This window comes from Bos indicus, chromosome 10 (genome assembly GCF_029378745.1).
Source record: "Bos indicus isolate NIAB-ARS_2022 breed Sahiwal x Tharparkar chromosome 10, NIAB-ARS_B.indTharparkar_mat_pri_1.0, whole genome shotgun sequence".
Taxonomy (NCBI): domain Eukaryota; kingdom Metazoa; phylum Chordata; class Mammalia; order Artiodactyla; family Bovidae; genus Bos; species Bos indicus.
The window spans coordinates 68,782,519-68,926,697 of record NC_091769.1 but is presented as its reverse complement, the minus strand read 5'-3'; the positions used below and the strand labels follow the sequence as shown (position 1 = coordinate 68,926,697).

At 40.5% G+C, this 144,179-nt stretch overlaps 1 protein-coding gene across 1 annotated transcript; it reads right to left on the bottom strand.

Annotated features, from left to right (window-relative positions):
• Positions 1–55,189: 55,189 nt before the first annotated feature.
• Positions 55,190–127,189, bottom strand: TMEM260 (transmembrane protein 260). The gene is given in 17 exon segments (XM_070797648.1): positions 55,190–57,403; positions 61,276–61,366; positions 62,823–62,876; positions 64,603–64,779; positions 69,531–69,679; positions 72,789–72,960; positions 75,335–75,504; positions 77,961–78,075; positions 79,898–79,981; positions 87,742–87,782; positions 89,578–89,757; positions 93,343–93,456; positions 94,626–94,803; positions 116,171–116,322; positions 117,049–117,080; positions 126,918–127,044; positions 127,046–127,189. Coding segments are annotated over 17 exon segments (2,124 nt in total). The 5' UTR covers positions 127,079–127,189; the 3' UTR covers positions 55,190–57,148.
• Between the last annotated feature and the right edge of the window lie 16,990 nt (positions 127,190–144,179).

Below are 144,179 nucleotides of genomic sequence, written 5' to 3'. Positions count from 1 at the left end.
TTCCACCACTCCAGTGTTTTCCCACCTTCCACTCCAAACAAGAAAATGACACTAAATTCATTTAATACAAACTTATATTATTGTCTGAGGCATTTTAAGCAATGCTTAATTTAATTTCCTTGTTTGGAGTGTGGTATTGGAGAACAGAACCACAGAGTAATGTAAAAATGGGATTCGTGTATCTACCAGACACCCAGCTATATTCTCCAGTGAGTCACAAGAGCTCTGTTTACATTCAATTGCAATTCAAATGTGCCAAATCACCTCTCTGTCCTGCGGTAAAAAGAGAAGCCAGCCTCTGAAAGCAGATCATTCCACCCCAGGCTGACAAACCCTGAGGGTTTGACCTTCAGGATGTGGTACAAGTCCTCTTATTTGATTAGAATTCTGACAGGTCAAACAGGTAGAGTGTTCATATTCTCTTGGCCCAGTAATCAGCGTGCTAGAGTTCTAGACCTTTCTGCCTGGGTAGATGGAAATAATCTTTTTTGAGCATCTTTAATGTGCCAGACATTAAAAAATAAAAGACTAATAGTGTTTCATTTTTAAGCTCCTTAAAAATCCTGTGGGTAAAGAGGGGTAAAATCCCTATTATATGTTTAAAAACAATGAGAAGCAGAGAGGATATGTAATTTGTCCAAGACCACATAGCCAGTAAGTGTGCATACAATCATGTGCCCTTCAGTGCTGGCATTTTGCATGGATCTGTCAGGTCTAAGTGCAAAGGATCACTCCAGTGTGGGCCAGAGTTTCTTAAGGAGTCAAGAATGGTGAGCTTCAGCCAGGCCACAGAGTCCCTGAACTGGTATGCAAAATTGGTATGTATGTACACCTTTTTGAGGAGGGGGTTCATAGCTGTCTTCAGTTCTGAAAAGTCTTCCTGATTTTAAAAAATAATAAGCACTACTGCCCTGAGCTTTCCACAAGGACCAGTGAGTGAGGACTTTGGGGCACTCAACACACATGATTCTCATTCTGCACTTGGACTTGGCCAGATACTTGAGTAATAATAATAGGGTAACAACTATGATTTGTTGAGGACTTACTAGGTGCCAGCTCTGCTGAGTGCTCTCATCGATTGGCTGGGGCAAAGGTCAGGGAAGGTCTCTGGCGTTCTTTTTAGAGCCCTTGCTCCTGCCTGGTAGTAATAAGAACAGAGAATGTATCAAGTGTTCCTGGTTCCTTGACTGGAATAACGCTATCCAAAAGGGAGAAAAGGAAAGACTGATGTGAGAGCCAGCAAGCTGGACTTGTGGCTTCTTTTCTGCCATCAACTCCAAATGGCTTTAAGTAGAATACTCTTGTTACTCTCATATACCTATCTCTAAAATAAAAATACCTAGCTCCCATTCCCCCTGTTAGTAAGCCAACAAAACAAAACACAAGACAAACTTTAAAAATACGTGGGTATTACTTAAGATTATGAAATGAGCTCCCAGTATCTAATGCAGCTCTGTTCATCTCACTGACATCTTAGAGTACTTGTTTCCAAACATGCTGTGGGGATAAAATAATGAAGACATAACACCTGGCCTCCAGGAGGTTAAAATGTAGTATGTACAGACAAGCAGGTATAGAAAATAGCTGAGGCACAGGTAGAATAGAGTAAATGTAGGAAGAAAGTTATCAGTTACTTGCTATGGGGGGTCAAAGAGAGAGAAATGTCTGGCTTGGGGAAGGAAATCAGAGAAGGCATTGGTAGCAGGTGGTATCTGAAGATGTGAAAGGATGTCACTAGGGCAGAGGACATTTTCAAAGGCCCGAGCAGCAGAAGGCTGTGTAAGGGCCTGAGTAATCTGGGGCATGGTTAGGTGATCAGGAGCCACAAGGTTGCCTGGGGGTAAGGCCTACCTCAATGCAAGTCAGACTGCTAGGCTGGAGGGAGGGTCAGACATATTTACATGTTACTCCTAGAAAGTCTGATTTTCTTTTTGGCCATGCCACAAGTCTTGCAGGATTTTAGTTTCCTGCCCAGGGATTGAACCTCAGGCCCAGGGCAGCAAATGCTCTGAGTCCTAACTACTGGACCCCCAGAGAATCTGATTTAAAGGCTTCGATTGAAGATTGCAGTTTGGAATTTTTAAAATCCCCTTGGATGATTCTAGCATTGCAGCCAACATTGAGAACCACTGGACTAGATGGTCTACAAGGTCTCCTCTAGCCTCTAAGAAAATTGTGCCCTTTTTGAGAAAAGGGACTGGTTTGAAAATGTGGGTGAAAAGTCAAAGTGTTAGTCACTCAGTTGTGTCCGACTCTTTGTGACCCCAAGGACTGTAGCCCTCCTGGCTCCTCTGTCCATGGAAGTCTCCAGGCAAGAATATTGGAGTGGGTTGCCATTCCTTTCTCCAGGGGATCTTCCCTACCCAGGGATCAAACCCAGATCTCTTGCACTGCAGGCAGATTCTTTACCATCTGAGACACCAGGGAAGCTGTGGGTGGCTGACTGTAATTGCTAAAAAGTGGATTTTAAGTCCTTTGCCTTCAGGCAATGGGTTCCTGAATAATTGCAGAGGGTTGTTCTAAGAGCACAGGCCCAAAGCCCAGCTACATCCATAATGTGAATGAGTTAAGTGGGCCTGGTAGGGACTGGCAGTCTCGTCATCCTGCCCCATCCAAAGTGGGCAGCCTCTTCTTAGCTCCAGCTGAGTGCTACTAAGTAGTATCGTTGGCCTGGGGTTGCCAAGTCGTGTGACTTCAAGAAAAGCTGAGCAAAACATAAGGGCAAGCCAGATTCAGTCAGCAGGTCTTTGGTTTGATGCCTCCAGCTTAGAGTTTTCATCATTGAAAAGAATTGGCTTTCTTTCTATTAAGTGACTGCTACCTGATGAGCGATCTTGAGAGAAACAACCCCTGTGTTGACTTCAAGGGCTTTCCCTGCATGCTCAGCTGCTCAGTTGTGTCCAACTCTTTGCACCTCCATGGACTATAACCCTCCAGGCTCCTCTATCCATGGGATTTCCCAGGCAAGAATGCTGGAGTGGGTTGCCACTTCCTCCTCCTCCAGGGGATCATCCTGACCCAGGTATCGAACCCCGATCTCCTGTGTCTCATGTAATGCCAGGCAGATTCTTTACCACTGAGCCATCTAGGAAGCCCTTCAAGTGCTTTACTTCTTTTAAAACTGTAACTTTCTGCTGAGGAAACATAAAAATCTCCCGTGTGCATTTATCAACTAATGATCAGTGTTATTTTAACTATACCCATTTCTTCTCATATTATTTTCAACTAACTCCTAGGTATCATATTATCTTATTCATTAATATTTAAATATAATCATAATACATTTATAACACCTAAAAACAAGCATTTCTTTAAAAATATCCAGTGTTCAATTTCCAATTTCAAAATGTCATATAATTTTTTTTAAAATTTTGTTTGTTTGAATCAGAATACAAGTAAAGTCCACACATTACAATTGATTGACATGCTTATATTCACTTTTGATACCAATTTTTGCACATTGATCCTGCTGAAGTGGCTATTATTAATGTGTTTGCATGTAACCTTCGACTAAAGGATTTGTAAAAATGTAATGAAGGTTTGCAAGGCCAAGTTCTGTGATTATGTGAGAAGTAAGTTTGATATAGTAAGTCTTATAAACAGCTAAATTCTGTCAAAGAAAAATCCATTTTTAATGCATGATTGAATATTGATAATTAATGGGAACTATGAGGAAGTCATATGCAAAGATTAATTACCAACTGAGCTCTGAGAACATTTTTTCTTCCTTTGTAATCTTACCTCCTGAGAGAAATAGTCTATATTGGTCCTAGAGTGAATTGACAGATATGTCCAGAAAGAAAAGCCACAAAGTTTAATCTTTATTGGTCATGCTTAATTGGATGAACTATTATTTTTTATTTGCAGAGACAATATTTTTCAGCTAATTCTTTCTGCAGTGCTGGAATGGAGAGGTGGGGTCGTGTAGCCTTTCTCACTAAGCTGGATACAGGGGATGTGAGTACTGTAGTTATGATTATTTCTCCTTATTATTAATAGAAGTGCTTGAAATCAACTCCTTCCAATGGAAAATTTAATTGTCTGAATCAAGGCCATCCTCTACAGGCCATCTGTCTTCATGGCTGTCATTAAACTCTGACAAAAAGCGATGCCTTGGGCTTCTTGCTTCAGAAAGTAACTTGAGTGAAATTGACCCCTGAAATCTAACTTCATTAAAATAAGGAAAAATATTGCGAGTTCATCAGATAAAAAGACATGGACTTCCTTGGTGGTCCAGTGGTTAAGAATCCACCTGCCAATGCAGGGCACACAGGTTTGCTCCCTGATCCTGCAAGATCCCGCATGCTTCGGAGCAACTAAGCCTGCATGCCACAACTATTAAGCTGACCACCTAGAGCCTATGCTCGGCGACAAGAGAAGCCACCACAATGAGAAGCCCACGCACTGCAATGAAGTGTAGCCCTTGCTCGCCAAAACCAGAGAAAGCCTGAGTATAGCAATGAAGACCCAGCACAGCCCAAAATAACTAAATAAATAATCAATCAATTAAGAAAAAAAAAAAAAAAAGCCAGACAAGCTTGGCTGTTTGCCTTCCTGGTACACACTGTATTTGCCCATCCACCTAGGCTTCTGCTGTGAGGCGTCTGCAGGCCAGTCTGTGACTGGCAGCAGCTCAGATTCAGTTTGCAAAGGTGCCTGGTGGCCGGTGGCTAATTACACGTTTGATGAACTTGTTGTTAAGACAATGCCGCATGTATCCTCCCCTGGCTGCAAATTGCCAGGTTACTGGAGAGTTTCCTGTATGGATACTAATTATGCCCAATTTGGTCCTGAGATTTCCTCATTTGTCTTTCTGTCACAAAGTTTGTGATTACAAATCTCTCACGTTGATTGGGAGTGAGGCTAAATTTCTGATGGTTCACACATGTAATAAAGCCATTCAGGAAACCAGCGGTGTTCAGCAGTCTTTCTAAAACATAGAACATCCATGGTTATTTGCATCCCTGAGACAAGTTTGCTTTCTCTAAGTGTTTGTTTTCACAGCAAATTAATTACCTGCAAAACAGAATCAAATCTTCCAGATGTGATGCCTTGTGGAAAGGATAGCCATGTGCTACCTGGAGAGGGACAGTCATTATGTTCCTGAGGGGAGTGCATTTAACCCCACATTGGTGGAGGGGGAGGGGACTTGCTCCCCAAGGTGAGTGGAGACATATGCCAGCCCACTATTGGCTCCATATCACCCCTGCCTGGGAGGTCCTGGAGAAGGGAGAGGGCTTTGCTTGAATACTGTAAGTGGCAAGCAGCCCCTTGATAGCAACTTCATTAACCAGGGGGTTCTTGAGAGCTAGAGCCCCACTGCTGGCTGGGTTTCTGTCTGTGGGCGGTGGGAGCACAGGTCAGAACTAAAACCTTCAGGATGGGGTTGGGGGACCTCTTGCTCCTCTTCACATTTGCCTGTTTTTGCAAGGATCCTGATTAAGACACTGACTCAAAAATATTTCCCTCCTAAGACAACTCAGATACTTTATCTCCCAAGAAAGATCCTCGTGAGTATCTCTGGTTCCAAACCTGAGACTAAGGATGGTGTGCGATGAAGACAGTGAGAGATGGAGGTGAGGAAGCATCGAGAGAGGGTAGAGGTGAAGATGGATGTGGATGCTGGCGGGGTGCTGGGGACAGGGCAGGACAGAGGCAGGAATTGAGATGAGCAGATCGTTCCAGAGCTGACCTGGCTGTAGGGAGTCGGAGTGGTAGTAGGCAGGTACTGAAAAGCATCATTTCCTTTTATTTTTTTTCTGTGCCAGGAATTCCGCTGGACCCTAGTGAGAATCTTGCAAGTAGAGAGAAACATCTTCTGAACAATACAGAATGTACAAAAGAACGGTGGAGGATGAGGGATGTTTGAAGTGCTTAAATCTCATGCATAATTACTAAGATATTAGCATTTTTCTGGGAAAATTACAGAAATTTAGAATCAAATATAATTTTTTTCAGTAATGTAAATTTTGCATTTTACCATTTGATCAAAGGAAAGCCCACTGACAAAATGAGAGCTCTTGAAGATGTAGTGTAGGTTACTTTCTTTAAGATTAAATTTGTTTATAATCTAGGGTGAGATTTAGTAAAGTCTTCACTTTTAGGTGAAGTTTTAACTGATCTCACTTTCCATTTATTCATTCATCAAATATTACCGAATGTCTAATCTGTGCCAAGTTTTCATTTAGAAAATATTATATGGTTCCTTTCTGAGAAACTTTGTTAACCATGTTGTTTTACATTATTAAAGCCTTGCTAGAATATTGCAATTCTTACCATGAGAATTCATTCTCTGACACTTAAAATACCTTCCTTCCTAGGACTCTGTGATGCTAGAGACAGCCCATGTGCCAGAAGCTGGTTCTCATCACTAAGTTCAGAGTTAGAACTCTCTGCCTTTACTCTCTTAGCTCCAAAGTGAGGGTATGTACAGAGAACACGTTTTGTGTATACCTAGTATGGACCAGGTGCTTTACAAAAATAATCCCATTTAATTTTAATTCTCACAACCTACAGATAGGTAAGAGTTCCATTTTATAGTTCCAAAACACTGAGGTTAGGAGGGATGATGAAACATGTATGAAATCAAGCAGTTGGGAGGTATTGGCATTGGTAACTCTCTTTGCATTTCAGCATATCATCTATTTAACCAACGCAGAACTTTATCTTCTTAAATTAATTAATTATTTTTTGGTTGCCCTGAGTCTTTGCTGCTGTGAGAGAACTTTCTCTAGTTGCGGCGAGCAGAGGCCACCCTCTTATTGTGGAACACAGGCCCTAGGGTGTGTAGTGTTCCGAAGATGTGGTGCATGAGCTTAGTTGCCCCAAGGCAATCCCCGGACTAGGGATCAAACTGGTTTCCTCTGCATTTCAAGGTGAATTCTTAACCACTAGACCCCCTAGGGAAGTCCATTATACAGAATTTTATTGAGCACCTTCTATGTGCTAGACACAGTTCCTGGCACTAAGGATACAGTGGGGACAAAAACAAAGTCTCTTCCTCATGGAGTCTCTAGCCTGGTGGTTGAGAAGACAGTAAAGAGACATGTGAAGAGATATGGGGCCGTGGGGAGGAGATGAAGAAACATGAAGCTGTGGAAGGGGATAAAGAACTGAAGGGCGAGGCCGGCTCTTGAGTATCTTCCCAAGGCCTCAGGCCTGTCTCCAGCAGAGGGCACTGTGTTGCCTGTCTCTTTCCTGGATGGGAAGAGAATGTGTGGGGCTGCTTGTGGGTGCACAAATGGGCACTGGGTGGAGGGCTCAGAGTGAGGGCAGTGAAATAGAGGATGGAGGAGGAACAAGGAAACCAAGCAAGACTTTTGAAGAGAGACTGTTCCTTGGGCATCAGCTCACTTGTCTCTTTATGTTCTTCTTCAACTCTTTAATGACTTCCCAGCACACCCAGTCTTCCTCACCTGCACTGGGACCTTTGCCACAACCTCTTCTTCCTGGGCGACTCTACTCTGAAGATGGTAGGTATCACCACTGTCCCTCCCAGTCCCTTAGATGTCACCATTTCCTTGTGACCTTGCCTTGTCTTCTTTATAATATGCCTCCTGCGGTTCAGTCCTCCAGGGTCCATTAAGTGACCAGATAGCGAATTTTTTTTCAGTACAAAGTCAGCTGATTATGCATTTGTATTACATTTTGATAGGCTACAAATTTGCCTAAGGTTGAAGTGTCCCAGGACTTTTTCTTATCTTTATTTGCACCTCTTTGGTGATCTCATCCACCTATCAAGGGTTTTAAATGCATCTATAAATAGACAAATAGATGACTCGAATTTATATTCCATGTAGACTACTTTCCCTATCTGACTTTTCCACTGGGAAGTCTAATAAACATCTCAAGATCAAGACTGTATGTCCAAATCCTCGTTTCCATTTGTAGCCTTTTCTATCTGGTAGGTCAGATGTAAAGAATCCACCTGCAATGGGAGAGACCTGGGTTTGGTTCCCCAGGTTGGGACCTGGGGAAGGGCTTGGCAACCCATTCCAGTATGCTTGCCTGGAAAATCCCACGGACAGAGAGGCCTGGGAGGCTATAGTCCACAGGGTCGCAAAGAATCAGACACGACTGAGCGACTAAGCACAGCACTAAGTATTAATGAATGGCAACTTCATTTTCCCAGCTGCTCAGGACAACAAGTTTGGGGTCATCCTTTCATTTTCCTTTATTCGAACACCCTGAAAGGGTTGGTTCACCTTCAAATAAATCTAGAATCTTTTCTCATCATTTCCTCCCCTACCACTTTGGTCTAAGTCAACATCATGTCTCGCTTTGGTCATTCCAACAACCTTCTACCTTTCCTTCTGTTGGTCTGCTTAACTCAGCGGCCTGCATGATCTCGTTAAAAAAGCAAATCAGATCAGCTGGCTCCTTGGATTACACCCTCCAGTGGTTTTCACCTCACCCTGAGGAGTCGAGCTGGAAACTGCTCTCTTCACTGCCGCTTTCTGGCAAAAAACAAAACCAGACACAAGTCCTGCCTGCTCGAGGCCACTGCCCTTTTGTTCTGCCTCCCTCCCCGTGAGAGCACCGGGACTGCTGATGTTTTCAGGGCCACACCTGGGTTCCTGTTATCCTCACATGCTAATCAGCTGGTCATTTTCAAGTTGGTCAAGGTTAGATTTGCTAGGAAATGTCTACCCCAGATCCGGGCACTCTTCCCTCCTGGCCCTGGAAGATAAGACCTCTAGTGGCTTTATCTAAGGAGAGATTGTTCCCTTTGTCCCCACCCAGATAGGAGTCACCACTGTCACCGCATGGGAGCCCACACCTATAGGAAACGCCTGTTTGTCTCAGGCAACTTCGAACCCAGCAGCTTTCTTCTACTTGGGCCTTCAACCACTTTTTCTCTTTTTTCTTCCCTTTAAGAAAACTAAGTCTGTTTTAATTTTATGGGCTTGACAGAACTAGGACAATAGGACAATGTTTGCTCGGATCAAATTTTTTTGTGCGAATTTTTTTGGCAGAATCAGTGTTTGCAAGAAGCAGATAAAACTTGACTGTGGGAGAACCTCACTGTAGCAAGCAGCTGCCTGCCAGCAAAATCTCCAGTTAACAACAGAGCTGGAGTCATTGTTAGCCAGGTAGGAGAGATGGGGAGGGAAGAAAAAGCCCCAGAGCTTCCTTGTTAGGCTCTAAATGAATTGGTTGTTTAGCAATTACTGTAAGACAGCAGATCTGGGTACATGAGCTCTCTAAAGATAACATCTCAACTCAGTTTGCCCTCCTTACACAACACAGGTACATATGCATCAAGCAGGCCTCGCAGCCCCGAGATATTTTATTCACCTCACACTCAGAGGAGTTCACTGACTGGAATTCAATAGAAACTGTTCTCTGTGTGAAAGTAATTTCAGAAAGTAATCTAGTTTATGGAAATGAAAGGCATCAAAACACAAAAAAACACTGTGTCTCTACAAGTACTTTGCCTCAAATATTTGACATGGAAATTTGTATAATCCCTCTGGGGGCACATGGGTTTCACCAGTGTTAACATCTTTTGAAATGAATTTCACAAATGTTTATTTGCTGTGCCAGGCTGACAAATAATTTAAAATATCAAGGCATCTTACTGGAATCAGACTTGATGATAGGGATCTCAGATGACTGTGGAGGTTAAAGGGTGTGAATTTTAATTGGGTGTTGGGGGATGACGTCACTTTCAAATACCACCCCGGGGAGCAAAGGTGTCGCTTAGCTGCTATGGTTCCCCAAACTTCCTTGCTCTGTAATGCATCGCAGAAATGACAACGGATGGTCATTGCCATATTCCGCTTTATTTCTCACACAGAAAGCCAGTCTTGTTGCACCTGCCTGGAGGGAGAGGGAAAGGAGGGCGCTGAAGCAACGGGTAGGCTCGGGTCTGACGTGGGCACCTAGTGGAACAGCGAGAGCTGCTTCTTGCCAGTCCTTGAGAAAAAAGCAGTCGCAAGATGAGCAGAAGACAGGCCTTAGGTTAGAAGAGAATCAAGGGAGAGAAAGTGCAAAGCTTGTGTTGTCCATCATCTGAACCTGAATATCCATGAGAAACCCCCTTTTCTTCTGTTGTGGGGTACTGGCTTGTCATTTTAGAGAGCCCCTTGTGGCGTTGTGAGAACCCTTCCCACACCTGCAGGAGGACCGTCGTGATGAAGGCCCTACCCTGGAGCAGTGGTCCTTTAGAGCTGGCACAGTTTCCTCATGGCACATCCAGTGGTTCAAACACTGCTGTTTCACAGAAGGTCAACAGCTCGGCTGGGTCTACACGGTGGGGAAGGAGCAGAGCCTGTTGCAGACCATGGTTGCCACTCCTTAGCCTAGCATCCTCCCTGCCTCCAATCACATTTCTCAGCTTCAGTTCAGTCACTCAGTCATGTCTGACTCTTTGTGACCCCATGGACTGTAGCAGGCTTCTCTGCCCATCACCAACTCCTGGAGTTTGCTCAGACTCAGGTCCATTGAGTCCATGATGCCATCCAACCATCTCATCCTCTCTCGTTCCCTTCTCCTCCTGCCTTCAGTCTTTCCCAGCATCAGAGTCTTTTCCAATGAATCAGTTCTTCACATCAGGTGGCCAAAGTATTGGAGTTTCAGCTTCAGCATCAGTCCTTCCAGTGAATATTCAGGACTGATTTCCTTTAGGAATGACTGGTTGGATCTCCTTGCAGTCCAAGGGACTCTCAAGGGTCTTCTCCAACACCACAGTTCAAAAGCAACAATTCTTCTGCACTCAGCTTCCTTTATGATCCAACTCTCACATCCATACATGACTACTGGAAAAACCATAACTTTGACTAGATGGACCTTTGTTGGTAAAGTAATATCTCTGCTTTTTAATATGCTGTCTAGGTCGGTCATAGCTTTTCTTCCAAGGAGCAAATGTCTTTTAAATTTCATGGCTGCAGCCATCATCGGCAGTGATTTTGGAGCCCATGAAAATAAAGTCTCTCACTTTTTCTATTGTTTTCACATCTATTTGCCATGAAGTGATGGGACCCATTGCCATTATCTTAGTTTTTTGAATGTTGAGTTTTAAGCCAGCTTTTTCACTCTCCTCTTTCACTTGCATCAAGAGGCTCTTTAGTTCCTCCTAGCTATCTGCCATTGGAGAAGGCAATGGCACCCCACTCCAGTACTCTTGCCTGGAAAATCCCATGGACGGAGGAGCCTGGTAGGCTGAAGTCCATGGGGTTGCTAGGAGTCGGACACGACTGAACGACTTCACTTTCATTTTTCACTTTCATGCATTGGAGAAGGAAATGGCAACCCACTCCAGTGTTCTTGCCTGGAGAATCCTAGGGATGGGGGAGCCTGGTGGGCTGCCATCTCTGGGGTCGCACAGAGTTGGACACGACTGAAGCGACTTAGCAGCAGCAGCAGCAGCAGCTATCTGCCATAGAGTGGTGTCATCTGCATACCAATATCTGCATATTGATATTTCTCCTGGCAATCTTGATTCCAGCTTGTGCTTCATCCAGCCTGGCATTTTGCATGATGTACTCTGCATATAATTTAAATAAGCAAGGTGACCATATACAGCCTCGACATTCTCCTTTCCCGATTTGGAACCAGTCAGTTTTTCCATGTCCAGTTCTAACTGTTGCTTCCTGACCTGCATACAGATTTCTCAGGAGACGGGTCGGTTGTCTGGTATTTCCATCTCTTGAAGAATTTTCCACAGTTTGTTGTGATCCACACAGTCAAAAGCTTTGGCATAGTCAATGAAGTAGAAGTAGATGTTTTTCTGGAATTCTCTTGCTTTTTCTATGATCCAGTGGATGTTGGCAATTTGATCTCTGGTTCCTCTTCCTTTTCTAAATCCAGCTTGAATATCTGGAAGTTTACGGTTCATGTACTGTTGAAGCCTTGCTTGGAGAATTTTTAGCATTACTTTGGTTTCCCCTGTGGCTCAGCTGGTAAAGAATCCGCCAGTGATGCAGGAGAGCTGGGTTCGACCCCTGGGTTGGGAAGATTCCCCTAGAGAAGAGAAAAGCTACCCACTCTAGTATTCTGGCCTGAAGAATTCCATGGACTGTATAATCCTTGGGGTCACAAAGAGTCTGACATGACTAAGTGACTTTCACTTTTCACTTGCAAGTGTGTGAGATAAGTGCAATTGTGTTAGTCTGAACATTCTTTGGCATTGCCTTTCTTTGGTATTGGAATGAAAACTGACCTTTTCCAGTCCTGTGGCCACTGCTGAGTTTTCCGGATTTGCTGGCTTTCCAGCTTAGATGATCTCTAAATGCTGACGGCTGTCCCCAAAGGGCAGTCTGCTCTGATAAAACAGGGAGCAATGCACCTTGTATAAGACCCAAGGCAGTGAATACGCAGCCCCTGAAGAGTGGTGGAAACTATACATGAGACAGTGGTGGCTGGCTTTACAACACCACCCCATGGCCTCTTTTCTGAGTGTATGCTGACTTCCATCCTGCTACAGGTGAGATACCACCATCTGGAGGCTTTGTGAGCAACTCAGACTTTACAACTTCCACCCAAGTCTGTTCCTTTTCCTGAATTTCCATCTCTGTAGCCTGCCAGTCTCCTCTGTCCATGGAATTCTCCAGGCAAGAGTACGGGGTTAGGCAGCCATTCCCTTCTCCAGGGGATCTTCCCAACCCAGGGATCAAACCTGGATCTCTGCATTGCAGGCAGACTCCTTACCATCTGAGCCACCAGGGAAATGCCTGTTTATGATACCTATAATCCTATCTAGAAACCTCAGCATGGTCACTGACTCCTGTTTCCCCCTTTGCTCCATCCTCATTCAGTCCCTTGCTGAGTTCTATTGACTTTGTGTAGAGTGTTCTATCTACTAGTATGATTCAACAGGGCATGGTGGGTAGAATAAGTCTTCATTTTGTGGGACTATTATATGCATTGCAGATTATTTAACATTATTGACCCCTGTCAACTACATGCCCTTCTGTCATTGTGATAATCAGAAACAGCTCTAGACATTCTCAAGTAGTTCCCAGGTTCAATGTCTTCCCAGCTGAGAAACACAGGAAATTTTCCACTGTCACCACCCTGGATTCTGGCAATGTACTTCCATCAGAGATGTTGAATTTTGGATTATCTAACTGGCCTTCTTACTTCTAATCTCTCCTTTCTCCAATCCATTTTTCACAAAGATGTTAAGTGATGTTTATAAAGCATACCCGTGATTAAATTACTCCCCATTCAAAATAGCTAGTAGCTCTCTACCGCCTCTGTGATAAAATCTAACTTCTTAGCCTTGAATTCAAGACTGTAAATTGGCTTTAATATCCCTGACTCTCTACTGCTTTCTTTCAAGACCTATGTGTTCTGGTGTGTGATTAAATGAATATTTGACTGGAGTTGTAGTATCTGCCTGCAAACACACAAGCCAACAGTGGGTGATTTACAGGTTTTTCAATTGACTACTGCGCATCATAAACTACTCAAATCTTGGTAGCTTCAACCTTTTTATTATAAATCCATGGGTCAGGAATTTGGGCAGGGTTCTACTGGGCGAGTCTTTGGTTCCATGTAATATCAGCGGAGGTGCTTGGTGGTAACAGCTGGTGGCCGGTCTGGTCAGGAGGATCCAAGATGGCTTGCCTTGCATATCCTAGCACCTCAGTGTACACAGTGGGGAGGAAGGGTAGGTTCAACTGTTTTCTTCTCCTTCGTGTAGTCATCACTCTCCAAAGAGGGAGTAGAACTTTTCCCACAGTGTTTCAGGCTCTTGAAGAAGGCAGCAGAGACTTCCAATCCTCCTAGAAACTGGACCCAGAGCTGGTGGAGCAGTCACAGAGCCTGGTGTGTGTGTGTGTGTGTGTGTGTGTGTGTGTGTTTGACAGACACAGACCCAGCTCCTCATGGGAGGAGTCTTAAGTATTTTCAGCAGACTCTAATCCTCCACAACAGGGTAGATTAATACCTAGCAGGGTATGGGTGCTATAACACAGATGTCAATCTGTAGCTTTCATCTTTACAATGCTACAAGTTTCTTTCAGACCCTGTTGTAAGCATAGCCCTGAAGTAGGGGTAGGGGAAGTGGGTGGGGGAAAAAACTTAATTTCTGCCCTTATTTTCCATTCAGTTCAGTTCAGTTGCTCAGTCGTGTCTGACTCTTTGTGACCTCATGAATCACAGCATGCCAGGCCTCCCTGTCCATCACCAACTCCCGGAGTTCACTCAGACTCATGTCCATTGAGTCAGTGATGCCATCCAGCCATCTCATCCTCTGTCCTCCCCTTCTCCTCCTGCCCCCAATCCCTCCCAGCATCAGAGTCTTTTCCAATGAGTCAACTCTTTGCATGAGGTGGCCAAAGTACTGGAGTTCCAGCTTTAGCATCATTCCTTCCAAAGAAATCCCAGGGCTGATCTCCTTCAGAATGGACTGGTTGGATCTCCTTGCAGTCCAAGGGACTCTCAAGAGTCTTCTCCAACACCACAGTTCAAAAGCATCAATTCTTCAGCACTCAGCTTTCTTCACAGTCCAACTCTCACATCCATACATGACCACAGGAAAAACCATAGCCTTGACTAGACGGACGTTTGTTGGCAAACTAACGTCTCTGCTTTTGAATATGCTATCTAGGATGGTCATAACTTTTCTTCCAAGAAGTAAGCGTCTTTTAATTTCATGGCTGCAGTTACCATCTGCAGTGATTTTGGAGCCCCCAAAAATAAAGTCTGACACTGTTTCCACTGTTTCCCCATCTATTTCCCATGAAATGATGGTCCCAGATGCCATGATCTTCATTTTCTGAACATTGAGCTTTAAGCCAACTTTTTCTTTTCTCTTTCACCTTCATCAACAGGCTTTTTAGTTCCTCTTCACTTTCTGCCATAAGGGTGGTGTCATCTGCATATTTGAGGTTATTGATATTTCTCCTGGCAATCTTGATTCCACCTTGTGCTTCTTCCAGCCCAGCATTTCTCATGTTGTACTCTGCATAGAAGTTAAATAAGCAGGATGACAATATATAGCCTTGACGTACTCCTTTTCCTATTTGGAACCAGTCTGTTGTTCCATGTCCAGTTCTAACTGTTACTTCCTGACCTGCATACAAATTTCTCAAGAGGCAGGTCAGGTAGTCTGGTATTCCCATCTCAGAATTTTCCACAGTTTATTGTGATCCACACAGTCAAAGGCTTTGGCATAGTCAATAAAGCACAAATAGATGTTTTTCTGGAACTCTCTTGCTTTTTCCATGATCCAGCGGATGTTGGCAATTTGATCTCTGGTTCCTCTGCCTTTTCTAAAACCAGCTTGAACGTCAGGAAGTTCATGGTTCACGTATTGCTGAAGCCTGGCTTGGAGAATTTTGAGCATTCCTTTACAAGCGTGTGAGATGAGTGCAATTGTCAGTAGTTTGAGCATTCTTTGGCATTGCCTTTCTTTGGGATTGGAATAAAAACTGACCTTTTCCAGTCCTGTGGCCACTGCTGAGTTTTCCAAATTTGCTGGCATATTGAGTACAGCACTTTTACAGCCTCATCTTTCAGGATTTGAAATAGCTCAACTGGAATTCCATCACCTCTACTAGCTTTGTTCATAATGATGCTTTCTAAGGCCCACTTGACTTCACATTCCAGGATGTCTGGCTCTAGGTGAGTGACCACACCATCGTGATTATCTGGGTCATGAAGATCTTTTTTGTACAGTTCTTCTGTGTATTCTTGCCACCTCTTCTTAATATCTTCTGCTTCTGTTAGGTCCATACCATTTCTGTCCTTTATCGAGCCCATCTTTGCATGAGATGTTCCCTTGGTATCTCTAATTTTCTTGAAGAGATCTCTAGACTTTCCCATTCTGTTGTTTTCCTCCATTTCTTTGCATTGATCGCTAAAGAAGGCTTTCTTATCTCTTCTTGCTATTCTTTGGAACTCTGCATTCAGATGTTTATATCTTTCCTTTTCTCCTTTGCTTTTCACTTCTCTTCTTTCCACAGCTATTTGTAAGGCCTCCCCAGACAGCCATTTTGCTTTTTTGCATTTCTTTTCCATGAGGATGGTCTTGATCCCTGTCTCCCATACAGTGTCACAAATCTCATTCCATAGTTCATCAGGCACTCTATCTATCAGACCTAGTCCCTTAAATCCATTTCTCACTTCCACTGTATAATCATAAGGGATTTGATTTAGGTCATACCTGAATGGTCTAGTGGTTTTCCCTACTTTCTTCAATTTCAGTCTGAATTTGGCAATAAGGAGTTCATGATCTGAGCCACAGTCAGCTCCTGGTCTTGTTTTTGCTGACTGTATAGAGCTTCTCCGTCTTTGGCTGCAAACAATATAATCAATCTGATTTCAGCGTTGACCATCTGGTGATGTCCACGTGTAGAGTCTTCTCTTATGTTGTTGGAAGAGGGTATTTGCTATGACCAGTGCCCTTATTTTACCTTTGCCCTTTATCTACTCTCCCTTAATTTGACCTCATCTCAAATTTGACCTCATCTCATCTTCTGCTTTGGAAAAGCTTTAATCAATGAGACATCATGGTCAGACCCAGGATACCACTGGACAATGGAGTCCAGGGCAGGTCTGTCCAATAGAAATAGAATGCAAGACACAAGAATTACTTTAAATTTTCTAATAGCTACATTAAAAAGTAAAACAGAAATAAGTGAAATTAAATTATTTTGGCCTTTTATACAAGTATACTAGGGTGGTTTGCCATTCCCTCTTCCAGTGGATCACGTTTTGTCAGAACTCTCTGCTATAACCTGTCCGTCTTGGGTGGCCCTGCATGGCATGGCTCATAGCTTCATTGAGTAACACAAGCCCCTTTGCCATGACAAGGCAGTGATACTTTTGAACTGCGGTGCTCAAGAAGACTCCCAAGAGTCCCTTGGACAGCAAGGAGATCAAACTAGTCAATCTTAAGGGAGATCAACCCTGAATATTCACTGGAAGGACTGATGCTGCAACTGAAGCTCTAGTATTTTGATCATCTGATGTGAACAAATGACTAATTGGAAAAGGCTCTGATGCTGGGAAAGATTGAGGGCAGCAGGAGAAGATGGCCTCAGAAGATGAGATGGCTGGATGGCATCACTGATACAATGATCGTGAAGTTGGCAAACTCCAGGAGATGGTAAGGGACAGGGAGGCCTGTGTGCTGCAGTATATGGTGTTGCAAAGAGCCGGACATGACTGGGTGACTGAACAACAACAACAACAATATATTTTACTTGAACCAATATATGAAGAAATTATTTCAACATATGCAGGCACAACTTACTTTATTCTGCTTTGCAGATAGTTTTGTTTTGTTTTGTTTTGTTTTTAACAAATTGACAGTTGGTGGTAACTTGGCATTGAGAAAGATTGTTGATGCTATTTTTCCAACACCAGTGGCTCAGTTGGTGTTTCTGCATCACATTTTGGTAATTCTCACAATATTTCAAACTTTTTCATTAAATTTGTTATAGTAATCTATGATCAGTGAATCAGTGATATCTGATGTTCCTACTAAGACTCACTGAAGTCTCAGACAATGGTTAGCATTTTTTAGCAGTAACCTATTTTTAATTAAGTTATGTACATTGTTTTTAAAGATATAATGCAGTTATACTTCATTATAGATTACACTATAGTGTAAATATAATTTTTATATACACTGGGAAACCAAAAAATTTGTGTGACTTGTTTTATAGCAATATTTGCTTTATTGCATGGTCTGAAACCAAATGCACAATATCTCCAAGGTTTGCCTATAATTAATCAATAAAATTATTGAGATATTTTACTTTCTTTTTTCATATGGAATCCTCAAAACTTAGTGTGTATTTTACACACACAGCCAATTTCAGTTCAACCCCATTCAGTCCAGTTCAAATCTCAAGTGCTAATGGCTACCTTCTTGGACAGCACATGTCTAAAGTCCTGTCACTGATATTTGGCCCACCCCACCCCTCGAAAGAAAAAATGCTCTTCAAGTGGACTTATGCTAGAAAAAAAATCTCAGGCATCCTTGAAGGAGGCAAACAACCCAAGAATGTACAGATGAAGGAAAAATCTCCCTTGTTGCTTACTTAGGTGGGAGTGGGGCAGATTGAAGGCTGTTGATACATTTTTCTGCAAGCTGCAAACCCATCGCCTTCTTCCTCAGTGGTTGTCTTTCCAAATCAGACCCTCAGTCTCTCTATCTTAACCATAGCACTCCACATAAAAATTCAGATTTGCTAAGGAGCTAAGTAACTATTCAATTTAAATAAGAGTCTGCTTTACCAAAGGATTTGCTTCAGAATTGCTTAAGCCTGAGCATTTCTCTCATGTATTTCAAATACATCCACTTATTTTTGAAAGATTTAATCACATTTCACCAACATCTATTGAATGAAATAAATTATCCCTACATGTGAAGCCTTCCTAAAAGTTGAATTGGGGGATGAGTATGAGCACAGAGAAGAAATACTTACAGAATATCAGGGCTGTAAGAAAACCTGAAACTCACTGAATCTAGTCCAAGGATGGCAAATGCAGACACCTGGGTCATCACTTTTCTTGGCAGACAAATGTGATGGCCTGCCCTCGTGACAGTCCAAATATGGCCCCAGGAATCTATGCCTCTCCCTAGGCAGTTGCTACTAATAGACCCCCAATAGTGTTGAAATAAAATGTTATCTCTGTTCTGATAACTTGTGGGTAAGCTCTGGGATTATCCATCGGGCCCCCATCAGTATTCTGAAATTTTCCTCAGAGTTCCATCCAAGGTTGGTAGATCTAGAGTGGGCATCTGATCTAAGGTGAATCAGAGTGGCCCTGAAATTCCACATTTAGATCAAGAGCACATCCTGGTGGCTGAAACTGTGAGAAGGAAAATTCAAGAGCTGTCTGGGTTCTGCTTTATCATCAGGGTAGGACAGAGCTGTTACTCTGAAGAGAGGAAAGATAAGAGAACAGGGCCCTAGAGGTGTTCCTCAGGGCTCTCAGTTGTTCAGCTCTTTGAATTATCTTTATCTTCAGAATGAGGATGACTTGGTTTCTCTCATTTGTAAGTGTAGACTCATAACTAGTATACAGGGCTGGTTTCCTGAATGTGAGACCTGGGCATTTGTACAGGCCCCCAAACTTCGGTAGGCACTGATCTTGTTTGTATGCTCTGCTGTTGCCATCTTGAAATTCCTGAGTTTTTAATAAGGGGCCCTCCATTTTCACCTTGTATTGGGCCCCTAAATTGTGTAGCTGATCCTGCGAGTATACCTTAATTTCACAATTAAGGAATTAGTAAATGAAATTGAGATAAAGTCAATAATTCATTTAAAGTTGCAGAGCTGGATATAGAATCCATTTTCAGTCCATTTGGAGTTCAGATTGGGACCAGAAACCAATATAAATGGGTGAAAAGGGAGGGAGGGGTTTGTTTCTATTGCTTCCTTCAGGACACAGACACACCCTAATCCCAAACCTTAATGGCCATTGTTTTCCTACAGATAAGAAGGAGAAAGAGTAAGTGGAAAAAGGCTGGCTGGTGTCACAGAGCAATTGTTCTGAGAGAAGGAAACATTTGCCATGTTGCCAAAGCCAACCTCACTTCCCACTTTCCCAAAGACCCAATTTCTCCAGCTGCTTTGTTGACATAGCAACAGTGAATTCTGAAAGGGCTGTTATAATATTAATATGTATTTCATGGTGGGCTTGCCTGTGTTCTTCCCTAACCTTGTGATCCAGGTCTGAAAAGAGGTGCTTTTGGCATCTGGCCACTGAAAACAAGAAAGCCAAAGCCCAATTCTCCGAGTGGGATGAGAAGGCAGGGGCAGGTGCCTCTGTCAGCACATTTAGACAATGGATAGAAAGGTGGGGTAGCCCAGTCCCGCCTGCCTCGGAGTGAGGGGGCTGACTGTGGAGATATTCTAAGTAAAAGCTGCACCTTGGGATGCATTTCCATCCTCCTACTACTCAGGGTGGTAAATGTAGCACCTGTGAGCCATTGTGTAGAGAATCAATTACACCTTGGGCCCAGTGATAAGAATTCATCCCCCCTGAGCTCAGTTTTCAAAAGGCTTCAAAAGGCCTCCCACCTCTTTCCCTTTTTCCAATGCAAATGAGCAACACTTCGGAAATTTGCATGCCAAATTCCAACAAGGGTTTCAAGCGAGTAAATGGTCATATTTATTAGTAATAGCAGTATGTAGATGAGTAAGAGGTATTTAATAAATGTATGCTGAATGTGTAGCATTTCTATAGCACTTAACAGTTTTCAAAGCTTTTTTTAACTCCTCTGTACCTCATATATTTGATTCTTAAATAAGCAAACAAATCCGAAAGTCCCGTGATGAGAATGGAGGGGAATTATTATCCTCATTTACTGCTAAAAATAAGGTTCAAGAAAGATTTTATCTTGCACAATGTCACATCTGTTGGATCATAGAAAAAGCAAGGGAATTCCAGAAAAACATCTACTTCTGCTTTATTGACTATGCCAAAGCCTTTGACTGTGTAGATCACAAATGTGGAAAATTCTTCAAGAGATGGGAATACCAGACCATGTTACCTGCTTCCTGTGAAACCTGTATGTGGGTCAAGAAGCAACATTTAGAACCAGACATGGAACAACAGATTGGTTGCAAATTGGGAAAGGAGTATGTCAAAGGTGTATATTGTCACCCTGCTCATTTAACTTACATGCATAGTACATCAAGCAAAATGCCAGGCTGGATGAAGCACAAGTTGGAATCAAGATTGAAGGGAGAAATATCAATAACCTCAGATGTGCAGATAACACCACTCTTATGGCAGAAAGCGAAGAGGAACTAAAGAGCCTCTTGAAAGTGAAAGAGGAAAGTGAAAAAGCTGGCTTAAAACTCAACATTCAAAAAATGAAGAGCGCGACATCCAGTCCCATCACTTCATGGCAAATAAATGGGGAAACAAGGGAAACAGTGACAAACTTCATTTTCTTGGGCTCCAAAATCGCTTCAGATGGTGACTGCAGCCATGAAATTAAAAGATGCTGCTCCCTGAAAGAAAAGCAATGACAAACCTAGATAGTGTATTAAAAAGCAGAGACATTACTTTGCTGAAGTGAAGGTGAAGTGAAGAGAAAGTCACTCAGTTGTGTCCGACTCTTTGAGACCCCATGGACTATATAGTCCATGGAATTCTCCAGGCCAGAATACTGGAGTGGGTAGCCTTTCTCTTCTTCAGGGGATCTTCCCAACCCAGGGATTGAACCCAGGTCTCCTGCATTGCAGGCAGATTCTTTACCAGCTGAGCCACAAGGGAAGCCCTTGCTAACAAAGGTCCATCTAGTCAAAGCTATGGTTTTTCCAGTAGTCATGTATGGATGTGAGAGCTGGACCATAAAAAAGGCTGAGTGCTAAAGAACTAATGTCTTTGAACTGTGGTCCTGGAGAAGACTCTTGAGAGTCTCTTGGCCTGCAAGGAGATCAAACCAGTCAATCCTAAAGGAATGAACCCTGAATATTCATTGAAAGGACTGATGCTGAAACTCTAATACTTTGGCCATCTGATGCGAATAGCTGACTCATTGGAAAAGACCTTGATGCTGGGAAAGACTGAAAGCATGAGAAGGGGATGACAGAGGATGAGATGGTTGGATGGCATCACCGACTCAATGGACATGCATTTGAGCAAACTCCTGGAGATGGTGAAGGACAGGGAAGCCTGGCATGCTGCAGTCCATGGGGTCTCGAAGAACCGGACATGACTGAGTGACTGAACAGTGTCACACAGCTGAGTCATAAGTGTCAGAGTTCTGACTAGAGCTTGAGTTTGACTCCCTGCCTTACTGCTGTGCCACATTGCCTCATAGTATTTCAGAAGGGACAGGAGTACAGAACAGCAGCTGTATTAAGTAATAGCAGGAAAGTGCTATCAATAATAGCTAAAATGTATCCCTAGGTTTCCCAGGTGTCCGTCATGGATATTCACTAGTTTAACTATTCATTTCTAAATATGTATTTATTTGGTTGTGCTGGGTCTTAGTTGAACCACACAGGATCTAGTTAAAGCTTCCAAACTGAGTTGTGGCATGCGGGATCTAGTTCCCCAACCAGAGAGTGAACCCTGGCCCCCTGCATTGGGAGCACAGAGTCTTTGCCACGGGGCCACCAAGGAAGTCCTTCATTTAAGTATTTTAAACTTTTTAGTTTGGGATAGTTGTAGATGCATATGCAATTGTAGGAAATAAAAAGACAGTTTCTTCCAATGGAAGAACGACAGAGATTGTCAGACAGACAGTGTCTGAACCAGGATATTGATATGGATACAGTTGAGATACACAGTGTTTCCATCATCCCAGGATCCCTCAGGTTGTCCTTGTATTCACACCCACTTCACTCTCTTCACCATACCTCCTTAACCCTTGACAACCACTAATCTGTTCTCCATTTCTATAAATATGATATTTCATATTTATGCTATTTCAGGATGATTCCATAAGCAGAATTATACAGCGTGTGATCTTTTGTGTTTTTCTCCCCCACTCAGTATAATTGTCTAGAGATTCATCCAGGTTGTCTCATGCATCAGAAGTTCATTCCTTTTTATTATGAAGTTGTATTCCTTGGTATGATGCACCAAGTTTGTTTAGCCATTCACTTCTTGAAGGACAGTCTGGGTTGTTTCCAGCTTGGGGCTAAGAAGAAAGTTATTATGAATATTTGTGTATAGGTTTGCGTGTCTTCATTTTTTGGGAAAAATACCCAGGGTTGCAATTACTGGGCTGTATGATAGTTACATGCTTAGTTTCTTAAGCCATTGCCCAGTTGCTTTATATCCCCACCAGCAATGCATGAACAATCCAGTTTTTCCACATCCTTACCAGCATTTGGTGTTGTCACTATTTTGTATTTTAATCTTTCTGATAGGTGTGTACTACTATTTCATTGTAGTTTTATTTTGCATTTCCCTAATGATGTGGAACAGCTTTTCATGTGCTCATTTATTATTTGCGTATCATCTATGTTCAAGTATCTTTTTATGTCTTTTGCCAATTTTCTACTGAATCGTTGTTTGTTTTCTATTTTTTTTTTCCTGTTGAGGTTTGAGTTTTTGAATTTTGTATATTCCAGATACTAGTCCTTTATTGGATATATGATCTGCAGTGTTTTCTTGTACTCTGTAGCTTGTTTTTTTCATCTTCAGAGGGTCTTTTGCAGAGCAAATATATTTTGATGAAGTCCAACTTATTAATTTTTCCTTTCATGGATCATTGTTTTGGTGTCAAGTATAGGAACTCCTTGCCTAGCCCAAGTGGGGAGTTTTACCCACTGGCTCTCATTTCCCTTGGTTGAGGCTTGCTCCAAGGAGTGCTGACTCCCCCACACCTCCAGGTCTGTGCATGGAGATGCTAGCATGGCCATGCTGGCTCCCACAGGCAGCAAGGGAGAGGAGCCCTGGGCAGAAAGTAGGAGTAAGGAAGCACAGCTGAGGGAAGGGACCATCAGGCTACAGTGGGTGCAGGGGTGCCACAGTAACAACTGGAGCTAAAAGGTGGCCTGAGTCCACATGGAAAGGGCACAGAAACTATCTGGTAAAAAGAAAATGTTATCTGAGGGGAAATAAGGCACTACTGGGAATTCCCTGGTGGTCCAGTGGTTAAGAATCCACCTCGAAGTGGAAGAGACATGGGTTCCATCCCTGGTTGGGGAACTAGGATCCCACGTGCCACGGAGCAACAAAGCCTGTGCGCTCTGGAGCCTGCACGACACAACTAGAGAGTCTGTGTATCGCAACGAAAGATCCCCATGACATGACAAAGATCCTAGTGCTGCAACTAAGACCCGACACAGCCAAGTAAATAAGTAAATATTAATATAAAAAAGTCCCTGTTACATTAGGTTAGTGTCAGTCATGGAGAAGGCAATGGCACCCCACTCCAGTACTCTTGCCTGGAAAATCCCATGGACGGAGGAGCCTGGTAGGCTGCAGTCCATGGGGTCACTAGGAGTCGGACACGACTGAGTGACTTCACTTTCACTTTTCACTTTCATGCACTGGAGAAGGAAATAGCAACCCACTCCAGTGTTCTTGCCTGGAGAATCCCAGGGATGGGGGAGCCGGGTGGGCTGCCGTCTATGGGGCACACAGAGTCGGACACAACTGAAGTGACTTAGCTTAGCTTAGCTTAGTGTCAGTCACTGGTTACATATATTCAGCTCTGATGAAGCGTTGGTCGTATGACCCTGGCTTGCTCATTCAGGGTCCTCCTGAGAAAACAGTGAAGAGGGCAGTAAGCTCTGATAAATCAGTGGAAGGAGAACAGTTTGAGGGTGGAGAGGGAAGACCCAGGAGTACAACTCACATCACTGACTGCCTGAGAAGAACGCAGGGGTCTCCTAAGCCTGGAGTCTCCTCTGGAAAGGAAGAGAAAAGTGCCCAAAGCAAATCTCTCCAGGGACTTCAAGAAGAGATAGGCTGACAAGTCTTTGAGGAGTCTGAGAAACTTGCATCCTTAGCATATTTTTTTGAACTAATACCACATTGCAAACCCAGGCCATTGCACATGCCTGAAACATAAGACGTGTTTCCCCAGAAGGCGAGGCCAGTTTCTACAAAGATTGGTCATAATGAATAGCCTTCTCATTGCTTCACCAAACTTGGGTTTCATTGGAATTGAGTTACACCCTTGCTGCTTTGAACATACAATACGCTTCAGCTGGGAGCTAACACGCTGGCTCTGTGGCTGGAGCTCTGTGCTCTAATAGAATAACTGTCAGAACTACTAGGCATCAGTTATGACTTCTTTCCTTATTGGTGTTGGAAAATACCATAGTTGTGTTTAAAAATAAATGCCCAAGTGTTTTATCCCAGAAGACCAAATATAGCCTGGAATTCTTCAAGTAACCTGGGCCCCCATAATAGCCCACGTAGTTTATTTTTTGTATGTGCAGACCTGCAGAGATCCACATGCATGGACTGTAACTCCTAAACCAGGAGAGGATAAAAGAGAGGAAAAAATCCACAAGAAATAGTTTCAAATCTCCAAAATCATAGCTTTATTAACTAAAGCTGCCATTTCTTGCATCCTTACCTTGGGTTAGGCCCTGTACAGCACATATCTTCTTGTTTAATCCTCAGGACAACAGCTTGAAGTAGGTGTCCATTTCCCCATTATTAAAAAATTGAAGTGTAGTTAATTTACAATGCTGTGTAAGTTTCTGGTGTACAACAGTGATTCAGATATATATATATATATAATTTTCATTATAGTTTATTACCAGATACTGAATATAGTTCCCTCTGCTATACAGTAGGTCCTTGTTTATCTGTTTTACATATATAGTAGTTTGTAACTGCTAATTTGAAACTCCTAATTTATCCTTCCCCATTTCTCCCATTTTATAATCAAGGAAGCGTAATAAAGTAACTTGCCCCAAATCACACAACTCTAAGGGGAAGAGCCAGGATTCACAACTAGGTCTGATTCTGAAGCCCAGGCTTTGGACATTGAATGGGAAAAAATGATGTTAATAAACAAGAATAAAAACATACCCCATGAAAGCACCTTCTCTCAGGCTGAGTTGAGATGTTTCTAATAATTTGTCGTAATTGCTTCGGATTCTCAGCCTCATGAGCAGAGATGATTTGTTATTGTTGTTTTCCAGTTGCTAAGTCGTGTCTGACTCTGTGACCCCATGGACTGCAGCAACTCAGGCTCCTCTGTCCTGCAGTATCTTCCAGAGTTTGCTCAAACTCACGATTATTCTTCTACAAAACCAGGCCACCCAGCCATCCCCCACCCCTCCCCCAAACCACAACCAATTAGTCCTACACACTCCTGCTAATTATGCTGAGTTATTTAGGTCCTTTTAAAGGCAGAGGGAGTGGTGGGGTCAGTCGGCCATAAAATATCTTCCTTCTATGAATATTCCTCTCTGGGGCTGAAGAGTATCTTGGCTGCCTAGGGCTGGGAACATAGTCCATCCTGAGCTGGGTAGACATTTTCTTCCTTCTCACTTTAAACGATATTTGATTGCATCCTGTGGTGCTGAAAGGAGAAGGGACTGGGTAGATTAGTTGTCAATTTCGACTGTCTTCTGTGGTTAGGCCATGGCATGATTGATTTACCTCTATTACAGAGAGTTCCTCTTTCACACACATGGATGCCTACCGAACTCTTCAGAGACCACTTGTCAAGCAAAATGAGGCACTTGAAGACAACTGAATGAACAACCCCTCTTTTAAAAATTTTAATCGATTCTTTCATTTTGCCCTTGCTCTTGGTGGGTGACTTAGCATTTTAAATGCACACCTTTTCTCCATTATGCCCTCTTACCTGCTTATGGTGCTTTTCACCATCTTCTTGTGGAACAGAATCAATATTCTGTTATTCTCTGTCATTTGGATGTTACTTTGTGCAAACAGTAGTTTTTAAAAAAATAACATCAGGAGCTCTGCTGTCTACACAAATCAACAACAACGAGAAACAAGAAGTGGATTACTACCAAAATCCTTTTTGTTCTAAATTGTAATCAACTATATTGGATGCGAGGTTTGTCCATTTTAAAAATTTAATAATGGGTTTTGGTCTTCTTGGTTCTATAAAAAGGGCATTTATAAATATTAATATGGAATACCAGGGAAAGAACAATACATAACAATAATGAGAATCACAAAATCCCATCACATTTGACACTGTCATATCACCAGCTTAAGGATTAGCAGGTTAACCTCAGAGTTAAAAATATTGCTTCATGATTAAAAAAAAAAATCTCAGAATAAAAAAAGCTTCTTGTTGCATTATATATTCCTTTTGGCTTCCTTATTTTTCTTCAGGTTATGGGATCACTGCTTCGATTAACATTTTGGGGGGAGAGTAGGCTGAGGGGAAGGTGGTGGGTTGACTTATCTGCATTCTTTCCTGCCCAAGTCGTGCTGGGCTTGGCTTTTGTCTAATTCTAACCTCTGACACTGCTTGAGTCAAAGGCCTGGCGACTAATACCCCTATTTTAGCTGTTTTTTTTTTATCCACCCGAAGCTCCATTTTAAATGATAAAGTTACCCAAGGTGTCAGTTTTCACCAGTATTCCTAAATACATCTAGTAAAAAATGCAGCAATTTCATAGAAAATCCAAGCTATTGAGATCTAATCACTGCGTAAGCTGTGGCTTTATTCAAATCTGGATCACCAATATGACTTAAGATGTAAATGAAGTGCAGAGAGAAATAAAGCAAGAAAATCTCCGATGGCCTTTCTCTCTGCTATTTGATGCCCGGGCTCTTATCAGTCAATTAATGCTGCTAAACTTCAGTGGCGGCATCGGTGTAACAGCCCCAGTAGCTGCTGCACTCCTCTAGCCTTAGCCAAACAAAACGCACTTTCAGTAGCCTTAATATGAAACGGAAAAAAAGGTCAAAATAGACGGGCTTTGCCAAATAAATCCTGAAGATCCATTCTAATTTCCACCCGTGGGTCTTTTAAGTCATCCTGGATGCTCTTTATGATACGTTGATCCACATTTAGTTTCATTAAAACTTTGTGACTTGGTATTTTCCAACCTGATAGCTTCACTGAACTGGTTCTCAGAGTGTTTCCTAAGCCGCTATGCATAAAACTACTTTGCTGTCATGGTGGCTTCTAATACCACCTAAAACGCAGGCAGTGGCTGTCCTGGAAATGAACCTGATCTACATGCATTCCATCTGAGCTGGGGAATTACTTTGCTTTCGCTTTGACTGGATGCCTTATGAGGAAGAGGTGCTGTCCTCTGCAGCCCCCACCCTAAGCCCTCCAGAAACCGAATGCTGAATTATTTACCCCTCTGTATTTGTTCTGGAAGCAATCTACACAGAACACGACTTTTATCTGCTGAGGTTTCCAACCGGGATTAACAGATGCTAAAACATTTGGAGAGGAGGGAGAGAAGAGGGGCCCACAGAAGAGACGAAAATAAAATCAAGGTCTTTTCCAACAATGGCTTGGCCAATACAGGGCAGACTCTGACTGAGCTGGAAAAGTAAGAGGTTTCTCAGAGGGGTGCACCGAGAACCTGGCTCTGCTGCAATGATTTTAACATAGGAAAAGAAAAGGAAACAAATAAATAAATAAAAACCCACCACTCTGGGTTCTTGACTTGCCTGAAAATTACTTCCGAGCTGGCCGGGTCTCCCTCACAATCAGTGACCCCTCAGCTTCCCTCCACCCTGAGATCTAACAGAAGCCTTTATTTCTTTATCAATTGCTGTGGTCAGTATACATTACTGCAGTCAACAGAACTATTGGCAAAGGACTTCAAAAGAGGTGGAGATCATTTTTCTAGGGGAAAAGGGGATTAAACATAAAATAAATAAACCAACAAGGTGGAATAACCAATTCCTAGCCTCACCTGAGTCTGCAGTTGTCATGTTTTCAAGTAACAAGTTTGTCTCCCAAATGTGTTGTCCTCCCAACAAGACAAGTGTTCATGGCTCACATCTACTTGGGATGCACAGTGGGAAGCCAGCCCTCACTTTAGCTGACCTTGCCTTTCTTCGTGAGCTTTTTTCAAGGTGGGGGAGGTAGAGGCTGCGATCTGACACCAGGCCTGCATTTACACTCATAAACTACCCGGCTTTGCAGCCAAATCAACCTGGACTGGAAACTTGACTCTTTTGTTAACCAGCTGTGTGACCTTGGGTACCTTCTCTGAGTCTCAATTTCTTCATCCAGAAATGAAGATGAAAGAAACTCCCTCTACTTGAGTTGATGAAATGAGATAATTTCTGTGAAGCAGCTAGCCTAGTGCCTGGCACATGCTTGATGTTTAATGTGCTGTGCTGAGCTGCTGAGTCGTGTCCGACTCTGCGACCTGATGGACTGTAGCCTGCCAGGCTCCTCCGTCCATCGGGATTCTCCAGGCAAGAATACTGGAGTGGGTTGCCATGCCCTCCTCCAGGGGAATCTTCCCAACCCAGGGATTGAACCCAGGTCTCCCACATTGCAGGCGGGTTCTTTACCGTCTGAGCCATCAGGGAATCCCATGAATAACTGGAATGTGTAGCCTGTCCCTTCTCCAGTGGATCTTCCTAACCCAGGAATCAAACAGGGGTCTCCTGCATTGCAGGTGGAGTCTTTACCAGCTGAACTACCAGGGAAGCCCCTTGATGCTTAATATAGGACAGTTAGTGTAATGAAACTTATGATTGTTGTATTATGACTCTGCGAGTTCTGAGAACTGAATGTGACTGTTCACTTGGTCTGTTAAACAAAACAAATACATGCTGAAGCATAAACCCCCACTTTTCTAGTGTTGTTGAAAACCTCTCACTATTACAAACTGCGTGTAGATACCCCCATGACCTGGGAATCAAGAATATTTAATTCTTCACTCACTCACCACCCCTTCACCAGATTGTATATTGTATATGACAACCCTGGGCAAGCTTGAGTCCCCAGGAATGTTGGGAAAGGTGAAGAACCCCTAAGGAGAACTCTTAGAAAAGCAGAGTGGGTTTTACTGGGGACCTCCAGCTGCCTTATTCTCTTTTTTTTTTCCCGTAGCATCTTTCAACATGGCTGTAGGTGCTCTGCTTATGGGCTCCAACTGGCTCAGTTCTGCTTTCCTAGCTGAGACTCCATAACCTTGGGAATCTGGTTCAGAAACCTGAAGCCTTGTGATGAGAAAGTGATGGATATAAAGGCCAGAGGTAGAAATAAAATCAGCGGCAGGATGTGTTTCCTGTAACCCCAAAGAATCTGTTTTAAGGTGTGGTTTTGGGCTTCCAGAGAAGTGTGTTGATAACCTTTACTGATTCATGGAAAGTAAGTCATCTCCTTGTTAGTACCACTGAAAAGTTGCCGACAGCTTGGGGTGCTGGAAGAGTCTCCTTCAAAGAGAAGTGGGTGCATGTCGCAAGGCAACTAAGACTGTGAGCCACAGCCACTGAAGCCCAGGCACCCTAGAGCCTGTGCTCTGCAACAAGAGAAGCCACCACAATGAGAAGTCCACGCATCGCAACCCACTTGCTGTAACTAGAGAGAGCCTGCGCACGATGGTGACCCAGCGCAGCCAGGAGTAAATTAAAAAAAAAAAAAAAAGACTACCCTTTCTTCACTGAGCTGCCTTTGCACCACTGTTGGAAATTAATTGCCTATTAAATGTTTGGGTCTATCTCTCAGCCCTTTTTTTCTGTTAAAAAAAAAGGAGTGGGTAGAAAGAGCACTGGATGGGGCCCCCATCTTTGCTCTGCCATGTTATCATTGACTTCAGCTCTCTGAACCCTCACATCCACATCTGAAAAGCAAGGTGGTCGACACCTGTAACAGGGATTCTCTTTGAAGTGTGAGATTGCCGGGACTATGAACACCACTGCTTGTTTAAGAAAATTCTTCTTAACAACACACTTGTATTAGTTCTATAACATAAACTTTCATTGAACATGAAACTAAAGGGCTAGGACAAGATATGCTCTAAGATCCAGAGGAGACGGTGTGTATTATTGTAGATGTGACCAGGTAAAGACAGTTTGGTAGCCGGGGAAGCCTGCAAGCTTTGTAATGACCATGACAGGATAGGATCTGAAATGTGATCGTAAGATAATCAGATGAAATGGGGCCCCAAACACCTAGATTCTATTAAGACCTGATTCCCACTCATTGGATAACCATATGACCAACTCAGCTCCCTCCCCTAAGCTGCTGGCGGCACCATGAAATGGGATTCTAGGGGGAAGAGAAGCAACCAGCATTCTGTCTTGATTTGGAGAATGACTCCTATTGTTCAGGCTAGATAAATCTAGCCTGAACAATAGGAGTCTTGCGCTTTGGGTTTGCTTGCACTTGGAAAATGGTGACCTGCCTCCCAGCAGCTTTAGTCGCGATACCCTGTGCCCTACTGGTCCAAGGTACTCTCCCTGGTACCTCTGCTTTTCTTCCCAACTCATGCCCATGCCCTTTCACCAAAAGGTCACTAACAGGTTTCACTTAGTAGTTCTGCATTTCAGACCTGGCTGCATATCAGGAGCACTTGGGTAGTGAGTTAATAACACAGATTCCTGACTCCTGTCCCAGGCAGTTCTTCAGTAGATCTGGAGGGACCCAGACGTCAGCACGGATTATGAAGCACTCCAGGTGCTTTGGATGCCACCAGGCCAGTACAGTGATAACCACTGTGACACACTGCCAGAGGATGTTTTTAGGGGTTCCCAGGTACAGTGATCCAGGCCTGAAAACACAGCCACACATGGGCAAACCATCCAGACAGGTGACCCTAACAGTAATCTCAACCTGCCAACACACCATCCACAGGTGGGTGTTAGTGATGGCAACTCCATGTGGGTCAGGGTGTTTTGGCAATACTGAGGGTGCCTCTCCCCTGCCCTGGACACAGTGTACATCTCCCCTCGGGCCTCCCCCTTCCACCCCAGTGGCAAGTTAACACAGATGGAACAAACTTCCAAAAACAGAACAGCTCTGCGGGAAGCATTCTTGGCTATGGGAGAATTCAGTCCAATTTGCCACCAATATCAAGGCTGGCTTTTGATTATGTTGATGACAAAGACTGTAAACAAAACAGCCTTTCTTTACTAATTAATTCCCTTCGAAGAACTCTAAAGATCTTTAATTACACAGTTTGAAAAGCAGCGGTTACCCAATCGGGCTGATCAGCCTGTGCACTCCTCTCTCTGCCCACACGAAAGAAATATTTTGTTTTCCCTGCTTCACACACCTAGGATGGGTTTGCAGTAAATCCTGTCAACTAAACGCCTGACAAAAGTGCTCTGATGTCAGGTATAAAGAATGCCACCTACAGCTTAATGTTTGAAAAAAAATTTCTGAGGGCTGCAAACAATGAAGGTTTTTGTCTTCTTAATGCCCAGTATGCAATCGAGTGGAAATGCTACTTCCATCTGTAATCTACAAATGAAATTAAAGTTGTTGAAAGACACAGGGTAAACCAGAAGCCTTTGTTTCTTTGCAGAACAGGAAAAATTTAAACCACTAAATGTTTTAGCAGATTTACTAAATTTCCAATTAAATCATGAAATCTATGATTGCAAAGCTTGGTGAGAGCTGTCTGCTCTACCAACCTCCCCCCCACCCCAGCATACATATGATATCACAAATTAAACTATTCCCCCATATTTAGCTTCTTTCTGTCCTGCCTGTGGGGAAACTGAGGGGCAGAATGGGGCACACAAGCTTGAAGGGGAATGTGGCCAGCACAGCAGTGTTTGAGGGCATGGCCCAGGTCGGTCTTTGGGGAAAAAAAACAGCAGTTTGCCCCATGTGAGGGTTCCAGGGCCTCCAGCTGGTGGAGGCAGCCTGGTTGGAGCAGAGAGTTCATTGGTGGAGAGGGAGTCAGATCTGCTATACAAGAGCACCCTCTGCCAGTTGGCACAGAGGGCTGGCTGGAAAGACCTGTGGTCCAGAGTTGGGGGTGGGGCTGCTGGAGGGCACTGGACTCTGCTTACAAAGCTGGCGGGGCTGGGGGACCAGGCAGGAAAGAGATTCTATCTTCAAAACTAGACAGAGCGCTCACCTCTGGAACAATAGCTGGTGTAGGCAAGGGTGATGCTGATTTTTCCAAGGGCTCTCCACATTAATCCGCCCCACCAAATGCAGCCACTAGGAGCCTGAATGGTCCTCCAGACACCCATTCAGGAGAAAATGACGGGTGATTTTTGCCCTTGTCTTGGGAGATCTCCCGTGAGCACCGCTGCTCTGGCTGACATGTGTTTGTAAAGATAAAACACCAGGCTACTTTGGGGGCCCTCCCAGGCTATTACAAAGAGCAAGTGGTGCCAACTTGGCCTCTGCATGGCTTTTTAGAATTGAGTTGTTAATTTTTTTTTTAATATGCACCTCTTTCTGAAAAAGGATTTGAAGCAACATATAATAAAGGCAAACACAATAAGGTCATTCAACTAAAATTAGAAAAGCAAAGTGGTGGAAAGAAAGAAGAAGCAAGCATTGACTGTGAAATGTAATACAGTTACTGTGATTTAGCATCAGATTAGGCTTTGAGCTTCCTGGCAGCCATGGCAAAAAGGGACATTCAATTAGTCCATACAACCTACTAGAAGAGCAATTCTCCAAGAGAGGTATGCTTTTTTCTTGGCATTAAGTTTCTTGTAGAAGACTTGGTGGAGGAACTCTGAAAACATACAGTATGTTTGACAGTCTAGATGTGGAAGGGTAGAGCAATAAACAAGCAGGCAAAGTCCTACTGTAGGGGTATGATCTAACAGGACACTAGAAAAGAGCTTGGCATCCTCAGAGGGGTGGGGGGGATAGCAGGCGAGTTCTCTTTAGCTTAGTTGCTAAATAAGGTGCTAAAACAGATGCAATGTTTTCAGATGTAAGTCTCAGAAATCCCACCTCACACTGGCCTAAATAATAAAGAAATGTGATTTCTTTGGTTCAGCTGCTCAGTCATGCTTTCCCTGTGCTACACCAGCATCACCATCGGCTCCATCCTCAGGCTGATAGCAATATGGATGCCGCAGCTCTGGGAGTCACACATTCAGGACAACCTTCACAGCAAGGCAGGAGATCATTTCTTCCTGTGACTTTCACTTAGGATGGAGGGAATTTTTTATTGCTGCTGTCCCCATCCCATTCAACAGACTTCCTTTTTCATCTTACTGGCCAGAATTGGCCCACATGCCCATTCTTGATTCAGTCCTGGCAAGGGGGATAGGGACACCCATAGACCAAGTAGGCCACTCCTATAGTTCTTGGCCAGGTGGGGAAGGAGGATTCTTGATCAAAATTGGGGTTGTGTTAGGTAAGAAAACGGGCAGGAGATTAATGGTTGCTGGAGTAGACAGCTAACACTGCCATTTTGGTCTTTAAATGCCCCTCCCTGGATGTCAAGATTGGTGTAGGTGAATAGTTATCAAGGCTGTTGGAAGGTCTGTCTGCTTGGTTTTCTCAGAAAAAGAGCATCCTTACTATTTTTGAGTCAAATTTAACGTTTCCCATACCTTCTGCCTTTACTTACTTCTCTCAGGTCTTTGCTCCCACTTGTATACATTAAAAAAAAAAAAAAACCTGACTGCTCTTTTTCCATCCAATTTTACTCAGATAATAATCCATCTTCCATACTGGTAGAACAATCTTCTTAAAAAATAAATGTACTTTAGGACTCCCTGGTGGCTCAGTGATAAAGAATCTGTCTGCCAATGCAAAAGACATGGTTTCTGTTCTTGGTCCTGGAAGATCCCACAGGCTGTGGAGCAACTAAGCCCGTGTGTCACAACTATTGAGCCTGTGCTCTAGAGTCTGGGAGCCGCAACCCCTGAGCCCATGCAACCACGAAGCCCATGTGCCCTACAGCCCGTGCTCAACCGCAAGAGAATCACTGAAAAGAGAAACCTGTGCACCTTAACTGGACAGCAGTCCCACTTGCTGCAACTAAAGAAAAGTCTGAGCAACCGCAAAGACCCGGCACAGCCAAAAATAAAGAAATAAAATTATTGACAAATAAAATAGATGCACTCTATTACTCCTTTGTTTAGCAACTTCTTCGACTTCCTATCATCTACCACACAACATCAACAATCTTTGCATTAGCACATAAAAATGAAATACTTAGGTATACATTTAACAAATGTGTACAAGATCTGTATGGGGAAAGCAAAAAACTCTGATGCAAGAAATCACAGAAGCTCTAACTCAGTAAATTGAGAAATATTTAATGGCTCAAATATTTCCTAGCCTCATGGCTAGGAAAGCTCAATATTGTCAAGATGTGAATTCTTCCCAACTTGATCTATAGAGATTTAATGCAATTCCTATCAAAACCCCAACAACTGAATATTAACAAACTGATTAGAAACGTTGTATAGAAAGGCAAAAGACTTGGAAGAGTCAATGTAATATTCAAGAAGAGTTTTGAGGACTGATTCTCCCTATGTGTCAGATCCATCAAAGTCCCTATCTTAGAGAAGCCCATAGTCTATCGGAGAAACAACAATTCAAACACCTTAATAAATATTTCACTAAAGAATTCAGCTACTTTGTCTTGCTGATTGTAGTCCACAGGGTCAGAACTCTCCTTGCAGTTATGGGATGGCTTCTGAAAGCTTCCCTGTTTTCTTCAGATGGTGATGTTGCCACTACCTGATAGTAGAGAGATGAAATGGCTATTGCAATATTAACTGCCATGTGTATTTCCAATGTATTTTTCCATGTAAGTAGTGTGCCCATTCTACAGGGTAGCAAAAGAGACTCAGAGAAGTTCAGGAATTTGTGTAAGGTTGTTCTACCAGAAGACAGCAGAGCTGGTATTCAAACTCGGGGCTTCAGAAGGATGAACAGAATTCCTACCACCTGCTGGTGGCTTCAACCCACACAGAGACCCGCTTAGCTGGTATGTGAGAAGGGAGGACGGCATCATGAGTTGCCTGGGCTCAGAGCTCATGCTCTTGATCACATGCCACCTGCCAGCTCCTCACCCAGGACTAGTGCTCCTGGAAGAGGTGCCTGGAGACGCAGACCAGGAGCTGGAGTGGGCAGTCCCGACTCCATCCTCATAACCAGGGAAATGCATGGTCATCTCAAGAAAGCAAACGGATTATGGTGGTAAGATGTAAAAGTGCTTTGGGTAACAGCCTTAGTGAGGAATGTTTGAAGGCTCAGCATGGTTCATTGACCTCTGGAAATACCTCAGGTTACAATAAAATTACACCTGTCATTCTGAATGTGTAGGTAGAGAGCTATGTGGGAAGCTTTCTGCCAGTCTCTGAAGGCAAAGAAAGGGGATGGAGCCAGAAAGCAGCTCTGGGTGGGGTGTCCCTATGTAGAGACCATGGAACTGTGGACGTTGGGGATTTCCTGCCTCTGTCTCCAGCAGTGAGAGGGAGGAAGGCAGTGTCTACCTTATCAAGTACAGGGCCTGAGCCTGAATGGCCTGGGGGCCGTGGGACAACATTGAATGAACTGTGTACCTCTAAATGGAACTCTGAGAGGAAGGGCAGCAGCATACGAATGATTTAACAAAGGAAGAAGTGTTGTGATGCTGAGGTCTTTTTATCTTTCCTGCTGCTACTGCTGCTGCTAAGTCGATTCAGTCGTGTCCGACTCTGTGCGACCCCATAAACGGCAGCCCTCCAGGCTCCACCATCCCTGGGATTCTCCAGGCAAGAGTACTGGAGTGGGTTGCCATTTCCTTCTCCAATGCATGAAAGTGAAAAGTGAAAGTGAAGTCTCTCAGTCGTGTCCTAGTGACCTCATGGACTGCAGCCTACCAGGCTCCTCTGTCCATGGGATGTTCCAGGCAAGAGTACTGGAGTGGGTTGCCATTGCCTTCTCTGTTATCTTTCCTGGTATTTATCAAATTCCAGAACATGCAGAGCAATGTTAAGAGGTGACCCTGTGATGGGGACTTTCCATTACTACCAGGCTCTGAGGGCTCCAAACTTTCCAAAGGGATCTGTATGCTAAGCAACTGAGGCTCCAATGTGCGCTGTCTGAAAACATTTAGGAAAGATTGAGAGAGATGAAATACTTCTTCCTTTCTCTAAAGTAGGGATAAATTGAAGGTCAAGTTGAAGATCAAGCCTATGTTAACAGGTCCTAAAAGGATAGTCCATGATTGCTACAGGTAGGAGTGAAGAGGGCAGTGCAAGGGTTGATGCAGCCCCACCCAGCATGGGGACCCCTCCTATCATCCTGGGAGGTGCCGAGGACAGAGGATCCGGGGACTGTCTGGCAGTGGGGAAATTGCTAAATCATCTCAAAGATCCCCTTTCAAGTCTTGGCTGAGACATGCTAACAGGGGAAGCAGGCTGTAGGATGGCCAGGGGCTCTTCTTGTATCTTCAATACTTGACTGCCCTTTGGAGGGCAAATACCACCATGCATGACCGGGAGAAAAAACATAAAGGAGAGGCCCTTCTACCCCAGATATTTCTCTAACCTCATCTCATCCTCATTCCCCGATAATGTTCAAATTCCTGTGGTTGGCACGCCAAACCTTTCAGGAAATGGCTGCAACGAACCACTCCGTGCTATCTCCCTGCTACTTCAGTTCTCACTCCTGCGTGGGCATCACACAGACCTTATCCCCTAAACACAGCACATTCCTTCAAGCTTCTGTGCCTTTATCCATGCTGTCCTCTCAGCCTGGACCACCTCACTCTCTCTTACGGTTCAGTTTAGTTCAGTCACTCAGTTGTGTCTGACTCTTTGCGACCCCATGAATCGAAGCACGCCAGGCCTCCCTGTCCATCACCAACTCCCGGAGTTCACTCAGACTCACGTCCATCAAGTCAGTGATGCCATCCAGCCATCTCATCCTCTGTCATCCCCTTCTCTTGCCCCCAATCCCTCCCAGAGTCTTTTCCAATGAGTCAACTCTTCGAATGAGGTGGCCAAAGTATTGGAGTTTCAGCTTTAGCATCAGTCCTTCCAATGAACACCCAGGACTGATCTCCTTTAGGATAGATTGGTTGGACCTCCTTGCAATCCAAGGGACTCTCAAGAGTCTTCTCCAACACCACAGTTCAAAAGCATCAATTCTTCAGTGCTCAGCTTTCTTCACAGTCCAACTCTCACATCCATACATGACCACTGGAAAAACCATAGCCTTGACTAATCGGACCTTTGTTGGCAAAGTAATGTCTCTGCTTTTGGATATGCTATCTAGGTTGGTTACAACTTTCCTTCCAAGGAGAAAGCGTCTTTTAATTTCATGGCTGCAGTCACCATCTGCAGTGATTTTGGAGCCCAAAAAAATAAAGTCTGACACTGTTTCCACTGTTTCCCCATCTATTTCCCATGAAGTGATGGGACCAGATGCCGTAATCTTAATTTTCTGAATGTTGAGCTTTAAGCCAACTTTTTCACTCTCCTCTTTCACTTTCATCAAGAGGTTTTTTAGTTCCTCTTCACTTTCTGCCATAAGGGTGGTGTCATCTGCATAGGTAGCCCCAGATCAGCCAGCTCTGCCTCTGGAAAGCCTTCCATTTCTTCTAAACTGGAGTGGTGCACTTCTGTGAACTCTCCATGCCCACCCCCAGGGCAGCATTTATTGCATTGCGATTACCCGTCACCCCATCTGTTTTTGTACTCCACTGGAGACTCGGCAGGGGCAGCACTCTCCCAGGTTTCCAATAGGCACGCAACTCCTGGTAGGAGGCCAATCACGTATTAGTTGGTTGACAAATGGAGGCTGAAAAGAGCAAATATTTGCTTAGTAAATGTGTAAACAAAACGTATTCATAATTCCAGTCACTATATTTAAGTTCCTATGTGATTAAGTTTTTGTTGTTGTTGTTGTTTGATTGGGCTACACTGGGTCTTAGTTGCAGCATGCACTATTTTTAAAATAAATTTTTAAATTTAATGAATTTATTTTTGACTCTGCTGTGTCTTTGTTGCTGCGTAGACTTTTCTCTAGTTGTGGCACACGGGCTTCTTCTTGTAGTGGCTTCTCTTGCTGCAGAGCACGGGCGCTCGGGCACATGGGCTACAGGCGTATTTGACCATATTGACTCCAGTAATCATCCGTGTCTCTTCTCAGTCTGATTTCTTGGAGACTTGTCCAAATCATCTGCTAAACTCCTGTCTGCATATCCTCCCTCTGACTCATTCTTCCGCACTGAAAGTGGACTGTCGCCTCTACCATCTCGAGGCTACCATTCTTTGTCCGCTTCCTCTCAGTCGTGTTTGACTGTGGATCCCTCCCTCTGTGGAATGCTCTGTATCCTTGGTGGTTTGATACCATACCAGCTGTTGCCTCCTAGTCTCCTTTGAGGATACCACTCTCTTTGTCGTTCTCTTGAAGGTTCATGTTTCATGCGACTTGGTCCTAACCCCCTTTCTCTCTAACTTTATGCCCTGCTCATGGGAGATCACATCCATTCCAGGAGCTCTATATATCTATTATCTATCTACCTAACTATCTGTCAGTGGCTTCCAATCCTCATCAGCCCAGAACTCACTCCTTAGTGCCAGACCCATAGACTGAAGTCTTAATGGAATCTTATTCCTTTATCCAACAAACATTTTACTGAGCACCTCTTATCTGCCAGACATTGTTGCAGGTGCTGGATATATGTAGTGAACAGAACAGACAGAAAGTCTTGCCCTCATGAAACAAATATCTTACTAGACAAGTCAGAGAGTAAATTAACCAGGAAAATAAATAGTATGTGGAAACCACAGGCTTCCCTGGTGTCTCAGTAGTTAGGAATCTGCCTGCCAATGCAAGTGATATGGTTTTGATCCCTGATTCAGGAATATCCCCTGAAGAAGGGAATGGCAATCCACTCCAGCATTCTTGCCTGGGAAATCCCATGGACAGAGGAACCTGGTGGGTTACAGTCCATGGGGTTGCAATGAGTTGGACATGACTGAGCAACTGATGCATACACAAACATGAGAGCCACCGGAAAGTGGTTAGCAGAGAAGGGATGTCAGCTGCTCAAGTATCTAAAGGCTCAACCTGGCTGCTGTGTTACAAACAGACTGGGGGAGGTGGGGAGGCAGAAACAGGGGTGCCAGTTAGCTGACCTCTACCTTTGAATGGCGCACAGGCACCTCAGACTCAGAAATCCAAAAGTAAACATTCCCCAAACTTGCTCTTCCTCCCATGCTCTGCAGTTCAGTGAAGGACAACTGAATCCACCAAGGACTGGGGTGGGAACCAGGGATTTCTGACCACTCCTGCCCCTTCCCCTCATATCTAACTAGTTACAAATCCTCTTTTTTCTAGCTTATGAGTGCTTCATTCATTCCTTCATTCATTATTTCATTCGGTTACCAGATGTTTACTGAAACTTATATTTCAGGCCAATAAGGGGAGGTAAGCAATCAGATGTGTTCCCTGCCCTCTTGGAGCTTTGAGTTTACTATGAGTTTACTATGTTGAGTTTACTATGGGAAATAAATAATGCAAACAAAAGTAAGCCAATACTCACATGACTTCCTCTCATGATAAGGACTATAAAAAAAAAAAAAAAACTTGTTTCAACAAAGAAGAAAAATATGAGAGAAAAACTTAGATGTTGGCCAGTGAAGAGCCCCACCGGGAAGGCTAAAAGGGCTAAAAGGGATGGGTCATGTGAGAATGGCGCCGTAGCAAAAGGCACAGACTGGGAGGCTGAAAACAACAGAATTTTATTCTCTCCAAGTTCTGGAGGCTAGAGGTCAGAAACCAAGGTATCAGCAGGGCCATGCTCCCTCCAAAGGCTCTAAGGAAGAATTTTTCCTTGCCTCTTCCTATTGCTTTTGTCCACAGTCCTTGGCCTATAGACACACCACTCCAACTTCTGCCTCCATCTTCACAGGGTCTCATTCCCTCCATATCTGTATCTTTATATGCCTCTTCTTTTAAGAAACCAGTCACTGGATTTAGGGCCCACTTTTACCCAATATGACTTAATCTTAGTTAATTACATCTACAAAGACCCTACTTCCAAATAAGGTCACATCTTGACATTCTGGGTGGACAAGAATTTTAGGGCCCAAAATTTGGGGACATGATTCAACCCAATACAAATGGCAGGATCTTTTCCAGGCAGGTGGAGTAGCTTTCACACAGGCCCTGCATGGAGAAAGATGCTTGGAGTGTTTGGGGCCAGTATGGCTGAAGTAGGCATAAGGAGCAGAATAGATCCAGAGAAGCTTGGAGTGAGAGGCAAAGCCAGATCACAGAGGAAAGGGGGCGGGGAAAGGGAGAGAGAGAGGGAAAGCCTGAGGCACCAATGATATGGAAGAGAAGTCCAAAGGATCAGCATCCTGGACAAGGTGGCCAGAACAGGATGTCACAGTTGGGACAGGGTTGGTTTGTGATAGCAGGAAGGTTCAAAAGTGGAGAAGGGGAAGACGGGCAGAGGCAGGTGAGTGTGATGGTGAGGAAAAGAGAAATCCTTTCTAATGGCTCCTTTGTGCACAACTAAACAGGAGATAGCTGGAAGGTGGAGGAAAGGGAGCTGGAGTTTGGAGGAGAGAAGAAACTTGTGATGGTTGTCTTGGGGACAGGGAAATCAAGCTTACCAGGATGGGTAGGCAGAGTTAAGAGCCTTTTCCATTAAAAAAAAAAAAAAAAACCGTTTTCCAGGTTCAAGGTTCTCTTGTATATGCCCATTTCCCTGCCTTTCCACAGTCACTTCCCCAGCTTTGGCCACATTATCACCACTCTGTGACTGTGACCGCATCCATCCGACGGGTTTCTCCTTCCTACCTTTCCCCTACTCCAGTCTGTTCCCAACATCGCTGTCACTCTGATCATGCTACACTCACATGGCATCACGCCCCAGTGTGGAATTCTTTTTAATAGTTTCCCATCGCCCTAACATACAGCCTTAACTCCTCCATCTGAGTCTTCAGCTCCTTCATGGACTGGTCCGCTCTTGCTTCACATTCATCTTGCCACTTTCATTTCAAATTCTGCATTTCAAATATCCAGAGTTACTATAAATTCCTTGAATGTGCTACACACTCTGAGACTTTGCACTCACCATTCCTTCTTCCTGAAATTCACTTTCCCCTCTGTTCGCCCCTCCTCTCCTGTCTGCCTGGCTAACTCTTCTCCCCTTTCAGTGGTCCGCTCCTCCTGCAGCTTTCATCTGTCATTCACCCACTCTGAGTTTGGGTAGGTTTCCTGCATAACCCTCTATGCTTCCCTTTTCTTTTTCTTCAAAAGCAGATACCATATAACAATGTAATTGCTTCCTTATTTCTATTTGGCTCTCATAAAACAACCTCCCTAAAGTACCACGCCTATGTTTTTCATGTTGCTTTCTGCATAGTATTTTTTTAAAAAACTATTAAAAAGGTAAATAAATGAAAATATTAAGATGAATTAACGTTTGTGCTGAAGGTTGTGAGTAACTCAAAGCTTTCGAGCAGATGACTGCTTCCCCTCAAGGCACGACAATGCAACTGAACTGCATGCTGGTGACATCAGGGAACCGCACTCTGCATGGCCATTGCAGCTCAGCTTCCTGTCTCACGCTCTGGTTCTCAGTTGGACTCCTGACTTTCCATCACAAATTGCACGCGGCTTTGCAAGGGTTCCCCACAGGATAATCTCTGCTGTGTCTTTTTGCTCTTTCCACCTCCTCCTGCAATCTGTGGTCTCTGTTATTTGGTTATAGGTTATGCTTTTCTTTATAAGTGGTCTTCCGGCTTCTTAAAGCCTTGGGACAGTGTGTGTATTGTAGTCTCTTGGGTCATTGGATTTTGAGTTCTCAGAAATTCTTTTTTTAAGCTGCTTTTTTCCTGTAGCAAAAACAGCTTTGTCCTCGTTCTAACTCTTGAGTGGTACTTCCTGCTCTGCCTCCCAGCAGTGGCCCAAGGATATACTCCCACTCATGCCCAAGTTGTCCTCAGATGGCTTCTCAAGTGACAATGGAAAAGAAATACAACGTGCATTTCTCTGTGATCGGCAGGCTTTCTGATCTTGTTGGAGGCATGTTGATTCCACTATTCCTGCATGCAGATGGACCATGACCAGTTTACATCTTTAACCCATTCCACTGATGATGCAAGAGTTTCTTTTCTCAGTTGTAGACTTCACAACAGGGGAGTCCACACCAGTTCCTGTGCCATTACTAGATGAAATAGGCTACCGTTTGCCCTTCTGCCCCATCTTCTAATAATGTACTGCTTACCATGTTCCAGATATCACATAAACAGATACAGTGTACTGACCTTTGTGGATTCCTCTATTTGTAGGATAGAGGAAATAAAAGAATTCCCATCCCCTCTTTCTTTGTGTGTTGATCTCAATACCTGTACATTCTTGTTGGGACAATCCTGCTTTATGAATTTGTCCGTTTCAGAACGCACATTTAATTTTGGCTCAGAAGAAACCATTTTCTCTTGTGTAGAGTTTGTAAATAAGCCTTTTCCAAAAAAGCATGTTTTCAGCACTGTAGTCTGTTTGAAATGTAGCAGACATAGCATATTGATGTTTGACATTTACTCCACTGCCTTCTGGAATGCCCTCCATACTGCAGAGGACGGGAAATGAGAACTATGTTTCCAGACACCAACCTTGCAGCTGGGGTTCTGGGACTGAGCTCTGTCCAGCCAGTCAGATGCACGAGGTTTGGAAGGCAGGAGTGAGACACAGCCCTCACTTCTGCTCTTTTCACTGGGAAGCATGGTCACTCACGTTCAGTTTCACTGTGTCTGACTGCTGCTCTGCGTGTTTAAAGCTGTGGTTGGTCAGTTGTTTCTGGTGTGGATTCTAGTGGACACTTGGGTGGTTCTGGTTGCAGAGATACACGGGCTTCCTAACCATGATGGCTCCCCGATGGCAGCAGCGGTGTTATGGTTCTGGGGTTGGGGCAAGACATAGCTCACTGCTCTGCCGGAGAGCTTCCTGGTGGTAGAGGCTGCAGCTCTGTTGGTGACCCGGCTCTGCAGAGCAGTGTTGAAGTCATCCTAGAAAGGATCAACCTAGAGCCTGTCTCTACTAATTTGTGAGCTATTTAATGTCATGTACTAAGTTCCTTTCTGCTGAAGCTAGTTGGAATGGATTCTGAATTTTGCGAGGGGACTCTGACTGATATACCAATGGGAGCAGTTATTTGCAATATTAAACATAGCTTCTGCTTAGAAAGATTTTAGGGCGAGAGAAGCAGCTAAGAAGAGAGGCAAGAATCAGGCTTTTTGTTGGCAGCTGCAGCTATGTAGGAACCAAATCGAGGCTCTTGCTGTTTTGGGTTTGTATATATCTCTCTGTGCCAATAGGGTTTTGAGTGATGGATGGGTGGGGTACAGAGCTCTGGAAACCCTAACTTTCAAATTAAATTGAATTTATCCTGAAGCTCACCCCCAAATGTATAAGCTTTCAGGTCGAATTCTCCTGCCACAACCTTTCTAATGATGAGCAGCTCCTCCCATTCTCTCCCAGTCATCTCTCTCTTTCCTCCTCTCCCCTCCTGCAGGAGTTCTTCAGCACCTCCACCTAGTCACCCCGCTCTCTCTCTCTCACACACAAGGGAGGACTCCATTTGTAGAAACAGATGATATAAATGACAAAGTTTCCGAGGACAAATGATACAAGATCTGCAGTAGAGTTTGCTCCTGGGAGAAAGGATCGTTCTTCCTACATGAAGAGCATGAGGAAGGGGAGGAAGTAAATGATGCGGCAAAGAGAGTTAACAAGAGCAGGTCTAGGAGCAGGCAAGCCACTCTTCCTCTTATCTTAGGTTCAGGTTCTGTTTCTCTGCAATTTTAAGATTAGGCAATACCTGCTCAGGGTACAAAATTCAAAGCAAAAAAATAAAGGGCACATAACAAGTCTCCTGCCACCCTGGAGCCCAGACTCCTGGTTCCCCACTCAGAGGCCAGCTCTGTGGATTCTTCTCATTAGGGCACCTCTGATCTGGGGGTGGCACGGAAACCTCCAAAATGGTGCGGGAAAGCTCTGGGGTGAGGGAGGTGAGGAGGAAGCTCCGTGTTGGAGGCAAGGAGGGGTGATGACAACCAGGATTCCACACCCAGCCGACTGGTGCCTGGCGGAGATCCGATCCCACAGTGTGGACAGGGCACCTGCGGCTGCCCCCTCCCAGCCGCCCGATCCTCAGGAAATAGCCCAATTCCCTGGCAGGAGGCTGGCCTGTGACTTTTTCTTTTTAGCGTTATTGTCTGTTAGGCTATTTTTTTTAATGTTGTGGTTTATTCCCACAGCTTTCCCTTCAGCTGAAAATTTGAGTGCTTCTGGATGAATGTTTGTTTATATATGTCATGCTGCTGTCCTTTCAGGGCCAAATACGTGCATCTGAGGCAGGAGACCATGTTTGTTTTTTAAACTAAGTGGAACTGCCAAGCACCCTCCCCTAGATTATGGAAAGTTACCCTATCAGGAGTTTACAGAAGAAAAATCTCTGCCAGTTACAGCAGGTATTGAGAAAGAAGGAGGGAGGGAATGAGACAGAGACAGAAAACCTGAATAATCCTTGGCAATTCTGAGTGTGACACAGGATTCTCTTCTTTCTTAGCAATTCTGTGCCTCGTTTCTGATAATTTTAGGGTCTGCTATGTCTCTTGCTATGAGAATTAGCATCAGCAGCTTTCAAAATGACTTACCAGTTAACCCCTCCAGAAATCTTAAGACATTATTCTTTTCTTCTCCAAATTTCCCATCCCTAAGCCTTCTAATTCTCCTTCAAATTTCCATCTGTAAAGTTAATACAATCCAATAAGAAAATAATGTGCTCTTGAGACGTTGACATGCTCAGAGCCATTTTATCCTGCCCTAAAGCCTGGAAAGTTTGAATTTTCCTTAGGATAAAAAAGTAAGAAATAATAGAATAATTCACTGTACTGTAACAATTAAATCCAGCAATTTAACATTATGCATTGGTAAATATAAAGCTCACAACGACCCGAAGTCTCCCATGTATTGAACAGACAAAAACAAAGTTATAAATCTAAACCTCCTATTCTGAACCACATTCCTAAATGTAAATAAGCATCCAAGCATGCTGCTACATATCTTTAGAGAAGCAATTACAAACAAGCCTTATCAGTCGCTAAGTCACCAACGCACACAACGCTTATCTGCTATGCCCTCTACTGGATAGAGTACACAAAGCAAGTCACATTATTTCCAATTAATTTTTGGCATCCTCTCTCCGCATCTGTTTTAGGAATGCAAGGCGTGAAATTTATAGTAGCAGGTTTAATATTCCAGCCAGCCAAAATTATTTTGCTACAAGGACTTACCTTCGGTAGAATATTTTGGGCTGGCACATTTTTTTTTAAATGCATAGATTGCTTCTCCTCTTCTTGCAACCCACTGTCCCAACTCTCAAGCTGTCACCAAACTCAGTACGTGGCAGGAATAATTTCATGCTGAGTAAAATGTGTTTAATTTCACATCCTGTAAGAATAATTACTTAGCATAATGCCATTTAAAATGTATTTCTATCTGCAAATGCTAATGAAGCTACAAAAACCTGAATCATTTTTGGAAAGAATTAGGGAATTAAGGGTGCTTCGCCTTCAGTCCCTCTTCTCCCGGAGAAGGACCGCCTGAAGAGAGAAACCCGGACCACAGGAGTAATCCGAGGCGAGACCCTGCTGTCTTCAAACTGGGTTTGAGTCCAGTGGCTTTTCAGGGAAATTAATCCCACAGACCTCTCCTGAGCTCCCCCAAGGTGCTGAACCAGAGCTGCAGGCTCCCTGTTGATGCCCAGTCCTCACCCAGGTCCCAATGGACGGCCCCTAGAAGGGGGCTCAGGCTCAGGGCCAGTGAGGACCACCTACCCAAATGGCAGGTCTTTGGTCTTTGCCCTTAAAAATCTTGTCCCTTTGATCATCAGTGCGCCCAAGTAGTAAAGACCATTGTGTTAGATATTGCATGTCTTGAGGTTTAAAGCTTTCAATAAGGAATGAAATGACAAGGACTAAAATAAAAAAGGAGCACGTTGCCTTAAAAATGTTCTTTAAATTCTTTTATTGTGAAATCATCTTAGAATTATAGAAAAGTTGCAAAAATAGCTCAGAGAGTTCCTGTGTATCTGTCCCTCAACTTCACCTAATTTAATATCTAACATGACTTCAGGGGCTTCCCTGGTGGCTCAGTGGTAAAGAATCTGCTTGCAATGCAGGAGCCACAAAACATGCTGGTTCGATCCCTGGATCAGGAAGATCGCCTGGAGGAGGGTATGGCAACCCACTCCAGTATTCTTGCCTGGAGAATTCCATGGACAAAAGAGCCTGGTGGGCTATAGTCCATAGGGTCCCAAAGAGTCGGACACAGCTGAAGCAACTTGGCACATGTGACCGCAGTACAACAAAACCAAAAACCTGACATTAGTGCAATATTATTAACTACACGGCAGACTTGGGTTCAGATTCACTAGTGTTTCCACTAATACTTCCGTTCTAGAATCCAACCCAGGATCCCACATTCCATTTAGTTGTCACAACTCCTTAGTCCCCTTCAATCTGTGTCATGCTCTTGGTCTCTCCTTGTCTTTCAAACTGTGACACTTTTGAAGTGTCCTGGTCAGGTATTTTGCAGTGTCCTTCCATTTGGGCTTGGGTGCTGTTTTCTTGTGACCACACTGAAGTTATACATTTTGGGCAAAACTGCCATGGAAGTGCTGGCTCCTTCCCATTGCTTTGTGGATGAAGGACCTGTTCTCTTCCAGCAGTGGAGTGAAGCAATAGCATGTGCTGAGGGCCCAAGGGAGCCACTGCACCTCTTAGAACCTGGGGGTGGGTCCCAGGGAGTCAGGCATTGAGTCTAAAAGCACTCAGCATGCTTCTGTTACCTGACTTCTCCCTTCTTGGTTACCAAGCTAGCAATGCAGAAGTGAGGTTTCTTCTGTGTAGGCAGACAGCACTAGAGTTTTTTTTTAATCCAGTACTGTTGAGATCGGCAGAAAAAACAAGGTGTGGCCAAGGAGGGCTGAGTATTCTGGACTCTAGGCGGAAAAGAGGTGTGGGGAGAGGAGGACCAAGGGAAAGTGTGGGGAGAGGGACTGCTCTGCAGTCCAGTGCAGCCGTGTCTGGGTTCATCAGGGCTCTCTATGTCCTAAGAATGAGACTTGGACATCTAAATGGGTGGGAAGCTTGTTAAACTATGTTGAAGCGGTGGTGGTAAACATTTTTCAACCAGCATTTGTAACAGTGAGAGATTTGCTCTGTTGGGTTAAATGTAGTGGTGGTGCCCAAGGATCCTCTGTAGATTTTCAGTGCTTGCATTTGGTTTTCTCCCTCTCTAGATTGGAAGCTCCCTAGGGGACGGGCTCCTGTCTCTCTGGTTCCTACCTCTCCCCACTCCTCACCTCTCACCCCACCCTCAGCCCCACTGAAAACCTATTATCCAGGCCTGGAACACTGTAGGAACTCAAAAAGTGATTATGGATGAAATGAATTTTTAAAAATGAGTTGTAAAGCAGTGAGTGGATGAGGTCCTCATTTAGGAAACACCCTGATGGGCACTCCACTCCTTCCTTATTGGAAGTCTGTGGCTCTGGCCCCAAGATTCATTTCTTCATCTGTTCGGCACTTCTTGGTTACACTCTTAAAATTACCAGGTTTCCTTATAATTTAAATGACACATTTGTAATTATTATAAAATGACACATTGTAATTTAAATGGAATTGCTTTTCAGATGCATGTTTACTGAGAACTTTTTAATTATTCAGGAGAGAAGCAAAGCAACAGGAGGCTTTGAAGACTTGTCCTTGGTGTGTAGTGGGGATGAGCTCTGGTATTCGCGTGCATTAATGAGGACCCGCAGCACTGTGAGCAGTTGCTCTGCGCTGGGTCATCTTCAGTGCATGCCGTCTATATCAGCCCATTTCGTCCTCACAGACACACCATGCGGTAAGTGTGCTATGACCCCCTTCTACAGATGAGGACGATAAGGCATGCAGACACTTGCACTAAGTCATCCAGCTCCAGAGTGCAGAGCTGGGAGTCCAGCCCTATCCACTGGGTGTTCTAATGCTGTCTAAAAAAGGCCTGTGCTTTCTGGAATAGCCTGTCTCCTGGACAGGTGAATGGAAGAGTTGGGAAAGACTAGGTTTCTGCTCTTTCAGGCACAAGTGTGCCCATGTGTGTGTATGCCCGTGTGTATGTGTGTGCGTGCGCTGCTTCATGCAGGCAAGGAGATCTTGAGTTGTCCCTCCTTCTGTGGGAGGTCCCAGTGAGTTCTTGCAGAGATTGCACACCACTGAGGGAGCTTTCAGATGAGAGCAAGGTATTTGTTCAGGTATTTCTTTAATCCAGCAGCACTATAATAAAAAAGAACATAAAATATCTATCTTACAAAATTTCAAGCAGGTCACATTTTTCACAAGATAGTTACTATTAATAAGCACAATTATTATGAAATCTCATGAAATTGCTTTAAAATAAAGTTCTAGTTTTGATTCTTATATGCTGCTGCTGCTAAGTTGCTTCAGTCGTGTCCGACTCTGTGCGACCCCATAGACGGCAGCCCACCAGGCTCTGCCGTCCCTGGGATTCTCCAGGCAAGAACACTGGAGTGGGTTGCCATTTTCTTCTCCAATGCATGAAAGTGAAAAGTGAAAGTGAAGTCGCTCAGTCGTGTCCGACTCTTTGTGACCCCATGGACTGCAGCCTACCAGGCTCCTCCGCCCATGGGATTTTCCAGGCAAGAGTGCTGGAGTTGGGTGCCGTTGCCTTCTCTGTGATTCATATATAGGCTCCCATATTTACCTTTGGACTTCCCTGGTAGCACAGCTGGTAAAGAATCTGCCTGCAATGCAGGAGACCCCGGTTGGATTCCTGGGTCGGGAAGATCTGCTGGAGAAGTGATAGGCTACCCACTCCAGTATTCTTGGGCTTCCCTGGTGACTCAGCTGGTAAAGAATCTGCCTGCAATGTGGGAGACCTAGGTTCAGTCCCTGGGTTGGGAAGATCTCATGGAGAAGGGAAAGGCTACCCATTCCAGTATTCTGGCCTGGAGAATTCCATGCACTGTATACTCCATGGGGTCTCAGAGAGTCAGACATGAGTGAGCGACTTTCACTTTCACATTATCTTATACAATTAGCTCATAGTTTTCAACAAGTTTAGGTTCTGTAGATCAACTATTTCATTGTTCACAAGGGGATATGTGAAAGGAGAAAAGTATTGTCACATAAATTCATGCAGCATGGCTTATGTGGTCACATCAGGAGTCTTCGTCTTATGAGCACCACTAAATGTATTTGCCTGCCAAAGATGAAAAGCCAGACTACTTCCAATACTGACAGTAAATGCAGAAATGAAGCCATTCAATGGATATTAAATGGAATTACTTGTTATGACAATAATTATTATTGTTATCATTTTTACAAATCACATACATGACTTCAGAGCCAAATTTGAAATAAATCATCTAGACACTGAATTGGTAAGGCTCATAATTAGGAAACCAGATATGTAGTTCTTCGGAGAGGCTTCTGACCTCATGGACATTGGTTTTTAATAGATTGGCTGAACCAAATAGAACAATCATGAACACTGGCTCTAGCTGGTTTTAGTTTCTGGGAGGAAAAGTCTAATTCCCAATGAACACTCCAGTGCAGATAGGACATAGTTCCTCCTGCAAAACATAGAAATACTATTCTGTTTTGAACCCTGCATATGAGCAGGAAGGAATATATAACGTACTGGGACATTTTTCAAATGGAACTTTCAGTAGCTGATTCAGCTGGAATGTAATTTATGCTAATAAGTTCCTGGGTTTCAAAGTGACTTTTTCTTATCACACTAAAACCTTTTAATTTGGATATATATTCCTAAGTCCAGAATGGTAGAAAAATTCTCTATCAAAAGCCAGGGATACAACTGGCCTGGTGTAAAAAGGAAGGAAAAAAAAAAAAAGAAATTATATTCCAGAATTTTGGAGGAGGGCAAGAAAGAAGTTCGATGTATGGCTTTTAAACAATTTCCTACGACATAGTTCTTGATTTCACACACCATTTACCGCAGGAAAAGTTTATCACAATTTTAATATGACTGCATAATTTGGGGATTTCAGTGTGACACAGAGTTGAGAGTAGAATGTAACTAGTTTCATTTAACTGTGATGGAAGAAGGGAAAGTATACCAGATTGGGCCAAGAAGCGTGTGCTCTGGCTCCTATCTAGGTTAGTCGCACTAGTTACATTAGATGATCCCTTCCCCAATCTTCTTGGCATTAACATTCAATAAATTTGGATAAATTCTCTGAGTCCAGTGGCTTTCAGATTTATCCCTTACTGTGATCCACAATAAGAAGTACATTGTATATTATGACCTAGTTCACCTACCTTTATAGATTTGTATGTAAATGTTATATCTATATCTCACTATATTAATATCACTCATAGTAAGATATGCTGGACATAAACCACACATACATATATGTGAAATGAAACAAAGTTTTATAAAACAATAGTTACTCTCCTTACCTCTGGTGCATTATGATATCTTTTATTCTATTTCATTAAGAAAAAGCTTGTCAGTTTCCACTAAACTGACTTTATGACCCAGTTTGACAGTCACCTTAACACACAGAATTGGTGACAGTCATATCACCTTAACTAGGCAGTCCTGCACGCTGAAGAACTGCCTCCAGTTGAATGCAGATAACTGCAGAACTCTGATTCCCGAAAGAGAAATTTAAAAATTCTGTACATACCAGTCTACATATTGAAGGAATACGCTCTAATTTTAGTGAAAAATTATGACACACTAAATAAAAACAATGCCTAACTACTGCTAAGTCACTGCTAAGTCACTTCAGTCGTGTCCGACTCTGTGCGACCCCATAGACGGCAGCTCACCAGGCTCCCCCATCCCTGGGATTCTCCAGGCAAGAACACTGGAGTGGGTTGCCAATTCCTTCTCCAATGCATGAAAGTGAAAAGTGAAAGTGAAGTCGCTCAGTCTTGTCCGACTCTTAGCGACCCCATGGACTGCAGCCTACCAGGCTCCTCTTTTCCTGGGGTTTTCCAGGCAAGAGTACTGGAGTGGGGTGCCATTGCCTTCTCCAATGCCTAACTACAAGTACTCTCTATTAAGCTCTGCATAACTGAACTTTGGTTTTTCATTTTTCTATAAGCGAAATTATTTTTGAAACTTCTTTTCACCTGTTAGATTGGCTTTTAACTCTTCAAGCAGAGGAATCTAGTGTTTTGATAAATGAGTCATCTTTTTTTTAAAATTAATTTTTATTGGAGTATAGTTGTTTTACAATATGGTGTTAATCATCTTCTGTTTATAAACAACACTTTTAAAAGTTCCTGTGGCTTATGCCAGAATATTTTAAAAGAGCCTTTGATTTTTTTTAAATATTAACTTTTAAAAGCACTGTTAATAATAAAACACTTATAGGGAATTCCCTGGTGGTCCCATGGTTAAGACTCTGTGCTTCTACTGCAGGGGGGCCTGAGTTCGATTCCTAGTCAGAGAGCTAAAATTCTGCAAGCTATGTGGTGCAGCCAAAAAAAATTATACAATGCTTTCCTTCTACTTTCAAAACCCATTTGGGGGAAAATACCATAACAAGATTTTAGTCCTTGCATCTTTTACCCTGTCCTCTAATCCTCTGTTGCAGTTTTGTTAGAATGCCAGGGATTTCTTGTGTCTCAGACAGTACACAAGGATGTGGGGTAATAAGTGATTCATTTAGGTTCCTTCACACTACAGTCTAAGGGAGGGAAAATTGAGTCTAACTTCCCAAGCATTGTTCCCTCTGTGACTTTAGTCACACTTTAGTTATTTAGTTGCTAAGTTGTGTCCGACCCTTGGAAACCCCATGGACTGTAGCCCTTCAGGCTCCTTTGTCCATGGAATTTCCCAGGCAAGAATACTGGAGTAGCTTGCCATTTCCTTCTCCAGCGGATCTTCCTGACCCAGGGTTTGAAACTGTGTCTCCTGCATTAGCAGGCAGATTCCTTACCATGGAGCCACAAGGGAAGCCCCTTTAGTCACACATACTTATGCATATAAGTGACAACCACAGGTATTAAGGGTATTTCCAATGGTTCAACCATTAGGGAATATTTTATTTATATGAGAAAAGCTCCGGAAAGATTTTCTTTAAAAGGTTACATTATTTTAAAAAAACTCCTTAAACATGTATTTATTTGGCTGTGTTGGGTCATAGTTGAGACACTCAAGACCTTTCGTTGCGTCGTGTCATCTTTTCCAGGCGTGGCACCTGGGCTAAGTTGTTCTGCAGCATGTGGGAATCGTAGTTCCTCCACCAGGGATTGAACTTGCGTCCCCTGCATTGGAAAGTGGATTCTTAACCACTAGACCACCAGGGAAGTCCCCAAATAACTCCGTTTCAGATCACATTTCTAAAACAGAAGATGGTTATGGTTTGCATATTTTAAAAAAGGACAATCTCCATTTACTAGTTTATCATATGTAATATATAAAGAACTTGCCAATATAAAAATTATACCTCATCTATTCTTACCATCTCATACGACTTATAACAAATTCTAAACAACATTCTGAATGGGTTAAAACTTAGATATGGCTTATTTCTATTTATCTTTTATTAGACCTTTGTTTAACATAAACCTCATCTAATGGCACCAAAAAGACCTGTGACTACTTGGGTGCTCTGTGAAATTGGAGCATGTGGATGGCAACGTGGTCCATTTATTTGCCTTTGTGTTCGATTTATATCTTGAAACTTTCTTATCAACTTTTAAAAAATCATCACATTATCTGTGCTATTGAAAATTAACCCTCACCAATAGCACTTGGGATCAGTGGAAAAGATCCAGATAATTCCATTTACAGGGCAACAATTTCAGGCTCTATGTTTACAGTTTTGGAACCTCTACCTGTCTCTCCCCACCATCTTTTTTTTTTTTTTTTGCAATATGATACAAACTAATCTTTCCAGTATATGCAAATATATACTACATTGTTGAAGAGCAATCAGAATTTTTTCTTAAGAAAAATCCCTTTCTCAAGATATATTCCGATTAGTTTACTTTCCAATATCCAGGTAAGCACATCGTGCTATTCCTGAGGCTTTTTTTTATCGTCCACGCTGATCCAAATCAAACAGACCTTTAGAGTGTGCTGACAATGACGTCTTCATTGAATATGATCGCTGCTGAGCTTCAGCTCCCTGTTTGCTCTGTAAGTCTGTGCCAAGATCTTGGCCTTTAGATGTTCCCAGAATCCCTGGAAACATCAGTTATTTGTTTCTAAGTGTAAGTCTTAGGATGGGCTTGCATCCACAACAAGATATGAGGATGAACAAAGCAGTGTGAATCTCCTACTGGGTTAGACTTTCTTTACCGTTTTACCACAGGGCTCAGAGCCAGTTAGAAGAACAGAATTTTAAGTATTATTCCTCACTGGTGCTTTCACAAAATATACCAGAATTAAAACAGAATAAAAGGATTTGCTTTAATAGGATCCATTTTTTTCAATCTTTGGTATTAACGTTTTTCTTAAATGTTAAAAGTATTAATATTTCTAAATTCTGAAAGATATTGATGGGAACTCTGAAAAATGACTCACATTGTTTAACTTTCAAAATACGAATTTAAAAAACTACTCTTCATATCCTAGTCTGATGTCTTAAAGAAATCAGCAGGGTATCATACAATAATCCTAACACTCAAAAAGAGCTTTATTTAAGTATCATAAAGGGTATAAACATCCTGGTGCTATCATTAGAAATTACTAAGAATGCAGGCAGAAATAACATTTCACTTCTATTAGAAGACTTCAAAATAGGACACAGGTCATTGATTCCCTTCTCTTTTGGCTACATTTTGAATCACAGAACAAAGGCATTAAAAAAAACAAATGGATCCTTTGGAAAAACAAAGAAGAAAGTCAACAGCAAGAAGCAAGTATATCTCCCATCAGCGGCAACAGGGCTGGGGAGGTTTGTTAGCGAACATGGAAGCCACTACCCCCTTCTCCACTGGCCCTCTGGTGTGTGCCAGCCTTAGTGCTGGGCAGGAGGGCACTGCAGCCTGTGGAGAGGCAGACAGTGCTTCTGGCTCCAACTTGCTCCTTAGGCCAAAGTCCAGGCAGGAGTTGGCCTTGTGGGGTTCCTGTCATCCTGCCAACCCATGGCACTCCAGGGACACTGCTAGGGGAATGCTGGCCAAATCCTGCATGAGAAGTCACCTTCTTCACATTCTCTTCCATGTCAGGGGTTAGACTGAAGGAAACCCCTTCTGTCAGGTTTTATGGTGTTTGTGCACTAGCCCAGGAGAAGGAAGGGAAAGAAAAGAAAGCAAATGGTTTAACCTCACAAAATAGAAAGAATTCTTCAAAGTAGTTGATCTTGGAATGAAGCCCAACATCCCCAAATCTCAGCTCAGTTTGCTCTTTTGCCATTCACTGCTGGTTTTTAGAAATTTAAATAATTATGACCCCATCTACAGTGGGCCATCGTATCACTGCTTTCTCAAAGAGAGTGGTCCAAAGTCACAGTTGCACAAATACAGAATAATCTAGGCAGCATCTGACAACAGTCAATATGCAAAGCATATTCAGATGTATATGAGGCATCATAGCGTGGACAGACATTTAAAATGCAGATATTTAAAGAGGCCCTCATTTGCCATACTTATGGCCATAAGTAGGAAATATTACTCCAAAACAAGATGTGTGGGTAGATGCTGAAATGAACATTTACATATTATTCCGTATACAGAATATAGATTTCAAAAACCAACGTGATCATCTCACACACACACAGTGTCTCTTCTGAAAAAATAAAGACAGTGCATTTCCAGGGAATGAGTATATGAATTTTACTGCACTGTTTAAAAAGAAAAGTAGAAATCATAATCTTACATAATTCCTTCAAATGGATCAACTGAGACAATTTCTCAATGCTTCCTTAAATTTTTACACCACACTGAACTCCAACAGGTTTTTTGTTTTAAGGTAAACCAGGTTTTTGGTTCTTCCCTGTGGAGAAGTTACTTTCAAGTCAGTGAAAGTTCTTGGCCCATGATTAAAAGTCTTTGCCAATTAGTACTCAACAACTTCAATTCATTTTTTTCTGGTTCAAGATGAGTAGGAGCCTAATAAGGCTGTGATAAAAGGGCAAAAGGCACTGAGAGCCAAAAGCGGATTAATGAGCTCCTCCATTTATTTGTCTTCCTAACAGCTGAACTGTTACAACTATTGACACTCTTCAAAAGGTTCCGCTCTGAACCCTGTCCAGGCGCTGCAGGCTCCGATGGACATCTTCAAATCCAGAGAATGGAGGGGCAAGGGCTTCCCCTGTGTGGTGCCAAAACCAACAAAGCCCCATGGATCAGGTAATGAAACTTCAGCTTTTCCCCCTTTGAGATTTATTTACTGGCAGCTGACAAGGGGCAAATTCAGCTCGAATTGTGCAGTCAAGGCCCTGTCAAGCTTTTAGAGGCACCCTTGTCTTGAAGCACCTTCATGACTGGCATTTCACTCAAAAGCCCTCGGCACTGGTCCTTAACAGCTTATGACATCACAAAGGACACTCCAGACAGATGCCTACATGGCATCCTGCAGCATTTTAAAAGAGAATTAGTGGTTTTAATTATGGTCGTAGTATGAAAGGGAACCATGCAAGCTCCACAGGAGACCTTTGATCAGACCCTTTCGCTAGTACAATGCCACGGAACTGTGACTATTCCTGGTAAGGGGCCTTTTCTTGCTGAATGACTCACCAGTGATCTTTGAATGCAGACAAGCTTCTAGCCCTCCCTCTTCATTAGTGAGCATTTCTATACAGGGGCCTATATAGTGCTTGGAGTTTAGGAGCTATACAATTGGGGGAAAAGAATCCCTACAGATTCAGGCCTCTACTTAGGAAGTGCTGAAGGACTCTGAGTGACTTTATTCATTAAAACAGGTTGCTATTAATTAACTGTCATAATAAAATAAAGAACTATTATTTGCATTTCTTACTATGTTCTCTTTAGTAATATGTATAAAAGATGCTTGTAACAGAAATGAATTTATTGAACCACTTCCCCACACCCCTGAACCCCCACTGCCCCCCCTTTTGGCAGCAGGAAGCCTCCTAATTATTGGGTCCAGATTTATGAGTCCAAATAGAAGTAAAACATGAATATAAAATTAATTAAGGAAAGACAAAATCCTTTTTACTTGCCAGTTTAAGCAACTGAAAAAAAAAAAAAGCAAACAATTAGCTTTACTTTTTTAGTGATTTCAGAGAATGATCGAACACAATAAAACCTTAACTTTTTTCCAAAATATCATCTGGTTGGTATTTAGTTTGAAGTGTGAGATTATGTAATAACTACAGCTACTCAAAAAAAAAAAAAAAAAGAAAGAAAGAAAACCAATGCCCCCCCATCCCCCACACCCCAAACAGTACTCTAGCTTGAAGTGTTAACAAGATTTATTAAAAAAAATAATAATAATTTCATTTCTGGGAGCCAGAGAATGTCTTTGGTCTGGTATTAATATTTTAAGAATTTAATTTTAATACCAATCCCAATAAGCAGGGCCCTTAAGATTCATGGTCGATATTTTAAGTATATGAAAATAGTTCATTCTTTGCTAGAATTTAATCAAGCAAGTCATTTGATGAAAGGTTGTGTAAGTAGGAAGATTTTTCAAAATATTCTCACTGAAATGCTAATTCAGTAACACAGGCTAAATAGAATTTGTGGAAATAGCACATCTCAGTTTCTAACTCCGCCGTAAAACAGTACCGTTACTGTTTTACTTATAACACCATGTTACTTATATCTGGGAGATGACCTAGTCTTCCGTTTTTTAATGCCATTTCTTTTCTTGGAGGAAAAACTTTTGGACTTGGGAATTTTGGAAGCTGAAAGCTGAGCCGGTTTTTCACAGTTTGCTGTCTCAGCCATTTTTCATATTTCTCAGACTTCGTAGTTCCTTTCTTAGGTGCTTTAGAGCAACTGAAATATCGGCCAGCTGGGGATCATTCTGGGCCTTGCGAGTGTAGAGACGGAAGTGTCTGATGGTTTCAGATAACAAGACTTCAGGGTCTGCACTTCTTTCCTGAAGGCGCAGCATCCGTTCACAGGAGATGGCGTAGTTCTTGTGCCAATTCACCGGGTGTTCCTTTCGTAAATAGACAATCTCCTTATAAAGCTGGAAGACAGCAAGAACATTGACATTCCATTGTTATCCCTTGACTTTTTAAAAAAGACTAGAAAACACAAAGGAATTAATAACACAGGGAAAAATAAATGCAAGCAGCCTGTAGTAAAAATCTAATCGTTGCTAGGCCATGCAGAAAATGCAAGGATGATACTGTAATTATTACAGTAGCAGGAGGCAAATGCATTTCATATAAAGCTGTTTCTGGGGTTTTTTGGATGTTGCGGAGGGAACTTTAGACACACTGGGTCAGGACAGAATGCTCTTCCTCCAGAAAGATGTTCTGGGAAAGGGATTTGGTTCTAATTCATGGAAAGCTATTTACTCAACAGGCAGAAAGGTTGAAACTCTAAATTTAGCTATTAAAGAAAAAAAAAGTAACTTTCTTTAGAAAACTGCATGGAAAAAGAACTTGAAGAAATTTCAATTTTGTCCCTCATTTTTACATAAAATTCTCTCTACATTATAAACAACAGTATTAACAATAGTAGCAATAGAAAACCTCTAACAAATCCAGCATCCAACAGGCTGGGCATAATATAATTTAAGAGACACCCTTAAAGTGAGATGTTGAAAATCTCCAGTGTCCTAAAATAACAATTTTCATAGTTAAAACTCTGCCCCCAGGAATTCAGAATTTTGTTTTTCAATATCAGATATAGTGTTGATTGGATAGAATTAGAATCTTTAATATTGAGTTTTCTAGAGGAAAAAGATAAAAAATTAACAAATAAACCAAAAAAGTAGATGCAAATCTACAAAACAATATTATGCTTGCTTATTGGGGAATTTCACAACCTTCTTGGGGATTATCAAATTGAAGTCAAATCCACAGGCACTTGAGTTATCCAGTAGCCTCCATGAGAGCACAGGACAAGTAATGATGCTTTCTCCAGGGACAAGGGCTTTTTGAATTAGAACTATACTCATTACATCATTCAGTTGAAAGGGACCCGATTATATTATCTGTTTCCCCAACTCCTACTCTAGAGTAGACAAATGCATATCCAGTCTTTTTCAAAACAACATCCCCATGAAAAATTCCCCAATCTGTATTTTTTATGTCATTTTGATATTTAATAACTCTTCGTCCCGAAGTTGCCTTTTAAAGCTATTTTCCCTTTGCCTTCACTCCATAAAATAGGAAAGAGTCACCTCGTACTTTTCATAGACTTCAAAGCTATTAAGTCAGCATTTTATTTTCTTGGTAAAATGTCCAAAGCTTCTCTACTTTTTCTCATAGTCTTTTTTATTTTCCCTATCTGCTGCTCCTCTTCCTGAGCCTCCCTCCAAAGAGGGACATGTGTAAAATGCACGGCAGGCTGCCCTGCACAAAGTCGGTGCTCAGGAACTGCTCAGGTTCTTTTCTTAGCCGTTTTCAAAATCCTGATTAGATTTTGGAGTGCAAGATGGATGCCAGCAACTCAGTAAGCACTTTCCAATGGCTCAAGAGAATAAGAGGCTCACTCACAACCTCCCTGCTATGTCTTCGGACATCAGAACAGCCATACTACCCTTTTCTAAAACACTCTGATCCTGGTGTCTCATCAGCTCATTCTGGATGGGCCATTAGTCACATGTGCTGTATCTTAAGAAGCTAACAGTCATTTTTCATCACGTGGGAATTGTATTTCCTCCTCTAAGCGTGAATCTTTGTGACACTAAGTTTAGTGGAACATATTCTAGTTTGGGGGGCATCTTCAGTGTATCAACTGTATTCCTAAAGATAACAGATCATTCTTGCTTTCCCAGTACACCTGAACTTAATGTTCTGGATAACTATTGAGCAGGACAATGTAAATAATAACAAAAATATCTTCTATACCTAACAAGAATGTTCTTGAAAAACCTGTGCGAGGAGGTGATTTGTGTTGACTCAAGTATTTGAGCTCCTTTGTCTTGCAAATGATGTCACATACCTGGAGACACACGTGAAGGAGATACCTATAGACTATGTTACAGACTTGTGTTCACTGAACAGAGTAATGCCTGCAGGCCCAAAGGGACAATAAATCCATGAACTGGCTTTAGTGGTGGCCTAACGACTGACCACGGAACAGATCACTGATGAGAACATAAAATAGTACTAAGTCTCAGATTCCTCCCAACTAAATATGACTTGTTTTTCACAGAATCACAGGGTATTAGAGATGAAATGGATCTGACATGGCCAGGATGTGAGAGATAATCTATAAAATTTACAATCCACTTTTTTTTTTGAAAGAAAAAATAGAAAGGTTAATTGGCCCACAGTTAACAGTGAATGGTGGAGCAGGCCTTGAACCGGGACTCCCTGACTGCCAGTCAGAACTCCAGAACACTGCTTCCTGTATCTAGTCCCTGGCTGTCCTTGATGGGCACCTCGGAGGTGTCCACCTCTATCCCTGTGGTTTCCTGCACCACATGTGTCTGGCTGGCTTCCTCTGATCTTTCAAGATGACACTGTAGTGACATCTCCTGTGGCAGCTTTCCCTCCCTTCTGCGCCACCTCTCCCCAGGAGGCTGTGCTCATATGCCTCTCAGTGTCCCGTGGCACCCCTGCACAGCTCTTGTATTTCTCACTACTAACAGGACTTTATCTTATATCTCCCTCTCTGGCGTGTGCCCATTTGACAGCAGGGCCAATGCCTGATCATCTCCATCACAGTATTTGGTACAGACTGGGTGCTCCATAAATGCTCTGTGAGTAAATGAATACATGAGTAAACCATGGACCAATAAGCACACAATTGAGGAGTAAAAGCTGTCACACTAATTGGACACCATGCTATTTTGACTCAGTCCCAAACAAATGCCCTGGCTGAGTAGATCCACAGCAGCCCAGAGACAGCATAAATAATCACTTGCTAGACATACAGCTCCTGGGCTCCGTTCTCACTGGCTTTTGCCAGGATGTCTGTTTCCTATACTGCAGGCTCCAAGACTATCTCAGAAGGCGGGGAAGAGGCCAGTGCTATAAACCACAGAAAAGCAGGGCCTTGTTAACACAGTGCTACAGCAAAGCAAGCCTCTGGTCTGTACCCTCGTTCCCATCACAGAGGACCAGCTAAGCAAGAGCCTTAGCGTGCCTGGCTGTCTGGCTTCCTGGGGTTATTCTCCACGACCCTTTCTCTCTCTCATGAAATCTCAACCAGCCATGGTCCGATCGTTTCAAGTGTTGCCAGGGTCATGACTTTTGTATAGAGGGCGACCCATCAGAACTGCTTTTTAAGAAAATAAAGCCATCATCTTAGTTTCCTATTACTGTTGTAACAAATCAGCACAAATGTAGTGGTTAAAACAGCAGTTAAAACAATATAAATGTATCATATATTTCTAGAGGCTCTAGAATCTGTTTGGTTTTTTTTTTTTTTTTTGCCTTTTCTAGCTTTCAGAGGCTGCCTGCACTTCCTAACTTGTGGCCCCTTCCTCCATCTTTCAGGCCAGCTACCTGGCAATCTTCAAATCTCTTTCTGACCTCTGCTTGCAATGCCATGTCTCCTTCTCTGACTCTGACCTTCCTGCCTCCTTCTTCTAGGGACCCCTGTGATTATATTAGGCCCACCTGGATAATCTAGGATAATCTCCCCACCTCAGGATCCTTAATCACACCTGCAATGTGCCCTTTGCCGTGTAAGGCCACATATTCACAAGTTCTGGAGATGAGGACATGAACTTCTTACATTATTTTGTCAACCACGGTCATTTACTTTAAATATTATTTGAGAGACACATGACTGTTTTTCCATTTGTACTGATTTATAATGCCAAATAAAGCTGGAAACAAAAAAAGTAAAAACTCTGTGATACACTCTCTTTACATCCCAAACAGTCACCACTACCCTCCCACCAAATGTATTTATATATGTAAAAGTGCAACATACGTTATAGGCGTGAGTGTACAGTTGAGCTTTCACATTTGAAGGCAAACTTGCACTTTCTGCCAGGTTAAAGATGAAGAACGGTGTTTTCATCCTGGGAGTGGGAGGGTGTTCACATCAATTTCACATTCAAAACTAAATCGGCCAGACTTTTCCATTGATGAGGATCATACAGAACCCTTTATCGTATTCTTTTCACTTCTTTCATATTCACAGAAGTTTACTCTGAACCAACAGTAGCCCTCCCCCACCCCAAGACGCTGCATTCTGTTCATCATCACTGTTGTGCATCACCTTCCCTCCAGATGTACATCTTCACTGTGCAAGAGCAGCTGGGAGGGGAGACTTGCTGAGTCTGTCAGCACATCCCCGAAGATACCCATCACGACGGCTCATGCCGTGTGTGACCAGTTCTTCAAAGGTGGCTGGACTCTTTGACCACATGAACTCATCCGAATTGTATTCAGCACTCCAATTAAATCAATACCTGCCTGAATAATGACCTGCTTTCTTCATGTGATTTCTCCCCAAGCTTTCCCACACTGTCACACTGAAGAATCGTGCAAACATTTGGTATATCTTTGATTAGTCCCTCAAAGCAAGTATTTGTTCTTATAACCGGGTTGATAACTTGAAATATGCAATTTTCTGACATTTCCAAAACACTACTACAAACACTTTTTTGTAATTGTTATTTTGTCAAGAACCATATTTCTTGACAATTAAAAAAAAATCCTCTTTAAACATATTACACCCTAATTCAATTTCTGGTGCACTCAGCCCCTGGCCCAGAGTGGGCATCAATCCATTTTTCCTGGAGGAAGTACTTCATACTTGGTACCCCTGTCTGCGCCACTTAGGCCTTTTACATTTTAGGCCAAAGTCTGTTAGTTAGTGTTAGGTATTTTGAATATTTTAAAATAATGGCAGGAACACAGAGAGACAAGAGCATCACTGTGAAGTGTTCATTTCACATAGGAACAGGGAAGTCCAGCATCTAGCACGTGAACAGTCAAATCTCTTGGAATATGTCTGTCTGCTCCACTGACAATAGGAACTGTGTTGTATTCCAATGTGTAGCCTCCAAGCCTAGCACGGTGCCTGGTTTCTAGGAAGTTTTCAATAAGTGCTTAAATAACTAACTAGCACATTACACATGGGACAGGGTGGTAATTATCAATCTCTCCTTAATCAATTACACTGACTTTGGTTTAGTGGAGGCGGGAGAGCACAGGAGTGATGAATGTTCCAGTCAGAGAGAGGTGAATTTTGGACTCTATTGGTAGAGCTGTGCGGCCTACAAGTAACCTCTCTGTCTTCAGTTCGTTCTTTTTGTAAAATGGGGTAAGATTGACTTCTCCACAGGTTGTTGTATGGATGAAATGAGATTATGCCTTAGTAACAATTAGTACAATGCCCCAAACAAAATAATCGCTCATAAATATTACTTTTATTATCACCATGCCCCACTGCTCCCCAAATGAAAACTGCCACAAGCTACTTCTACTACATTAAAAGTAGACTGCAAACTGAAAGTATAAGTTAGTCACCTTGCTTGCCACATCTCTTCATTGGCCACAGATTCCCAGGAAGAAGGATCAAACCTGTAGTTAGAAGAAAATGGTAACATTTTCCTGCCAGTTACCTTTATTATTACGGACATGTCATTTTTGTTTTATAATCTTACAAGGCAAATAAAATAGGTTGCATCTTGAAGAACAGATAGAGACCAAAGTAACAAACTTATTCCCTTAGAAATATTTGATGGTTAGGAATCTGAGGTTTTGGTAAATGCATTTGTAATCTGCATGATGAGCCCCACTGCCTCACAGGAGCACACTAAAGCTCAGTGGGAAGAGGCTGGAGGCTTCCCGAGAGCTGTCAGGCGGGCAATGGGGTAGGGGTGAGGTCTGGGTCCCTCTGTGGGCACAGCTGAAAGCCATAGAGCTGTGAGAAGAGGGGACTCCTGGCTTTGATAAATCGTTGTTGGAGCTAGGATGCTGCTCAAAGAGCACTGGCTAAACCGTTTGCCGATTTTTTCCCACTTAATTAAAATTTCTCTTAGCATGTATCTACTTTGACAAAATGGAGGCAGTGAGTGATGCTGTGTATCTGTACTGTCATCGGCTGTTTGGAGAACAGGGGATTTTCCAGCTTTTCCTCACAATGGTCACAGAGTACTTTGATATACAACTACTTATCCAGCTCTGGCTGGAGCACAGCAGTGGGGTCTGTTTGCTCATATCGACTCAGAAATCTTCGGTACCATTTGTTCATATGATTTTGAGTGTTGCTCTTGAATACAGGCTTATAGCTCAGTTGGTAAAGAATCTGCCTGCAATGAAGGAGACCCCAGTTTGATTCCTGAGTCAGGAAGATCCTCTGGAGAAGGGATAGGCTACCCACTCCAGAAGTCTTGGGCTTCCCTTGTGGCTCAGCTGGTAAAGAATCTGCCTGCAATGCGGGAGACCTGGGTTCGATCCTTGGGTTGGGAAGATTCTCTGGAGAAGGGAACAGTTACCCACTTGAATTATAAGCAGTAATTATCTAATCTTTGCATAATTCATTATTTAATTTAAAAAATAGGCAATAGAGAGCCTATCTTTAGATGGTGACTCATTTTCCATATGGGAGAGAGTCAACTATAGGTAGAGATGCTTCCAGGAAGACTAATCAAAACAACAGAACGAGGCTAACGGCAAACAGTTGTGAAGAAAAAGTTACTTAAATCCCAGTCTTCCTACAGAGAAGTGATCTGCCATTCTTTTTTTTTTTTTTCTTGTTTTGGCCACACCATGTGGCATGTGGGATCTTAGTTCTCTGACCAGGGATGGAACCTGAGCCCTTTGCTGTGGAAGTGGGGAGTCTTAACCACTGGACCACCAGGGAAGTCCCTGATCTGCCATTCTTGAAGAAAACAAATAAAAGTGACAAGTTTATGTGGGTGGAGACTATTAGGGACAACAGAATGAGCTTTAAAGCTCTGCTTCAGTTCACGAATCTCTCCCACTTTTAGGGTCTGAGGTACAGGATGACGGACCATGTGGCATTACAAGAGCTGGATGTGGATGGTGGCACATATCTAACTACGTGGTGCCCACTTAACCATCACTGCCTTTCCTCCACCTCTCCATTGTTCTTCAAGCCTGAGGACAAGAAATATAAGTTCTCCTTCTCTATCACGGTACTCTGTGGGCAGCAAATAGCAATATTAACTACTAATAAAAAACAAAAAAAAATCTAAAAAATTAAAAGGCATTTCAAAATTCAGTGAGTTTTTTAGGCACACAAAACAGCTACACACTGATGGCAAACAACTGCCCTCCATACCTTCCATAGCTTTCAGTCCAGTTGTAGATATTTCTCGTAAGTTTAATCCACTCCTCAGGGTTGAATACAATCTCTGAAGAAACTAATTTGTCACAAGAACCCCATGGCCAAAGTGAATAATTCTTTTTCCAGGTTGGGTCGCCTTCGTGAATTCCTATGCAAACAAACGTTTCTTTTCTATTGAAGACAGAAAAATATGTATTATCAGCTTAAGGTTCTAAATGCCAAATACATATAACTCAGGAAGGGTCATTTTTTACTCTAAACCTCAGTTACCAATAAACTATTTGTGAACATTTTGGTTTCTTTAAATCTCTGCCAGTAGATTGCTTTAAATTTATATTAGTGGGGGAAAAAAGCTGTCTGGAGATTGAAGGGAAGCACACAGACATAAATAATAAAACCTACCTGTTTTTGACACAGAAATCAAAAGAAATCAGGTGGGGACAAAGGGACAAACACAAGGAAAGAGTCTGTGGTTCTGTCTCATGTGTAAATAGACATATTATTTGCTACCTTCTAAATTTTATAGGTGGAAACATGTCTTCGTATTAGTAGTACTACTAATACTAGTAGTCTTTCTGTCCTCCAATTTCCATTGCATTTTACTTTTAATCTCTTTTAGCATTATTTTATTGAACCTATGATTTTCATTTACAAATCCTTCTGAGTAGCCCAGAAGTAGCCTGAGGATAGGCTCTTTATCTCTAAATTAATTCTGAAATCTAAACATGGAACAACTATCTGAAGACTCTGAACAGTAAATGGTAGAAAGAAGATTGAGGGAAGAAAGCAGAATTCTGAGTTCCACCAAATCCGTGGTGAGTTTACTCCTGTTCATCTTCCAGGATTACCTGGCCTGAACTCAAGGAAGCCTGAAACCCAAAATACATACCAAGTGAGAACAAAAAGATCTCAAGAGAAGCCTTCCTCTTGCTTTTTTCCTGACTCCAAGGAGCAGGAAAAGGAACTTGTAAGGATTGAAAGAGCAGAGGAAATCCCCAGAACTTTTTCCTTTCCCTCTTTCCCTGGGCACCAGACAGTACTGTGCCAGCAGCAGAAGCAGCAGCACAGTGGCAGCTGGGCAGGTTCCTGCAACTCTGTGGAAGTGGACGCTGCTCGCTAACCAGAGGAGCCGTGGTTCCAAAGATTGGGAGCAAACTCCCATTACTCCTCCACTGGATGGGCTTCATACAATTTTAGAAAGACAGAATGTGTGTAAATGAACTTGAAGCTAGATTAAGAGAAATTGTATAATTTAAACAAAGAGGAAAAAATACTTAAAGTATAGAGTCTTAGGTACCTGTGGAACAATATCAAAAGGTCTAACACTGGAGTCATCAGAATCCCAAAAGAAGAGAAAAAAGGTGGAGCAGGAAAAGTACTTAAAGAAATAACGTCAGAAAACTTCCAACTTTTGTGAAAGACATAATCGTTTAGATTCACGAAACTTAGTAAATCCCAAGCAGGTTAAACTCAAAGAAATTCATGCCCAGATACATCATAATCAAATTGCTTAAAATTAAAGACAAAAAATCTTGAAAGCAGTCAGAGAAAAACAACACATTTCATACAAGGTAAACGATGATTTGAATAACTGCAGATTTCTCAACAGAAGCCATGCATGGCAAAAGGATATAAAATAACACTGTTAAAGTGATGAGAGAAAAAAAAGAACTATCCAACCCAGAATTACATATCCAGAAATATCCTTCAAAAATGAAGGTGAAATAAAGACTTTTTTGGGTAAAGAAAGACTAAGAGAATTCACTGCTAACAGTCTTGTTCTGAAAGAAATGCTAAAGGACTAACTTCAGAAGGGAGAAAAATGATACAAGATGGAAAGCTCGAACACCAGGATTGAAGGAAGAGCAACAGATCTGGTAAATATCTGAACAGATATCTAAGACTACTTTTTCTCTTAAATTAAAAAACATATGTTGAAAACAAAAATCATCACATGTCTAATATAACATGTTTGACAACACAATCAAAAGTGGAGTAAAGGAGCTTACACGCCAGTAAGATTTCTACAGTTCACTTGAAGTAGTAAATTGGTTTAGTCACTAAGAGATGTCCGACTCTTGTGACCCATGGACTATTGCCTGCCAGGCTTTTCCATCCGTGGGATTTTCCAGGCAAGAGTACTGGAGTGGTTTGTCATTTCCTTCTCCAAAAGTAATAAATAGATTGTGATAGTTAAATATGTCTGTATACTGTAATTCTAAGAGCAACCACTGAAAAAAATTTACCAAGAGACACAGTAACATGGAATGCTAAAAAAAAATCAAATTATCCAAAAGAAAGCAGGAAGGGAAACAGTGGAATGAAAAACAGAAGACCAAACGGAAAACAAGTAATAAAGGGATAGATGTACATCTAAAACATGTCAATATTTACATTAATGCAAATGGTCTGGATATAAATGAAATGATAGACAAATTGTCAGAATGGATAATAAAACAAGAGTCAAATATGTGCTATCTACAAGAAACCCACTTTAAACATGACGTAGGTGGCTAAAAGCATAAGAAAAAAAAAAAGATATGCCATGAAAACCCTAATCAAATTAAAACCAGTCAAAAACCCCAGAAGTATTTTTTTTTTTGTAAATACAGAAAAAGGTGCAAATGCAATTAAATGAAGAAAGAATATAAATGTTTTCAACAAATGATATTAGGACAAATAACATTCATAGGCAAAAATATCTTTGTTCTAAGCAAGCCCCTTGTAAAAATTAACTCAAAAGTGATTTCTGATCTGAGATATAAAACATAAAACTGTAAAAATCTTAGAAGAAAACATGAGATAATCTTTGTGATCTGGCATTAGGCAAGAGTTGTTTGACAGGAGATCAAAAAGTATGATCCATAAAAGAGAAATATGATAATTGGATTTCATCAAAATAAAAATTACCTGCAAAAGACACTTTGAAGAGAACAAAAAGACTAGGAAAAAATATCACATGTTTAATAAAAGATTTGCATCTAGAATAGACACAGAACTCTCAAAACTCAATAGTAAGAAAACAAACAATCCAATAAATCCAATAATCCCACTCCTAGGTATGAAAACATATTCATACACAAACCTGTACATGAATGTTTATAGCAGCTCTATTCACAAATAACTGGAAACAGCCCAAATGTCCTTGAATAGATGAATGGATAAACTGCAGTACGTCTATACAAAGGAATATTACTCAGTAACAAAAAGGAATAAACTATTGATACACAACAATAACTTGGAAGGATCTCAGAGGCATTTTGCTAAAGTAAGGGATGCTAGTATCAAAAAGTCACATACTTTATGAGTCCATTTATATGACATTCTGGAAAAGGTAAAACTACAGTAACAGAAGAGGCCTGGCGTGCTGCGATTCATGGGGTCGCAAAGAGCTGGACACGACTGAGAGACTGATCTGATCTGATAGTAACAGAGGATAGATCCGTGGTTCTGAGGGCTAGGGGTCTGGGCACAGTATAACAACAAAGGAGCAGAAAAAGGGAGTTTCTGGGGTCATGGATTTGTTTTGTATCCTAACTGTTCTATCTACTTGGCAAATTCTTTCTTAGTCTTTGAGTCTCCAAAGTTCATCCATACCAGTATTATCATGCTTACCAGCTGATACTATAACTTATCTGTTTCACATTTAAGGCATCACTTGACATCTGTCTCAAAGATGGTAACAGCAGGGATCACACCCATCCATCTGCAGCTAGTACAGGTGTTGGGACATTTTTAATACCCAAAGTTTATTAAATAAATGCTGAATGAATGCCCCTCGGCAGAATTAATTGCTTCCTCATCCATGGTCCCAGAACATTTGGCTTACACTGTCAATTAAGTCATCCATTTAGTAAACACACATTGAACATTTACTGTGTCTTACACTTTACAAGGCTTTGTTAGTACAGAGCTTACACCATTATGGCTAACTGTATTCATATCTATGTATATATACAACTAGATTGTAGTCTACTTAAATCTGGAACTGAGTCTCACTTTATTGCCTAATACAAACTGATAGATAGTAGGTTCAATTAGTGTTTAAGACGTTCAATTAAATAAACTGCACCAAAAATGCCTATTTGGAGATGTTGTTAATATTTTATTCCAAAATAGAACAATTAATTATTACTCCACAGCACATTTATACCTATTACCTTCATATGACTTCATGAGCCACAGTAAACTTCAGGCTCTGAACACCAAAGTACCACTTCATTATGTTCTTAGTAAGGGACAGTTTAACTTTGGAATTTATAAAAATTTCTGAAATCCTCTTTATAAGAGAATAGAAATTATGAAATAAGTTTGCTTCTTCAGGCTCTGGACAATCCCAAGCATTTCAGGGACAGGAAAAATATTCAACAGTATACCACTGAAGGAGTTATTTATTCTTGACCTTAACTATGAATAATTTTATGTTCTGAAGTATATCACAATTCTCATATGTTATCTCAGTCAGCATAACTGTAGGTGTTTTTCTTATTTATAAAAATGCCTTATCCTTTAGAAAAAAATCCTTGAGCTATTTTTATATAGTGATTATTCCCAGAAAACATTTGCATTAAACTTAAAAGGGGGCCATGGTGTTGATCAGGGGGAAACTATAATTGCTTGTGATCTACCTGCAATGATTTCAAGTAGGCAGGCACATCTCCAATTTCTCTGAATTGTACTAAGATCTTATTTGCTATTCTTGCTAATCTGTCTTTATTTTTCCTTTACCCAGAACAATAACATTTATTTCTGCCTGGTCTCATTTATGCACAGATATTCAATTTAATTACAAAGATAATCTCACCAGTGACAGGGAAATAGGTATAGAAAATTGGTCTTTTGGATGAAGCACAGCTGCTACATAAACAATTTTAGAAAAGCTTAAGATTTTAGAAAAGCTATTATATGAAAAGAATGCTTACTGTTTATTTACTTCAAGAAAATGATAAAGATTAAATGTGACCATTCCACTAGGTAATATTCCTTCTACAGGATTCCACCGGTTCCCAGGAAACTTGACGCCTGGTAAATGCTTTGCCATCTTGGGTAGATACCACTCATAAGTCATCATCTGCCAGAAAGATAACATGTGATATCATGCTTTTAATATGTTTCTTTAAAAAGAACCAAGTTTATCAAGGATGGTGAAAAAGTTACCAAATGTGGAGTTACTCATTAAATATAAACATAATTGAAAAATACATACAAATGCAACCAAGGTATGTGCCACTATTCTTCTAATGACTCAGACCTTAGATTTTATGTCTTAAGTTATAATTATCAGCTATCAATAAAATCAGCACCTAGTTTATGACCAGAAGGACCTCCTGTTCTTATACCTAGGGAGTGTACTGAACTTTGAGAACCAGCTTAAGCATCACTTCCTCTAGGATGTCCTCCCCAGTTTTCACAGCAGAACAAGATGCTCCTGTAGCACGATGTACCTACCTTGATTATAGCTTCTAGCCTATTCCTCACTAGACTGAGAGCTCCTATAGGAAAGAGACTGTATCTTTTCACCTCCTTGCCTCTGCACCTAGCACAATGCCTGGCACAGAATAGTTCCCAAACTATGTTTGCTGAAGCTGAAATGCCTTTTTGATGGCCAGACTAGACAACCTAGGCAAAATAAAGAGATGTGTCATTACTCTGTTCTTTCATTCATTCATTCAGAAAACAAAAACAAGTAGTGCTTGACCTACAGTGAAGAAGATATAATCCCTGCCCTTGAGAAGTTCAATCACATAACCTAGGCGTCAAAGTTAAAAACCCCTTGGCTAATAATCTGAATTTATTAATAGCTCCAAGTTAATTACATGTCCTTACATATTCTTTTGGTTAAAATAAATCATTAGTATTAATTTTTTTTAATTCTATACTTAATGTATACTTCATCCTACAATTTTATATGTACAAATTTCAGTTTTTAAAGAAGACTTCATTAAAGTTTGGATATCATCACTTGAGCAATTATGTTTATGTTTTACCTGTCTCTACAAGTCATTTAAATAGAAGTGACAAATTAATTTTAATCTAAGTATGTAGAGGGTGCTTCCCTGGTGGCTCAGTGGTAAAAAATCCACCTGCAATGCAGGAGACATGGGTTTGATCCCTGCATTGGGAAGATCCCCGGGAGGAGGGCATGGTAACCCACTTCAGTATTCTTGCCTGGAGAATTCTATGGACCGAGGAGCCTGGCAGGATGCAATCCACAGCGCTGAAAAGAATCGGACACGACTTAGCTACTGAACCACAACATATTGGAAATACTCAAAAAATACTTACTGAATTAGAGTTTATTTCCCAATAAGTTTCAGTATTTGAGAATCAAAAGTCAAAGTCAAAGTCGCTCAGTCATGTCCGACCCTTTGTGACCCCATGGACTATACAGTCTCTCCAGGCCAGAATACTGGAGTGGATTCCCTTCTCCAGGGAATCTTCCCAACCCAGGAATTGAACCGGGGTCTCCTGCATTGCGGGCAGATTTTTTACCAACTGAGCTATAAGGGAAGCCCCTATTTGAGAATAGTAACATTCATTAAATAACCACTTTGTACTAGGACCTTACTGTTTCTCATTCAATTCTCATAATAACCTTAGGTGAGAATAATTATTTCTGATACTGTTGATTGCCCACTCAACAGCCAATCCTTCTTTTCAGCTAACACAATCCTGGTTTTAATCAGGGAGTTACAGTCATTCTCCTTTGCTAGTGAGTAGTTTTTGGAGTAGTCATGTGACCCAATACTGGTTAGTGGGGCCTGAATAAAGGTCTGGCAGGGGCATCTGGGGCACATGTTATTCCCAATACAGACAGAGAGAGAGAGAGAGAGAGAGAACTCAGAAGAAGCACTTTGCATGCAATGTTTGGAACCAGGCATCCTTCAATTCAAGAGACCTGCAGAAAAGCTACCCTAGAACACGGCCATCATGGAACTGCTTGTATTATCAATCCTAAAAGCTCCTTTCTCCAGACTACTTGTTTTGTGAGATTAAAAATCCCATAGTTTAAGCTACTCTTAGCGATTTTGTTTCTTACATTCAAAAGCATCCTAACTTACTTACCTAATGATTATTTCCATTTTATAGACAGGGAAACAGAAGTTCTGAAAGGAAAACTCTTTAGCCCTAAGTCATACATCCAGGAAGTGAGAGGATAAGGATGTGAACTCAGGTTGAATTAACTTTGAAATCCAAGCTTCTCAACCATAGTACCTGTATTTAAAATCATGGTATACCATATTATTAACAAATGATCTAGCTTTTGTCAGATTCTAGATCATTTTAATCAAGACCAAATGAATCATTAGTGTACATGACATAAATGCACACTGCTTATAAAAATATGTGTGATTTTCAAATTTCCCTATATTTGCAAATCTGTTTAAAGTGTTGTCAAAATTTTTAATTATTTATTAATTGAATGAAATTTATTCAATAAGTATTGTTTTTTCAAAAAATTTTTAAAATCAGTATTGTGCCTATAATTTGCTCAATCAAACTAATAGTACTTTTTCGAGGTTAAGAATTTCTCTTTTCCTGATGACTGTTCTAAAAAGAGTAGAGATAGATTTGTTCTCTTTAACTATTTATGGCTTAAACAATAAATCCTATAGTTTAAATACATTTTTTTTAGTTCCAGAAGATTGTTTTAATAGACCTTGAAATTTTCACAAGTCCTTTCCTAACATACTTTTGTCATAATATCTACAAAATTTACAAATTCTATAACAGAATTGTGGTTAATAATTTCTATTTTGAGTGAAATGTTTACTTACTTGCAGTATGACTTATTTTATAGTCAGCCTAATTTATTTTAATCTCTGGACCAGGGGGCAGTGTTAATTTGAATGGCTGAGCTGATTGGATGTAAAAGAACAATTTAAAAATAAATTTACAACACAGTATTGTCATGGTCTGCCATGTGAACTAGAGACCTAGGATGTTGTTTGAATCTGAGACATATTAATTCTTAAAACACTCAGTTTAAAAAACAAAGAAGAAACACATGACTTATCCTATTAGTTACAATAAAGGAAAGAATGTGATATATATTTTACCTCAGAGTGATCATGAAAACTGTACTCATGCACTGTTAAAAAAAAGAAATAGTTCTTTAAAATACACATTTTAAAACAATTGCTACTACTATATTTTAAGTATATTTCTCACATACTTACTTCCTGATCCACTAATGAAATATCTGGCCTCAGTCCCTCACAATAATGCATGTAACGGAGAGAATTCCCTGGCAGATCTCCTCTGAGTAAGATAATTGCATCACGAGGCATGGAGGATAGAAGGTTCTTTGCAAATTTATCAATCACATAGTTGGTCCTTTGGTCACAAATGCTAAATAAAAGGATTTAAAAATATTAAAATAGCAACACATTGTTTTGGTTTTAATAAGACTAGGCTTATTCCCCACTCCATTCCTTTCCCATTATACAATCTACACTTAGTGTTTTAAATATTCTAACATATCTTCTAAGAGGACACATATATTTCAAAGGGAACACTACTAACTGGAGAAAAAATGTAGAACTAATTGTGCTAGTGAAAAAAATCAGCGTACTGCTTTACTTCTGGAATTTATAATCATTTCCATAAAAAGGGAACAAGTTAGTACTCAATAATGAGTACATTTTACCCCTAAAAACATATTCACTTTCACTAAGAAGAAGTAAGGTGTCTAATTCCACTTGGAGTATAACGTAATTTCATGTTAATTCCATTTAGTTCAAAGGGATTTTCAGAAACGCAAAAGGAAATTTGCCAGTTTCTGGCATACATTTGCACATTTGTCTGACTCTCTTACATGTAGAGGTTGATCCTTTCTACCACTTCCCTGGACCACTGGCTCTCTGTGTTCCTCTCTCCCTTCTAGACTGAAGCTGATTATCACTAGGGGATGAGCCCAATGAGAAAGAAGGGAAGGAATAATTTGCTGAGATATTTACTTCTCTTCAGCCATTATTTACTGTTGCCAACAATAGCAGTATAGCTCTTTTCGATGATGAAGTGGACTTTATAACTTCAAAGGAAAAACTGGCATGAATTCTCAGAGCCTTCCACAAAAAAAGAAAACGAATACAAGAGAGAAAAAGCATCAAATAACTGAACAAGTAATGTCCTTCCTCTTATTATCAGGTCCATTACATGTAACGGTGATAAGAAACACAGCCTAAAGTTGAATCATTGAGTTAGCATCACAAAGCAAATTAATACTTTCAGGAACAAATACTATCCCTGCCTTTGTAACTGATGATGCAAATGTTTCCTACTGTGATGCCCTACTTTGCAGGGTGATGCCTCACCTTTTGCCACCCAGCAAAGTTCCATTCACCTGGGGGCAAAAAAGAATCCAAATCAAACCAAGCCACCCAGTCTGTGCAGGCATCCCTGGTGTGGAAACTGAGTTGCCCTGAAGACCTGAGCCAGGAGAAGAATGGGATAAAAGAGGGGTGGGAAACACACTATGGGCCTGGCAAACCCTTCCCGAGCCAGTTATGGAGTTGTATCAGGAATCTGCCTCCCCTTCCCGAGCCAGCTGTGGAGTTGTATCAGGAATCTGCCTCCCCTTCCCGAGCCAGCTGTGGAGTTGTATCAGGAATCTGCCTCCCCTTCCCGAGCCAGCTGTGGAGTTGTATCAGGAATCTGCCTCCCCTTCCCACAAGGCCTCCTGGTGACACAGAGTCCCTAGCATGGCTGCTCCTCAGCATTATAAAGTACCAATCAAATCTCACTATAACAAAACTCCAGCAGACTCTTCCACTTCTGTAAAGTCTATTCAATATTACTGCAAATAAATGAATTATCATCTAAGTCTTCACATCTTTTATGTTTGACTGACATTTACATTATAATGGTCATTAAGCAGATTTTGAAAAATACAAACAACACTAATAATGCATAAGGGTTAAGAAACTTTCAGAACTTTGAATATTCAAAATATTTAATATACACTACTACAGAATATACTAGATAAGGGCCAAGGATTACTCAAAAGATAAATTCTTTGAAGCACAAAGTGAATTATTTTAGGGCATACAAAAAAAGCCCAAATTGGGACTTCCCTGCCAGTCCATGAGATGGCTGGATGGCATCAATGACTCCATGGACATGAGTTTGAGCAAGCTCCAGGAGTTGGTGATGGACAGGGAAGCCTTGCCTGCTACAGTCCATGGGGTCACAAAGAGTCAGACACGACTAAGCGACTGAACTTAACTGCCAGTCCATTGGTTAAGACTCTGTGCTTCTACACAGAGAGTGCAGGTTCGATCCCTGGTTGGGGAACTAAGATCCCACAAGCCTAGTGGTATGGCAAAAACAAACAAAAGCAAGACTTCAAATGTCTTTACTCTCCATCTAAGTGGTATTTTAGATCATGGAATTTTACATATACGCCACAGAGCTTGCTCAAACTCATGTCCATGGAGTCACTGATGCCATCCAAGAGTCTACAAAGTAGCTCTAGGATCCCCTTTAGTGGAAAATACACAGGTAGTTTACACGCACCACTTGAACGCCTGTTTGCAATGCCCTGAAACTATATATCACTCATGCTGAGATTCTTATTCAAAAGTTTAACAACCACTGCATTCAGATCAAGCTATCTCACTTTGAAAGCTAGTGGAAGGTAAAGATAAAACAAAGCCCTAGAATCTAAATATCCCAACTGTCTCTGGCTGGAAAGCTACTTTTCATAAAAATAACCATGTATTACCTATAGTTAGAATATATTTGGCAAGTTACAAAAAGAATTGCTGAAAGCCATTCCAGATACTGAAGCCCGTTGGTGTTGAGCACTCGGTTACTCTCAGATACAAGGGCAGCCAAACCGATGCCAGCAAGGACAGCCACCACTGCATTGCTCTGCATCCAGAATCGTTCCACCTGTGAACGAGGCATGGGAACAGTGCATCCAACTGACTGTTTTATGTAATCAATCAGGTATTTACATATCTTAAAAATATACTGAATGCATCTAGTTGCTTATGCCTGTGTCATTTATGTCTTCTTAACTGACTTCCCCAACTCAACTCCACGTCACTTGATTTTTCCATTTTCAAGCATTCTTCCTTCCCTGTCTGACATGTGGATCTCCCTTTTTGGATCCACAAAGTCTTTTCTATACTGCATACTTAATCTTGAATTCTTTATCCTAATGTGCAAAGTTGAAGAGGTGGAGAAATGCTTTTGCTTAACTCCTGATGTTTCCTTCCATGAGAAGCCCCACCAGTATAACACTTTCCCTTCACTTATTTCTCCTAGAAGGACTGTAGGGACTGAGCTGACTGGACAGTTTGGGAGTTGGGCCTGAAGAGCTCTCCTCTTTCCTCTCTCTTTCTCTTGGAAGTGAGTTGCCCACAGGAAGTACTTGTCCAGGGGCAGACTCTGGGGTGAGGTGAACTGGGGAGGGAAGAGGCCCATCCTGAGCAGCACTGCTTGTGACTAGACTGTTCAGGGATACAGGATGAGAAGGCTCCAGTGCCCACAGGTATTAACCACATTCTCCAACCCCATCGTTATTGGTAACAAAGGTGATTCTCCCACCCAATGTACTGGTTTATCTTGTTCTCAACTGATTCAGAACTCAGGTACTCAAATAAGGTATTATTCATCAGGTCTCTCGGAAATATACACACATGGTTGGTTTTGGCTGCTATCTACATTTACATAGGTTCTGTTATAAGGAGAAGAAATACTCTAATCTCAGATATCGTAGTCAGGGAAAATTGAAATATACTTCCTGTTTTGTACAGGTGTGGACTGGTGAGGTAAGAAAATAAGGGAATATGTTGGTAGAGACCCTAAGCACAACCCATATTTCTTTGCTATTTAAAAAAGTTCCAGAAGAAATGTGAAAAAGAAAGTGAAAGTGTTAGTCACTCAGTGGTGTCTGACTCTTTGCGATCCCATGGACTGTAGCCCACCAGACTCCTCTGTCCATGGGATTCTCCAAGCAAGAATACTGGAGTGCGTTGCCATGCCCTCCTCCAGGGGATCTTCCCAACCCAGGGATTGAACTCATGTCTGCTGCATTGCAGGCAGATTCTTTACCAACTGAGCCACCAGGGAGGCTCAATCCCCTAAAACATTAAATTTAAATACGATTTCCAACTTCTCATCCTTCAACATGTAAAAAACCATTGAAAACACTATAACTAAACCAGAAAGGAATATCCCTAAGACAGTCTTATTAGAAATCTAAACTTCAGGATACTGCTCAGTAGCCATAGCCATTGTATAACCAAATACCACCAACATCCCCCTCTAAAAAAATTAAAAACACCATTAATCCTAAAAAAGAACCACCAAAATTCAATACAATACCACAACCAACACCACCACTTACAATTAATGTGAAAGTGAAAGTGAAGTTGCTCAGTCATGTCTGACTCTTTGCGACCCCGTGGACTGTAGCCTACCAGGCTCCTTAGTCCATGGGATTCTCCAGGCAAGAATACTGGAGTGGGTTGCTATTTCCTTCTCTACAATTAACATGAGCCCCCCATAAATAGGTGAAGAAAACTCCACAAAACCAATCACAAAAATAGTACTTAAATATGATGGATGTTATCATTATTCTTACATGGAATTTACCACAAGTAATGATATGAAAAACCATCATTGTTATTCAACTATAAGAACACTAATGACCATCATTCAGAATCACACCCACTAATAAAAATCATCAACAATGCATTCATTGATCTCCCCACACCATTAAACATTTTCATCAAGCTATTTTAAAAAATTCCAGAAGAAATGTAGTGGTTCCTATTAACATATCTCCAAGCACACATATAAAATGACTAACTTAAATCTACCTTACATTTATTTTTCTATTTAACTATTGTGCTAATGAAACAATGCTTTCCGCCCCCCCCAAAAGAGGCCTTAGCCTTACTTATTCAATAATTTAATTTTGATTTGTGATCATGTATACACAATATCAGGGCTTCACTGATAGCTCAGTTGGTAAAGAATCCACCTGCAATGCAGGAGACCCCGGTTCAATTCTTGGGTCATGAACATACCCTGGGAAAGTGATAGGTTACCCACTCCAATATTCTTGGGCTTATCTTGTGGCTCACTTGGTAAAGAATCCTCCTATAATGCTGGAGATCTGGGTTCGATCCCTGGGTTGGGAAGATCCCTTGGAGAAGAGAAAGACTACCCACTCCAACATTCCAAAGAGTTGGACATGACTGAGTGACTTTCACTTCACTTCACGACAATTTTAACTATTTCTAAGACTGGTTGCCCTTCTACAAGATTCATGAAAGACAGATTTGTACATTCTTCACAAACTTTCTGGTCAAAGGATATATCTAGGCAAAACTTACCACACCCATGAAAAGCGGTTTTGAAATATCTAAATTTGCCCTCCAGGCAAAGAACAATGAATAAATGCAAAACATTCCAGTAAAAAGCCATACTAATGATGGGCTTTGTCTGTCCCTATAAAAAAATTAAAATATGTGAAAAATTACTTATGTGACATGAATATTAATAATATTACAGTTACAAGCTATAGGAAAAATATTTGGAACTAAAAACCTTTCTATTTTTAAATAGGAACAAAGAAAGACCTTAGGCTTAAAAATGTGAGTTGGAATAGATAACTAGAACATAGTAATAAGTCACACTGCACTACATATTATAAGCATAACTTGGAACTATGCAGCAAAAAATATGAAATTAAAATCTGCAGAAGAAAATATAAATTACTAATCCTATTAAATTTAAGCTTAATTAAACATATGCAAAACAAAAGAATAATTTCATGCATCAAAATAATACAAATTTTAAAATGACAAATCTCAATGCTGGTGAGAATGAAGTTGTATGAGGACGTATGTTAGTACAATGTTCAAGGAAAATTAATTTGATAATATATCAATATATCAAGAGCCTTAAAAAATATTCACATTCATTGACCCAGTAATTTGCTATGTGGGCATAAATCTTTAAGAACCAGAAATACTGGATAAGAATTAATCCATAACAATGCCTTGGTATTTATTTACAGTAGTGGAAAAAGTGGAAGCAATCTAAGACTCTTAAATAGGAAAACATATAAGTTAATTGTCCCAGGTTTTAGAATGGACTATTATACAGAAATTTAAATGATCTTAAGTATTTGTCCCTTCTTTTCTTTGGAAGGAATGATGCTAAAGCTGAAACTCCAGTACTTTGGCCACCTCATGCGAAGAGTTGACTCATTGGAAAAGACTCTGATGCTGGGAGGGATTGGGGGCAGGAGGAGAAGGGGACGACAGAGGATGAGATGGCTGGATGGCATCACCGACTCGATGGACGTGAGTCTGAGTGAACTCCGGGAGTTGGTGATGGACAGGGAGGCCTGGCGCGCTGCGATTCATGGGGTCGCAAAGAGTCTGACACGACTGAGCGACTGAACTGAACTGAAGTATTTGTTATGGTATGGAAAAATGCTCACTATAATGTTAAGGGTTAAGGAAATAAAACAATAAGTATATATTCAAATATACATTTATATAAGAATATACTCAATAGACTAGAAAGTCAGTAAACGAGAAATTAACAGAGGTTCAGTTCAGTTCAGTCGCTCAGTCGTGTCCGACTCTTTGCGACTCCATGAACCGCGGCACGCCAGGCCTCCCTGTCCATCACCAACTCCCGGAGTTTACCCAAACCCACGTCCATTTAGTCGGTGATGCCATCCAACCATCTCATCCTGTCGTCCCCTTCTCCTCCTGCCCTCAATCTTTCCCAGCATCAGGGTCTTTTCAAATGACTCATCTCTTCTCATCAGGTGACCAAAGTATTGGAGTTTCAGCTTCAACATCAGTCCTTCCAATAAACACCGAGGACTGATCTCCTTTAGGATAAACTGGTTGGATCTACTTGCAGTCCAAGGGACTCTCAAGAGTCTTTTCCAACACCACAGTTCAAAAGCATCAATTCTTCAGCACTCAGCTTTCTTTATAGTCCAATTCTCACATCTATACATGACTACTGGAAAAACCATAGCCTTGACTAGATGGACTTCTGTTGACAAAGTAATGTCTCTGGTTTTTAATATGCTGTCTAGGTTGGTCATAACTTTCCTTCCAAGGAATAAGTGTCTTTTAATTTCATGGCTGCAATCACCATCTGCAGTGATTTTGGAGCCCAAAAAGATAAAGTCAGCCACTGTTTCCACTGTTTCCCCATCTATTTGCCATAATGATATAGTGACTATATTAATTCAATTAATGAACATGGAAAAAATAACAGAAAAAGGAATTACTTTACTCACTTTCTTGTTAAACATATATTTGCCCAAACTGCAAGGGCTTGAATGTTGAATGAGAGTTGGGTCCTCATATTTGTCACTTGAGAACTGTAAGAGACAATTTAATTTATTATTGGCAGAAAACAAATTTGCTAGTTCCAAACAAAGCATTCTTTACATACTATACCTGATTATACAGTAAATAAGTCAGATTTTCAATTATTTTGTGTTCTTTTAAATTTGGGAGAAAAAGTACCACAAGAAAGAGCTAGATAGTCGTAAGATGTTTTTCAGCTGTAACACTGAATTACCAACTTACACTATTTGAGCTAAGAACAAATAATTATTTGGTATTTTTGATATTGGTCTACTATACTGATATTATACACCAGTTTGTATCCCAGATTAGTTTGATAAGAAGTCATGTGAAATTGAAAACAAAATTAATTCAAATAATTTTCTGGAGATCCAATCATGGAGAAAAAAGGAAAGAGAATTGATCTCCAACCATCCTTTTTGAGGTTATCTCCTTTCTTAAAAGTCTTCCTTGTTTTCTGTATTATTTGGTACAAAAAGTGTTTAAGCAATCTCCAAGAAACGTATTTCCCCCCTATAATTAAATTCTTTCATTAACTAATACATTTTCCAAGTATTATCTGAGTTTTCAAATAGCTCTGGCAATCTCCAATTTTTAGTAAAAAAATGACTCTAAACACTATCTCAAAGAACTTTCTTCTCCCTACTGGCAATTTTATTGGAATAAATGTAATGCCATAATTATGGAAACAACACAATATGTATTTTATTAATGGAGACTCATCTACTATGAGAAGATCAGAGCAGATCAGTCGCTCAGTCGTGTCCGACTCTTTGCGATCCCATGAATCGCAGCACGCCAGGCCTCCCTGTCCATCACCAACTCCCGGAGTTCACTCAGACTCACGTCCATCGAGTCAGTGATGCCATCCAGCCATCCCATCCTCTGTCGTCCCCTTCTCCTCCTGCCCCCAATCCCTCCCAGCATCAGAGTCTTTTCCAATGAGTCAACTCTTCACATGAGGTGGCCAAAGTACTGGAGTTTCAGCTTGAGCATCATTCCTTCCAAAGAAATCCCAGGGCTGATCTCCTTCAGAATGGACTGGTTGGATCTCCTTGCAGTCCAAGGGACTCTCAAGAGTCTTCTCCAACACCACAGTTCAAAAGCATCAATTCTTCAGCGCTCAGCCTTCTCCACAGTCCAACTCTCACATCCATACATGACCACAGGAAAAACCATAGCCTTGACTAGATGGACCTTTGTTGGCAAAGTAATGTCTCTGCTTTTGAATATGCTATCTAGGTTGGTCATAACTTTGCTTCCAAGGAGTAAGCGTCTTTTAATTTCATGGGTGCAGTCACCATCTGTAGTGCTTTTGGAGCCCCCCAAAATAAAGTCTGACACTGTTTCCACTGTTTCCCCATCTATTTCCCATGAAGTGGTGGGACCGGATGCCATGATCTTCGTTTTCTGAATGTTGAGCATGAAGCCAACTTTTTCACTCTCCACTTTCACTTTCATCAAGAGGCTTTTGAGTTCCTCTTCACTTTCTGCCAGAAGGGTGGTGTCATCTGCATATCTGAGGTTATTGATATTTCTCCTGGTAATCTTGATTCCAGCTTGTGTTTCTTCCAGTCCAGTGTTTCTCATGATGTACTCTGCATATAAGTTAAATAAACAGGGTGACAATATACAGCCTTGACATACTCATTTTCCTATTTGGAACCAGTCTGTTGTTCCATGTCCAGTTCTAACTGTTGCTTCCTGACCTGCATACAGATTTCTCAAGAGGCAGATCAGGCGGTCTGGTATTCCCATCTCTTTCAGAATTTTCCACAGTTTATTGTGATCCACACAGTCAAAGGCTTTGGCATAGTCAATAAAGCAGAAATAGATGTTTTTCTGGAACTCTCTTGCTTTTTCTATGATCCAGTGGATGTTGGCAATTTGATCTCTGGTTCCTCTGCCTTTTCTTTTTTTTTTTCTCTAACACCACAGTTTAAAAGAATCAATTCTTTAACATGTAACACTTGGTACTGTTTGTCTCTTTATTTAGCCATTCTAATAGGTATAGAATAGTATCTTATTGTGGTTTTAATTTTAATTTAATTCTATCTTATTTTAATAAGATAGAATAGTATTTTGTTATGATTTAATTTTCCTATTTATCAATGATGCTAGCATCTTTTCCTGTTTATTGGCCATTCATATATCTTCCTTTTTTTTTTCTGGATCATAGAAAAAGCAAGAGAGTTCCAGAAAAACATCTATTTCTGCTTTACTGACTATGCCAAAGCCTTTGACTGTGTGGATCACAATAAACTGTGGAAAATTCCTCTGCCTTTTCTAAAACCAGCTTGACCATCAGGAAGTTTACGGTTCACATATTGCTGAAGCCTGGCTTGGAGAATTTTGAGCATTACTGTACTAGCGTGTGAGATGAGTGCAATTGTGCGGTAGTTTGAGCATTCTTTGGCATTGCCTTTCTTTGGGATTGGAATGAAAATTGACCTTTTCCAGTCCTGTGGCCACTGCTGAGTTTTCCAAATTTGCTGGCATATTGAGTGCAGCACTTTCACAGCATTATCTTTCAGGATTTGGAATAGCTCAACTGGAATTCCATCACCTCTACTAGCTTTGTTCGTAGTGATGCTTTCTAAGGCCCACTTGACTTCACATTCCAGGATGTCTGGCTCTAGGTGAGTGATCACACTATCGTGATTATCTGCGTCGTGAAGATCTTTTTTATACAGTTCTTCTGTGTATTCTTGCCATCTTTTCTTAATATCTTCTGCTTCTGTTGATTCCAGCATGAGGCCCATTTCAAACTATCCTTCAAGAGGAACGAAGTCAGTCTCTTGTAGAGATCTGTTGCTTAAATGTAAGCTTTAAAACATGGTCACTGCCTAGGGTTAGATTAAATAATTTCCAGTATGTAATCCAACAAGATGGCAATTTAAAGATATGCATGGAGAAAGAATGCAATTTGCTTGACTGGAAAAGGTAGATGATTAGGTTCTATCATGTTCAAGAATTTTCTAGTAGGTTAATTATGAGTTGCCTTTCTTAACACTCCTGTCCACCTGAAACAATTAAAGACTAGAAATTCTCTCCCTCACAGAGTGCTAGGATTATATCCCCATTCCACATATGATTTCCTTGGAACAACAGTGTGGGTGTGCGTGGGCGTCACTTTTGTCAAGTCTTTTTTTCTGCGTATGTGACCTAACTGCTATTACTTCAATGTAAAGGAGACCTTTGAGTTCCCCCATAGATGACTTTTACATGCAGCTAATGAAAGTTAGATGTATGGTCTAGGATTACTCTTGAGGCATCTCTGGAGTTCATGTGGGGTTTGTTAAGACAAAATATATCAATGATCCTGAACGTGATGACAGTTTTGGAAGGTAGGTACAAAACAGCAAGCTGGGAGTCTTGGCTTGGAGAAAAGCCCCAATGGAGAAGCCTACGGACACTGATAAAGGTGTCTTTATCTTTAAAAGGGGAACTGAGCTTCTTGCTGCCTTCTCCCCAAAAGAGAAGAAAAAGGAGCCACAAGTCTAAATGGTGGCAGGGAGGTATTTTCAAGATATAGTATTAAGTGAAAAACAGCAGGCTAACAAAACAGAGTGTATATTACGATTCCATTTTTAAAAACAAACAAAAATATAAAAAATATTGGAAGGATATAGACAAGAATGTTAATGGATTAAGAACAGTGGTTATCTCTGCATGCTGGAATTATAGGTAATTTTAATTTTCTTGGTTTTCTTACCTGTATTTTCTAAATTTTCTATTAATAATTACGTATCATTTATTTAGAATAGAAAGAAATTTAGAACTTCCCTGGTGGCACAGAGGATAAGAATCTGCCTGCCAATGCAGGGGACACAGGTTTGATCCCTGGTCTGGGAAGATTTCCTATGTCTTGGAGCAACTAAGCCCATGCACCACAACGACTGAGCCCAAGCTCTAGAGCCCACAAGCCGCAACTGCTGAGCCCATGAGCCACAACTACTGAAGCCTGTGCACCTAGAGGCTGTTTTCTGCAACAAGAGAAGCCAGTGCAATGAAAAGCCCGTGCACCACAATGAAGGGTAGCCCTCACTCACTGAGACCAGAGAACGCTCGCACAAAGCAATGAAAACCTAGCGCAGTCAAAAAGTTTAATAAAAGTAAAAAAAAAAAGAACAAAGTATGGAAGGAAGCAAGAAAATTAGCAAATGAACAAATTAGAAATTGTGAGAACATGTGAGCTACCTCACGTATAGATTTAAAATATTATCCCCATATTTTTAAAAGTTTTCAAGTTGTCCTGTGAATTCTGTATTAATACTGAGGAGATCACTTTAGTGTCAGGTAAACCTATTCATACTTAATTTTATATTGAAATACTGTAAGAATATTACAAAATTGCTATAGATAATTTTCAGTTATCTTAATCTCCATAGGTTTTAAAGCAAATATTAACCCATTTTTCAAAGAACACTGAGAGATAATATAGATGAAAATATATTAAGCTGGTTCTAGTAAGGCTGGATTTTTAAAAATGTGTCAAAACCAGAGCTTAAGGACAGCTTAAAGGAAGTCTTAAAACATTAAATAAATGAATATTTGAAGAATTAAATGAATATTGTTGTTCAGTCGTTCAGTTGTGTCTGACTCTTTGTGACCCCATGGACTGTAGCACACCAGGCTTCCGTGTCCTTCACCAACTCCCGGAGTTTGCTTAAACTCATGTTCATTGAGTTGGTGATGCCATCCAACCACCTTATCCTCTTTCATCCCCTTCTCCTTCTGCCTTCAATCTTTCCCAGCATCAGGGTCTTTTCCAATGAGTAGGATCTTTTCCAATGAGTTGGCTCTTTGCATCATGTGGCCAAAGTATTAGACTTTCAGCTTCAGCATCAGTCCTTCCAATGAATATTCAGGACTGATTTCCTTTAGGATTGACTGGTTTGATCTTGTAGTCTAAGGGACTGTCAAGAATCTCTTCCAGCACCACAATTTAAAAGCATCAGTTCTTCAATGCTCAGCCTTCTTTATGGTCCAACTCTCACATCCATACATGACTACTGGAAAAACCATCAGTTCAGTTCAGTTCAGTCGCTCATTCATATCTAACTCTATGATCCCATGGATTGCAGCATGCCAGGCTTCCCTGTCCATCACCAACTCCCAGAGCTTCCTCAAACTCATGTCCATCGAGTCGGTGATGCCATCCAACCATCTCATCCTCTGTCATCCCCTTCTCCTCCTGCCTTGAATCTTTCCCAGCATCAGGGTCTTTTCCAATGAGTCAGTTCTTCCCATCAGGTGTCCAAAGTATTGGAGTTTCAGCTTCAACATCAGTCCTTCCAATGAACATCCAGGACTGATCTCCTTTAGGATGGACTGGTTGGATCTCCTTGCAGTCCAACGGACTCTCAAGAGTCTTCTTCAACACCACAGTTTAAAAGCATCAATTCTTTGGTGCTCAGCTTTCTTTATGGTCCAACTCTCACATCCATACATGCTAAGTTGCCTCAGTCGTGTCTGACTCTGTGCGACCCCATAGACGGCGGCCCACTAGGTTCCTCCGTCCCTGGGATTCTCCAGGCAAGAACACTGGAGTGGGTTGCCATTTCCTTCTCCAATGCAGGAAAGTGACAAGTGAGAGTGAAGTCGTTGCTCAGTCGTGTGCGACCCCATGGACTGCAGCCTACCAGGCTCTTCCGTCCACAGGATTTTCCAGGCAAGAGTACTGGAGTGGGTTGCCGTTGCCTTCTCCAATCCATACATGACTACCAGAAAAACCATAGCCTTGACTAGACAGACCTTTGTCAGCAAAGTAATGTTTCTGCTTTTTAGTATTCTGTCTAGGCTGGTCATAGCTTTTCTTCCAAGGAGTAAGTGTCTTCTAATTTCATGGGCAGTCACCAAATGCAGTGATTTTAGAGCCCCCCAAAATAAAGTCTCTCACTGTTTCCATTGTTTCCTCATCTATTTGCCATGAAGTGATGGGACCAGATGCCATGATCTCAGTTTTTTTAGTTTTTTGAATGTTGAGTTTTAAGTCAGCTTTTTCACTCTCCTCTTTCACTTTAAGAGGTTCTTTAGTTCTTTGCTTTTTGCCATAAGGGTGGTGTCATCTGCATATTTGAGGTTGTTGATATTTCTTCTAGCAATCTTGATGCCAGCTTGTGCTTCATCCAGCCCAGCATTTCACATGATGTACTCTGCATATAAGTTAAATAAGCACGGTGACAATATACAGCCTTGATGTATTCCTTTCCCAATTTGGAACCAGTCTGTTGTTCCATGTCCAGTTCTAACTGTTGTGCCTTGACCTGCATACAGATTTCTCAGGAGGCAGGCCAGGTGTCTGGTAATTCCATCTCTTGAAGAATTTTCCACAGTTTGTTGTGATCCACACAGTCAAAGGCTTTGGCATAGTCAATAAAGCAGAAGTAGATGTTTTTCTGGAACTCTATTGCTATTTCTATGATCTAATGCATGTTGGCAATTTGATCTCTGGTTCCTCTGCCTTTTTTAAATTCAGCTCGAACATCTGGAAATTCACGTTTCATGTACTGTTGAAGCCTGGCTTGAAGAATTTTGAGCATTACTTTGCTAGTGTGTGAGATGAGTGCAATTGTGTGGTAGTTTGAACGTTCTTTGGCATTGCCTTTTTTGGGATTGGAATGAAAACTGACCTTTTCCAGTCCTGTGGCCACTGCTGAGTTTTCCAAATTTGCTGACATATTGACTGCAGGATTTTAACAGCATCATCTTTCAGGATTTGAAATAGCTCCACTCTAATTCCATTACCTCCACTAACTTTGTTTGTAGTGATGTTTCCTAAGGCCCAGTTGACTTCACATTCCAGGATATCTGGCTCTAGGTGAGTGATCACACCATCGTGGTTATCTGGGTCATGAAGAACTTTTTTGTGTAGTTCTTCTGTGTATTCTTGCCACCTCTTCTTAATATCTTCTGCTTCTGTTAGGTCAATACCTCTTCTGTCCTTTATTGTGTCCATTATTGCATGAAATAAAAACCACAGCTTTGGCTAGATGGACTTTTCTAGGCAAAGGCAAAGTAGTGTCTCTGCTTTTTAATATGCTGTCTAGGTTTGTCATTGCTTTTCTTCCAAGGAGCAAGTGTCTTTTAATTTCATGGCTGCAGTCACTGTCCACAGTGATTTTGGATCCCAAGCAAATATAGCCTCTCACTGTTCCCACTGTTTCCTCATCTATTTGCCATGAAGTGATGAGACTGGATGCCATGATCTGTGTTTTCTGAATGTTGAGTTTTAAGCCAGCTTTTTCACTCTCCTTTTTCACCTTCATCAAGAGGCTCTTTAATTCCTCTTTGCTTTCTGTCATGAGGGTGGTGTCATCTGTATATCTGATGTTATTGATATTTCTCCCCGCAATATAGTTCAAAGCAAAATAACAAGAAAATGATTGTTTAAATTGTGCTAAATGCAATGTTCTAATATGTCTCCAAAAGCAAGAAGATATAAACAAAGAAAAAGTTATTTATAAAGCCAAAATATATTGGGTAATTTTGTATTCAACTGAAAGTTGAAACATTTTCATTTTATTGATTCTATTTAGTCTCCTAATAGTCTTATTCACTGTTGTATTTAGTGCTCATTTCAAGCTTTATGTTATTGATGGGATGCTAGAATATTTGACATTATACACAAAAACTGTTAACCACAAAGATGAGAACTACTTCTCAGATGTACTGCTTCACAAAGTGATAAACTCAGAAATCCCTAGAATCATTTAAAGCAATTAATAAAGAATTCATTTAAAAATAGTTTAAAATATTTCATACTCACAGCAATATTTCAGACATACTGGATCCTATTTCAGATTTGGCCTGAACATAAAGAGAAAAGTTTATTTGGACAAGTGTTAAACTGAAACTTTGGAAGGCTATTGTATTTCAATTACCCTGATTTAAAAGATACATGTTTTAAATATATGATGCAACTCCTCTTTCATTCAAAGTGTTTATTTCAGAGTCTATTTGGATTTTTTAAGAGAAGCCAGTGAAAACTAAACACAGACATCCCTTAGGAATCATTTCAGAAATAATAATTGGCTAAAAATCAGTTAAACTCTTCCAGCAGGAATGATTAACACATTAATGAATTAACAGGCTTTACACTTTCATTACAAAGTCTCTTTACGCTCTTTTTTGGGCACTTTGATTAGAGCTCATTATCACCTGCCTATAATTTCACAATTATGTGTGAATTATACACATTTTCAAATCTGCAATGGCCCTTAAGCGATATTTCAATGGAATAACCAACATAAGTAAACCAGATTATAAATTTAAAGCACCAAACCTTCTCAGTCAAAGAATAATAACTATTCTTTTATTAAATGATTTTTTAGGAAATATCTCTTATATATAAAAACATATATAATCTATATTTAGGGGATAAAGAGTTTTAAAAAAAATCTATAGACTCATCACTCATTGAAGAAACAGAACTACACAAATACCATATTTCACAGAACCCTCAAAAGGGGCTTTTTTACCCCCTGGTGCTGCTGCTAAGTCGCTTCAGTCGTGTCCGACTCTGTGCGACCCCACAGATGGCAGCCCACAGGCTCCCCCGTCCCTGGGATTCTCCAGGCAATAACACTGGAGTGGGTTGCCATTTCCGTCTCCAATGCATGAAAGTGAAAAGTGAAAGGGAAGTCGCTCAGTCGTGTCCAACTCTAGCGACCCCATGGACTTCAGCCCACCAGGCTCCTCCGTCCATGGGATTTTCTAGGCAAAAGTACTGGAGTGGGGTGCCATTGCCTAGTGGTAACTATTACCTTGAATTCTGTATTAGTTATTACCCTACGTTCTAAAACTATATAGTGTTACTACCTTTTATGTATTATTGAGTAACAGATCATTAGTTTTTGCATGGTTTAAAATTTTGTATAAATGGTATTCTTTAACATTGTAGTCATCTGAGATTTGCCTAATTCAAGTAAGACACAAAAAGCACAAATCATGAAAGAAAAATCAGACATAACTGTGTATTTAAAAATAAAAACCCATCTGTATATCCTTGCACTTTTCAGATAACCATTACTCCCAAACGCATTTAGTGTTTTACCCTCAACTATGTCTTAGGGAAAGCAAAGTCTTTTGAAATTCTCTGGAACAGACTGTTTCCTTTGAGTGAGATCATATTTTATGAAGTATTAACATATTTAGGTCTCCCACTAAATACTAACATGAACACTGTTCATCAAATATTTGAAAAAAAAAAAAGAAATGTTTTGGTCAAGGTATATTAAAGTTTTTGAAGTGTTTTTCCTCTAATTGTTTCCAAATATTTTTAATCATAGACCAAGGGCCCAAAATGATACCCGATGATAAAAAGACTGAAAAGCTTCAGCTCCTGGGAGCAGTGCCTTTTGACTGCTTGTTATCTTGAAAAATACATTCAGGATACACAAAAGGATGATGCCAAATTAAGTGAGTCAGTTTTTTTGAACTCATGTGAAAGGCTACATTCCAAGGGGCAAGTCTGCGAGATAAATAACAAAGAAAATTCTACATGCTGTCATGTGTCACTTTTTTTTTTTTCCATTCATGGTCCAGGCAGAACACTGAAGTTTTGCCAGTTATTTCCTTAAAAGTGTTTGAAATATAAATTTACCAGACTGAATGTTCCGTATTCTTCCCTGAGAAAATGTGTCAAAAATCCTAGCAATGTCGTCTGGTCTCCCCAGGTCCAGCGAGCTTGATTGAGGTAGGATGAGACAGGCAGGTAAATATAGGGCAGCAGGCCAGCAGAGAAGCACAGACTCAACTTCAACAGGGAGCCTGGGGAGAGTTCCTGCATTAGAGCATAGGGAGTCACATGTATCACAGTGTTTATTTTAGTCAGATTCATCCTGGAACTTCAAGAACATATTGAGGAAAACATCAAATATGTTTACTCAGAGCTGATCTCTCAATTTATATCAAGTCACCACAGAAGATGATGTTAAACCTTCTGATTACTGTGGATTACTAGGAAATTGCATCAGCCTGAACTCCTTTGCATGGCAAGTGAAATCTGAGTGAAGCAAATAATATTAGCAAAGACATGATCTTCATGTTTATTGCATCCTCTACATTTAAAACCATGTCATGACATGCAGCATCGCACAGCTGAGACTACCCACTTGGAAGTGATTTCAGTGTTGATTATGGTGTTTGACCATTTTCAAAATTGCCCAAGATATTGTTCTAATACTGATTCACTTCATTATTATCATCAGGAGTAGGCTTTAACTATACACTATATTATGACTGCACATTAATAATATATTCTTTCTACAAGAGTTTTGGCCATTTCATGGAAATCCTTAGTACAAATGAAGCTAGTTTTTAAGTAACATTCAAGTTCATCCAAATGCTATTTTTTTTCCCTCAATTTACATAGGAAAGAAGGAAATTTGTTGTTGTATGCAACAATCTTGCCTCAAACAGAATATATTTTTCATCTGCAAGTTTCTTCTTTGCTTTTTCTTTTTTGGCCATGTCATTGGCATGTGATTTTAGTTCCCCCACCAAGGAGCAAGCCTTGAAGTAACTGAAGCACAGAGTCTTAACCACTGTACTGCCAGGGAAGTCCTGCTTCTGCATGTTTCTAAGACCAAGGAAAACTCTGCCAAATTTTTACAAAGATTGAGTCCAAAAGAATTCTACAGTTGCTTCAGTAATTGGAAATGTCGCCTCTTACAAATATTGTGAGTGGAAATTGCTAATTTTTTCTCTAGGAAAAAGGGAAATTCATAGGTGACAATGAATATGAGAACCAAGATTTCCGTTCCCCAGAAGTAGAAAAGTAGTTGACTTATACTAGCATTTTCAAATAAGCATTCTTCATTGAAAATGGAGTGTTTTTATTACAGTACTGATATTGTTTGACATTTCTAAAGTGGTAATGAGATTCATACAAAATGATGGGATGAAAAAAATGGAAGAAATAACTAATTGAAGAATATGCCTTTGCTATTCTTAAAAGTAGCTTTAAAGAAAGTAAATGTTTAGATTTTAGCAGTTTCTGCACACTATAAAGTTCAGTTTAGAATGGCAAGACATAGTTGCTGCTGAATTTTCCTTTTGTGTGGGAAATAGAAAAACAAACACATGAGAACTATTTCAGAGCATGCAGGAGAGTGGCTCTGAGTCCTAGCTGCATGTACACTGGAATCACCTGGGGATCTTTTAAAACTATCAGTCCCAGGGCCTCACACCCAGTCAAATAAATCAGAATTATTCTAGGGTGGTGAGAGCACACAAAGGCATACACACACACAAACACCTATTTACTTTCTTAAATCTTTCCAGATAAGTAAGCAGTTGGGGTTGCAACCAACTAATTTCCTTCTCTGCCTTAGATCACCTGAGCAGTCAGATCCAATTCCCTATCACTTCACTGGTAGATCTTATTTTCTAGACTCTGCTCTTTAAATAATAAAAATAAAAGGTGCTCTGAAGAGTCACACTTTCCCAAATTTCATCATTCATCAGAGGTTGATCTAAGTACAGGGTAAACAGGCTCTCAGATCAGGTTCCTAACTTGTCAGCTCTGGGTCTTGTATGTTTTACATGAGAATATGGCTCTCCCTCCAGACTTAAAACAAAAGATTTGCTTTTTAAGTTCATGCCAGAGAATGTATTTCTCTGATATCTAGATACACCTTCCCTGATATCAGAAGCCTGGCTAAGGGTGACGCCATCAAGATGGCAACATAAGTAATCCCAACTTCAGTCCTTCCCACAAAACACCATCAGCAACTACCTGTAGACAAGATACTGCTGTGAAAATCCCAGACACTGGGGTTGAGGCTGAAGTCCTGGACCACAGAGACGGAGAAGGACTGCACTTGAAGTTTTGAGGGGCACTCTGACTATATCACTCCTCCCCTAGGCCAGCACAGCACTGCATTGGAGGACTCCCCTTGGGGTACACTTTTTCCAGTGGGAAAAGAGCCCCCAGGGTGGAAATCCAGCTCCCCAGGCATTGCAGGATGCTCCCCAGGCATTGCAGGATGCTCCCCAGGCACTGCAGGATGCTCCTTAGGAGACTCATTCAGCTCTCATTTGCAGGGACCACTGCAGCGGTGTGGGGTGGGGGTGGGGTGGGGGCATAGATCTTTGGGGCTCAACCACTGGGGATCAGACAGAGATGGAGAAGGGAAGCAGGGCTTACAGCGACCGGTTTCCAGTCTTGGGAGAACAGATTCCTGTTTGCAGCAGTGCCAGAGCAGAGGTTGATCAGCCAGCAGTTCTGTGCATCTACAGAGCCAAGCCAGTGGCTGATCCTACTCTAAAATAATTTTGATTTAATTGATGTGGGGCATATATTAACATGATGAAAGTCACATATGACAAGGCCACAGCTAACACAATACTCAATGGTGACAGACTGAAAGCTTCTCCTCTAAGATCAGGAATAAGACAAGGTGCCCACTCTCACCTCTCATGTTCAACACAGTACTGGAAGTCCTACTCAGGGTAATTAGGCAAAAAAAAAGAAATAAAAGGAATCCAAACTAGAAAGGAAGTGAAATTGTCTCTGTTTGCAAATGACATGATCTTAAATGGAAATCCTAAAGATTCTATGCTTTTGAACTGTGGTGTTGGAGAAGACTCTTGAGAGTCCCTTGGACTGCAAGGAGATCCAACCAGTCTATTCTGAAGGAGATCAGCCCTGGGATTTCTTTGGAAGGAATGATGCTAAAGCTGAAACTCCAGTACTTTGGCCACCTCATGTGAAGAGTTGACTCATTGGAAAAGACTCTGATGCTGGGAGGGATTGGGGGCAGGAGGAGAATGGGACGACAGAGGATGAGATGGCTGGATGGCATCACTGACTCGATGGACATTGAGTCTAAGTGAACTCTGGGAGTTAGTGATGGACAGGCAGGCCTGGCGTGCTACAATTCATGGGGTCGCAAAGAGTCGGACACGACTGAGCTACTGAACTGAATTGACTGAAAGATTCTATCAAAAAGCTGTAAAACTTAACAAATTTAGGAAAGTTACAGGATATAAAATTAGTTGTGCTTCTATATACTAACAATGAACTATCTGAAAAAAAAAAAAAAACTATTTCATTTATAATAGCATAGCATCAAATATAATAAATAGCTTAGGAATATATTTAACCGAGGAGGTATTAATGAAATATCTGTATACTGAAAACTATAAGACATTGATGAAAGAAACTGAAGAAGACACATATGAAAAGATATCTCATGTTCATGGATTAAAATAATTAATATTGTTAAAATGTTCCTACTACCCAAAACCATCTATAGATTTTATAATATCCCTATCAAGCCTTGTATGAAACTAATAAATAAATAAACTCCATGTTTTCTGATGCCATAAATGTCATATTGGGCATTTTTACTCAAAAACATACCTTCTCTTTTAAAAGCCGAAAGAGAATCCATGGTATTATGCACAAAACATAGAGTACTATTGTGTGCTGATTACATAAGCTAAGGCCACAGCATAAAGCACCAATTTTAGCTATCTGAAAAATAATAAAAGCAAATAATCCAAGTTAAAAATTCACTGAAAACTAAGAAAGCACAATAGTAAAAAGCTATTCTTTTTATTAAAACTAAACATTTATACAGTAAGCCAGGTTAACATCAAACTTTTAATGCAAACAATCATGCTTTAATACTCACTAATTATCTATCACCATTATTTTATTAATATTTTTCATTCTTATCAAATCACTGCAGTCTGACCTTAAATTACTGTCTTCAAACTAGGTTTTAGGAAGTCCTATATGATGACAAGTTCTTTAGAACATAGTATAGTGAAATCTAGAACTAAAGTTCAGCAATTCTTTGTCTTACATTTTCTTCTATTAAATTAATTAAATATAACACTGTTATTTAGAAACCTGGTTCCCTGCGGGTGGTCTTTTTGCTATTTTTGAACATGTGTTATTTTCATAATCATAAAAGGGTTTATTTTAAACAAAAAATAAACTCTAATATCATCACAGGCTTGTTTATGGAAACCACAGATAAACCTTGATGTTGTTTCTAAATTCTTTAATGACAAAGGCTGCCCATATATTAAGATAATTCAGAACTCTTCAATGTGTAGACGGTAAGCCCTTAGAAGACAGGGTTCCTCCACATTGCAAATTATTTTGATGATAGCAGTGGTCTTAGAAGTCATTATAATCTCTTCAGAACCACTTCATTTTACATCTGATTACTTTCCTTTTAGTGAAAAAAAGTACAAATTATTTGATCTTTTGTGAAACTAGAGAATAAGCCAATGAACCATAATGGTAAATAATTTAAGGTGGTCAACCTAGAGCTTGGCATCTTAAGATCACACACACACACACACACACACACACACACACACACACGACACTGGATTAGCTAACAAGCCTTTCTTTCCCATAAGACTCAAAGGGGATTTTGTAATACCCTCATTCTCCAAAAAACTTTTGAACTCTGGGACAGAAAAAGAATTCTCATGTTTTATAAAGGCTCTCATAGTTTACAGTAAAAAAACAGAGTGTTTTGAGAGTGCTTTTTCTCTCAACATGCCTAGATTACCTTGACAGTAATCAGAATAGATAAACAGTATCTAAACCAAGTTAAAAAGAAACAGAGCATCTGTCTAAAAATTAAAACAAAAAGTGATTTCACTTTGATCAAAATAGGTTACCTTTGATCTTTCTTGTGCAGTTGCTGCCTCCTCAAAATGTACAGTAAGAGCCATAAGCAGGCCCACAAACAGATTGTTTAAGCTAAAAACCTCTGCTGCAATGGACCACTGCCATGTTAGACGAGAAAATGAAAACACCCCCGCAGCAAGGATTCCTCCAGCATATGAGCCAGAAAGCCTGCAAATACAGATAACATGAAATCTTCTTTCCCAACAAAAAGAACTGACTTTATTTTCCTTTTTATAAACTGTAGCAGCAGAAATTATGACAGCCGCCCAGCACTATCCCAACACATTAGATGGTTAATACATTACTTCATGTAATAATTCCTTTCAACAGATTTTAATTACAAAGTCCATACATTAACCTATTAAGAAACAAATGAACAAACCTGCTTGGTATCTTATGAACTGAATGAGGTTTAGTTCTCTGAAGTACTCTTTAGGATTCAAGCCATTTCAGAAAGCCTCAAGAGACAGAAACTGGAGAGATAACAAACCTGTGCCATTTTTCTTGTTATATCTAAGAAGAAAAATGATCATGACTGATTAAGACTGAAAAATTAATAAAATGGCAGAGTACCTGTTTGGTAGAAACAGACTTAAAGACTTAGAGAATGAACTTATGGTTACCAGTGAGGAAGGATGGGGTAAAGGGATAGTTATGGAGTTTGGGATGGACATGTACACACTGCTATATTTAAAATGGATAACCAACAAGGACCTACTGTATAGCACAGGGAACTCTGCTCAATGCTATGTGTCAGCCTGGATGGGAGGGGAGTCGGGGGGAGAATGGATACATGTATGTGTATGTTGAGTCCCTTACTGCTCACCTGAAACTATCAAAATATCACAACATTGTTAATCAGCTATATCCTAATACAAAATAGAAAGCTTTTAAAAATAAATAAAAGAAAAAAAAGGAATATCTGTTCAGGAACACTCACTCTCACTTCTTGTGGTATGTTTGGGTCTAGGTACTTTCTACATTTATCTCCCAACATATGGCAAAGTATGTCTTGGTCACAATATTTGGTGATTTTAAGATCTTGTAAGCTAAATTCTTAGTTTCTAATGATTTATTCTTTACACAAAGTCAAAGTTAAAAATGATATTTTTTTTTTTTAAAGAGAAGGGTGGGAGTGTGAATTTTAGTAACACAGAAGAATCAAAGCTACACTTGGAAACAAATTCCTCACTCTCAATGCCAACAGAAGTCCACATTTCAAATTAATTGAGGAATCTGGATCTCAATTTAGAGATTTGTTTTGAGACGTCAAATCATAGGTCATTACTTTTTAGCTGCATTGTTCTGCATAAAAATTATGGAGTAATTGTATAGGTTTTAATCAACCTTAGTAGAAAAAAAAGCTAACAAATTTCAATATCACCAAACCTGTTTTTCTCTGAATTTCTCTTTACAATTTTCCTGTTCTCTTTCCCTTATAAAAATCATCAGTTTCCTGTTTCTTGCAGAATACTCCATTCTCCCAGTTTTCCTGATTGAATAACCTAAAGTTATTTCTTCCTTCCAAATTCCTTTCCAGATTCTTTTCCATTTGTATTCCTATTGCCTTAGATTCAAAGTAAGAGTTTCCTAACTTGCCTTACATTTTTCTAATCCTTCTGCAAATATAACATCAGATTAAACTTTCTAAAGCATACTCTTTGTGAATACTCATTATTCCTACAGGATGAATTAGAATCAACCTGGAATCCAGGCTCCCAATAAACTGGACCCCCTAGACACTAATTACCAACATGACCTCCCACCAAGTAGTCAAGCTCCTTAAAATTCCCTAATAAGACTTGCCTATTCCTAGCTCCATACGTTTGCCCATGCTGTAGCCCTGAACTGAAGGTCCTCCCTGCTCCTTTATTAAAACTCTACTCTTCTCTCAATTTTCTCTTCAATTCCCAGGTTTCTAGCTCACCTCTGCATATCAATGATTTTTACATTGTTTTTTGAAATGTGAACTGGAGCTAAACTTCACTTAATTGGAAGCATCTGGCCCCAAGCACAGAAAGGAAACTTAGCAAATAAAAGAATGAATTAATCTTAAAGTATTAGTAACAATTTAAAGAAACTTCTAAGTTTCAGCTGTCAATATGACTTTGGAAAGTCAGCAAAAGATACAAGATTCCTTCTTTTACTTAAAACATAAATTAGCACCCTTGGAGAAATGGCTGATTCCAGGATTGGAAAAGCTCAAGTAGCAAACGAATTAGAAACATCTTGGGACACAATGTAAGGAAATGCTCAAATAGAGGCATGACCAAAGAGTATATTAGCCAGCTTACAGGACTCTCATTGGCCAAACTGGGGAAAACTTGAGCATAATTAGAGTAACAGACTGTAACCCAATGAATAAATAAGAATCTATGAATCTAAAAAAAAAAAACTATGGATCTGTAGTGATATAAAAAGTTGGGTGAGAAGGAAAAGTCCATGGAAAGTCAACTAATAACTATAGAAGAAATTAGAATTAGAAATCCCCACTTGACAACCATCATAATAATAATCAATGGATACCAAAGTAGAGGGTAAAGTTTGGAGTAACAGAAATATGCACACTGTCTAAAGGTATTTCCCTGTAAATAATTACAAAAGAAGAAACTGTCATTACAGTGGCAAACTGGACTGACACAGTCTTAATCACATCATCAAAGTTAACAGCCCAGTAATGGGACAAAAATCATCATATGCTTCTTTATCTATTGCAAAAAAAAAAAAAGAAGAATACAGCATCATTTCTATGGTATTCCTGCCAAAAATGCATTACCTGAATTTAAGCAAGAGGACAGACAAACTCAGACTGAAGGACATTCTACAGAATAACTGACCTGTATGTATCAAGAAGTGTCAAAGTCTTGAGAAAAAACAAAACCATCATGAGGAACTGTCCCAGCTTAGAGACCAAAAGGATGACAATAGAATAAAAGGTATTATCTAGGACTTTCTTCTACTATAGTTCAGTTCAGTTCAGTCGCTCAGTTGTGTCCGACTCTTTGCAACCCCATGAACTGCAGTGCGCCAGGCTTCCCTGTCCATCACCAACTCCTGGAGTTTACTTAAACTCATGTCCATCAAGCCGGTGATGCCATCCAGCCATCCCATCCTCTGCCGTCCCCTTTTCCTCCTGCCCTCAATCCCTCCGAGCATCAGGGTCTTTTCCAATGAATCAACTCTTCGCATGAGGTGGCCAAAGTACTGGAGTTTCAGCTTTAGCATCAGGCCTTCCAATGAACAGCCAGGACTAATCTCCTTCAGAATGGACTGGTTGGATCTCCTTGCAGCCCAAGGGACTCTCAAGAGTCTTCTCCAACACCACAGTTCAAAAGCATCAATTCTCTGGCGCTCAGCCTTCTTCACAGTCCAACTCTCACGTCCATACATGACCACTGGAAAAACCATAGCCTTGACTAGACGGACTTTGTTGGCAAAGTAATATCTCTGCTTTTGAATATGCTATCTAGTTTGGTCATAACTTTCCTTCCAAGGAGTAAGTATCTTTTAATTTCATGGCTGCAATCACCATCTGCAGTGATTTTGGAGCCCCAAAAATTAAAGTCTGACACTGTTTTCACTGTTTCCCCATCTATTTCCCATGAAGTGATGGGACTAGATGCCATGATCTTTGTTTTCTGAATGTTGAGCTTTAAGCCAACTTTTTCACTCTCCTCTTTCACTTTCATCAAGAGGCTTTTGAGTTCCTCTTCACTTTCTGCCATAAGGGTGGTGTCATCTACTATAAGCATGTGGAAAAAATTGGATCAAGTCTGAAGATTAGGTAACAGTGTTGTATCATTGATAATTTGTTTTGAGACCTACACTGTGTATATGTAAGACAATGTTGGTTTAAAGAAACGTATCTTGAAGCATTTAAGGGTAAAAGGACATCATGACTGCAGCTTATTCTTAACTGGTTAAAAAGCAAAATAATACATACATATCCACTGAGTCAAGGATAAAGCAAATGTGGTAAAATATTAATATTTGGGAACCTGAGTAAAGGGCAAACAGTGAGCCATTCGTGCCACTTTTTTATAAATCTGAAATTGCATCAAGATAAAAAGTTTAAAGAAATCAGCAAATTTCCAAGCTAATTTGCTAACATTTGTTGAGTTTCTTGTTAGCCACGTTTCAGGTATTGTTCTATTGCCTTCTTTATATTCATTTAATTTTCACAATAACCCTATGAGTAGATGGTGGTTTGTCTCCATTTCTCAAATGAAGAATTTGAGGCTCAGGGAGGCCAAATAATTTTTCCAAGGCCCTACAGTAGGTAATTAAGTGGCAGAACCAGGATTAAAATTGTTAGTCTAGCTATTTAAAATAATTACATTATCAGTAAGAGATGGCTATTTTAGTTTTAATGTCAAATCATTTATCCCAGACTAATGATATACTTCCCCAGTGGCTCAGATGGTAAAGCGTCTGCCTACAATACAGGAGACCAGGGTATGATCCATGGGTTGGGAAGATCCTCTGGAGAAGGAAATGGCAACCCACTCTAGTACTCTTGCCTGGAAAATCCAATGGACGGAGGAGTGTGGTAGGCTACAGTTCATGGGGTCACAAAGAGTCAGAAACAACTGAGTGATTTCACTTTCACTTTCACTGATATATTGTACATTTAGTTAAATATGCACCTCTGAGTGAAGAACAGAAGTTTTGTCAATTATTAGAATTGTATTTGTCTATGTGTTATCTAAACAGCACACTACCAACCTGAATTGTACACACCTCTGAAGACTGATATTAACCTTTTTTTTTTTTTGAAAGGGCAGTTAAAGTTTAAAACCAGCAAACAGTTAATTAAAGAGAACTGATATGTACAAATCCTCAGGAAGAAAACTCATGACTCACTAATCTACAATGATTTTTAGCACATTATTATGCTCAGGAAGACATCCTAAAGCGTCTGAATTGTTGACATTATTGGAATTATGAACTATGTTAACTGCCTTTTCAAATATTTCATATGGTTTTAGAAATTGAAGACAGTATAAGTAAAATTATCAGTGGTAAAATTTATCCAGTCACCTTATACTATTACAGATACTTATGTACATTAGCATTTTATTGAAGACTAATCCTACATCAGCAGTGTCTAAATTCTGAATTTTTCTCACCTCACTTCTGTCCCATATCACCCCCCCTGCCAAGGACAAGATTGTTTCACAATGAATAATCCATATACTCTTTCACCTGATTTTTCTGGGTATCAGAGAAATAATTTGTGAGACTGCTGAGTAAGATTATAGAAAAGAAGGTAACTGATTATAAAGCCAGTAAAGAAAATCAAACCTATAATCTTGATCTTTTTAGCATCTCAAAAGAGCTTGCTTAGAAATCAACTCAGTCTATAGACTGAAGACAAGAGTAGTGGACCTTCTCTTTTCTTTTGCTACTCATCATCTAAAATCCTTTCATATGCTTGAGTGATACAAGCTTATGAGGCACAGCCCCTCTTATTACACACACTGAAATATAGGATATTTTTCTAGTCTTCATTGCAGCTAGAGCATGGGTATATGACCTGGGCTCTGCCTGTCAGAATCACCTGCTCCATTCTTTGAACTGGAAATTCATGAGGCCAAAGAGCAGGTATGGAGACAGAATCAGACATGGTGGGTGGGACTTGTGCATCATTTTCACAGACAATAATGGCAGCACCTTCAGGGCTAGTGCTCAGAACCCAGGTCAGGGTCGGTGATGTGAGCTGGGGTGCCTGGGGCCCAGGGATGGCAGCCACGGTGGTTTCACCAGCACACACATGCCTGGGACTCTGAATATTTTGGGATCAGAGCCTACTAATCCAGCCTTCCAAGAAATTCTGCAAGCTTTCCAACTTCCTTTTTTTTTTAATTCTAGATTTGAATATTTCCTCTTTTAAAAAGCTTTCAGTTCAGTTCAGTTCAGTTCAATCGGTCAGTCATGTCCGACTCTTTGCGACTCCACAGATTGCAGCATGGCAGGCCTCCCTGTCCATCACCAACTCTCGGACATTACTCAAACTCATGTCCATTGAGTTGGTGATGCCATCCAATCATCTTATCCTCTGTTGTCCCCTTCTCCTCCTGCCTTCAATCTTTCCCAGCATTAGGGTCTTTTCAAATGAATCATTTCTTCACATCAGGTGGCCAAAGTATTGGAGTTTCAGCTTCAACATCAGTCCTTCCAATGAATATTCAGGATTGATTTCCTTTAGGATGGACTGGTTGGATCTCCTTGCTGTCCAAGGGACTCTCAAGGGTCTTCTCCAACACCACAGTTCAAAAGCATCAATTCTTCGGCGCTCAGCTTTCTTCACAGTCCAACTCTGACATCCATACATGACCACTGGAAAAAAACACAGCTTTGACTAGATGGACCTTTGTTGGCAAAGTAATATCTCTGCTTTTTAATATGCTGTCTAGGTTGGTCAAAACTTTTCTTCCAAGGAGTAAGCATCTTTTAATTTCATGGCTGCAGTTACCATCTGCAGGGATTTTGGAGCCCCCCAAAATAAAGTCTGACACTGTTTCCACTGCTTCCCCATCTATTTGCCAAGAAGTGAAGGGACCAGATGCCATCATCTTAGTTTTCTGAATGTTGAGCTTTAAGCCAACTTTTTCACTCTCCTCTTTCACCTTCATCAAGAGGCTCTTTAGTTTTTCTTCACTTTCTGACATAAGGGTGGTATCATCTGCAGACCTGAGGTTATTGATATTTCTCCTGGCATTCTTGATTCCAGCTTGTGCTTCATCCAGCCCAGTTTTTCATGATGTACTCTGCATATAAGTTAAATAAGCACAGTGGCAATATACAGCCTTAACGTACTCCTTTCCCTATTTGGAACCAGTCTGTTGTTCCATGTACAGTTCTAACTGTTGCTTCCTGACCTGCATATAGATTTCTCAAAAGGCAGGTCAGGTGGTCTGGTATTCCCATCTCTTTCAGAATTTTCCAGTTTGTTGTGATCCACACAGTCAAAGGCTTTGGCATAGTCAATAAAGCAGATGTTTTTCTGGAACTCTCTTGCTTTTTCTATGATCCAATGGATGTTGGCAATTTGATCTCTGGTTTCTCTGCCTTTCCTAAATCCAGCTTGAACATCTGGAAGTTCACAGTTCACATACTATTGAAGCCTGGCTTGGAGAATTTTGAGCATTACTTTGTTAGCGTGTGAGATGAGTGGAATTGTGTGGTTGAGCATTCCTTGGCATTGGCTTTCTTTGGGATTGGAATGAAAACCGACCTTTTCTAGTCCCGTGACCTAGTCCTGCTGAGTTTTCTAAATTTGCTGGCATATTGAGTGCAGCACTTTCACAGCATCATCTTTTAGGATTCGAAATAGCTCAACTGGAATTCCATCATTTCCACTAGCTTTGTTCATAGTGATGCTTCCTAAGGCTGTTGACTTCACATTCCAGGATGTCTGGCTCTAAGTGAGTGATCATATCATTGTGATTATGTGGGTCATTCTTTTTTGTACAGTTCTTCTGTGTATTCTTGCCACCTCTTCTTAATATCTTCTGCTTCTGTTAGGTCCATACCATTTCTGTCCTTTACTGAGCCTATCTTTTCATGAAATGTTCCCTCAGTATCTCTAATTTTCTTGAAGAGCTCTCTAGTCTTTCCCATTCTATTGTTTTCCTAGATTTCTTTGCACTGATCACTGAGGAAGGCTTTCTTATCTTTCCTGGGTATTCTTTGGAACTCTGCATTCAAATGGGTATATCTTTCCTTTTCTCCTTTGCCTTTTGCTTCTCTTCTTTTCTCAGTTATTTGTAAGGCTTCCTCAGACAACCATTTTTCTTTTTGCATTTCTTTTTCTTGGGGGATGGTCTTGATCCCTGCCTCCTGTACAATGTCATGAACCTCCATCCATAGTTCTTCATGCACTCCATCAGATCTAATCTCTTGAATCTATTTCTCACTTCTACTGTATAATCATAAGGGATTTGATTATAGGTCATACCTGAATGGTCTAGTGGTTTTCCCTACTTTCTTGAATTTAAAAGCAAAAAGCTTTATTGAGATATAATTCATATACTGTATAATTCATTTATTTAAAATGTACAATTAAAGATTTTCAGTATATTTACAGATATATGCAACTAACATTATAGTCAATTTTATAACATTTTCATCACCTCAAAAAGAAACTCTGTCTCCTTTAACTCTCTCTCCAATCTCACTGCCAGGCTTAAGTAACCACTAATATTCCTTCTGTCTGTGAACTTCCCTCTTCTGGGTTTTCATATAAGTAGAATCGTATAATATGTGGACTTTTGTGTCTGACTTCTTTCACTTAACATGATGTGTTCAAGGTTCATCCAACTTGTAATGTGTATCAGTATTTCACTTCTTTGTACAGCTGTATTAATATTCCACTATATAGCTATTCCACATTTTGCTTATTCATTCTTCCACTGATGGACATCTAGATTGTTTCCATCTTTTGCCTGCTACGAATACTGCTTCTGTAAATATGTGTGTACAAGTTTTTGTGTGGACATGTTTTCACTTCTCTAGGGTATACACCTAGCAGTGGAATTGCTGGATCCTAAAACAACCAATTTAATCATTTGAAACTGCTAGACTGTTTTCCAAAGTGGCTACACAATTTTATGATCCCACAAGCATTGGATGAGGGTTCTGATTTTTCCACAACCCAGTAAACACTTGTTATCTGACTTTTTGATTCTAGTCATCCCATTGGGTGTGAAAGGGTATCTCACTGAGATTTTGATTTGCATTTCCTTAATGGCTAACAATGGTGAGCACCTTTGCAATTGCTCATTGGTCATTTCTACATCTTCCTTGGAGAAATGTCTTTTCAAATATTTTGCCCATTTAAAAAATTGCTGTATCTTTCTTATTACTGAGTTGTAGCATTCTTCCCAACTTCCATTCAATATGCTTCTTTTCTGCTAAACACAGCCAATCGCTTGCCACTGAGAATTCTGACTAAAACTATCTGCCTTCCTTCTTTATTATTTCTATTGTCTTCAAGAAAAAGTGTGTGAGGAGATTCTGAAAATAAATGCTGCAGTTGTCAAAGCTTTGTGGAACATAGAAAAGAAGGCAGTATGCCTAAGGGCAAAAAGTTATGCATGCATCCATATAGAGAATATAAAACATTTTGGAGGCCTCATTTTATTAATACTATCTCTAATTTCCATAAAATAATGTATATAGGCTATACTTTTGAGAGTCTCTTTGCTTCCAACAGTCTTTTATATATCAAACTGTACATGTTCCTTCAAACGCACAGGTTTGAACATACTGCCTTTAAAAGCTTGTTCCGTGCTAAAACTCAGAATCAATCAACATTTACTAACCATGTAACATGTACAGTCTAGTGGGTTAAGAAAAGTAAAGATAATTTGAATCGTCTGCTCTGAGAAAACTCTGCAAGCTAGGGAGGGCTACAAAACAAGGACTTGTAAATAGCAAATAAAGTGTAATAAGCACTCAGCTGAGGCTGGAGACTGTAGAAGCTGTGGATGTGGGGTGGCAGCCTTGGTCCACATGGCTGTGGCAAGGTCTGTAGCAGCCTGACCTGGGCTGGGGAAGGTTATAAGGAACCAGGGTGAGTTTTACTAGGTAGGTAGGGCAGAAGGACCAGAGGAAAAGGTGTTAAAGCAATGAACTACGGGGTCTACACTGAATGGAGAAGGAAGCAGAGCCAGCAGGGGGCTGATGGAGGAGATCAAAAGGATGACCAAAGGGATCTAGGTCTCAGTTCAATGGAAGACAAGTGTAGGGGCACCAAGAAATTGAGCGAACTGAATGCTCAAATCAGGCAGAGAGTGGGAAGAGAGATGGAGGAGTTTAATAAAGCTGTTCTCAAAATCATAAGATACCCTTTAAAATTAAGCATTTGTCTCAAAAGACAAGCAGTACATGGTATATTAGTAAGTCTGCAGGGTGAGTGCAATGTAGGAAGAGAGGTGTGTGGTCTAGTGCCAGAATGTCACTAGCAGGCAAGCAAGCAGATGTGGCGTCCCACATCAGCCCACAGCAAGCTGAGTCTGTGACTGGCTGACAGGTCAAAGGATAATGTCAGCAATGGTGAGGATGAAGAGCTTCTGAAGACTTCAGAGACAGTCTCCAGTTCATTCACTGACTCTGCAGGTCGGCAGTCTTGTTACATTATTCACGGTATATGACAATATCTGTGCATGCTTTGTTTCCCCTTATTGAGATGGAAATAAAATGACTTGCGGGCAAGCTGATGTCGAGAACACTTTCCTGAAGGCAATTTTCAGGGTCACAGTGAGGCTCAGGATTGGCCTCACGTTGTCCCCATCTGCAGCCTCCATCCTCTGTTCTCACCCTAGTTCTCTACTGGAATTGTTCTCACTGGGGTCTCCAGCGACTGTCTAACCACCAAACAGGGCAGGCTCAAGGAACCTCTCTGCTGTGTTGATCACTGCCCCAGCCACACTCTACCAAGTTGACCATCTGGACTTCATATCCTCTGGTTTTCCTTTTATGGCTCTGTGTCTTCCTTTTATGTTTTCTCCAAATGTGTTTTCTCTTCTTGCATTTAACACCTTTCAAGCCAGTGTTTCTCAAAGATTTCATTCTCAGCAAATTGTTCTCACTCTACTTTGCCTGGGTGACTTTATTCACTATCTTGACTTCACCTGCCAGCGACAAACTAAAAACAAATCTGTCTCCAGCACCACCTCTCCCTTAGTTTTGAAATTAATCTCATCTCCAACTTACTGTTGTACCCTCACCACAAAGCCACCCCAACTCTGGATGTCCCACAGAACCTCAGGGTCAGTACGTGCAAAGTTCATTTCTCATCCTCTTGCCTGAAATAATTTCTTGTGTTCCCTTAGTGAATTTCATTATCTTCCTTGTTTAGTTATCTAAATTAAGAGCCCTAGGAGTCATCATCAGAGCTCCTCTCCCTTTCCAAAATCCTGCCAATTAGACTTCATCAACATTTTATAAAATCATATTCTTCTCTCTACCCATACTCACTTCCCTAGGTCAGCTCATCTGACTCATCACCTCAGGCTCACACAATGTTGTAGGTTTATGTGCTGCCTGCTTCCAGCCCTGGGCCCACCACTGCCACCAGAGAGAGGGATCTAAGGCACACCTGAAGTTGTGCTTTTCTGTTTCAAACCCTTCAAGGGTTCCTCTTTGACTATAGAACATATTATAAGCGTCCCATGACAACAGACACAGATTTTCATGATCTGGTCTCAGCCCACCTGTAGCTTCATTTTCAACACAACCTATTTTGAACTGTGTTCCAGCAACACTGAATGACTTCTCCCTGTGCTTACAGGCTGTTTCTCTTCCACCTCAGAGTTTCTTAGCACAGAAGATTCTCTGTATCTGGATCACGGCTTTGCCTTCACTTGGCCACTCCCACTGATTGATAGTTTACAACTCAGCACAGGCTTCACCTTTTCAAGAAGTTTTCAGAAGTACTTTCGCAAAGACTAGGGCAACCGCCCCTTCTCCAGACTCTCATTAAATTAAATTTATTAATAATCTTTTATTATTATTGATTATTAATTAAATGTATTAATAAATCGGAATACGGAGATTTTCTGTATTTCTTAGTAAAAACAATCTTGAGGAATAAAATATTTTAACTGTAACTTAATCAAAACATAGTTAAGAAACCAGATGTGAGGAACTTAAAACTCTAAATAAAGTATTAACAAAGCCAATAGAATTTTTTGGACTACTGATACCTGTGATGTAGCTAGACAGCTGTGTCAGTACATTAGCACATTTAAAAGTTAAAAGAATATCTCATTTTACAAATATTTAGATGATCTCCTGGAGGTGAAAATGGCAACCCACTCCAGTGTTCTTGCCTGGAGAATCCCATGGACAGAGGAGCCTGGAGGCCTACAGTCCATGGGGTTGCACAGAGTCAGACATGACTGAGTGACTGAACACACACACACAGAACAAAGCTATGCAACTTTTGGAAACTAAATGTTTATATAATATATTATATAAACATTTATATATATATATAATTTCAGACATACTTTACCTTCACTTGTTATTGTTCTTTATTCATATTGCCTTTCACACTGATGTGTAAAGGGAGTTCCTTGTATTTTCTCAAATCTTTGTAAATCTCAAACAAAATACCTCAAAGTTTCCACTTTTTATGTCTTTTTGAGCCAAATATCAATGAATCTTTCATATCAATAAGCCACTGTGAATTCTGGATAAAGACATTAAATGTGCAAAAGACTTATCTAAGTGATGCTGCAAAAATCACATTGACAAATATGTCTGAAGGTGAATCTGGTCTTAGACTTGTTAAATAAGATGACTTAGCAAGCACTTTTATTGTCTGTTTATCAATTTTTTTTTAAGGCATGAATTCTATGAATCTGCTGACTTCTGAAAACCTCCAATTAATCTATTATCTGTTTTGATTGCTAGGGTCTTTGTTATTTTATGAGTTTGACCAATAATATTCCCAATGTGGGTTATTGAACAAATTAGTTGTAATTTGCTCTTTTGGGCAATAATTCTAACTAGAACACACACTCTACAATTTTTTTCCCCTGAAAAGGGTACAACATACCTTTGCAATTTTGGGGCAGAATTAGATTATATAAGCATAGTGAAACACTATGCATGAATGCTGGTAAATGAACTGTAGTTCAAATTTCTGGCTAAGCAATATTTCTTTTAAAAATATAGGGAAGGAATGTTTAATCTGACCTTGTTTTTTAAACATGAGTTTTAAGTGAAAATGTTATTCTGAACCCACAAAACAAGCTGTTTGGTATCATCCATAAAGTCAAATAAATAGATGGAGAGTAAATATAAATAACTCTCAAATAAGACAAAACAACTGTCTTCTACCTATAGATTAAACCTAACTCTTTTTTCAAAGAAAAATGACATAATCAAAAAACACCAAGGTGTTTTCACTTGGCAATCAAGGAGGCCTACTTTTAATTTTCATTTCATTCTTTTAAATAAATATGCTTGTACACCCATGGCGGATTCATGTCAATGTATGGAAAAACCAATACAATATTGTACAGCAATTACCCTCCAATTAAAATAAATAAATTTATATTAAAAAATAAATATGCTTAAGTAGTTGTTATTTTTTATAAAGCAACTGAAGAACAGATATATTTATTTACATTTAATGTGCTAAAAGTGATATCTTAAAATTAGCTCATTTAAATTTAAAAGACAAACAGTTTTCTACTGAAATTGATGAACCTGCTACTAATAGGAAATTGGAGGAAAAAAAGAAATTCAAATGAAGTTGTGAATAAAATGAGAACTGTTTTCAGCACAACTCACTAATAAATTGCAAAATAATCTAAAATATTTTCCACTTTAATTATGATAAATTTTATATATATATATGAGAAAAATGTTTTCTATTCTCAATCTAGAGGCTCACAGAGCCTCACAGAAGGATATCAAGGGAGCTATTTCTTCAAGTAAAATACATATTTTACAATCTAACATGACTTATAGAAAGATAACATCTTATGAGGCCATATAAAGAACACACACTTTAAACATTTCTATGAAATTTCAGTAAGACAGCCATTGTATTTTAAAAGATGTCAACAATCAAAATCAAGTTTTTACACTATTAGAGAAGCATGCTTAATTTTCAAGGTCTCAGACTAACAGAATAAGGTAATAATACAGATGATTCAAAATAACAAATAACCTAAGTTACTGAAGTTTGTTTTGTATAAATAAATCCATATTACATATATGTGACACATAAAATGTACTTTGCAGTATTTTTGCAATAAATAAATTTTCCTTATTGCCTTTTACTTGGGCTAAGGCTAAAACCATGGAGTTCACATTCCAGGGGATCACAGTGGTCAGTCACTGAGGAAAGATATACCAGGAGTATGACAGATAGGATAAGAAGGGTTCCCAAGTATTTAAAATTTCACCCAGAGAATGGAAAAATTCTCTTCTAGGCTGCGGAATATGTGATGCTTCTCAGAGAATCCTAACAAATGTGAGGCTCAGAATTCTATGAGACCTAGACAAGAAAGGTACTGATTGTGCAATAGTTTTCTCACTGATGGAATGCTATTCATCTGTTGACACAATGGATAAATTGAGGGGAGGGGGTTACAATTCACACCATTGACACAGGTTTGCTATTGATGATAAGGTGTATTTTTCTTTCTGCTACACAGTATTTGATTTTCATGTGTAGTCACATGTTTGTCTAACCCGTAATCAAAAGACAAATAACAGAAAACTGAAATTCTTTCAGAACATACATTTGACATGCTTCATAAAATTCATGAATGTATTTGTCTTCAGTGTGCAAAGAACCCAACATGGAGGGTACACTATGCTCCTTGAACATTTAAAACTCCTACTTGAAGTAAGTAATATAGAATCAAGTAGGAAGGCCACAATGCATCTGAGCATTCTTGTTAAAAAAATTATTTTTAGTGTCAACTCATATTGATGACTTAAAATGCATCAGATTACAGGGAAGAGATACAGTAAAGCAAGATACAATTAGTGGCAAATCTACTGCTCCCATCCTCCCAAGTTCTTATCTTTCTGAGTCTTGTTCATGGAGAATATACAAATGTTACCTCTGGCTCTCATTCGCAAAATCATCACCCATAGATTTCTCTCTTCAATGTACCTGGAGATGTCAAACTGGGAAACTAAGCTATTGACAGCAAAGATTTTCAGTTTCAGCTGAACTTCTCTCATTCAGTGGCAGTTCACTCAACACTCTTTCAACAAGTATGTACTGACTATCTAATATGTGCCAGGTGCTCTATGGGCAAATTATGCACACATGTGCTAAGTCACTTCAGTCATGTCTGACTCTTTTCCACCCTATGGACTGTAGCCTGCCAGGTTCCCCTGGCTTTGGGATTCTCCAGACAAGAATACTGGAGTGGGTTGCCACGCCCTCCTCCAGGGGAATCTTCCCAATCCAGGAATAGAACCCACATCTTTTATATCTCCTGGCAGGTGGGTTCTTTACCCTTAGCACCATCTGGGAAGCTGGGGCAAATTATAGTCAGTGGGTATTTGGAGAGCAGTAGAATCTAAATGTTTTTCTTGTCATTTTCAAGTTTAGACCTAATGAATATCAATCAATAATTTAGGGCCTGGTATATTAAAGTTCTATCTCTAAAGCCACCACCACCATAAGTAAAAAAATGTAAAACATTTGCATCTTTAATAAATTTGCAAATAAGCCCATTTTCCCGTATTTTATAAAAATTTACTTTCACTCCAGGTGAAATCCTACCAAGGTTTATTCTATTCCATGAGACTCTATCAATAGGAAAAAGATTGTTCTACCCCGAATTTTCAGCTACATAAATATCAACTACCAGTACGCTGAAAGGAAAAGTACAAAGTATTAGTCTTGATTTTAAAACCACCAAATAAAGTTGGGAAGAAAATGGGAAAGCTTTCATAAAGGAAAAGGGCACAAGTGAAACAGAGGGAACAAGATTATGAATAGTTCTCATAAATAAAATACAATCATGCAATTTCCATTAGAATTAAAATTTGTAAACTAATAAATGATGAAGCTATTGGAGGCTTAGAACAACTCATCTCATCAATTTATACCCAAATACCTAAAAGAAGAACAACTGAACTGAGCCTGATAGGAATCACCATCATTTACTTTACATTTGACCAAGTGTCCATAGTATGCCAAATAACTTGCACTATGCAAGGCAATATCCTCTTAAGGTACAACCTAGCTTAAAATAACTCCCAAACTACAGGTTTTCATCAATCTTGCTTGAAATGTTTAAAACCATGCAAGGCCTCAGGATGAGCTTATTACTCAATCTGGATAGTATATTTTGTATTTGGTAGCAAAACTGAAATTGGTTAAGGTATAGTTCAGAATTCTTATTCTCAAAGTCCTTTTTAACTGAAAACTTAGAATTTTTAAAATGTTAAGATTCTAAAGGTAAATGAAGTAAACTTAAAAGATCCAAATAACTAAGATCAACAGAATGGGGATATTCAACTATTTTCACTAAAAACACTAACCAACTTACTAAACAAAGTTGTCTTATTATGCAACGTTATAAAGTATATAGTAATATTTCAATTTGTTGAGTGTTTTCTACTTTTTATGGCTTTGAAAAGCAGGAAATCTATGAGTTATGATTTATCATTTTATTTGCAACTTTAAGAAATGTATACATTTATTATTATAGCCATAATGACAGATGACTAGTTCCAGTGGCAAAAATCTCGGCAGGAAACAGATTTAGCAATTTAAATGTTTTATAAGTTTTTGTAATTGGGGAAACTTTTCATAATCTGACATTTGTTAAAACCACTTATTAGAAATTATGCAGCACAGTAGCTGTGGAAATATGAGCTAGCTTCACAATTATAAAGTCAGCCTATGTAGCCCTTTTCTATTGTATATAGTGGCATAAACCCCACGGCGGCCTATCAGCTAACTGGCAGGCAGGGGGCTGCTCTATTCAAAGTGAGAGATACAAGCTGCAGGGCAAAAACCTGGCAGCTCCCATCTGACCCCACAATCCCCTACTGGTGACAGCTCCAAGCTCCATGGCAAATTAGGCCTTCTCATATTACAATTGGAGAAGACAGATTCCATTAGCAGTATCTGAAATTGAGTGGAGAGCTGCACTGTTATCAGACTTGACTCATAAGCACTGCTATTAATCAGAGCTATGATAGCATTTATATATTTCAAGCTATCTGCTGCCGCTGTGATATTCTGCTACAAAGGGTTGATGGGACTTAGGAAAGTGAACAATAGAGCTTTCTGGGAAAAGCAGAGTAAATCAAGAAAGTCTATGACTTCCGCACATTCTGAAGGGATTGTGGTTTACATAAATTTTCTCCCAATTGGAGATTGAGCTCTTCCTCATCTTACACATGGGATTTAGTTGTCACTCAATGGTAACAGCTGTGAAAAGGTGAAGCGGCCCACCGCTCAGAATATTGCCTTTGCTTTTAAAGCAATTAACCCATGAACAGGAGGATACCTGGTGATATCAAAGGGATTAGGCCAGGCAGTGCATTATTAACATTTCCTTGAACTAATTCTAACTCTGACTAGCTGTCAGAAAAGACTCTACAGTCTTAAAAAAGAGTTTTTGCCCTGCTTTTTTCCTTCAAAATGAAGTGCTGCTATTTGAGCCTAATATGGCCTTCTACTTATAAGAAAATGCAAATGAACCAAGCTCTTAATATGCTTAGCCAGTCTGAGTCAATGCAATTTTAATACAAGTATGAGAGAAATATATGATCAATTAACCAGGGATCAAGACAGATATTCTCCTGAAAGGAAATTAATGCTCCAGTACTTTCCATTCTTCTTCAACTACAAAAACTTGGCGACTATTTGTTACTTATGCATAGTTACCTCTGAAATTAGGAAGAGCTTCACATTATTCTCTATGGCAATAATCTAAAATACTCTTTGAGCTGGAAAATCCAAATGTCTCTTAAGCAGGAGATTCTACATACTCTAAGGTATGGCATTTTAATTTTCAATTCTTTATTGAATGGAATCTTAGCTGAAACCCTAAGAACAGCAGACACAGTGCTCAGAATCAAGTGTTCCTATTCCAAAAGTTTAATCAAATTAATTTTTAGTAGTGGCAGAATGTTTAGAAATGTTTACATAACTTATAAAAAATAAAATATTGCACAAACAAAATACTGGCACAAAACAATCTACCAGGAGATATTTAAATATCACTGAAATTGGCTGTAAGTTCTTTGTAGTAAGCAGGCAGAGTTTCAAGATACCTTTAATTATAATTAATATTCACATATTCTAGGGAACCTGCTTGATATTAAGAGATCTGATTTCTTACTGTAAAACCTTAATGGAGTTATAAAGTTTTTTAATGCAAGCTTCCTGAAACAGTGCCTTTTAGAAAAAGAAAAAAATTTATTAAAAAAAATTTTATTTAAGAGTAACTTTGCCTTTCTCTAAAATAAGCACTGAATTTGATTATAAAAACTAAAAAAATTTTACTTTCAATTCAAATGAGTGCACAACAAATGTTGCTGAATGAGTTCTGCTACAGTTCCATTTGGCCCATACTAGTTTGAAAAGGATATGCTGACTCTCAAGCCTGTTGAGAACATATTCCCTGCCCTGGAACTTATCAAAAAAATAGGACACTAGAGATGCTTTCATCTGAGATCATAAGCAATTTAAATCTTCCCTCAAGTAAAGGATTGTTATATGATACTATCAACAGAGTCCATTCTCTGCCAGTGATACCAGAACATATACAATGGAAGCATGTTAATGACAGTGAGTTCAGTACTCCTTCCTTACTAAGTACATGTCGATAGGATCTAGTTTGAGGTTTTTAGAAAATAAGTTTGAAATTCATGTACTAAGCAAAGCTAAACAATGTTCGTATTAGTGATTTATAGGACCTATAACTTTTACGTTTTTGTATTAATAGGATTTGCAAATTTCAAATATGACACTTTTAAATACCCTTCTGTCAAACTAAAAAATCATTTACTTCATTGGCCTTCAAAGGAAAAAAAAAAAATCCCAGTTCCTCTAAATCACTTAACTGTAGTACAGAGTCTTAAATGCACAGATGTACACATTAATAAAATGAATACTATTTCCTATAAATGAAATGTATTAGATTAAACTCCTTTAACATAATCATGCTTTAAAATATCCCCTTAGGGGACAATACATAAATAAATACATGCAGAAATAACTGCCCCAATCTTACTATTCTTAATTCAGTAAAGTACAGTGACACATACAGCTTTCAATGTACTGTTTTACTCATATCCTTTCTACCTCAGCAAATATAAAAGAATTCTTGCCAACCATTAGGAAAGATTGACAAAAAATGCAGTGTTAATGACATCTTATAGGCTTTTAAAAGCAAAAGAAAGATGAAAGAAAAGCAAAAATTACATAGTAATTGGCAACAACGAAGTAACTGGTCTTTCAATCCAAGTCATGTTTACTGAAAAAAATGGAGCTTTTTACATCAACATATTTAAACAGAAATTTGCTTTTGAAATACAATCTTTGTTTAAAAGGTACAGAAGGTCTTTATGTCCACCCCAAGAGCTAAATATAGTGAATGCTCTGTGAACAATTACCTGAAAAAAACCTAAACCTGTTAAAAGAATTAATTTCCTGCACACCAGTCAGCACTAATCCTACATGTACAGTAATGTTCTCTTAAGTGATGAGGGAAAGAAAGAATACAACTGTCTCCAGGATCAAAACCCCTCAATATTCAACAAGAAAATGGAATGATGACTTGGTCGGTAGATAAATAAAGTAGTGAAATGTCTTCTGAATGAGTTCTGATGAAGGAGTCAACCTGTGAAGGAATACATTTACTGTACGCTAGGACTGGAAAAAAGCCGTCACTGTAATGGCTGCACAAAAACCGCGTCCTGCTGTTGGGTTTATATTCACAGAAGGAAGGTTTTAAAGGTTAAGTTCAGGTCATTTGACAAATGAAATTGTAACAAGCCAGCTGACATTGTATAATGTCTTCTTCCACTCGATCAATAGGCTACTGTTAGTCCTATTACCATAGAGATGGCTTGCTCTTTCCCGAAGGGCGGCCATTGTTTGACAAAACAGATTTGCCACTTGAACTAGGTTGTTCCCAAAGGACGTGTACCTTGTCAATTATCTGTATTCAAAATAATGAAGTATTTTCATATTAAAATTACATGAGAGATAATATTGTTAGGACACATCTCAGAAGAAAGTAACTTTTCCAAAGTACTAGATTACTAAAACTAAGCAAATATCCAGTCTATTAAGAGTTTTTGTTTTAAAACATGTCAGTAAGCATATGAATTAATCATTAAGACCATATATTAAAATAAAATGGTCACAGGTCTGTGTGCTGATCTAAAACCCATTATAATCAAGCATAATAATTATAGCTATTTTAAAATGCAGACAACTCAAAGGAAAATTACTGTCCCAAACTATTCGGATTCTGGAAAGACAAAGAATTTATATATGATTTTTGCAGTGGTTTTTATGTGGAAGGGCATCAACAATTAATATAACAAAAAACCATGGAAAAGTTTTAGAAAACAAATAGCTTTACTTGCTTTAAGAGACAGCTACAGCATTTAATATGTGTATATGTTGTAGAAATAATCTAAAATACAAATGAACTAGCAAAACAAATATTAGTTTTAAAAAAAAAAGGCTTTGTCTTAAATATCTTATGAAAATTAGTAATTCATACATTTAATACAGAACTGGTATGTTCTAAATTTCACTCTAGATATTTAAAATAGTTTTTCTCTCAATGAAAATAATGATACAGCCTTAATTATAAAATAAGACCAGAAGGAACAATTCTAATAATAATTACTCTAATCATTTAGAAAAAGTATTCATAATACTAATTAATCCAAGCAAAAATGTTAAACATTTAATACTTAAAGATATGGCTATCACTGAAAACCTGTAAGACTGAAATAAAAACAAATTAAATAATACAGATAAACGTTTAGGAATGATCAACAATTACAATTTTGAATCTGAAACTTTCCACAAATAGATTTAATAGTAATTTTTAGCCATAGTAACTTTTACCTTCTTACAAACAAGCAAAGGGAATTTAGAAAGAATTTAGTCAAAGGGCAGTAATATGACAAATGTAAATAAAACAGTCTCCAAAAAGGACTTTTGAAATTTTCTATTCAAATTATACTATATTTACATACAAAATTATTTGTTTTTATAATAAAATCTGCAATACTTTTTGAAAGAAATGTTTTAACTTGGTTTTTCCTTTTTAGAAAGTATAATTTGTAGTTTTGACTATAATCCTTTCAGGCGTAGGTTAGACTGAGTTAGTACTGAAAGCGAGAAACAGCAAAGACAAATACAGATTACCAAATCCTAAACTAATGACCTGTTTTTTTAAAAGTAGGGTAGCCTTCCAAACTAGGAAAGCCTTTCATTATGAAGTAAGTGGTGTCTCATTTGCTTGTTTTCCCTACAGCTATACTGTAACAAAGTGAAACCTTACTAAAACTACATTCCCAAATTGATTTCCTTAGTTAATAGCCTCATTTCAAAATGTATGCATGTGCATATTTAAAATACAATATAATTAGGTATTAGCTCTGGACCTGATAGGCAGCTGCCTATCAGCAATACTGTGAGTAATTAAATAATATTTACCATTTACCAAAAGAAGAACTTCATACTGTTAAACTGGCCCATCTGCATCTTCCTAAAATGACAAACATTATTAATTCTGCCTAAACAGAGAATTGTGATAATGAACTGGTGACACTTTCTCTCCACTGTATGAAGCAGAACCAACTGTGTAATCATTTGAGGGTCAAACACATATGAAATTACTGTAAATTGAGAAAGTGAAATCACATGAGTGATTAGGAAAACCATTTAAGCAACAAAAGGTGTTCTTTGGGGTTTTTTTTTTTTGTCATGTATGTACATGGGCCATAAGAAAGCTCCATCTCCAATTAGTTAAAATTAACTTTAACTAATCAACTACTTTACCTGAAAACGGTGAAAAAAAGTAAAGCTGCAGCTGCTGCTCCAAATAAGCCACACAGCAGATTGACTCGGTAGGCAACCGAACCAAAAGGAAATAGTAGAATTGCCAGTTTAGCCACCAGAGTAAACAAAGGGTAGCCAGGAGGGTGGGCAACCTAAGGGAAAATTAGCAACAGTTAGGAGGTTTCCATCTAGTTTTAAAGGAACAGTCACACTGGCTTTCATTGAAAAGTAGCCCTTTTCCCAGGCAAGTATAAAGATTAAGAGACAATGACTAAATGTTTGAATAGTGGTTTTCTATTGTAATCCTCTTGTGCCAATACAAATAAATATTTTCTTTAGTGGATTTGGCAGCGTCTATCACATGGTGTGTCACCTAGAGAAAGGGTGACATATTTCATTGTCAGTTCTTAAGCAGTTTGTTCTCTGGGTTCACAGTACATTAGGGTCATTTAAAAGGCTATTGAAAAAAAGCCGGTTCTGAAATATCGCATTGGTTAGAAAGTTGAAAGACCACACTGCTATCGGATTACCACCATGCTGACAGTCCTAAGGTCTTGCCTAAAGGGATCATACACCATAATAAAGTTTATTAAATAATAAACTTATTAAAACTGTTAACCCGATTTATTTTATTCTCCATAGCTTATACAAAATTTGGGGTGATAATAAGCCAGCTACTGTATATATAGTAAAGGCTTTGCTTTATAATTTAATTGGATTTAAAACTTAAAGTAAATTGTCACGTACTGTACTTATAAGTTACTAAAAACTGGGGTTTGAAAATAAATTAATCTACTTTACTCCATGCTTAATTAAACTTTCTTAATTCCTAAAACTGTTAATGAGAGCATTGATTAAACAATAAAACTAATACTTACTCCAAGCTCATGTGCGGCTGTGATCAGTTCCCCTGTGAAAAAATAATGTAAAACCAATAATTACTATTAGAAAATGACACTCCTCCAAAGTTTTCAAAATCCAAATGCTTGCATTGGGGTTTTGCATTAATTTGACTGGATAAAACTGTAAATCTGTAGAGATTTAACAGCATGAAATAGTCTCAGAGTATTTTCTCCCTTAGGTCTCATTGAACAAACTATCTTTGACAGTTTTTAATAACTGGTCAGTGGAAATATAGGTGAATTCTAGTTTCTAAAAATGCTTATTTTAAACAAGCTCCTACTATAGGAGGGAATAATATCCAGTATCTTGCAATAACCTATAATGAAGAATATGTAATATGTATAACTGAATTACTTTTCTGTACACCAGAAACTAACACAACATTGTAAATCAAGTATACTTCAATTTTTTAAAAAAGCTTACTTTCCGTCCTGAAGGTTGTTTACACTTGCAAATATATAAAAACTCTTACAGAGCATTAGTGTAAAACGCTGTTATCCCTCAAGAATTTAGTGCAAAACTGCCTGTAAAAATGCAACCTTATATGTAAAATGAGCAGAAGCTGGATTTGAACAGTCTATAAAATGTGCCTTTCCGCCCTAAGCTGGCATTTAGATACCTTCTCTACATTCATTACCCTGGATATTTTTAAACAATTGCCAAATGCTTATTAACTGCAGGTTATTTTGGCAAGCTTTGATTACCACAGCACATTTTTTTTCAAACCATTAAATCACCATGTCATTTACATAGTTCTTTGTAATTCCTCAACATTAGCAATTACTTCTAAAATTATGATGTAGTAATTCAGTGCCTATTTGATAGTCCTTTTAGTATCCAGGGACTATTTCTGACTCATTCCTATATACATAATACTGTACAGTTTAAGAAATCAATCAATATTAACTGATTTATGAAAGTTAAAAATTATCAGAAAATGTATTAATGTCTATTTTCTATCCTTCAGTGGCTATCAATGTCCTTCATTTCTAGAACCCTGATCATATTTTAGACCTTTTCTCTTGTCCTGGGCTATGGCAGTAGCTTTTGACCAATATTCTATTTCAATTCATCTCCCTACTGAAATCACTAATTACTGCCACCCCCACCCCCACCCCCCGCCCCGCCAGAGGTCAAGATTGTTTTCTTAGTCTAAAATTTCTCAATGGCTGCTCTCTGCCCACTGAATGAAGTTGATTTCTCATTGTGACACCTAAGCCCTCTACGGCTTCTGGTTTCTTTCCCAAGGCTTATGTCCATGAAACTTAGGCTCACCTCTGTCAGATCGGGCTCCCCACTGTTACTCTGAAATGGTCCTCTTTTGCACCTCTTATCACTCACTTTCTCACCCAGCATTCTCTCCTAAATCCTTCAAGGCCTGGTTCAATTGTTACCTTCTCAGTGACACCTTTCCTTACACATACCCCTCCCCAGCTTCACCCATTAGAATTAATCACTTCTGCCTCCTTCATAGAACCTGCCTGAACCTATTTAGCACTTCTTTAGATTGCTTTCTATTCTGGTTAGTTGTTTTCATTTGTCTTTTCCACTAAGTTATCCATTTTAGGGTTCTGTCAAGAAGACATCGGCACCTCTCCCTCCTGTGCCACCCAGAAGAGTCCCGCACATAGAAGATGACAAAAAGACTCAGACATCCCCATCAGGTGGGATAATTGCTCACTTCAGAGAAGCCCCACAAGGGCATGAAAGACAGATACTACTCACTTAAGTCACATGCTTAAGGACATCTTTGAAGTCTTCCAGAAAAATTCAAGAACATCTTAGAAGACAAAAGCCCTTTTTGTATCTTACACAAATCATTCATGGTTTTAAAATGCTTAAAATAACCTTCCCTTTGTAGATACTGTTACCAAAACTGTATTTATCATTTTATATTCCAAAATGGGTTTGCTCTTATGTGTTCAGTCCCAAAAGGTTTTAATTAATTTCTGATTCTTACATTTCTGTAAGTGCAATGAAGCACAGTTCAGTTCAGATTTTCAAGGCCACTATTCATTCTCCTCAAATAAAAATGTATTTAGAATTACATCTAACATTAAGAAAAATGCCCTCTTTTCTCTTACCATTGAAAAGTCAATATACTGTTATTCTTTGTGGGAGTTGTTGGTAGAAAGATGAATCTTGAATGTTACAAACCTCCATCACCAACTCTTTTCGTATGTGAATTAAAATCTAAATAGAAAAGATGCTAGTGTTCAAAGTCTATTATGTACCCTTGATAAAAAGCTAAAGAGAAGCACTACTCTTAAAATTGAACATGATACAAAGAGAAATAATTAAAAAAAAAAAAAAGCCTTCTGGCACCTTGCTTTCCCTCAATCAACCCTTTACACTAGGGTTCGATGGGTCAGTGGTAAAGTGTCCACCTGCAATGCAGGAGATGTGGGTTTGATCCCTGGACCAAGAAGATCCCCTGGAGAAGAAAATGGCAACCCACTCCAGTATTCTTGCCTGGGAAGTCCCATGGGCAGAGGAGCCTGGCAGGCTATAGTCCATGGGGTTCAACAGAGTTGGACAGTACTTAGCAACTAAACACAATTTGTCAAATATAAGTCCTACTATACCTGTATCAGAATTACCTGGATGCCTTTTAAAAATGAAGATTCCTTGACCATAACCTAAATCTCCTTACACAACACCCTTTGGAATCAGGGCCAATGTTTTCCAGGCAATTCTCAAGTATCAATATATTCAAGCTTGAGAACCACAACTTTGTCTGGGACAAAAATGGGTGGCAAACTCAGAGTAGTTAGTAGATGTTTCACCTTTACATAACCCAGATCCCTCTGTATGTTAAAAATATATAAATATACATATAAGCTAATTTATTTTTCCCAAGAATAACAAACACAAGTGAAGGCTAGATTCCCAACCTTTCCTCTAAATGACCAGGAATGCTTTTGCCCATAAATCAACAATGTGTATCAAGTGGTACAAAAAGTAGTTTTGGCTAGGCCACACAATGTGATGGATTCATGAAGTATAATTTAAGACTTATTAGGAAGAAGAGTATATGCTTTATGTTGGTCTTGAGATGCATTCTGTTTATTGGTTAAAAAAAAATTCATAAAACATGAAATCTAAAGAGAACAGTACATTAAACACATAAGCAAAATTATCAAAGATGTGATTTACAAATTTTACTGGCAACATTGGAAAAGTTTATTTAGCATTCTCAAAAAAATGAACATAAAAATATTAGAAGCAACTACTATCCAGCGTCAAATGAAACAAATCAGAATACCTAAAAAATCTGATAACTCTAAGTGAATAGATAACTTTATTCTTTTGGGAAAAAAATAAAAGACATTATTAACGAAAACAAAGTAACAATTGTAATGGTGTGGGGCAGGCGCCAGATATAGCAGCCCCACTTAGCTACTGGTCAGCACCATAGTGGACCCTCCCCCTCTTCTGTATAAAAGGAATCCAAATTTAGGTTGTTTTGTGTGTGTGTGTGTATAAACTTTTTATTTTGTATTGGGGTGGTGGTGGTGGTGGTGGTGTAGCCCTCATAATTAACAAAAGAGTATGAAATTGTACTTATACAGTACTTAGGTGTAACCTCAAAAATGACAGAATGATTTCAGTTCATTTCCAAGGCAAGCCATTCAACATCACAGTAATCTAAGTTTATGCCTCTACCACCGATGCCAAAGAAGCTTATCAGTTCTATGAAGACCTAGTAGATCTCCTAAAACTAACACCGAAAAAAGATGTTCTATTCATCATTGGAGATTGGAATGCAAAAGTAGAAAGTCAAGATATACCTGGAGTAACAGTCAAGTTTGGCCTTGGAAAACAAAATGAAGCAGGGCAAAGGCTAACTGAATTCTGCCAAGAGAATGTACTGGTCATAGCATATACCCTTTTTCAACAAATCAAGAGACTACTTTACACATGGACATCACCAAATGGTCAATACTGAAATCAAATTGATTACATTCTTTGTAGTCGAAGATGGAGAAGCTGTATACAGTTAGCAAAAATAAGACCTGGAGCTGACTGTGGCTCAGATCATCAATTTCTCATAGAAAATTCGCTAGTGGCTCAGATGGTAAAGAATCCGCCTGCAATGTGGAAGACCTGGGTTCAATCCCTGGAGTGGGAACATCCCCTGGCGGAGGGCATGGCACTCTAGTATTCTTGCCTGGAGAATCCCCATGGACAGAGTCCATAGGGTCGCCAAGAGGTGGACACAACTGAGCGACTAAGCACAGCACAAAGAAAACCGGGAAAAACACTAGGCCAGTCAGGTATGACTTAAATCAAATCCCGTATGAATTCGCAGTAAAGGTAACAAATAGATTCAAGGGACTAGATCCAGTTAACAGAGTGCCTGAAGAACTAAGAACAGAAGTCCACATATTGTATAGAAGGTGGTGAACAAAACCATCCCAAAGAAAAAGAAAAGCAAGAAGGCAAAGTGGTATCTGAGGAGACTTTACAAATAGTGGAAGAAGGAAGAGAAGCGGAAAGCAAGGGAGAGAGGGAAAAGTACGTCCAATTAAATGCAGAGTTCCAAAGAATAGCTAGGAGAGACAAGAAGACCTTCTTCAATGAACAGTGCTTAATAATAGAAGACAATAACAAACGGGGAAAGACGAGATCTCTTTAGGAAAATTGGAAACATCAAGGAAGCATTCCACCCAAAGAAGGGCACAATAAAGGATAAAAATGGTAGAGACCTAATAGACCCTGAAGAGACCAAGAAGAGATGGAAAGAATACATGGAAGAACTGTATAAAAAGATCTTAATGAATTGGATTACTATAATGGTGTGGTTAGTTACCCAGAGCCAGACATTCTGGAGAAAAAAGTCAAGAGGGCCTTAAGAAGCACTGCTGCTAATAAAGCTAGTGGATGTGATGAAATTCCAGCAGAACTATTCAAATCCCTAAAGGATGATGCCATCAGGTTTTGCATTCATTATGTCAGCAATTTGTCACCCTGCTGATTTAACTTATATGCAGAGTACATCATGCAAAATCCTGGGCTAGATGAAGCACAAGCTGGAATCAAGGTTGCCGGGACAAATATCAATAACCTCAGATATGCAGATGACACCACCCTTATGGCAAAAAGTGCAGAACTTAAGAGCCTCTTGATGAAGGTGAAAGAGGAGAGCGAAAAAGCTGGCTTAAAACTCAACATTCAAAAAAGTGAAGATCATGGCATCTGGTCCCATCATTTCATGGCAAATAGATGGGGAAGCAATGGAAACAGTGAGACTTTATTTTCTTGGGCTCCAAAATCACTGCACATGTTGACTGCAGCCATGAAATTAAAGGACACTTGCTCCTTGGAAGAAAAGCTATGACAAGCTTAGATAGCATATTAAAAAGCAGAGACATTACTTTGGCAACAAAGATCCATCTAGTCAAAGCTATGGTTTTTCCAGTAGTCACGTACGGATGTGAGGGCTGGACCATAAAGAAGGCTGAGCACCGAAGAATTGATGCTTTTGAACTGTGGTGTTGGAGAAGACTCTTGACAGTCCCTTAGACTGGAAGAAGATCAAACTAGTCAATCCTAAAGGAAATCAGTCCTGAATATTCATTGGAAGGACTGATGCTGAAGCTGAAACTCCAATACTTTGGCCACCTGATGCGAAGGGCTGACTCATTAGAAAGACCCTGATGCTGGGAAAGACTGAAGGCAGGAGGAGAAGGGGATGACAGAGGACGAGATGGTTGGATGGCATCACCAACTCAATGGACATGAGTTTGAGCAAGTCCTGGAAGGATAGGGGAAAGGATAGGAAAACCTGGTGTGCAGTAGTCCATGGGGTCCCAAAGAGTCAGACATGACTGAGCAACTAAACAACATCAGCAAATCTGGAAGACCCAGCAGCAGCCATAGGACTAGCAAAGGTCAATTCTCATCCCAATTCCCAAGAAGGGTGGTACAAAAAATGTGCTAACCATTGGACAATTGTACTGATATCCCATACTAATAAGGCCATGCTTAAAATCCTGCATGCTAGGCTTCAGCATTATGTGAACCAAGAACTTCCAGATGTCCAAACTGGGTTTAGAAAAGGAAGAGGAACTGAAGATGAAGTTGCTAACCTTAACTGGATTATAGAGAAAGTAGGGGAATTTCAGAAAAACATCTGTTTCATCAACTACACCAAAGCCTTTGACTGTATGGATCATGACAAACTGTGGAAAGCTCTTAGATGGGAATACCAGACCATCTCACCTGTCTCCTGAGAAACCTGTATGTGGGTCAAAAAGCAACAGTTAGAATCCTATATGGAACAACTGATTGGTTCAAGATCAAGAAAGGAGTACGACAGGGCTGTCTGCTGTCACCCTGTTTGTTTAACCTACACGCTGAGCACATCATGAGAAATGCCAGGCTGGATGAGTTATAAGCTGCAATCAAGATAGGTGGGAGAAACATCAACAACCTCAGATATGCAGATGATACCACTCTAATAGCAGAAAGTGAAGAGGAACTAAAGAGCCTCTTGATGTGGGTGAAGGAGGAGAGTGAAAGAGCCAGCTTAAGACTAAATATTAAAAAACCTAAGATCATGGCACCTGCCCATTACTGCATGGCAAATGGAAGGGGAAATGGTGGAAATAGTGACAGATTTTCTCTTCTTGGGCTCCAAAATCACTGCAGATGGTGACTGCAGCCATGAAATCAGAAGACAATTGCTTCTTGACAGTTAAGTGATGATAAACCTAGACGGTGTATTGAAAAGCAGAGACATTACTCTGCTGACAGAGGTCCGTATAGTCAAGGCTATGGGCTTCCCAGTGGTCATGTACAGTTGTTGAGAGCTGGACTGTAAAGAGGGCAGAACGCCAAAGAACTGATGCCTTCAAACTGTGACGCTAGAGAGGGCTCCTGAAAGTCCCTTGGATGCAAGGAGATCAAACCAATTTTAAGGAAGATCAACCCTGAATATTCACTGGAAGGACTGATGCTGAAGCTCCAGTATTTTGGTCATCTGATATGAACAGATGACTCACTGGAAAAGTCCTTGATGCTGGGAAAGATTGAGGGCAGAAGAGGAAGTGAGAGGATGAGATGGCTGGACAGCATCACCGATGCAATGAACATGAACCTGGGCAAACTCAGGGAGATGGTGAGGGACAGGGAGGCCTGGCATGCTGCAGTCCATGGGCGTAAAGTCAGACATGACTAGGTAACTGAACAACAACACCTTTTTATTTTGTATTGGGGTGGTAGTGGTTTAGTTGCTAAGACATGTCCTACTCTTTTGTGACGCCATGGACTGTGAGGCCTGCCAGGCTCTTCTGTCCATAGGATTTCCCAGGTAGTACTGGAGTGGGTTGTCATTTGCTTCTCCAGGGGATCTTCCCAATTCAGGGGTCAAACCCTTATCTCCTGCATTTGCAGGTGGATTCTTTACAGCTGAGCTGCCAGGGAAACCTGGTATAGTGGATTAACAACGTTGTGATATTTTCAGGTGAACAGCAAAGGGACTCAGCCATATGTATACATGTATTCATTCTCCCCCAAACTCCTCTCCCATTCAGGCTGCCCCATAACATTGAGCAGAGTTCCATGTGCTATACAGTAGGTTTTTGTCGGTTATCCATTTTAAATACAGCAGTGTGTACTTGTCCATCCCAGACTCCTTATCTATCCATTCCTCCTGGCAAACCGCTAAGTTCCTTCTCTAAGCTTGTGAGTCTGTTTCTGTTTTCTAAGTAAGTTCATTTGTATCATTTCTTTTTAGAGTCCACATACAAGGGATGCCACGCAGTATTTCTCCTTCTGACTTACTTCACTCAGTATGACAATCTCTAGGTCCACCCATGTTGTTGCAAGTGGCATTACTTCATTTTTAACGACTGAGTAGTATTCCATTGTATATGTACCAAGGTTTTTTTTTTTTTTTTGAAGTGCTAGTCTGTCATCTTTTCAGTCTGCTAGCTTTACAATTAAAGTGGTTATTCCTTGCTCCAACAACTGTTTTCCCAATTTACTGGCCTGCTGTACAGAAAGCAAAATGAGCTTGGTAACATAATCATAAATTTTAAATAGACTTCATCACTAAATACATGATGATAGATTTAAAAGAATTTAGAGCATAGGCTAGTTAAGAGAGCACGCTCTAAATTCAATCTACTTGGGTTTTTTTCCTCTTGACTACCTCTATCTTCTACTTGTGTGATTCTGGACAGAGCTTAACCTTAGTTTTGTCATCTATAAAATAAATGAGTACCTACCTCACAGGGTAGCAGCTGGGAGAATTAAAATGGCAACCTATGTAAAGCACTTTGAACAGTGCCTGGCACATAGTAAGTGCTCAACAAGTGTTATTATTATTCATTCTAATCTCATCCTTCAGGCTCAAACAACCATAGTCAAGAACTATCAATGCTTTTTTTCAAAGGTACAGATCTATTCAACCTGTAAGTAATACTCTCCAATATCAAAGCTCTCACAACTATAAAGTTATTTCTATTATTTAGTATAAAACTTGAAAATAACTCCATTCCCCACTATACTAATGAAACACTGCTCCTATTCAATAGGATCTGAAAGAAAAAATAAAGGTAATGATGTGTAAAAGGAACATCAGGGATCTTCAATGTGGTAGGCAGCCTTGAAGATGGCCTCTAAAACTCCCAAATTCCAGTATTCTCACTGGATAACCCTCTGCCGCTGAGTATGGGCTGGACATACTGACTCACTTCCAAGAATAAAACAGGGCAGTGGTCTGCCACTGCCAAGACTGGGTTACAAAATGACGGAGCTGTAGGCAGAGGTGCCATCTCTCTCTCTCTCTGTGAAACCCCCACATCAAAGAGCTGGATGAGGTTTAGAATTTAATCCTTGTTAGGTTGAACCTTTGAGTTGACTGCACCCCAGCCCACACCAGGACAACAAACTTGTTCTGGATAAGAGTACCCACTTAAACTGCACCCAGATTCCTGATCAACAGAACATGTGAGAGAATAACCGTTTGTTGTTTTAAGCCACTCAATTTGGGGGTATTCTGTTATGCAGCAACTAAGGTGTTCAGTTTTTTTCAGTCTATAGATTCACTACCCCAAGTTTCAGCACCATTCTGACAAAATCACTGATCACTATTAGGCAGTATTAGGTGATCAGTTTGACAACAAAATAAAACCTGCATCTGCATCTCATCCCAAATACGCAACCGATTATTCATGTGATTTAAATAGCCCCGAGTCACGCTTTTCGATAGAATCAGCTTTAAGCCGCAACTGGTTTCCACTATTTTTAAGTGTTCTCCCGCAAATAGTCTGCAAGGCTGGTTGCTTTTCAACGTTCAGATTTCAACTAAAATATCACCTCCTTAGAGGCCTTTCCGGACTAGCCATCCGGATAGAGCCACTGCCTACCCAACTATCAATCACATTTTCCTCTTACTGTCTCCAATAACTTCTCCCAATACGTTGTGTTTATTCAACAGTTCGTGTATTGTCTCTGCCCGCATTACAACACTCTCCATGAAACTTGCTCGCGGCTCCTGTCAGCCCTTTTGTCTGGTACACGACAAAGACTCTGCAAGTAACACTGGTATCTGTGGACGAAAAAGGAATGGAAAGCTAGGAAGATGATCTGGAGAAGTGGAGCGGTCAGTTAAGTCCCATGAGGAGAAAGCAACCAGCCCTGTCTCGAAAGGCTGAAAACTACAAGAGACCAGAACTACAGGAAAATTACAGAAATATAAACACACAAACTGGTTTTGAAACGCAAAACCCTGCGGGGGACCCCGGCGGGAGGATGGAGTGGGCGAACTGACCAAATCTCGTGGAAACGGTCAGAATCAGGGAGGGCAGGAGGGACGACCTTGAGAGTACATTACCCGAGTCGCCCCCTGGCAGCGAGGGGGGCAGCGTGAGAGTGAACACGGCGGCCACAGCGGCGAACACGGCGACGCCGCCGCAGAGGCCCCCAGCGCCCCGCGCCCCCACTCGGGCTGCCTGCCCCCCAAGCCGGGCCCCCGCCGTCGCCATGGAGACCCATGGGCCAGAGGGGACCAAGAAAGGAGGACACGGCGGGCCCCAGAAGTCGGGGCGCCAGGAGCCCACAAGGCGAGAGGCGAGCTCGGCACTAGGCGGCCGCGGCAGCTTCCGGGTCGGGCCGGACCGCACCTTTCTGCGCCGGCGCCGGGGTAGAAAATGCGGGATCTCGTGGGACCCAGGCCCGGGCAGCCGTCAGAGTGCCCGGGGTGTACAGAATTATAGTGTGCTTTCCACTGGCGCATCACAAGGGACAAACCTTGTTTTAACAGAGGAAGCCTGGGCCGCCGTCGCTATGGCCTCCCCCACTTCCTGGCCACTTGGTCGGGTCTGACAGAGACGGGAGCCGGGTCGCCAAGCGGGCCGAAGGAAGGGTAGCGACTTCCCCCGGAGGTGTGGGGTGGAACTGCACGAGGGGCCCCAGCCCGCCAACCCGCAATGTGCGCCTAGTTAGTCAACATACACCTAAATCACATGTTTACTGCGAGTAATTATATGCCCGTGTGCTAATTGTTAAATCGCCGAGTTATTTTCAGAGAGATTAAAGAAAGCTAATTGGTCTTTTTTTTTTTCTTTTCTTTTCTTTTCTTATAGCATGAGGAAAACTTGGGAGATGAGTTGAAAAACTTGAGTTTCTGAGGTAGTACAAATAATTTATATCATGATAAAATTGTCTCCTACATTGATGAGGAGGAGTGTTTCTGTGAAGCTTTGACCATGCGGTGGAAAATGAATTGAAGTCACTGCATTTTCCAGTTGGCTGCAATACCAGAAAGAATGGGGACTCTTACACCAGCACAGAGAATGGTTCTTGGTAAAGTCTTTAAGCTTACTTTATATAGTATTGTAGCAACTATTCTGGAGTGGGAGGGGAGGTGGATATCTCCCTGGAACGCATCTCAAAAGACACTGATCAGTGATGGTCTAAAACGTGTTATAAGCAAGCTGACAGGAACATAGAGTCTCAAACGTAGAGTGACTTAACACACCTGTGTAGACTGGCAGCCATGGCGCCAGCATTACCTTGGCCTTTCTCAGGTACTCCATAAGGCTGTCTCTGCAGGATTGCGAGTCCCTGGAGAACCGGTAGGAAGCCTCTAAAATGCTCCCCGTAATCTGACTCCCTGTATTCACTCCTTTATGCAAATCCTCTCCCCTTGAGTGTGGGCAGGACCTAGTGACTCACTTCTAGCAATAGAATAAAACAAAAGTGATGGAGGTCACTTTGGAGATGAGGTTATAAAAGACTGACTTTTCATCTTTCTTGCACTCCCCACCATGGGCACTACCTCGCTGCCCTCCCACTTGTTCACTTTGATGAAGCCACTTAACCAGGTTGTGAGCTGTCTTATGGAGCCATCCACATGGCAGGGAACTGAGCATCACCCCCGGCCAGACAGCCCACGCAGAGCTGAGGCCCTTGGTCCAACAACCTGTGAGGAACTGAATCCTGCTAATCCCTCCTAAGGGATCCATCCTGCCCCATGGGATCCTTGAAGTAATGACTTGCCTCCGCCAAGGGCTTGATTGCAGCCTTCGAGAGACCCAGCTAAGTCTCACACAGATTGCTGTCCTGCAAAAACAGGACAGCAATAATAATAAATAATAAATGCTGTTGTCCACTAAATTTGGGGGTCCTTTGTTGCTCAGCAATAGGTTACTAAGACAGCCTGCCTTCCATTTCTTTTTTTTTTTTTTTCCTTTATTTTTCTGCTCTGCGTCTTTGTTGCTGCACAGGCTTTTTTTAGTGGCCAGGAGCAGGGGCTACTGTTTTGTTTGGGGGCTTGGGCTTCTCCTTGCAGTGGCTTCTCTTGTGGAGCATAAACTCTGGGGCTCCCTGGCTTCGGTAATTGTAGCTCAAGTGCTCAGTAGTTGCAGTTCACGGGCCCTAAAACCTGGGCTCAGAAGTTGTGATGAGTGGAGTTTAGTTACTCCAAAGCATGTGGAATCTTCACAGACCAGGGATGTCCCCTGCATTGCAAGGCAGATTCTTTCTACTAGGGAAGTACCGTTCCATTTCTTTTCTAAAAGAACATGCTAGTGAGTAATACTGACTGAGCCAAGCATATGCTTCTTTCCCTTTTTATCCATTTCATCTTTTGCTCATGAGCTTTATAAAAGGGTAACTTTTTATCATGGCAAATTCCACAAGAGCATAAGTATTTGCCCATATTTGAGAGGTAGAGTTCAGTGTTGGAGTTTGAATTTGGGAATTGTCACATAAGAATGAGATGAATGCATAAGTTCACAGAGCAATAATGTAGGGAGAACAGGTTGAGGTCAAATATTAGTCAACATCTTCATTTAGGGCATGAAAGGAGAAGAAAAGAGAACAGTGGAAGAGAGGAATGCACCACAGGGAACTAAGGAAAAAATGACATCGGTGATGTTTACCTGGGCAGGTTGTTAGAGAGAGGAGAAGGATGGTGAGGAGAGCCACATCTAGGTTTATGGGGCTTAAGTTTATCAAGTTGGAGAATCCTGTAAGCAAAAGGATACAAAACTGCAGATACGAAATTAACTATGGGCATTGGAAGGAGCTTGTACTAGTGACAGGCTGTTAAGTTTTTTTTTTAATTAAAGTATGGTTTATTTACAATGTTGTGTTAGTTTTAGGCATACAGCAGTTTTTCAGATAAATATATTAGTGTGTATTCTTTTTCAGATTCTTTTCTGTTATATGTTGTTACAAGATATTGAGTAGAGTTCCCTGTGCTATACAGTAGATCCTTGTTGTTTATCTATTTTATATATAGTAGAATGTTATGTTAATCCCAAACTCCTAATTTATTCCTCCCTACCCCTTCCCCTTCGGTAACCATAAGATTTGGGCTGTGAAATATAAGCTTTGTTAGCTTCATGGCTAATCTCTTTTGAGGATGGAGAACAACCAGTTCTGTGTGTATCTGTGTCTGACTACCTCTCAGTAAGCATGCTGACTCCTCTCCACCCTGAAACTGTTTCTCCTTCAGGTATCAGTGAAAGCACAATTCTTTGTCTTTCCTTTTACCCTTGGCCTCTCTGCCTTGGATCACTTCTATCGAGCCTCCACCTAATGAGAGTGCACCAGGCCTTGGTTGTAGACTTTTCTTTCTCTTTCTGCCTTCTTTCCCAAGATAATCTTATTGAGACTTTAAATAGTAACTCTAGGCTGATAAAGGGCTTCCCCAGTGGCTCAGCAGTTAAAGAATTCACCTGCAATGCAGGAGACGTGAGTTGATCCCTGGGTGGGGAAGATCCCCTGGAGAAAGAAATGGCAACTCACTCCAGTATTCTTGCCTAGGAAATCCCATGGATGGAGGATCCTGGTGGGCTCCAGTCCGTGGGGTCACAAAACAGTCAGACATGACTTAGCGATTGAATATCAGTAATCAGGTCCTAACTGTGGTCCTAACTGGTTGACCTGCCTCTTGAGAAACCTATATGCAGGTCAGGAAGCAACAGTTAGAACTGGACGTTGAACAACAGACTGGTTCCAAATAGGAAAAGGAATACGTCAAGGCTGTATGTTGTCACCCTGCTTATTTAACTTCTATGCAGAGTACATCATGAGAAACGCTGGGCTGGAAGAAGCACAAGCTGGAATCAAGATTGCTGGGAGAAATATCAATAACCTCAGATATACAGATGACACCACCCTTATGGCAGAAAGTGAAGAGGAACTAAAAAGCCTCTTGATGAAAGTGAAAGAGGAAAGTGAAAAAGTTGGCTTAAAGCTCAACATTCAGAAAACGAAGATCATGGCATCCGGTCCCATCACTTCATGGGAAATAGATGGGGAAACAGTGGAAACAGTGTCAGGCTTTATTTTTCTGGGCTCCAAAATCACTGTAGATGATGATTGCAACCATGAAATTAAAAGACACTTACTCCTTAGAAGTAAAGTTATGACCAACCTAGATAGCATATTCAAAAGCAGAGACATTACTTTGCCAACAAAGGTTCGTCTAGTCAAGGCTATGGTTTTTCCTGTGGTCATGTATGGATGTGAGAGTTGGACTGTGAAGAAGGCTGAGCACCGAAGAATTGATGCTTTTGAACTGTGGTGTTGGAGAAGACTCTTGAGAGTCCCTTGGACTGCAAGGAGATCCAACCAGTCCTTCCTAAAGGAGATCAGTCCTGGGTGTTCTTTGGAAGGACTGATGCTAAAGCTGAAACTCCAATACTTTGGCCACCTCATGAGAAGAGTTGACTCATTGGAAAAGACCCTGATGCTGGGAGGGGTTGGGGTCAGGAGGAGAAGGGGACGATAGAGGATGAGATGGCTGGAAATGGCTGGATGACATCACCGATTCAATGGACATGAGTTTGGGTGAACTCCGGGAGTTGGTGATAGACAGGGAGGCCTGGTGTGCTGCGATTCATGGGGTGGCAAAGAGTTGGACACGACTGAACGACTGAACTGAACTGATGTTTTGGGCAAATCATGGTCCCAGAGCTTGAATATGTGGTTGTGTGGGTTTGGAAGGACTGGATTCATCCTATCAGTGTCTTCAGCTGTCGGGGGCAGGGGTGGTGGTGGTAGGAATCCAAGCAGTGGGAAGAGTGATGGTCTCCCAGTGGTCCAGAGGACAGAGGAGGAGCAGAGATGTATATCTGTGACCACAGATTCATAGGAGCATGTCATGAAACCCCTCAGCAAGGAGTGGGAAAGTGATGGAAGAGACCAGGGTGAATTTGAGGGAGATTCCTTTAGTCAGGGTGAGAAAACAGGCTCGTTAAAGAAAGACCAAGAGTGGCCAGTTTTCTGAGGTAGTCTTTCTTAAACCTGGCTGATCATCAGAAACATTTCGAAGTGCTTTAAAAAAAATGTAAATTTCTGGGCCCACTACTGGAGATTTTAATTAGTAGTTCCAGGTAGGTCTTGGGTATCTGTATATTTTCAAACCTTCCCAGGTGAACCTGTTGATTAGCTTGGTCTGGGGCCCACTGATCTAAAGTTACAACCCCTCAGTTTACAGATAAGGAAGCAGATTCTAGGGAAGTTAAGCGTCTCACCTGAGCCACACAGCTGGTTGATAGAAGTGGAACTGGGCTTTAATGCAATGTTCTTTCCACAATACTCGACCCTCCTGTCACTATATTGAATAGGTAAAATCCTTCCAGGGGAAAAACTGAAATATAAGGTGTTTTGGTATGCAGTTATCAAATAGTATTCATCATTTTAAACTGCAAGTAACCATAGTTATGCACAATAAAGTCAATGAACAATCTGTCTTCACAACTTCATAGTGTTAGTTCTAACTCCAAGTGGAATGTAAGTGGCTCAGAAGTTGGAACCATATGTTTTAAAATTTTTATATCACCAGTGTCTCCCATGTTAAATAATTGCAATTAGTTTTAAAAAACCAGCATATATTCAGTGGTGAAAGCTCTATTGTGGTAGGAAAACATTTATTTTTGTGCAAATCTCAGAGTTCTTTTTTTTCAAATCTGTCAAAACTTTGTTGCTTTTGAAATTACAGCTTATTTGGTAAATAATATAAACGCAAGAAGGAGTAATACTCTTCTTCCTTTTTAAAGGCAGTTTTGACAAATGGGATTGAGGAAACCATTCTGTAGATTGAAGAATTCTGAGTTAACGGCGCCGATTTTTCACTTTTGGTAGCGTTATGCTACACTCAGCCTGCTTCTCATATCACCTCTCTTTTACAAAGAAGGAAATTGAGGCCCAGAAAGTTTGAGTAAACCTTGATCACACAACCGATGAACTAAGGAGTTTGAAGCCCGTGCTCTCTCCATACACAACATCACACTGTGAAGTTTGTGTTCATTTTTCCTGCCCAAGGAGTGCAAGTCACAGGAATACAAGGCTGAGGAACTCTGAGAGCAAGAGAAAAAGCAGGACCTGCCGGGGGCCTTTGCTCTCACGCAGATCACTCTGATGCGTGTTCTCAGAAGCCAGTGAGGTATTTGAGGGGCTCCTGGCCCTCCCTGATAGAATCTCGGGGTCAGGAGTAGGACAGGTAGTGCCCCTTGAGGTTTAGAGACCATAGAGGCTGGCTGCCCCAGGTTTCTGGAAGAGGAGTCTGAAGGAGCGACTGTTCAGAGTTGCATTGGAAGAAAGATGGCTCATTGGTGTCTACGTTGATGGGGCTTTGTTTAGAAGCTGGAGAGGCTTCTCATATAACTTGGCTTAAAGCTGTACTGATATAGCAAGTGCACCGCCTTTATTTAGATTCTAATTTTATTTAGCGTGGCTCTTTTTTTAAAAATGTATATTTTTTAATTTATTTGGCTGTGGTGGATCTTAGTTGCGGCATGTGGGATCTAGTTCCCTGACTAGAGATCCAACCCGGGGCCCCTGCATTGGGAGCACAGAGTCTTAGCCACTGGATCACCCTGGAAGTCCCTATTTGGGGTGGCTCTGAAAGGGCCTTCTCAAAGAAGTGCCATCTTACTGGCTTCTGTGAGGTTCTTGTAGCAAGCCCTTGCTTGGTAACATTTATTGCAGGGGAAGAGGGGCCTGAAACCTTCCAAGCTACTTCTCTGTGACTCCATTGTGCTAGAGAACTAAAAGAGCACTCACCACCACCTCCCAGCTGAAAAGGGGGCTGGAATACTGTCTATTCCACATCTGAAGTTCATAGGAAGAAGCATAGGGAGGTTAAACTCCTATGTGGATCTCTCCAGGGGCAAAGGAAGCCTGATGCACTGGGAGATCTCAGACAGTTCTCTGGGCTGCAATCTCTTTATGGCCGGTCTGCTATAGGGTGGCCTCCGGAGCAGGACCTAAGATAAATCTCCATCTGTCCAGGCCGACTCAGCCACATAATGCTCTGAAAGTGGTCCTGGGCTGTCCTCTGGTCAGAAGGGGAATGTGAGCCCCAGAGTTTGTGGTCACAGAACTCTGGGCTACAAGGACCTTGTTGCAGACTTTGCAGAAGCAACTATACTGATGCCCAAAGAAGGAAGTTGTGTTGGGTCTCAGGTTGTTCAAAGGCCTTGAAGCAAGAGGGATCAGTGATGATACAAGGGGGACTAAGGGGCCACTTCTTCTGGGGGAGAAGTAGAGATGAAAGCACCCTGTTCCAATGTGGGAGCTGCAGGGGGAGGAGGTGCTGCTGAAACATGCTAGAATCACCCTCCAGCATGACTGGCCCCCAGTGGAGACCGAGACTGTGCTCCCATCACCAACGGAGCATCCAGGACTAGGGGAGGGGTCTTCTGACAGAGTCAAAGTGTGAATTCTTCCTAAGTCCCTGCCACTATGCATCCATGCCCTGGGGCCGTAGTGATGGTTATTTTATAAATCAGAAGAGTTATTGCCTGAAAACATAGCTTGTAGATGAACAGGGAAATATTTTTACCATTGAACCTAAACAAGGCTAATTCAGATACAAAAAATGAACTCATCCAAAACAGTATGCATTAATATTGAAGGTAAAGTCTCCAGATCCACTTTAATCAACTCCACAAACATAATCCAGCCTTACCAAGACACTTAAAAGGACACTTGTAAAATTAGATGCCAAAGGCTTTTTTTCCTAGGTGGTTTATCCATCTACCTTTCCCACATCCTAAAGAAAACATTCTGAATCTTACAGCACTAGAGCACACTCTAGTGGTGGTGAAGCACAGCAACCACTTCCACACTGTTGGATTTATCCACTGCGAGGGCACACTAGATAAACATTCCTTGTTTGGGCAAAAGGTTATGTAGGCTTGCCTCAAAACAGCTAAGGGAATTAATAGAACATTTACAATGACTCCAAGCCTTCTAATTCTCTAAGAATAGGGCAAGTTCTGTTTTATCCAGTGTTCAATGCCAAAGGCAAACAAATAACAATTATTCAAAATCGTAAAACAATCTGAAATAACACCTTACCCAGTGAGGTTTTAGGAAAGCTTTTGTTTTTTCTTCTTAAATCCAAGCCACATGCAGACTTTCTCCTTGGAGATTCTGTTTAAAGAAAGGAAAGGAAGCAGATAATAGATATAATACCTAAAACAAACTCCCTTCAGCCATGACTGTGTTATTACAAACTCGAGTGAGTACCATTATTGCAGATAAATAAAAACAATGGACCAGAACCAATTTTACATAAGGAAATATTCAATTTGTTGCAAGCCTTGGTTTAGACTTTGATCTGTCAAATGATGGTTAATATAAATAAGAATGTCTGTCTTTGCTTATAGATAGCATTCTTAGAAAGGAGCTCAAATTCATTTAGCCAAGTAACAATGTTACCATTTTTTATGTGTGTGTCTCTCAACCAAAAGAAATAGATTCACTAGTTTGAAAGGTAAATTATACTCTTAAAATCAAACAAACACAAACTGGCGGAAAAAATACAACACATATAAAAAAAGAAAAACTTTTTTAAAAGCCAGAAGCTTTGTGTTCTATTGTGTTTAGACTTAAAATATGGAACTATTTAGAAAGAATTAAAGAGATTATGTTTATTTGATTTCAAGTTATCTCAGCAAGAAACACATTTTTCCTACCTCTTTGGAAGAACAGCAGGTCAAATGACACATTTGTGAGTGCCTGCTTGAAATATTGCAGCCACGCTGCAGGGTCCACCTGACCTGAGCACCATAGATTGAGGGAACAAAGACTCGTGTTTTAAATGTTCCTTTAAGAGCCTTTCTGGGGAGTGGAGGGAAAGTGGGAAGCTGTCACAGGCCTTGCTTTTTATTTTTATCCTATGACACTAATCAGTTTAATTATATTTCTAACCCATGACTTTAGGATCATAATTAATTTTTCCAAACGCAAACATTATATAGCATAATTCTGCAACTTTGCAAGAATAATACAGTCAGTTTCAAAGTCACCTACATCCTTAAACTCCAAAGAGTTTCCCAATATGTGCAAATTCATTCCCTGCTTTGAGTAGGTTTTGCTTGTGAATCTGTTCAATAGCAAAGGTAGGTCTTTTATTCTCAATGCTAAAACAAGGAACAGAATGGGTTTATGAAAGAAGAGATCTGGGATCTGAGAATGTAATTCACCTTATTACTTGACTAAATTAAAATCGTATCCATGTCAGGATCGGTGGGGCTGCAGTTCCCTTATTAAATGGAACAATTAATATTACCCGTGTCTGAAGATCATGCTTGAGAGGACTTCTCTTGACATTTCGAGAGTTATCATTCCAAACACAAAGCAGAGCACAAGCCCTATTTAAGGTGTAACTTAGTATAAGGACTTGTGAGTCAAATGTTGAACCCTTTAGAACTACAAACCTTTGTTTGTGGCCTTGGTAAAGAAATTCTCACATCGCCATTTAAAGAGATAGCTTGCCAAGGCCTAAATGAAACGCCAGGACCTAAAATGAAAATGGTTTGACCTCGCTGCTACACTTGATACTTCCAAGGCTGATTTCCTCCAAGCTCCCCTTTCTTTACCTCCTTTGCCCTAGGCTTTCATAAAGCCAGACAGAGAAAAAGGAATTTCACTTCCCAAATGCTAGAACTGCTGGTGCAGAACGTAACTAAATATCAGCAGCTGTGCCAGGGCACCTGGGGCCATATAAGGAGACTGACAAAAGACTTAGTTATGAACAAGATCCCAGTTCTCTGCTCATCATGGCTTCATGTGCTTCAAGAAGGGCAGGAAGAATCGGAGATTTGCAGCTACGCTCTTTTTTAAAAATGTGTATGAGAGACATTCTTAGGAAAAAGGATAAAACAGATATTCCTAAAGCAACAAAGTGGGACAGACGTAATGTCAATGTTTCTCCTGACTACTGCTTCCAACTTTAATGCGTAAATATTCTATCACCTGGGGATTGTGTAAGATACAGATTGTGAACCAGTAGGTCAGGGGTAGGGCCTCAGAATCTGCATTTCTGACAAGCTCCCACAGGATATTGGTGCAGCTAGTCTGAGGACCATATTTTATTTTTTAAGTTTTTTTTTTTTTTGATGTGGACCATTTATAAAGTCTTTATTGAACTTGTTACTCATGTGTGCTACATGTGTGTTACAACTTTTGTTTTATGTTTTGGTTTTCTGGCCATGAGATATGTGAGAGCTTCCAGACCAGGAATTGAATGCATACCCATTTCATTGGAAGGCAAAATCTTAACCACTGGACCACCAGGGAAGTCTCTGAGGACCTCATTTTAAATAATTAGGGGCTAGACCAATTTACTGGCCTTTCAAATACTTGCCCCTCAATACTATTTCAAAGAAGTTTCATTTAAGAATTCTTACTCAACTCAACAAGAGCTCTCCTGAAGACAAGCACTGCATATTCTAGCTCCCTGGTAGATCTCTTAGCACCTAGCATGGCGCCATCAGCAGAACAAAAAAGATGAAGTAACTAAGTTTCAGAAGCAAACCTTTCCAGAGGCAATGCAGTACAGATACAAGGAAGAAGACCTAGGTTCAAGGACAATTTGTGATATCGGCAGAAAAGGTATCAGAGAGCCCTCTTGTCTTTACAGTCTCTCATGAAGAATGTTTGAGAAGAGCATCTCTGGTCTCTCTACTTCTCTTTTCAGTGTTTATGGTACTGTCCTTCCAGGAGAGCAGCAGTTAGACCAGGAAAGGATGAGGTTTGGGGGCAGGCAAATGGCCTAGACTGTCTATGACTGATTTGAGTGTACTCACTTCTCAAAGCGGGATGAGCATACCTATCTGCAAGTCAGATGTTAAGGCCTGGAAAGAATCCGTGTAGAGTGCCCAGTGCAATGCCTGGGGATAATAGTTGCTCAATAAATATCAGGTACAATTAACTCCCATCAGGGCTTGCTCTTATCCAGTTTTCAAACTTGGCACCTTGGCAGCTGCACATAAGAATCACCGGAAGGAGTTTAGAAAAATCCCGATTCCGCCTCCCCACTTCCACCATACTGCAGTCCAATTAAAAGATACTCCCTGAGGGAGTCAACGAGGCAGGGTATTTTAAAGCCTCAGGTGGTTCAAATGTTCAGCCTAGACTGAGAATCACTCATCTACCTGTAAGCTGAGGAGCCTGGTAATAGGCACTGGCTAATTAACCTTCCCCAGGGGTGGTGTAGAGAGAGGAGGAGGGAGAGAGGCTGCCCCTCTCCTCCCATACACACCCCTAAGGCTTCTCTTTCTTCTTTTTGATCTTACCTGAACAGCAATCTGCCAGCCATCAGTGCTAATCAGCATCTCCCTAGTTATATTTCTGCTCTGGGGACATCAGCACTGCACAGCTCCATCTCTTTGGATATTTGAACTAGGACTACATTGTTTATTTGTGATTTGTGATTATCTTCTCCTTAACCCAGTATGGTTATTATATAGTCACCTGTGTTTTCTGAGGTTTCTCCAGCCAATGAAATCAAATGGGCTTTGATTAAAATAGCAGAATTTTCTGCGGTCTCTCCAGCCAATGAAATTAAATGGGCTTTGATTAAAATAGCAGAAAAACTTGCCCCAATATTTAGCACTTGGGAGATCACCCCACAAACATCTGTTTCCTGAGGATGGGGTTGGGGGTGGTGCTCATGTGTGTTCTGGAACAAATCCAGTCTATTACCTTCCTTGTTCTGTTGCACTGTATCTGAGACCTCAAGCTACCTCAAAGGATTGTGAATAGTAAATAAATAACATACCTAAATTACATTAGCCTAGTGTTTGGAACAAAGTATGTTTTCAGTACATGTTAGGGTTTTTCTTTACCATTAATAGGTGACACATGCTGGGCTCAGCCACCCGACAAGGCCCCATTTGGTTGGCAGGCCCCTAACACTGCTGTTTCTCCCCCATCAGATTGTTTCCTCATGATGCTCCTACCATGATCTGGAGACCACACTGGGGCTTATGGCAAAGATGGGAAGAGTCCCAGCCTTTTGGGAGATGAATTTTGTTACACTGTTCTTATGGCAGCACTACTTGGGTTCCAAAGTCTCACTAAGCTTTTACTTTCTTCCTTTTCTCTCTCTGACCCAGGCGCAAGTCCTTACCTTGTACTCAGAAGTGTATTCCGCCCTTTATTTCTTAAATGTTTTTACCAGATCATACTTAGCGGCCCGACTTCCTCTTTGCCCCACCTGCACTCATTAGACATTGCTGGACACGCAGAACTGAATCTCTGCAGGGAGCACAGCTTGGGTCAGGCTGGGATGCTGATGCTCTTTCCCTCTGCAAGAGGAGTAGGGCCTGTGGGGGCACATCGCCATCCCCACCCTCTTCCACCACCAGCTAAACAGTAACTGTGCACCGGTTAGGTCATTCAACAAGTGCTGGATGCTGGACCCAGACCTGTCCTTGTGATGTTCTCTTTGAGGAGGAACAGGATGTACAGAAAGGAGTAATTAGCATTTAAGTTTGTGTTTAGATAAGGGCTAGTGAAGATGGACAGAGTATGATGGCTACAGAAGATCTTCGCAGACTAGGAGTTGGCTTGACAGGGGCTGGTCAAAAAGATGTGACAGATGAGATGAACCTAAGAAAATAGTTGAAGCAAGAGCCATAGTGTACCAAGGGGCAGGGAGAGTGGTTACCCCGGGGTGCAGGTAAAAGGAAGGTGTGTTCTCTGGAGAAAATCTAAAAACAATAAAACCAACTAAAAGTCCACTCTTTATTATCACGGTGTATCAGCAATTCTAGACAATACAAGACTGTCTGGTAGTAGTCCTTTATTGCCCAACAGTACGAGCTGTGTGCTTTGATATTACTCTCAAAGAAATCCGTAGTCTTTCTTAAGTATTGGATTTCCCAATTCCTTCTGTCAGATAAGTTGTGTTTTATTTTCAATCTCTCACCTCTTCTTGAAAAGTCTAGTGTAAAAAGTCAGATCATCATTCGAAGTTAGAATGAAAATGTGATGTCAGTGACAGGACTGTGTATGTAAACAATATTCAGGGAATGGGCAATGGGTCTAGAATCCTAGAATTTTTCTTTCAGTTTTACTTTCGGCTCCCCTATATAAACCTGCTGTACTATCCAAAAATCAGTAAGCCCATGGTGTTGTGGATAGCAGGGATGTAACCCCATGTGAGTAGGTGTCCTTTCTTTATATTGTTCACTTGTGTCCCCAAAGCATCAAGGTTGGTGCTTGGCCAGAGGAGATACTCAATAAATATTTGTTGTATTGGAGGGAAAAAGAAATCGTTCAAGTGATCCAAATAGAGGTTAAAGGCTTTGTTCAGCTGATGCAAATCTGGCCCTGAAGACCCAGAAACTCTTGAAAATGAAGCAGTATTGGCATCTTATAAATTGAGAAGCAAGGAGTATGTGACCTTGTGGTCTAGCCGAGCTTGCAATTTTCTTGATCTCTAACTGTTGCAAAATTTTCCTTGCAGCAAATGGTCAGAGATTACTCTGAGTGTTCCTGATTCTTGCTGGAGATCACTGAGCAGTCTCATCCCAGCAACTATCAGAATAGTTCTTTCAAGAGCTGTTTTTGTAAGCTTAGAGGTTGTCTGTTAATCAGAGTCATGAATGGGGGAGGTAGCCACAACGGGATGGGCTGGAGAAAATAAAAGGGATAAAAGGGAAAGAAAGGAGGCAAAGTTTGAAGCAAGGAAAATGAAGTCTGTTCTAATCCTTTTAGAACCAAATGAATGACTTGCCTCTTTAACCCCTCAGCCATGCATTTGCACTTGGAAAGTTGCTAGAAGTATCTGTTAGGTTATTTTTTGGATCCCCATATATATCCAAAGCAGCTGGTGCAGAATATCCTCCTATGAGCTCTGATTTCACATAGGAAATTGCTACTCCTTTAGCTTTCAAAGCCTGTGTTTTAGCAGTCATGGTGAATTAAAGTCAGATTCACTAGAGGCATTTTAACATTTCCTGAGCGATGAGATCAGGACTTGGGGTCCCCACCAAACACTTCAAATGTACAGCTGAGAGAGAGAGCAAATTAGCCAAGTTCTACCAAGTTTTAAATCCAGTCTAATTTTGTGGTTGTGTGTAACTTTGATCTGTTTTAGGAACACAGCCTGCACTTCTAATCTGGGCCCCATGGTCCTGCTAATAAGAGATGCAAAATGTGTGTCCTGTTCATAAGAGATACTGAGAAAGAAGGGGTAAATCGATCAGGGCAAGACTACCACCATCACCCCTGGGAAAAGCACTTCAAAGGCATTGCTGGTGATAGGTCAGCATTGTACCTTTAATAGGAAAGAGCCTTCTGTAGCTTTCAAAAGTATTCAATTTATAATTAGGACTGTGTTTTAATTGGGGGTTGATAAGGGAAAAGAGATAGGCAAAAATGCTATTTTATTTTTTAGGAAGACCTCAAAAACCACACCAGCCTTTTCTTCTTTTCAGATACTTGTTGAATGAATCTTCATCACTTGTAGACGTATTTGGTGGTATCAATATCAGCTTGCACTGGCTCACAAGAGCCAGTTGTGAACATTTCTCTCCCACCCCACTCCAGTATTCTTGGGCTTCCCTGGTGGCTCAGATGGTAAAGAATCCGCCTGCAATGTGGGAGACCTGGGTTTGATCCCTGGGTTGGGAAGATCCCCTGGAGGAGGACATGACAACCCACTCCAGTGTTCTTGCTTGGAGAATCCCCATGGACAGAGGAGCCTGGCAGGCTACAGTCCATGGAGTCGCAAAGAGTTGGGCACAACTGAGAAACTAAGCACAACACAGCACTCTCCCACTTCACATTCAGTAAAATCAAGTTGGTAGCTTTCAGTCAACCATGGTGGGAGTACTTGTGGAAATCGCAGATGCTACAAATCAGGCTACTCCAGCCCACCAGCACACCCCTGCTCCTATCCATACATCTTCCATGAACCAGCTTAATACTCATTTCCTCTTAAAGCTTGAACTCCAACTCAACAAGGACTCCCTGCCTGCCATGGCTTGAGAGCGTGTGTACAATCTATTCCATTTATTTAAACTTAAGCAATATATTGTGGCTTAGGATATTTCAGAGTTGTCTTCTTAACATTTTTCCATTTAACCTTAAATGATTCTTCATGTGGATTGTAAGCTCCATTAGAGCAGGAAGAGTGTGCTATCTATTTACTACATGGGGTTTGTCAGCATGAAAGTGAATGGGTGGTGCTCAAGATTGTTGTTCAGTCACTAAGTTGAGTCTGACTCTTTGTGACCCCATGGACTGCAGAATGCCAGGCTCCCCTGTCCTTCAGTGTCCTGGAGTTTGCTCAAACTCATGTCCATTGAGTCAATGATGTCCTCCAACCATCTAATTCTTTGTCACCCCCTTCTAATCCTGTCCTCAATCTTTCCCAGCGTCGGGGTCTTTTCCAGTGAGTTGGCTCTTTGCACCAGGTGGCCAAAGTATTAGACATTCAGCATCAGTCCTTCCAATGAATATTCAGGTACATTTCCTTTAGGATTGACTGGTTTGATCTCCTTGCGGTCCAAGGGACTCCCAAGAGTCTTCTCCAGCACCAGTTAGAAAGCATCAATTCTTCAGAAGTCAGCCTTCTTTATGATCTAACTCTCACATCCATTCATTATTGAATGGAAATACCGTTCAATATGGAAATACCCATATCTTTGACTATATGGAACTTTGTTGGCAAAGTGATGTCTTTGCTTTTTAATATGCTGTCTAGGTTGTTCACAGCTTTTCTTCCAAGGAGCAAGCATCTTTTAATATCATGGTTGCAGTCACTGTCCACAGTGATTTTGGAGCCCAGGAAAATAAAGTCTGTCACCATTTCCATTTTTTCCCCATCTACTTGCCATGAAATGATGAGATCAGATGCCATGATCTTAGTGTTTTCAGCTCAAAACAAAATATATTAAAGAAATGAGCTACTTACTGATAATTACATGCTAGAAAAACCGAGGCAGTTGAATGGAAAATGAATACATTCTAAACACATAAAATCATATTTTCAGATGATAATTTAACCATATAAATAGCTGTTGTAATGCTACTTCCAGTTTGTTAATAGAACTGATTTATGCTTTTTAAAATTCAGTATTTCTTTATTTCTGTCATTACAGTAAAAATTGGTTTTTGCTTTTTGGAGACTTTGACACGCCTTTTGTGCTTATTACCACATTGTTTGGTCATGAAATCTGAACACTGGTGTGTTGGTTGATCATGGCAGATGTCCTTCACTGCTGTTGAACACATTCCAAGGCAGGGAAGCAAAATATGTCACAAGGTACCCTCTTTTTAATCTATTGACTCGCTAATCAGTTCTTAAATGGCCATCAAATCTTTGCTACTAATTGAAAAAGTGATGTAAGTCGTTATCTGTATCCCCTACCCAAGTTCACATATAGTCATGATTTCTACTCAGTGTTTTTGGGGTCAGGATATGTCTTAATACCAAGAAATAAAGCTCCATACGTAATGTACCAGTAATGGATACACATGTTTTAAAATATATTTTAATACTGTCAGATTATTTAGGTCTAATCTGCCCTATTGATTGGACCTAGTATCAGTGGAAGGATAAAGATTTCTATCCCTACATTAACACATTTTATGGGTTGCAAAGCCACTTTTTCTCCACTAAAACATAAGGTCGTGAACTAATAGTATCCTCACTTTCTGAGTGTTTCATTTGGCTTTAAAAAACATTTTTAGAAAAGATTAATCTGCAGAATAGGCTTGTGGAAGAACTGGATAAATAAGACATCTGAGTTTTAGGAAATGTTGCTCTTAAAGTAATGTCTGCTCTTCAAAATATTTATGTTAAATGGAGTAGTGTTAAATGGAGTAAGTGTTAAGAAGCACTCTGCTCAAAGCTATTTATGTAACTGTGCTGTCACAGATTAGAATTGTGACTCGAGGCAGTCTCCCCAGAACAAAACAAGACTAAAAGGGAAGACTGGATTTTTCCATATCCTTTTTCCTTCTAAATGGCCAAAATATCTATCTTATGGTCATTAATAGTTATAATACTATATGATTTATTTTACTGATTTCATTTTTCTTTTCATTTCCCCCTCTATTACATGAGTCTTCTCTATGTGTCCATTTTTATATCAGTAAATGACAATTTTATGGATTAAAAGAAAAGCAGGACAACAGTATAATTAGCACTGTTTCCAAAAAGAAGATGGTCTCCTCTCCTCTGTGCGCAGTTACTCCCAATCTCCCACCTGACATTACAGAAAATTTTCCTTCTTTTCTGTTTTTTTCCTTCCCAATTTCCAGGGTTCTACTATATTCTACTAGTTTCTTGTCTCTCCAGAATGGCCCGTTTGCTCTTTTCAGTGGGGACTAG